This window comes from Oncorhynchus mykiss, chromosome 17 (genome assembly GCF_013265735.2).
Source record: "Oncorhynchus mykiss isolate Arlee chromosome 17, USDA_OmykA_1.1, whole genome shotgun sequence".
In the NCBI taxonomy this organism is placed as follows: Eukaryota; Metazoa; Chordata; class Actinopteri; order Salmoniformes; family Salmonidae; genus Oncorhynchus; species Oncorhynchus mykiss.
Window position 1 is genome coordinate 61644615 of NC_048581.1, and position 133240 is coordinate 61777854.

Below are 133240 nucleotides of genomic sequence, written 5' to 3' on the forward strand. Positions count from 1 at the left end.
ACGAAGGAAAGAAATTCCACAAATGTACTTTTAATAAGGCACACCTGTTAATTGAAATGCATTCCAGTTGACTACCTCATGAAGCTGGTTGAGAGAATGCAAAGAGTGTGCAAATCAAAGGGTGGCTACTTTGAAGAATCTCAAATATATATTTTGATTTGTTTAACACTTTTTTTGGTTACTACATGATTCCATGTGTTATTTCATAGTTTTGATGTCTTTACTATTATTCTACAATATAAAAAATAGTACAAATAAAGAAAAACCCTGGAATGAGTAGGTGTGTCCAATCTTTTGACTGGTACTGTAAATCTGACAGTCTATGGAAGAGTGCTGGTGTGTGTGTGGCAATGTGTGCTACAGGCCAGGGCTTCTTCAATAAAACAACATTCAGCAACTTTTGCCCCTAGAACCTGAGCAAGACGAGTAAACATCACTCAAACAACTTCAGTTTTACATGGAAACTGAACAGTGAATTATTCACAGAGGCCAGGGGTCTGACAGCCTGAGCCTGAGCCTCACCGCCTTAGCCTCAGCTATGTGTATATAACATACAGGAAGTAATAAAGGAACCAAGTATGAATAGTCATTGATTCGATTGGTATGTCATATATCGGTAATTGCTTTGGTACAATAGTGCGGTATTGTATTGGTATTATTGTCTAATGTCACTGACACTAAGTTAGCTGCTGAGTGTAGTGTATATGTACTGTACACAATGGCCTTATGCATGTGGGTGGTAGTTTAGCATACTTTCTGTAGCGAGTATGTCAGTATGTTCTGCCTATAGGTGAGTAAGCATTCACCTCAGCAGGTGAGTATCAGATATGAGATTTTCAACCACATCCCACAAAGGGTCTGTATGTGTTTATGGGTGTTTGAGAAATGTGTATGTGTGCATACGTGTGTGTGTGTGTGTGTTAAGTGAACCACTTTGTAAATATGCATGATTGTAAGTGGGCACAAAGATAAGCTATAGTGTGTGTGTGTGTGTGTGTGTGTGTGTGTGTGTGTGTGTGTGTGTGTGTGTGTGTGTGTGTGTGTGTGTGTGATAGAGAGAGAGGGGGGCATTGGGATTTCCCTGTGGACTGCTCATACATCTACCTGTGGGGAACACTACTGACACCTGCGTGTGTTAATCCATGCAATGTACTGCAGTGCTTCACTGGTCCTGCACATGAAGAGGGGTGCATGTGTTTCTGCAGAGCTCAATGAGCGATAAAAGCACCCTGCACTCTTAGAAAAAGGCTTGCAAAAGGGTTCTTTGGTTGTCCCCATAGGAGAACCATTTTTGGTTCCAGGTAATGTAGAAACCTTTTTGGTTCCAGATATAACTATTTTGGGTTCCATGTAGAACCCTCTGTGGAAAGGGTTCTATATGGAAGTCTAAAGGGTTCTACCTGGAACCAAAAAGGGTTCTCCCAAGGGTTCTCCTATGGGGACAGCCGAAGAACCCTTTTAGGTAACAGATTTTTTTGCCTGGAGCCACAAATTCTATACTCCTACCACCTTCTCTTTCTAAACCAGCTGAGGCCTCCCTGGTAGCTCTGGTTCTGACACTCGGACCCGACATCATCTCCAAAACAAACAAAAAAACACTCCCAGATACTCCCCTTTGGTGAGGTGTCATTCTGTAACGAGTGCGCTGAGAGTCGGGAAGAATGTTCAGGGACTGAGTGTTTTTAATAAATTAACACAACATAATACAAAATAAGAAACACAAATAACGCACAGACATGACACTTCATCAGAAACAATGACGCCTGGGGAAGGAACTTAAGGGAGTGACATACAGTTGAAGTCGGAAGTTCACATACACCTTAGCCAAATACATTTAAACTCAGGTTTTCACAATTCCTGACATTAAATCCTAGTAAAAATTCCCTGTCTTAGGTCAGTTAGAATCACCACTTTATTTTAAGAATGTGAAATGTCAGAACAATAGTAGAGAGATTGATTAATATCAGCTTTTATATCTTTCATCACATTCCCAGTGGGTCAGAGGTTTACATACACTCAATTAGTATTTGGTAGCAGTGCCTTTAAATTGTTTAACTTGGGTCAAATGTTTCAGGTAGCCAGCCACAAGCTTCCCACAATAAGTTGGGTGAATTTTGGCCCATTCCTCCTGACAGAACTAGTGTAACTGAGTCAGGTTTGTAGACCTTCTTGTTCACACACACTTTTCAAATTCTGCCCACACATTTTCTATAGGATTGAGGTCAGGGCTTTGTGATGGCCACTCCAATACCTTGACTTTGTTGTCCTTAAGCCATTTTGCCACAACTTTTGGAAGTATGCTTGGGGTCATTGTCCATTTGGAAGACCTTGAGATATTGCTTCAATATATCCACATAATTTTCCTACCTCATGATGCCATCTATTTTGTGAAGTGCACCAGTTCCTCCTGCAGCAAAGCACCCCCACAACATGATGCTGCCACCCACAACATGATGCTGCCACCCCCGTGCTTCACGGTTGGGATGGTGTTCTTCGGCTTGCAAGTCACCCCGTTTTTCTCCAAACATAACGATGGTCATTATGGACAAACAGTTCTACTTTTGTGTCATCAGACCAGAGGACATTTCTCCAAAAAGTATGATCTTTGTCCCCATGTGCAGTAGTCTGGCTTTTTTATGGCGGGTTTGGAACAGTGGCTTCTTCCTTGCTGAGCGGCCTTTCAGGATATGTTGATATAGGACTCGTTTTACTGTGGATATAGATACTTTTGTACCTGTTTTTTCCAGAATCTTCACAAGGTCCTTTACTGATGTTCTGGGATTGATTTGTACTTTTCGCACCAAAGTACATTCATCTCTAGGAGACAGAACGCGTCTCCTTCCTGAGCGGCATGACGGCTGCGTGGTCCCATGGTGTTTATACTTGCGTACTATTGTTTGTACAGAGGAACGTGGTACCTTCAAGTGTTTGGAAATTGCTCCCAAGGATGAACCAGACTTGTGGAGGTCTACAATTTCTTTTCTGAGGCCTTGGCTAATTTCTTTGGATTTTTCCATGATGTCAAGCAAAGAAGCACTGAGTTTGAAGGTAGGCCTTAAAATACATCCACAGGTACACCCCCAATTGACTCAAATAATGTCAATTAGCCTATCAGAAGCTTCTAACGCCATGACATCATTTTCTGGAATTTTCCAAGCTGTTTAAAGGCACAGTCAACTTAGGGTATGTAAACTTCTGACGCACTGGAGTTGTTATACAGTGAATTATAAGTGAATTTAATCTGACTTGTGTCATGCACAAAGTAGATGTCCTCACCGACTTGCCAAATCTATAGTTTGTTTACAAGAAATTTGTGGAGTGGTTGAAAAACAAGTTTTAATGCCTCCAACCTAAGTGTATGTAAACTTCCGACTTCAACTGTATATAGGGCAGGTAATCAAGGAGGTGATGGAGTCCAGGTGAGTCTGATGACACGCAGGTGTGTGTAACGATGGTGAAAGGCGTGCGCCATAACGAGCAGCCTGGTGATCTAGAGGCAGGAGAGTGAGCACATGTGACAATCCCTCCCTGGCACACATTCACTCTCTCTATCCATCTGCTTCATCTCCCTCCTTGGATCCATCTGTTCAGATGGAAGTCATTCTCTCCTCACCATCCCTATTGTCACTTTATGGTATCCCGCAGTACATTCAGCTTCTCATCTTCTCTTTTACTATTAGTTTCCTCCTCCATGATCTCTTTATCTCTTTAGTTTATTTTCAGTTTCTCTAAACACTCACACACACACACACACACACACACACACACACACACACACACACACACACACACACACACACACACACACACACACACACACACACACACACACACACACACACACACACACACTGCCCTGTGTCACTAAGGGTCAATATGTACCTCTCAATGTGGTGATAAAGTCAAGCCTCATCACTTACCTCTTCACACATACAATCTCTCATCCGCTCCCTCCCCTGCTCTCCTCCTTCTCTCCGACACTCTCTCTATCATCACAGACACCCTCCTACTCCTCTCTGAGTCTCTCTGCTGCAGTCTGGAAATTTCCAAGTAGAGTGCTGCAGTGTCTAGGCAGGGAACGAGGGAGGGAGAGGAAAAGAGCGAGAGAGAGATAAAGTGGGTGAAGGATGAAACTGCTACCTGACATAGAGCATGGCTAACCTGAGCTGCTTTTGTGAAGGACGCAGTCACGAAGCTTGTGTCTCATCAGTTTCCCTAGCACACAGTGGAAAACTACCCACACAGAGAGAAAGAGAGAGAAATAGAAAAGGGTAGAGAGTCACCTTGTACTACACACAAACACACTCACAATGTCAGACATGCCCACAGAACTCGATATCCACCATTTCTATAAACTGACCAAAACTTATACAGCATGTGTACACAGTGAAATTACACAATCTGAACTGAGAACCAGAACTGAAATGGTAGCCTGAACTGAGCCACTAGAATAGGGAGTTCTCCTCCATGTAAAAAATAAGGTAATGTATTCTAGGCCATCGTTCCCATTCATGTCCCTTACATTCTCTGATCTCACATGAAAATGTTTTGATAATCCTGTATAATAAGAGCCTTTCGACATCGACACACATATGAGGAGCTCATCTCTAGAAATGCCTGGGAGCCAGAATAGAATGGAGAAGGATTTCTGCCCACATAACAGGGCTCTCTTTCCAACCTCAACCCACAGTCCCAGCCTCAGCCCTAGTCTCAGCCCACAGCCTCAGCCTTAGCCCACCGCCCCAACCCCAGGTTCAGCCACAGTCCCAGCCTCAGCCCTAGTCTCAGCCCACAGCCTCAGCCTTAGCCCACCGCCCCAACCCCAGGTTCAGCCACATGCTCAGCCTCAGCCCTAGTCTCAGCCCACAGCCTCAGCCTTAACCCACCGCCCCAACCCCAGGTTCAGCCACATGCTCAGCCTCAGCCCTAGTCTCAGCCCACAGCCTCAGCCTTAGCCCACCGCCCCAACCCCAGGTTCAGCCACATGCTCAGCCTCAGCCCTAGTCTCAGCCCACAGCCTCAGCCTTAGCCCAACCGCCCCAACCCCAGGTTCAGCCACATGCTCAGCCTCAGCCCTAGTCGGAGCCTACAGCCCCCACCTCAGCCTTAGCCCATAGCCCCAACCCAGGTTCAGCTCCATGCTCAGCCTCAGCACATTCTCAGCCCTAGCCTCAGTCTTTAGCCAGGGAAACTGAACTGCAGTAAAACCATAGACAGGCTCACATTTCAGAGCAATAACAATACAACATACTGGCATAAAAACAGCTAATGATGGCTACAGAGCTGTAGTATGCTGTCCAGCATCTAAATCTAGCACTAAATCTAGAGGTTGTGAGTATGCTAGCGAGTGCTGGTATGTGTCATGAGTGTATGGTTTCTGTCTATGCCTTCAGAGGCTGGTCCTGTAAAAAGCAGTGGATGATGTGCATTCAACAAGCCCCAGTCATTCCATCCTAAATCCCTTCATCATTCCTCACCTTCTTTCCATGGATACAGGACCTTGTTCAAGTCATATGTCCCAGTATCACGCACCCACCACTGTCCTAGAACACCACAAGGACAAAAACAGGGTGACCCCGGGCAGAGAGGGAGACAGTAGTAAAAAAACAATAGGTGCAGTTGGGTCACAAGTTAGTTTAGGCACAGAGGAAAGGTCTGCAGTGCACACACCATTTTGTGTGTGTGTGTATGTGTGTGTGTGTGACTGTCAGTCTGTCTCTCTCTACCTGCCAATGTCAATTGTAAGGGTGAACATTCAGTCCCCACCAGTTCATTTAGGCTATAGTTTCAGCCTGTCTGACTCTATATGTCTGTTGGATTATGGGTTGATTGCATAACTGTGACCTCTTAGGCTTTGTCCACAACCACCACCAACACGACTTAATCCCTCAGATTAAGAGAGGGAGCAAACAAAAGGAGGACACAGAGAAAAAGAGAGCGATGTGTAGGAAGAGCAGGCATTTGGACCAGTCACTCAGAGAACACAGACCGGCTGAGAACAAAAGAGGACAGCAGACTGGGGGCATGCCAACCACAGAAGAGGGAGCTTCTTAACACACAAACAGTACACACACACACACACACACACACACACACACACACACACACACACACACACACACACACACACACACACACACACACACACAATCACGCACAAGCGCACACCTTTCTCAATGAGTGTTTGTGCACTATAGAGTTTGACTCAGTGCAATTGTTCAATGCCATAACAATGAATCAAGTATTTAACTAACAAGTAACTTTTGGACAAAGTGAGATGAAATGGTGTGCCATCCTCCACACTATGCTTCTCCACATTCCCCCATACAATGCCTTCAGAAAGTATTCAGACCTCTTGACTTATTCCACATTTTGTTAGGTTACAGCCTTTTTCTAAAATGTATTAAATAGTTTTTTTCCTCTCATCAATATACTCACGATACCCCATAATGACATAGCAAAAACAGGTATTTAGAAATGTTAGCTAATTTATAAAAAATGTAAAACTGAAATATTACATTAACATAAGTATTCAGACCTTTAGCTCGGTACTTTGTTGAAGCACCTTTGGCAGCGATTACAGCCTTGAGTCTTCTTGGGTATGATGCTAAAATCTTGGCACACCTGTATTTGGGGAGTTTCTCCCATTTATTCTTTGCAGATCCTTTCAAGCTCTGCCAGTTTGAATGGGGAGCATTGCTGCACAGCTATTTTCAGGTCTCTCCAGAGATGTTTTATCGGGTTCAAGTCCGGGCTCTGGCTGGGCCACTCAAGGACATTCAGAGACTTGTCCTGAAGCCACTCCTGCGTTGTCTTGACTGTGTGCTTAGGGTCGGTGTCCTGTTGGAATGTGAACCTTAGTCCCAGTCTGAGGTCCTGAGTGCTCTGGAGCAGGTTTTCATCAAGGATCTCTCAGTACTTTGCTCCGATCATCTTTGCCTCGATCCTGACTAGTCTCCCAGTCCCTGCCACTGAAAAACATTCCCACAGCATGATGCTGCCACTACCTTGCTTCACCTTACAGATGGTGCCAGGTTTCTTCCAGACGTGACGCTTGGCATTCAGACCAAAGAGTTCAATATTGGTTTCATCAGACCAGAAAATCTTGTTTCTCACGGTCTGAGAGTTTTATGGTGCCGTTTGGCAAACTCCAAGAGGACTGTCATGTGTTTTTTTACTGAGGAGTGGTTTCCGTCGGGTAACTCCACCATAAAGGCCTGATTTGTGGAGTACCGCAGAGACTCTTGTACTTCTGGAAGGTTGTCCCATCTCCACAGAGAAACTCTAGAGCTCTGTCAGAGTGACTATCAGGTTTTTTGTCACCTACCTGACCAAGACCCTTCTACACTGATTGCTCAGGTTTGCTGGGCAGCCAGCTCTAGGAAGAGTCTTGGTGATCTCATATTCTTCCATTTAAGAATGATGGAGGCCACTGTGTTATTGGGGACCTTCAATGCTGCAGAAATGTTTTGGTACCCTTCCCCATATCTGTGCCTTGACACAATTCTGTCTTGTAGCTCTATGGACAATTCCTTCAAACCTCATGAAAAGCATACACCTTATGTAGACATGTGTGTGCCTTTCCAAATGATGTCCAATCAATTGAATTTACCACAGGTGGACTCCAATCAAGTTGTAGAAACATCTCAAGGATGATCAGTGGATCAGTGGCTCTCCCATCAGGAATTTTTAATTTAAATAATAATTGTGTCAATCGTGTCCTTTCGTCAAAGAATCCTCCATTTGCAGCAATTACAGCCTTGTAGACCTTTGGCATTCTAGTTGTCAATTTGTTGAGTTAATCTGAAGAGATTTCACCCCATGCTTCCTGAAGCACATACATAAATTGGATTGGCTTGATGGGCACTTCTTACGTACCATACGGTCAAGCTGCTCCCACAACAGCTGAATAGGGTTGAGATCAGGTGACTGTGCTGGCCACTCCATTATAGACAGAATACTAGCTGACTGCTTCTTCCCTAAATAGTTATTGCATAGTTTGGAGCTGTGCTTTGGGTCATTGTCCTGGTGTATGAGGAAATTGGCTCCAATTAAGTGCTGTCCACAGGGTATGGCATGGCGTTGCAAAATGGAGTGATAGCCTTCCTTCTTCCCCCAAAGCACCCTCAGACCATCACATTGCCTCCACCATGCTTGACAGATGGCGTCAAGCACTCCTCCAGCATCTTTTCATTTTTTCTGCGTCTCACAAATGTTCTTCTTTGTGATCCGAACACCTCAAACTTCATCTGTCCATAACACTTTTTTCCAATCTTCCTCTGTCCAGTGTCTGTGTTATTTTGCCCATCTCAATCTTTTCTTTTTATTGGCCAGTCTGAGATATGTATTTTTCTTTGCAACTCTGCCTAGAAGGCTAGCATCCCGGAGTCGCCTCTTCACTGTTGTCATTGAGTGAGGTGACGACTTGCTTCTCAAACTAGACACTCTAATGTACTTGTCCTCTTGCTCAGTTGTGCACCGGGGCCTCCCACTCTTTCTATTCTGGTTAGAGGCAGTTTGCGCTGTTCTGTGAAGGGAGTAGTACACAGCGTTGTATGAGATCGTCAGTTTCTTGGCAATTTCTCACATGGAATAGCCTTCATTTCTCAGAACAAGAATAGACTGACGAGTTTCAAAAGAAACGTATTTGTTTCTGGCCATTCTGAGCCTGTAATCAAACCCACAAATGCTGATGCTGCAGATACTCAACTAGTCTAAAGAAGGTCCGTTTTATTGCTTCTTTAATCAGAACAGCTGTGCTAACATAATTGCAAAAGGTTTTCTAATGAACCTTTTAAAATTATAAACTTGGATTAGCTAACACAACGTGCCATTGGAGCACAGGAGTGATGGTTGCTGATAATGGGCCTCTGTACACCTATGTAGATATTCCATAAAAAGTCTGCCATTTCAAGCTACAGTAGTCATTTACAACATGAACAATATCTACACTGTATTTCTGATCAATTTGATGTTATTTTAACTGGACAAAAATGTGCTTGTCTTTCAAAAACAAGGACATTTCTAAGTGACCCCAAACTTTTTAACAGTAGTTTATATTTGCAAAATTGCTGAGGCTTTTACGTAACAAAATGTGGGAAAAGTCAAGGGGTCTGAATATCAAATCAAATCAAATGTATTTATATAGCCCTTCGTACATCAGCTGATATCTCAAAGTGCTGTACAGAAACCCAGCCTAAAACCCCAAACAACAAGCAATGCAGGTGTAGAAGCACGGTGGCTAGGAAAAACTCCCTAGAAAGGCCAAAACCTAGGAAGAAACCTAGAGAGGAACCAGGCTATGTGGGGTGGCCAGTCCTCTTCTGGCTGTGCCGGGTGGAGATTATAACAGAACATGGTCAAGATGTTCAAATGTTCATAAATGACCAGCATGGTCGAATAATAATAAGGCAGGACAGTTGAAACTGGAGCAGCAGCACAGTCAGGTGGACTGGGGACAGCAAGGAGTCATCATGTCAGGTATTCCTGGGGCATGGTCCTAGGGCTCAGGTCCTCCGAGAGAGAAAGAGAAAGAAAGAGAGAATTAGAGAACGCACACTTAGATTCACACAGGACACCGAATAGGACAGGAGAAGTACTCCAGATATAACAAACTGACCCTAGCCCCCCGACACATAAACTACTGCAGCATAAATACTGGAGGCTGAGACAGGAGGGGTCAGGAGACACTGTGGCCCCATCCGAGGACACCCCCGGACAGGACCAAACAGGAAGGATATAACCCCACCCACTTTGCCAAAGCACAGCCCCCACACCACTAGAGGGATATCTTCAACCACCAACTTACCATCCTGAGACAAGGCTGAGTATAGCCCACAAAGACCTCCGCCACGGCACAACCCAGGGGGGGGGGGGGCAACCCAGACAGGATGACCACATCAGTGAATCAACCCACTCAGGTGACGCACCCCCTCCAGGGACGGCATGAGAGAGCCCCAGTAAGCCAGTGACTCAGCCCCTGTAATAGGGTTAGAGGCAGAGAATCCCAGTGGAAAGAGGGGAACCGGCCAGGCAGAGACAGCAAGGGCAGTTCGTTGCTCCAGAGCCTTTCCGTTCACCCTCCCACTCCTGGGCCAGACTACACTCAATCATATGACCCACTGAAGAGATGAGTCTTCAGTAGAGACTTAAAGGTTGAGACCGAGTTTGGGTCTCTGACATGGGTAGGCAGACCGTTCCATAAAAATGGAGCTCTATAGAAGAAAGCCCTGCCTCCAGCTATTTGCTTAGAAATTCTAGGGACAATTAGGAGGCCTGCGTCTTGTGACCGTAGCGTACGTGTAGGTATGTACGGCAGGACCAAATCAGAGAGATAGGTAGGAGCAAGCCCATGTAATGCTTTGTAGGTTAGCAGTAAAACCTTGAAATCAGCCCTTGCTTTGACAGGAAGCCAGTGTAGAGAGGCTAGCACTGGAGTAATATGATCAAATTTTTTGGTTCTAGTCAGGATTCTAGCAGCCGTATTTAGCACTAACTGAAGTTTATTTAGTGCTTTATCCGGGTAGCCGGAAAGTAGAGCATTGCAGTAGTCTAACCTAGAAGTGACAAAAGCATGGATTAATTTTTCTGCATAATCTTTGGACAGAAAGTTTCTGATTTTTGGAATGTTACGTAGATGGAAAAAAGCTGTCCTTGAAATGGTATTGATATGTTCTTCAAAAGAGAGATCAGGGTCCAGAGTAACGCCGAGGTCCTTCACAGTTTTATTTGAGACGACTGTACAACCATTAAGATTAATTGTCAGATTCAACAGAAGATCTCTTTGTTTCTTGGGACCTAGAACAAGCATCTCTGTTTTGTCCGAGTTTAAAAGTAGAAAGTTTGCAGCCATCCAATTCCTTATGTCTGAAACACATTCTTCTAGCAAAGGCAATTTTGGGGCTTCACCATGTTTCATTGAAATGTACAGCTGTGTGTCATCCGCACAGCAGTGAAAGTTAACATTATGTTTTCGAATAACATCCCCAAGAGGTAAAATATATAGTGAAAACAATAGTGGTCCCAAAACGGAACCTTGAGGAACACCGAAATTTACAGTTGATTTGTCAGAGGACAAACCATTCACAGAGACAAACTGATATCTTTCCGACAGATAAGATCTAAACCAGGCCAGAACTTGTCCGTGTAGACCAATTTGGGTTTCCAATCTCTCCAAAAGAATGTGGTGATCGATGGTATCAAAAGCAGCACTAAGGTCTAGGAGCACAAGGACAGATGCAGAGCCTCGGTCCGATGCCATTAAAATGTCATTTACCACCTTCACAAGTGCCGTCTCAGTGCTATGATGGGGTCTAAAACCAGACTGAAGCATTTCGTATACATTGTTTGTCTTCAGGAAGGCAGTGAGTTGTTGCGCAACAGCCTTTTCTAAAATTTTTGAGAGGAATGGAAGATTCGATAAAGGCCGATAGTTTTTTATATTTTCTGGGTCAAGGTTTGGCTTTTTCAAGAGAGGCTTTATTACTGCCACTTTTAGTGAGTTTGGTACACATCCGGTGGATAGAGAGCCGTTTATTATGTTCAACATAGGAGGGCCAAGCACAGGAAGCAGCTCTTTCAGTAGTTTAGTTGGAATAGGGTCCAGTATGCAGCTTGAAGGTTTAGAGGCCATGATTATTTTCATCATTGTGTCAAGAGATATAGTACTAAAACACTTGAGCGTCTCTCTTGATCCTAGGTCCGGGCAGAGTTGTGCAGACTCAGGACAACTGAGCTTTGAAGGAATACGCAGATTTAAGGAGGAGTCCGAAATTTGCTTTCTAATAATCATAATCTTTTCCTCAAAGAAGTTCATGAATTTATCCCTGCTAAAGTGAAAGTCGTCCTCTCTTGGGGAATGCTGCTTTTTAGTTAGCTTTGCGACAGTATCAAAAAGGAATTTCGGATTGTTCTTATTTTCCTCAATTAAGTTAGAAAAATAGGATGATCGAGCAGCAGTAAGGGCTCTTCGGTACTGCACAGTACTGTCTTTCCAAGCTAGTCGGAAGACTTCCAGTTTGGTGTGGCGCCATTTCCGTTCCAATTTTCTGGAAGCTTGCTTCAGAGCTCGGGTATTTTCTGTGTACCAGGGAGCTAGTTTCTTATGATAAATGTTTTTCGTTTTTAGGGGTTCGACTGCATCTAGGGTATTGCGCAAGGTTAAATTGAGTTCCTCAGTTAGGTGGTTAACTGATTTTTGTCCTCTGGTGTCCTTGGGTAGACAGAGGGAATCTGGAAGGACATCAAGGAATCTTTGTGTTGTCTGTGAATTTATAGCACGACTTTTGATGATCCTTGGTTGGGGTCTGAGCAGATTATTTGTTGCAATTGCAAACGTAATAAAATGGTGGTCCGATAGTCCAGGATTATGAGGAAAAACATTAAGATCCACAACATTTATTCCATGGGACAAAACTAGGTCCAGCGTATGACTGTGACAGTGAGTGGGTCCAGAGACATGTTGGACAAAACCCACTGAGTCGATGATGGCTCCGAAAGCCTTTTGGAGTGGGTCTGTGGACTTTTCCATGTGAATATTAAAGTCACCAAAGATTAGAATATTATCCGCTATGACTACAAGGTCTGATAGGAATTCAGGGAACTCAGTGAGGAACGCTGTATATGGCCCAGGAGGCCTGTAAACAGTAGCTATAAAAAGTGATTGAGTAGGCTGCATAGATTTCATGACTAGAAGCTCAAAAGACGAAAACGTCTGTTTTTTTTTGTAAATTGAAATCTGCTATCATAAATGTTAGCAATACCTCCGCCTTTGCGGGATGCACGGGGGATATGGTCACTAGTGTAGCCAGGAGGTGAGGCCTCATTTAACACAGTAAATTCATCAGGCTTAAGCCATGTTTCAGTCAGGCCAATCACATCAAGATTGTGATCAGTGATTCGTTCATTGACTATAATTGCCTTTGAAGTAAGGGATCTAACATTAAGTAGCCCTATTTTGAGATGTGAGGTATCATGATCTCTTTCAATAATGACAGGAATGGAGGTGGTCTTTATCCTAGTGAGATTGCTAAGGCGAACACCGCCATGTTTAGTTTTGCCCAACCTAGGTCGAGGCACAGACACGGTCTGAATACTTTCGGAAGGCACAGTACGTACACTCCGGTACACTCCGGAGGGACATACAGATGGAGTAGAAAAGCACAAGAACTGGAACAGCCATCTCCAGACATGGGGGGGAAAGGAACAGATGAACTATTAATGAGAAGAGAAAGGGAGGGTGGACTAGAACCTTCAGTTGGAGTGCTAAAAACAGTTGGAGCGTTTAATAGGAGAAAAAGAGAAGCAGAGGTAGTGCCAGAGAATGAGAGTATGCTGACTGGGAGAGGGCAGCTTAAATATAGCCATGCCACTACCTCCACAGAGAGAGGGGGAGGGAGCAGGAAAGGGAGCGAGCAAAGTAGAATAAGCCACAGCCTTACTGCTGAAAGAGTAGAAATAGTTTCTGCATGTCATCGTCTGATCATGATCAGTGACAACAGCCCCTTCTTTCCAGTCACCACGATCCAACAACGACAACAGTTGCCTCCATCTCTCCCTGTATAAAAGCCCCCCTTCTTCTCTGTACTAATAATAGTCTAGACAGCCTCAATGAGTCATGGTAGTGAGATGTATCTAATCCTCTCTTCTTTTCCCTTTGCTTCTCATCAAGTTCCTGCTCAGTTCCCGCTCCCTCTATCGCCTTACAGGCAGTGCCCAGCAGTGGTGGCGCCACTAGGAATGTGTCATGAGTGTGTATGTCTCTGTGTGTATGGTTAGAGCTGTATGAGTACTGTAATCAGAATGTGAAATTAACATTGGCTGGTGGAGGTCCAAATTTGACCAGCCAATCAAATTTTTTACAAGCCACATTTCTTTCAGAAAAAAATCATTATGAAAATGTATCACACACACACACATCATTTTTTCGGAGTGTATCACACACACACACACACACACACACACACACACACACACACACACACACACACACACACATTAGTTTTTCTTGGGCCTTTGTTCTCTGGACTAAAGATCCCGAAGTTTCTGCACATGTGCAGATCACGTTCTGTGCATGTGTTTATGCTCTACATTACGCACAGTCTCTGGTTCGCCTTGTAGAGGTAAGGCTACTGTCACGTTCGTTGTAACGAGGAGACCAAGGAAGGAAGAATTAAGGAGGAAGAACACTTAACAAACTAACAAAACAAAAGTGAAGCTATAAACACTAGTGCTGACACAGGCAACTATACATAGACAATAACCCACGAAATACCCAAGGAATATGGCTACCTAAATATGGTCCCCAATCGAGAGACAACGATAAACAGCTGCTTGCTTCTAAATGAGAACCAATCTAGGCAACCATAGACATAAAAACACCTAGACTAAAGACAACACCATAAACATACAAAAACCCTAGACAGGTCAAAAACACAGATATCACCCTCGTCACACCCTGACCTAACTAAAATAATAAAGAAAACAAAGAATACTAAGGTCAGGGCATGACAGCTACTCTGGCTATTGGTGCTTGTTTAATAACATTAGATCAAAGTCTGCATGATCACATAATAATAATATTCTACACAACATAACCGAATGTAAAAACATAGTATTGCGTTACTGTAAAACACAAACACCACCGCATTTTTCTCTTGTGGCCAAAACTCAACGGCGCACAACACTAGGCAAAATACACAGGTAGGCTATGCTACAGTTATTTTACACCATCTGCTCTAAGATTTTCTCACTGTACATTATTCAGAACACTGTAGGCTATTTCAAACAACACTGTATAAAGATCTAAATGCATATATCCCCATGAAACTGATTAAAATCACATTATTGGTATGCAGATGCTCCATGGCCATTTCACCAGTAAAACCTATTATCATTGTCATTCACGGTTGACAGTGAGAAATGAGAAAGGAAGGAGACCACAACAATGTGTGAAAAGTAGAGGTAAAGAAAACACGTGCAGAATGTGATCTTCACATGCACAGAGGCTTCGGGATATTTAGTCGTGAGAAAAAAATTATCTGCAAAATGGGATAAAAAAACAACAACTGACAGTCTACCAGCCAATGGCAAAATCTAACAGCATTTGGTTGGTGGCTGGTGTTGATTTCCCACCCTGCCTGTAATTACATAAGGGTCACAGATTAATAATAGCTGTCTTATATATAGGCCGGCTTGCGGCTGGGTTTCCCTTTGTAATCCATGATGGTTTGCAAGCCTTGCCACATCCGACATCAGAGCAGGTGTAATGGGATTCGATTTTGGTCCTGTACTGACGCTTTGACTGTTTGATCATCAAATCAAATGTTATTTATAAAGCCCTGTTATATCAGCAGATGTCACAAAGTGCTTTTTACAGAAATCCAGCCTAAAACCCCAAACAACAAGCAATGCAGATGTGGAAGCACGGTGGCTAGGAAAAACTCCCTAGAAAGCCAAGAACCTAGGAAGAAACCTAGAGAGGAACCAGGCTCTGAGGGGTGGCCAGTCCTCTTCTGGCTGTGCCGGGGGGAGACTATAAGAGTACATGGCCATCAAGGCCAGATTGTTCTTCAAGATGTTCAAACGTTCAGAGATGACCAGCAGATCTAAACCAGGCCAGAACTTGTCCGTGTAGATCAATTTGGGTTTCCAATCTCTCCAAAATAATATGGTGATCGATGGTATCAAAAGCAGCACTAAGTGCTAGGAGCACAAGGACAGATGCATGGCCTTTAAAGGGTCATTTACCACCTTCACAAGTGCAGTCACAGTGCTATGATGGGGTCTAAAACCAGACTGAAGCATTTCGTATACATTGTTTGTCTTCAGGAAGGCAGTGAGTTGCTGTGCAACATCTTTTGGGAGATTCGATATAGGCTGATAGTTTTTTATATTTTCTGGGTCAAGGTTTGGCTTTTTCAAGAGCGGCTTTATTACTGCCACTTTTAGTGAGTTTGATACACTATCCGATGGATAGAGAGACGTTTATTATGTTCAACATAGGAGGGCCAAGCACAGGAAGGAATAGGAATAGGAATAGGGTCCAGTATGCAGCTTGAAGGTTTAGAGGCCATGATTATTTTCATAATTTTGTCAAGAGATATAGTAGTAAAACACTTAAGTGTCTCCCTTGATCGTAGGTCCTGGCAGAGTTGTGCAGACTCAGGACAACTGAGCTTTGGAGGAATACACATATTTAAAGAGGAGTCCGTAATTTGTTTTCTAATGATCAAGATCTTTTCCTCAAAGAAGTTCATGAATTTATTACTGCTGAAGTGAAAGCCATCCTCTCTTGGGGAATGCTGCTTTTTAGTTAGCTTTGCGACAGTATCAAAAAGAAATGCTGGATTGTTCTTATTTTCCTCAAGTTGGAAAAATAGGATGATCGAGCAGCAGTGAGGGCTCTTCGATACTGCACGGTACTGCCTTTCCAAGATAGTTGTAGCGCCATTTCCGTTCCAATTTTCTGGGAGCTTGCTTCAGAGCTCGGGTATTTTCTGTATACCAGGGAGCTAGTTTCTTATGACAAATGTTTTTAGTTTTTAGGGGTGCGACTGCATCTAGGGTATTGCGCAAGGTTAAATTGAGTTCCTCAGTTAGGTGGTTAACTGATTTTGTCCTCTGACGTCCTTGGGTAGGCAGAGGTAGTCTGGAAGGACATCAAGGAATCTATGGGTTGTCTGAGAATTTAAAGCACAACTTTTGATGCTCCTTGGTTGGAGTCTGAGCAGATTATTTGTTGCGATTGCAAACGTAATAAAATGGTCCGATAGTCAAGGATTATTAGGAAAATTCAGATTCACAACATTTATTTCATGGGACAAAACTAGGTCCAGAGTATGACTGTGGCAGTGAGTAGGTCCGGAGTAGGTCCGGAGACACTGGGGGATATAGTCACTAGTGTAACCAGGAGGTTATGCCTCATTTAACACAGTAAATTCATCGGGACTAAAGCCATGTTTCAGTCAGGCCAAACACATCAAGATTATGATCAGTTATTAGTTCATTGACTAAAACTGCCTAGGAAGTGAGGGATCTAACATTAAGTAGCCCTATTTTTAGATGTGAGGTATCACAATCTCTTTCAATAATGGCAGGAATGGTGGAGGTCTTTATTCCAGTGAGATTGCTAAGGCGAACACCGCCATGTTAAGTTTTGCCCAACCTAGGTTGAGGCACAGACACACTCTCAATGGGGATAGCTGAGCTGACTACACTGGCTATGCTAGTGGCAGACTCCACTAAGCTGGCAGGCTGGCTAACAGCCTGCTGCCTGGCCTGCACCCTATTTCATTGTGGAGCTAGGGGAGTTAGAGCCCTGTCTATGTTCGTAGATAAGATGAGAGCACACCTCCAGCTAGGATGGAGTCCGTCACTCTTCAACAGGCCAGGCTTGGTCCTGTTTGTGGGTGAGTCCCAGAAAGAGGGCCAATTATCTACAAATGATATATTTTGGGAGGGGCAGAAAACAGTGTTCAACCAGTGATTGAGTTGTGAGACTCTGCTGTAGAGCTCATAACTCCCCCTAACTGGGAGGGGGCCAAAGACAATTACTCGATGCCAACACATCTTTCTAGCTGATTTACAAGCTGAAGCTATGTTGCGCTTGGTGACCTCTGACTGTTTCATCCTAACATCATTGGTGCCGACGTAGATAACAATATCCCTATACTCTCTACACTCGCCAGTTTTAGCTTTAGCCAGCACCATCTTCAGATTAGCCTTAACGTCGGTAGTGTCATGTACTGTCATGTTGTCTTGTCTCTGTCCTTTCCCTTCACCCTGTCTCCCTCTGCTGGTCGTGTTAGGTTACCTTTTCTCCCCCGCTTTCCCCCAGCTGTCCCTTGTCTCCTCTAACTACCCATTCACCCCGTTCCCCACCTGTTCCCTTTTTCCCTCTGATTAGGTCCCAATATCTCTCTCTGTTTCTGCTCCTGTCCTTGTCGGATTCTTGTTTGTTTGTGTCATTCATGCCTGAACCAGACTGTCGTCATGTTTGCTGTAACCTTGTCCTGTCCTGTCGGAATCTGCCGGTCCATCTGAGCCTACCTATGTTTGGTAATTAAAGAAGCTCTGTTTAAGTTGATTCGCTTTTGGGTCCTCATTCACGCACCGTAACAGAAGAATCCGACCAAGAATGGACCCAGCGACTTCGGATCCTCTCCACTCAGCCGTCGAGATCCAGGGAGCGATGCTAGGCAGACACAAGCAGGAATTGTCTGCTGCTCGACATGCCGTTGAGACCCTGGCCACCCAAGTCTCCAACCTCACAGAACAGGTTCACCATCTCCGCCTCGATCCACCGGCCACTTCCAGGGCTTTCGAATCTCCGGAGCCCAGAATCAATAACCCGCCGTGTTACTCTGGGGAGCCCACTGAATGCCGCTCGTTCCTCACCCAGTGTGATATTGTGTTTTCTCTCCAGCCCAACACTTACTCCAGGAGCACTGCTCATGTCGCCTACGTCATATCTCTCCTTATTGGACGGGCTCGTGAGTGGGGCACGGCAATCTGGGAGGCAAGGGCTGAGTGTACTAACCAGTATCAAGACTTTAAGGAGGAGATGATACGGGTTTTTGATCGATCTGTTTTTGGGGAGGAGGCTTCCAGGGCCCTGTCTTCCCTATGTCAAGGCAATCGATCCATAACAGACTACTCTATTGAGTTTCGCACTCTTGCTGTCTCCAGTGGCTGGAACGAGCCGGCCTTGCTCGCTCGTCTTCTGGAGGGTTTCCGCGCAGAGGTAAAGGATGAGATTCTCTCCCGGGAGGTTCCTTCCAGCGTGGATTCCTTGATTGAACTCGCTATTCGCATTGAGCGACGGGTTGATCTTCGTCACCGAGCTCGTGGAAAGGAGCTCGCGCTCTCCGTCGCCTCCCTCTCCGCATCACTACCATCTTCCTCTGCCGGCTCGGGTGCTGAGTCCATGCAGCTGGGAGGTATCCGCATCTCGACTGAGGAGAGGGAACGGAGAATCACCAACCGCCTCTGTCTCTATTGCGGTTCCGCTGGTCATTTTGTCACTTCATGTCCAGTAAAAGGCCAGAGCTCGTCAGTAAGCGGAGGGCTACTGGTGAGCGCTACTACTCCTGTCTCTCCTTCAAGATCCTGCACTACCTTGTCGGTCCATCTACGCTGGACCGGTTCGTCAGCTTCCTGCAGTGCCTTAATAGACTCTGGGGCGGAGGGCTGTTTTATGGACGAGACCTGGGCTCGGGAACATGACATTCCTCTCAGACAGTTAAAGGAGCCCACGGCCTTGTTCGCCCTGGATGGTAGTCCTCTCCCCAGGATTCAGCGTGAGACGCTACCTTTAACCCTCACTGTTTCTGGTAATCATAGTGAAACCATTTCTTTTTTAATTTTTCGTTCACCTTTTACACCTGTTGTTTTGGGCCATCCCTGGCTAGTTTGTCATAATCCTTCCATTAATTGGTCTAGTAATTCTATCCTCTCCTGGAACGTCTCTTGTCATGTGAAATGTTTAATGTCTGCTATCCCTCCTGTTTCCTCTGTCTCTTCTTCACAGGAGGAGCCTGGTGATTTGACAGGGGTGCCGGAGGAATATCACGATCTGCGCACGGTGTTCAGTCGGTCCAGGGCCACCTCTCTTCCTCCACACCGGTCGTATGATTGTAGTATTGATCTCCTTCCGGGAACCACCCCCCCCCCCGGGGTAGACTATACTCTCTGTCGGCTCCCGAACGTAAGGCTCTCGAAGATTATTTGTCTGTAGCTCTTGACGCCGGTACCATAGTCCCCTCCTCCTCTCCCGCCGGAGCGGGGTTTTTTTTTGTCAAGAAGAAGGACGGGTCTCTGCGCCCCTGCATAGATTATCGAGGGCTGAATGACATAACAGTGAAGAATCGTTATCCGCTTCCTCTTATGTCTTCAGCCTTCGAGATCCTGCAGGGAGCCAGGTTTTTCACTAAGTTGGACCTTCGTAACGCTTACCATCTCGTGCGCATCAGGGAGGGGGACGAGTGGAAGACGGCGTTTAACACTCCGTTAGGGCACTTTGAATACCGGGTTCTTCCTTTCGGCCTCGCTAACGCTCCAGCTGTCTTTCAGGCATTAGTCAATGATGTCCTGAGAGACATGCTGAACATCTTTGTTTTCGTTTACCTTGACGATATCCTGATTTTTTCACCGTCACTCCAGATTCATGTTCAGCACGTTCGACGTGTCCTCCAGCGCCTTTTAGAGAATTGTCTTTTTGTGAAGGCTGAGAAGTGCACTTTTCATGCCTCCTCCGTCACATTTCTCGGTTCTGTTATTTCCGCTGAAGGCATTAAGATGGATCCCGCTAAGGTCCAAGCTGTCATTGATTGGCCCGTCCCTAAGTCACGCGTCGAGCTGCAGCGCTTTCTCGGCTTCGCGAACTTCTATCGTCGTTTCATCCGTAATTTCGGTCAGGTGGCAGCTCCTCTCACAGCCCTTACTTCTGTCAAGACGTGCTTTAAGTGGTCCGTTTCCGCCCAGGGAGCTTTTGATCTCCTCAAGAATCGTTTTACATCCGCTCCTATCCTTGTTACACCTGACGTCTCTAGACAGTTCGTTGTCGAGGTTGACGCGTCAGAGGTGGGAGTGGGAGCCATCCTTTCTCAGCGCTCCCTCTCTGACGACAAGGTCCACCCATGCGCGTATTTTTCTCATCGCCTGTCGCCGTCGGAACGTAACTATGATGTGGGTAACCGCGAACTGCTCGCCATCCGGTTAGCCCTAGGCGAATGGCGACAGTGGTTGGAGGGGGCGACCGTTCCTTTTGTCGTTTGGACTGACCATAGGAACCTTGAGTACATCCGTTCTGCCAAACGACTTAATGCGCGTCAGGCGCGTTGGGCGCTGTTTTTCGCTCGTTTCGAGTTCGTGATTTCTTATCGTCCGGGCTCTAAGAACACCAAGCCTGATGCTTTGTCTCGTCTCTTCAGTTCTTCAGTAGCCTCCACTGACCCCGAGGGGATTCTCCCTGAGGGGCGTGTTGTCGGGTTGACTGTCTGGGGAATTGAGAGGCAGGTAAAGCAAGCACTCACTCAAACTCCGTCGCCGCGCGCTTGTCCTAGGAACCTTCTTTTCGTTCCCGTTCCTACTCGTCTGGCCGTTCTTCAGTGGGCTCACTCTGCCAAGTTAGCCGGCCACCCTGGCGTTCGGGGTACGCTTGCTTCCATTCGCCAGCGTTTCTGGTGGCCCACCCGGGAGCATGACACGCGTCGTTTCGTGGCTGCTTGTTCGGTCTGCGCGCAGACTAAGTCCGGTAACTCTCCTCCTGCCGGCCGTCTCAGGCCGCTTCCTATTCCCTCTCGACCGTGGTCTCACATCGCCTTAGATTTTGTCACCGGACTGCCTTCGTCAGCGGGGAAGACTGTTATTCTTACGGTTGTCGATAGGTTCTCTAAGGCGGCTCATTTCATTCCCCTTGCTAAGCTTCCTTCTGCTAAAGAGACGGCACAAATCATCATCGAGAATGTTTTCAGAATTCATGGCCTTCCGTCAGACGTCGTTTCGGACAGAGGTCCGCAATTCACGTCTCAATTTTGGAGGGAGTTTTGCCGTTTGATTGGGGCTTCCGTCAGTCTCTCTTCCGGCTTTCACCCCCAGTCTAACGGTCAAGCAGAACGGGCCAATCAGACTATTGGTCGCATCTTACGCAGTCTTTCTTTTCGCAACCCTGCGTCTTGGTCAGAACAGCTCCCCTGGGCAGAATACGCCCACAACTCGCTTCCTTCGTCTGCGACCGGGCTATCTCCTTTTCAGAGTAGCCTCGGGTACCAGCCTCCGTTGTTCTCATCTCAGTTCGCCGAGTCCAGCGTCCCCTCCGCTCAGGCTTTTGTCCAACGTTGCGAGCGCACCTGGAAGAGGGTCAGGTCTGCACTTTGCCGTTATAGGGCGCAGACTGTGAGAGCTGCTAATAAGCGTAGAACTAAGAGCCCTAGATATTGTCGCGGTCAGAGAGTTTGGCTCTCCACTCAGAACCTTCCCCTTAAGACGGCTTCTCGCAAGTTGACCCCGCGGTTCATTGGTCCATTCCGTATCTCTCAGGTCATTAATCCTGTCGCAGTGCGACTTCTTCTTCCGCGATATCTTCGTCGCGTCCACCCGGTCTTCCATGTCTCCTGTGTTAAGCCCGTTCTTCGCGCCCCCGCTCGTCTTCCCCCCCGCCCCCCATCCTTGTCAAGGGCGCACCTATCTACAGGGTCCGTAAAATCTTGGACATGCGTCCTCGGGGCCGTGGTCATCAGTACCTAGTTGACTGGGAGGGGTACGGTCCTGAGGAGAGGAGTTGGGTTCCCTCTCGGGACGTGCTGGACCGTGCGCTCATTGATGATTTCCTCCGTTGCCGCCAGGTTTCCTCCTCGAGTGCGCCAGGAGGCGCTCGGTGAGTGGGGGGGTACTGTCATGTACTGTCATGTTGTCTTGTCTCTGTCCTTTCCCTTCACCCTGTCTCCCTCTGCTGGTCGTGTTAGGTTACCTTTTCTCCCCCGCTTTCCCCCAGCTGTCCCTTGTCTCCTCTAACTACCCATTCACCCCGTTCCCCACCTGTTCCCTTTTTTCCCTCTGATTAGGTCCCTATATCTCTCTCTGTTTCTGCTCCTGTCCTTGTCGGATTCTTGTTTGTTTGTGTCATTCATGCCTGAACCAGACTGTCGTCATGTTTGCTGTAACCTTGTCCTGTCCTGTCGGAATCTGCCGGTCCATCTGAGCCTACCTATGTTTGGTAATTAAAGAAGCTCTGTTTAAGTTGATTCGCTTTTGGGTCCTCATTCACGCACCGTAACAGTCTCATAGTCCATATCCGGCCATAGGAAATGTCCATGTGTGATATTCGGAGTAATCCCAATATCATATATGTGTAAAATACATCTGGATTCTGAATTTCTCCGGATATGGTGCATATCCACAAAACTCAAAATATGCATTGGAAATGGTCTGTATTCTCTAGAATATCATAAACGTGTCATGTAAAGATATCCCCTTGTAGCGGGTTTCTTATGTACCACAGGAGAACCAAGAAATGAAGAGCGACACCACGGCTGTCTTTTAGGCTTTTATGTTGATCTGCAATAGTATTGTGAAAAGACAGGACAGGAACACTTCAATCTCCAATGCACCATCTGACAAGTTGTTCTTACTCTCTCAGTGTTTTCTCAGACTCACACAATCACACTCATACATAAAGCCATAATGTATACCATAAAATAATAACCAGTCCTTAATACAAAGAATGTATCATCTTAATTCTTAGACAATAGAACCATACCTGCAATAGTATTGTGAAAACACAGGACAGGAACACATCAGTCTCCAATGCACCATCTGACAAGTTGTTCTACACAGGAGCATGAAGAAAGGTAAAACACATATCCTGTCTCACATCCCCAATACATTGCTAGGTGCTTTCAGTGTTGACAGTACCAAAATACAACAACTCATGTACAAAAACACTGCAACATAAACAAGCTACAATGTGAAATCGCCTCTATTCCATTCAGACCGTAGAGGATCAAACTACATCTCCCATAATGCAACGCCAGCAACGGTCGGCAGCTCAGCTAACCGTCTACGTCACAGAAAGGCATGCTAGCTAGTAACAGCAGCACTTTTAGCACTCTGTAAACTATATTAATAACAACAATAAAACTCTGAATGTTACATGTTTCAATAGTCTCACACTCCCTTATAACCATATCTACAGCATTAACCTTGGGATGTTTAATTTATTTCACGTTATGGACTTCTACAAAGGAGTAATCTGCGGCACTTACCTTTCTCTCTCAGTGTTTTCTCGGACTGAGGAGAACTGGAGCTACGGGTAGTACCAGGGTGTTTGTAGGTGGCACAAGCACCCAGATTAAATAAAATATATTTAATGAAACAAAACCCGAAGATGTTAACATCATTCAGCTACCTACCTAACATCAACAGGCAGCACCAGTAGCGCAACAATTAAAAATAGACATCAAAAGTAAAGTTCCTGGCGATCATAGCGATCTGACTCCCCCCTTCTGTCTGAACTTGGAATATTCCAGTTTGCGGGCTTTGGCCACTGACCCTCAACCTGTTGTTCGGTTCTGCGTTGTGTACTATTCTAATAATTTGAAGTTTGATGGAATAACCATTTTAACTCTACTACGCCCTGATATGGACCCCTTTCGCCCAGTGCTGTATCGTTCCATTTATCCAAATGTCAAATTTCAAAGCTGCTGCTCTGTATTATTCCATTTCTCAAAATGTCAAAGTAAGGCTGACTACACCGCTCGCGTCGTGTGCACGAGCACTGCAAAATAAATGTAGAAATCTAGGGCTAAAATAGAAGTCAGTTTTGTTTCTGACGCAGATCACGCTGCAAGTCCTGCCTCTCCCATCTCCTCATTGGTTTATAGAAGCCGGTACCCACGTGGGTGACTGAAAGACGAACAAAGTCAGTGGCGGTAATGCAGCTAATTTATGAAAGTTGCCAATCGCATTATAAAGTCAAGAGAAGTAAAAGCCTGGAAGGAAGAGAGATGACTAGAAACGATTTGGTGGACTGTTTTATGTGTGGATTAATTAGCAGAGTAGAGGACCTTGTGCATTTCAGGTAAAATAACAACTCAATGTTTATATCCCAGGTCAAATTAGCTAGCAACAGTAGCTAGCTAAATAGGACAAATTAGCTAGCAAGTGCAAGCTAACTAGCTAAATTGCCATAAAATGTTTAATGCTTTTCAACCTGTCCCCAAATTAATGTAATTGGTTCAGTTTTGTTTTGATATTTTAACCTGCGTGTCGTGATCGCGCTTGGTGTGGGGGGACAAAATACATCTATGCACGATGGCGCACGCGCACAGCCAGTTTGGGTGTAGGCTCCACAATATTATTTACCCACCAGTGTTGTGATTGACTGTGATATTCGCTTATCGATTTCTCCCGAGGGAGCGGCACCTGTTTTATGACTTTGTGGCTGTGTTATCTAGTGGAAATCGCTTTGTCATTTCCTGGCTGCTAAAATTCAACATTGTTCGCTCAATGTCAGTTTATGTGAGAAAACAAGCACTGACATATGGAAAATACTTAACATTCAGCATTCATTCACCTAATTTCAATGTCCAGAAAATACATATTTTCAATGTCCGGAAAGTATTTTTAACATCCGGAAAATACGTATTTTTGAAATTCGGAAAATGCACGCAATGTCAACGTCTGGAAATACTTCAAAACAATTATTTTCAACCTAATTTTGCTGACTGGGTGGTTTGTTTCTGAATGGCCACCCCTCCGGGCCTACTGGATGTTAGAGTCTGTTAGACCCTGTTAGATCATTGTTCTGTGCCCACCAGATGGAGGAGGAAGTTAGAGCCTGCCTGGCCCAGTAATGTGTTTTGTAAATGGGCTCAAGGCCCTGCCTGCAATGTAGCCTGGCCAGGCCCATTATTATTATTATTAATATTTGTCGCTGGGAAGTAGAACATCAGGACTTAGCGTTTGTGTGATTAGTCACTGCCTGCTCCTCCATGCTAACCTTGACCTCCCATCCCGCCCTGCCCTGTACTGGACTGCCTCATCCCAGCTAGCCTCAGAGCTGATTGGGCCAACAATAAAATCCGTAACCCATTTAGACTATAAATGTTCATTTACGTAACCCTCTCCTTTTCTCTTCCCAGAATATTGCCCTAATTACATCCGTACATTACACAGGTGTGTGTGTGTGTGTGTATTTATGGAGGTCTATAAAGCTGCTTTTGACAATGATTGTTTACCTGTGGAAAATGTTGTTGTTCTTATTAGAAGGATATGTGAAGTTGCCTAATGTGATTGTTGTTGCAGATCAGTTGTCCGCTTGCTTGCTCGCTCTCTCGCTCTCTCTCTCTCTCTCTCTCACACACACACACACACACACACACACACACACACACACACACACACACACACACACACACACACACACACACAGGTGACAATGCTGACAGGAAGGGCACATAGTTTAAATATCACTGTGGTAATGCCTGTGTCGTGTCTCTGACTATGATTAAATTATATGTATGTGTATGATAGATCATTGATTACTAATCATGTAATGAAAAGCCCCTAGTGGGCTAACCCGATATGACGGCTGGTTACACAAAGGAAGGGGGTTGGGTTTGAATGAAAGAGCGGGAAGACTGAGGGACAAAGGGATTGGGTCTCTATTGGACCTTGAGAAGCTATGCTACCATAAATACAGAATCTTATGCATTCTAATAACAGCCAATTTGGAAAAGGAAAATGTAAGATATATATTTACTCTGAGCTACGCTTCGATAGATGGGTCGAAGATGGAAGACTGGTTTATCCAGCAGAGATCGCCATTGTCCTTTGAAGAATATTTTTGGTTGTAGTGTTGTAGAGCGGATACGTTAAAGTACCCTGTCGTTCTTAGGAGATTGTCTGTCCTTTCCTAGGCCACATACAGGTATGTTTACAATTGCAGCTGATAACGTGACGTTTAGGATGGATCGCTTCTACTTTAGTGAATAATAGTTCAAAGTTCATACCAAGTTGCCATAATCAGCTCGTGCTGTATTCTGGCTGGTCTAGTCGAAATTCATCATTCCAGCATGGTGATCGTCACTTCCATGTGATCTGGTCTCATGTAAATTTCGTTAGATTGAGTAGTGGTTCAACCATTCACAACCACAGCTCACGCCGGGGTTTGCTTAATCCACTGTGAATTGGGTCACCGGGGCTTTTGTACTGGGGAGGGAAGGCCATGTTTCATCCCTGTTCACTTGGGCTTGGCCACTGAATGAGCGTAAGTTTACTTATGAAAACAATTCTCTCATTTAGAAGCTAAAATCACATTTCATCTTCTCACATATAGTTTCATATTTAAACATTTAAATTGCACAACAATTCCATGCGAATCTGATATAAACTAGAATGTGTAGATTTTCCAAGATACAATGTATGTCGTCCTATGATCAGATATAATGTCCCAGACAACAACTGATCTGACATCATATTCTTTAAGTACCAATGGATACTTTCAACTGGTTGAGAAAGGGCAATATTGTTCCATTCCCCAACCTCTTGATGTTACCATACTTTCTCTGTGGTAACACATGGCTTTCCAAGAGTCCATTCTGTAGAGTGGAGAGAAAAGGAGGAAAGGTGGAAAGGTATTTATGGGGTGGGATCATAAACCTCACCCAACAGGGCAACGTCATAACACCTGCTATTTGTGGCTGCTGCACCATTTGTTTGTCAGTGTGTTTGTCTGGGGGTTTTGCTCTTTCTACTGTCTGTCTGCAATGATTTTTGGTGAGAGGGGGAACCATTCTTGTTGTTTTATATTCAGACTAGCGCTCTTCAAGCCCAATTTGAGGAAAGACAACCATGCAGAGCCATTCTCTTCACTATCAGTTTCTGTCTCCTTCCTTCTGCCAGTTTCTCTTTCCCTCTACAACTATCTCTTTCTGCTCTTTATCAGCTGATAAGAATAACAAGGCAAACAGGTTAAATGGATGGCAAACTGCTTAGAAAATCTATTTCAATTTCCCTCTCTGTGTTCCTCCCCACATGAAAAACTACAGTTTACTATAGAATACTACAACTTACTATAGAAGTATGTGGTAAACTGTAGTATACTGTACAATACTATACCACACACTGTACTATCCCTCGATCATGTGTAGTACTTAGTATAGATTTTTTTGTATACTGTAGAATACTACAGAAATGTCAGCAAAAACACTGCAGTCTGCAAAAACAATACAATTTTTAAACTAGAATAAATACTACAGTATTTCATTTGCATATACCCTGGCCATTCCCCTCCCCATGTCCCAATTTGAACCACCACAAGTGAGAAACCTACATGCCAAGTATAGACAATATATTGTGTTCTCTACGGGTTATAAAGAGGAGCAGAAATACTGAATGCTGTCCATTACCAGTGGTGGAAAAGTACCCAATTGTCATACTTGAGTAAAGTAATGATATCTTAATAGAAAATGACTCCAGGAAAAGTCATCCAGTATAATTCTTCTTGAGTAGAAGTTTTAAAGTAGTATCAAAAATAAATGTAATTGCTACTATATACTTAAGTATACAAAATAAAAGTTTAAATCATTTCAAATTCCTCATATTAAGCAAACCTGACTGCACCATTTCATTTTTTTTTTTTACTTGTGGATAGCCAGGGGCATACTACAACACTCAGACATAATTTACAAACAAAGCATTTTGATGGTGCCGGAGCAAAAGGCAGACATTTTACGTGCCCCCAACCGATTTTGTTTTTTAATTTTTTTAATCTGCGTTGTTTGTTAACTTTTTTAGTCTTTTGTACATAATGTTACCGTTGCCGTCTCTTATGACCGAAAATAACTTCTAGACATCAGGACTGCTATTACTCACCACGGACTAGCAGAATCCTTTTTCTTCTTTCACGACTCTGACGAGCCCAAGGCGGAGGATATACGGCTCCCTCAGGAACAGGCCCCAACCCCAGTGATCTACGTGAACAGGAGGCGGAGAAAAAGAGGCCAGAGAGCGGGCTGCCTTCTGAGAAGTCGGAGGCGGTCGAATAAACCCCCACTTCCCTCAATTCTGCCAGCAAACATGCAATCTTTGGACAATCAAATGAACGAGTTACTGGGAAGATTAAACTACCAACGGGACATTAAAAACTGTAACACCTTATGCTTCACGGAGTTGTGGCTGAGCGATGACAATATCAACATATGGTGCTCTTTCATGCCGTCCCTAGGAGGGGTGCGTCACTTGAGTGGGTTGAGTCACTGATGTGATCTTCCTGTCTGGGTTGGTTATAATCTCCACCCAGCACAGCCAGAAGAGGACGGACTGGCCACCCATCATAGCCTGGTACCTCTCTAGATTTCTTCTTAGGTTTTGGCCTTTCTAGGGAGTTTTTCCTAGCAACTGTGCTTCTACACCTGCATTGCTTGCTGTTTGGGGTTTTAGGCTAGGTTTCTGTACAGCACTTTGACTCTCGACCACCTATACTCCACACACAGAGATGCATATAAAGCTCTCTCTTGCCCTCCATTTGGCAAATCTGACCATAATTCCATCCTGATTCCTGCTTACAAGCAAAAATGAAAGCAGGAAGCACCAGTGACTAGATCAATAAAAAGTGGTCAGATTAAGCAGATGCTAAGCTACAGGACTGTTTTGCTAGAACAGACTGGAATATGTTCCGGGATTCCTCCAATGGCATTGAGAAGTACACCACATCTGTTATTGGCTTCATCAATAAGTGCATTGATGGCGTCGTCCCCACAGTGATTGTACGTACATACCCCATCCAGAAGCCATGGATTACAGGCAGCATCTGCACTGAGCTAAAGGGTAGAGCTGCCACTTTCAAGTAGCGGAAGCTTATAAGAAATCCTACTATGCCCTCTGACGAACCATCAAACAGGCAAAGCGTCAGCACAGGACTAAGATCGAGTGGTACTACACCGGCTCTAACGCTCATCGGATGTGGCAGGGCCTGCAAACCATTACAGACTACAAAGGAAAGCACAGCCGAGAGCTGCCCAGTGACACAAGCTTACCGGACGAGCTAAACAACTTCTATGCTCGCTTTGAGGCAAATAACACTGAAACATGCATGAGAGCATCAGCTCTACTGGAAGACTGTGTGATCACGCTCTCCGCAGCCAATGTGAGTAAGACCTTTAGACAGGTCAACATTCACCAGGCCGCAGGCCCAGACGGATTACCAGGACATGTACTGCGAGCATGCGCTGACCAACTAGCAAGTGTCTTCAACCTCTCCCTGTCCCGAGTCTGTAATACCAACATGTTTTAAGCAGACCACCATAGTGCCTGTGCCCAAGAACAAGGTAACCTGCCTAAATGACTTCCGACCCGTAGCACTCACGTCTGTAGCCATGAAGTGCATTGAAAGGCTGGTAATGGCTCACATCAACACCATCCTCCCAGAAACCCTAGACCCACTCCAATTTGAATACCGCCCCAACAGATCAACAGATGATGCAGTCTCTATTGCACTCCACACTGCCCTTTCCCACCTGAACAAATTAACACCTATGTGAGAATGCTGTTCATTGACTACAGCTCAGCGTTCAACACCATAGTGCCCTCAAAGCTCATCAATAAGCTAAGGACCCTGGGACATAAAACCTCCCGGTGCAACTGGATCCTGGACTTCCTGACAGGCCGCCCCCAGGTGGTAAGGGTAGGTAACAACACATCCACCACGCTGATCCTCAACCCCTCAGGGATGCATGCTCAGCCCCCTCCTGTACTCCCTGTTCACTCATGACTGCACGGCCAGGCACGAGTCCAATACTATCATTGCATTTGCATGACCCCATTCTCATTGACGGGGCTGCAGTGGAGCAGGTTGAGAGCTTCAAGTTCCTTGGTGTCCACATCACCAACAAACTAACATGGTCCAAGCACACCATGACATTCGTGAAGCGGGCACGACAAAACCTATTCCCCCCAGGAGAGATTTGGCATGGGCCCTCAGATACTCAAAAGGTTCTTCAGCTGCACCATCGAGAGCATCCTGACTGGTTGCACCACTGCCTGCCTGTTATGGCAACTGCTCGGCCTCTTACCGCAAGGCACTGAGGCAGGTAGCCTAGTGGTTAGAGCATTGGGCCAGTAAACGAAAGGTAGCTAGATCGAATCCCTAAGCTGACAAGGTAAAAAAAATCTGTCTTTCTGAACAAGGCAGTTAACCCACTGTTCCTAGGCCGTCATTGTAAATAAGATATTTGTTCTTAACTGGCTTGCCTAGTTGAATAAAGGTTTAAAAAAATGCACTACAGAGGGTAGTGTGAATGGCCCAGTACATAAGCTTCCTGCCACCCAGGACCTCTACACCAGGTGGTGTCAGAGAAAGGCCCTAAAAATTGTCAAAGACTCCAGCCACCCTAGTCATAGACTGTTCTCTCTGCTACCACATGGCAAGAGGTACCGGAGTGCCAAGTCTAGGTCCAAGAGGCTTCTAAATAGCTTCTATTTAGAAGCCATAAGACTCCTGAACATCTAGTCAAATGGCTACTGAGACGATTTGCATTGCCCCACACCACTGCCACTCTCTATTGTCATCTATGCATAGTCACTTTAATTAAGTCTACCTACATGTACATACTACCTCAACTAACCGGTGCCCCCCCCCCCCCCCCCCCCCCACACACACACACATTGACTTTGTACTGGCACCCCCCTGTATATATATATATATATATATATATATATATATATATATATATATATATATATATATATATATATATATATATATATTTTTTTTTTTTTACTGCTGCTCTTTAGTTACTTGTTACTTTTATCTCTTATTCTTATCTGTATTTTTTGAAACTGCACTGTTGGTTAGGGGCTCGTAAGTAAGCATATCACTGTGAGGTCTACACCTGTTGTATTGGGCACATGTGACTAATCAAACTTGATTTGATTTGTGTTTAGTGAGTCCATCAAATCAGAAGCAGTAGAGATGCCAGAGATGTTCTCTTGGTGAGTGTGTGTATTGGACAATCTTCCTGTCCTGCTAAGCATTCAAAATGTAACTAGAACTTTTGGGTGTCGGGGAAAATGTATGGAGTAAAAAGTACATTATTTTCTTGAGGAATGTAGTCAAGTAAAAGTTGTAAAATATATCATTAGTAAAGTACAGATACCCCCAAAAACTACTTCAGTAGCACTTCAAAGTATTTTTACTTAAGTACTTTACACCACCATTCAGAACCAAGTCCTTGCTATCTACAGAAAATATTTTGGTATTTCTCCAGTAGAGTTTCCTCAAGGAGAAACTCCCCCTTCAGTAAATACTACAGTCAACAAAAACACCACAGTAAATACTACATTAAAGTCTGCAAAAAGCACTATAGTATTTTTTTCACGTGGGTCTCTCTCTCCCAGATTCAAATTCTCTTCTGCAGTGGCATCGGAATGCTAAGTAGAATGTTTCAGAAGCAGTAACCAATTCCACAGATATTAACGTACTGGCCTATGTATTTCATTTCTCTCTCTCTCTCTCTCTCTCTCTCTCTCTCTCTCTCTCTCTCTCTCTCTCTCTCTCTCTCTCTCTCTCTCTCTCTCTCTCTCTCTCTCTCTCTCTCTCTCTCTCTCTCTCTCTCTCTCTCTCTCTCTCTCTCTCTCTCTCTCTCTCTCTCTCTCTCTCTCTCTCTCTCTCTCTCTCTCTCTCTCTCTCTCTCTCTCTCTCTCTCTCTCTCTCTCTCTCTCTCTCTCTCTGCAGTGCTCTCCTTCCTTTGTTTGCTTGTTCCTGATCTCAGTGCTTAGTTCCCACCCAACAACAGCTGCTGAGCTCTGATAGGCTGAAGCGGGTATGAGGCGGGGCCGACCTGTTTTTATATTTTTCTTGATCTGAGCTCAGTACAGACCCCAGTTCAGTATCGGCGACAGACAGAGTCAGGAACAATCTACACTCGCTCTCACACACAACCTACATCCCCAGACCTGTCGAAAATAATGATTTACTAGCACTACGTACACAGGGAGATTACCTTAACCCAAACCTGGACTATACTACTCTGCTTTCGGACCAGGATAGCACGGGGAACTAAACGTTTTTTCTCTTCTCCTTCCTGCTGCACCCTTTCTTTTTCCTGCTGTGGTCTCTGCTGTCCGAGCAGGTGTCCTCTAACGCCCCCCAGCGAAAAAGAGCGGTACAGCCAGAAGATAGGCAGCCCGAGCAGCCTCATCGTGGGCCCCTCCAGTTTAGCTGTCCGATGCGGAGTGAGGATGAGTCCTGCTCTAGAAGCCCTTATGCAGGCAGACGGGACGCTTCCCTATCCCGGGAAAGGGGTGATGCTTGAGCCCTTTGTGCACCAGGTGGGGGGCCACTCTTGCGTACTGCGTTTCGGCGACCAGACCATCTGCAAGCCCCTCATCCCCCGAGAACACCAGTTCTACAAGAGCCTGCCCCCCGAAATGAGGAAGTTCACCCCCCAGTACAGAGGTAAGCTTATTCCCTGGTCCAACCTAAACCTACAATATAACGCTACTATCATCTGAATAACATCCATTATGCTGTGTGCGCCACTGCTACTGCCCCACATTTCTCTCCCCATCTCCCATCTTCTCTCTCTATCTTTCTACATCCACCTCGTAATCTCTCCCTGGTTTCTCCACTGATATGGTCAGCTGCAGTGTTTTGTAACATTAGCTGCATTTAGGATTACAGAAGGTCACTGGAGATGGCAGTACCACAGCAGCACAAAGGGATTTGTTTCATGGTGGTGCTTAAGTGGGGGAGTGGGGACAGACAGTATGTGACTGCATGATACATCAGGGCTCTGCAGTGTCAGGTTATGTAATGGTGGTGGGGGTGTGTATGACAGGATCTTTATCCCCTGATGGATAGGTGTGAGCCAGGCATTCTGCATTAGACAGAGACAACCCTCCCACACAAAGGTGTCCTTGGTTGGGTGTCAGTCACACAAACAGGATTTCATGTGTTTTATATTATATTTTGTTCCATTGGATTCGATCACCTTTGAAATATCACAGAGGACCAACAGTATCACTATCTTGTCTGCTCAGACCATAGTCGGCCCCAGGCCCTCTCCTGACAGTAGGGATAAAAGCCCAGTAGCCCTGCACCTGCCTGCATCTCCGAAGAGGGCTAAAGTTCCTGGAGGAAGGATCCAGTTCCCAGCATACTCAATAATAATGGGGCTGATCATCAGAGACGGAATGCTGAGTGGGAGAGATAGCGGTGTCTGACTGGATATCAGCCTGTCATGGATAGTTAAATAAAGGTTCAATAAAAAAAATGTGTGGTTAACGAATACACACACAAACACTCTCACACACCTTGGGTGGAAAATCTCACTCTGTGTTGTTTTTCATTGACCGTGATGCTACATACGGTGTCTCCTGACACTTGCACTCACAGATCGGCCTACTCACGCACATCTCACACACACTTTCTATCAAGTCACTCCTACCCTGGCCATGTGACAGAGTTGAGGCACTAGCGTGGTATCTGACTCCGCAGCAATGCGTCGTGGAACTATAAAAAACCCCCGTGTGATTTGGATGGGAGATGAAGCTGTAGAAAGAATAGCACAGATGTCTGGTGACACTGAGAATATTACATAACAAACACATTCACTTCTGCTCAAAACACTTTTACACACACTCTCACACTCTTACAAACGTATGTTGGCCCATATACAGTCACGTTCACACACTCGCATACTCACAAAACACATGAGTCGCAGGCACTTAAACACTCATCCTCACATGCCCCGCTGACAGTGCAGCTCTGACAGTTGAAACAGGCCTGGCCAGTAGAGGGTTAACTGCTGCAGGGTAGTGACATCACTGTGCATGACATCACTAAAGGCGGGAGCTGCAGAAGAGAGATAAGCACTGGGTCCCATTGTCCTCCATGTCACTGGCCAACACACCCGTTATCACCTCATACACATAGGCCCTAATGAAGGGTCTGTCTTGATGCTGCATAGAACCTTCCCTCCAGTGTAAACCAGGGATGCTTTTGTTTGTATTTCAGAAAGGCTGGGATTTGCTTTTGTTGTCAGTCTTATTATCATGTTTATATTCAATGTGATGCTGAATATCCATCCTCCTCCCTATCTCTCTCCATCTCCCAATCCCTCCCTCTCTCTCTCTAATTTATCTGTCAGCCCCTGCAGCTGTGATGTTTGCTCATCCTGTCTTGACACCCACTGCCCCCTTCCCCCAGCCTGCAGAGAGGGTTGCAATACGCAGGCCCTTCTACAGGGGTTTATTAGGTAGAGTGGGGTAGGGGTGTGTGCATGTTTGGGGAACGCATCATAAATGATCCTAGGAATAAGTAAGTGTGTACAGTTTTCTATGAAAGTGTTCTGGAGACCCACCACCCTCCTCCCCACCACCCTGTCCTTCCCACCACCCTCCTCCCCACCACCCTGTCCTCCCCACCACCCTGTCCTTCCCACCACCCTGTCCTTCCCACCACCCTCCTCCCCACCACCCTGTCCTTCCCACCACCCTCCTCCCCACCACCCTGTCCTTCCCACCACCCTCCTCCCCACCACCCTGTCCTCCCCACCACCCTGTCCTTCCCACCACCCTGTCCTTCCCACCACCCTGTCCTTCCCACCACCCTGTCCTTCCCACCACCCTCCTCCCCACCACCCTGTCCTTCCCACCACCCTCCTCCCCACCACCCTGTCCTTCCCACCACCCTCCTCCCCACAACCCTGTCCTTCCCACCACCCTGTCCTTCCCACCACCCTCCTCCCCACCACCCTGTCCTTCCCACCACCCTCCTCCCACCACCCTGTCCCTCCCACCACCCTCCTCCCCACCACCCTGTCCCTCCCACCACCCTCCTTCCCACCACCCTCCATCCCACCACCCTCCCCCCCACCACTCCATCCATCCCTTCCCTTTTTAATTTGTTAGTGTGTTTGGATTATTGCCTTGAAATGCTGTATAAAAAAGCAAGTCAAACCTGAATGGACTCTTAAAATATAGAGACGGTGCTCACAAAATGCCCGACTTGATGGAACTGTTGTATCTTTATGAAATATAATTCAGGTGTGTTGTTGTCATGGTTGTTTTTGAGTTTATACAGTGTATCTTTGCTGTCGTTTCCTTTGGGTTGCCTTGAAACATTGTAACACTATGTGTATCAGTTAATGTGTGGTTTTGGGTGTGTTTGGTAGTTTCTCAATAAAGGTTGGACTGAGTGTCATACATTCGAGCCTCCTGTGGTGTTTGTGTATCTCTTTGCTTCTTGGGTTCATTCTCACGTACACATTTGAAGTACTTGGGAACACATACATTGTTGTTGCTGCTGCCTCCTTGCCCCCCTACCCGCTCTCTCTGTCTCTGCTGCCTACTTGCCCCCCTACCCGCTCTCTCTGTCTCTGCTGCCTACTTGCCCCCCTACCCGCTCTCTCTGTCTCTGCTGCCTACTTGCCCCCCTACCCGCTCTCTCTGTCTCTGCTGCCTACTTGCCCCCCTACCCGCTCTCTCTGTCTCTGCTGCCTACTTGCCCCCCTACCCGCTCTCTCTGTCTCTGCTGCCTACTTGCCCCCCTACCCGCTCTCTCTGTCTCTGCTGCCTACTTGCCCCCCTACCCGCTCTCTCTCTGTCTGCTGCCCCCTTGCCCCCCTACCCGCTCTCTCTGTCTCTGCTGCCTACTTGCCCCCCTACCCGCTCTCTCTGTCTCTGCTGCCTACTTGCCCCCCTACCCGCTCTCTCTCTCTCTGCTGCCTACTTGCCCCCCTACCCGCTCTCTCTCTCTCTGCTGCCTACTTGCCCCCCTACCCGCTCTCTCTCTCTCTGCTGCCTACTTGCCCCCCTACCCGCTCTCTCTGCTGCCTACTTGCCCCCCTACCCGCTCTCTCTCTCTCTGCTGCCTACTTGCCCCCCTACCCGCTCTCTCTCTCTCTGCTGCCTACTTGCCCCCCTACCCGCTCTCTCTCTCTGCTGCCTACTTGCCCCCCTACCCGCTCTCTCTCTCTCTGCTGCCTACTTGCCCCCCTACCCGCTCTCTCTCTCTGCTGCCTCCTTGCCCCCCTACCCGCTCTCTCTCTCTCTGCTGCCTACTTGCCCCCCTACCCGCTCTCTCTCTCTCTGCTGCCTACTTGCCCCCCTACCCGCTCTCTCTCTCTCTGCTGCCTACTTGCCCCCCTACCCGCTCTCTCTCTCTCTGCTGCCTACTTGCCCCCCTACCCGCTCTCTCTCTCTGCTGCCTACTTGCCCCCCTACCCGCTCTCTCTCTCTCTGCTGCCTACTTGCCCCCCTACCCGCTCTCTCTCTCTCTGCTGCCTACTTGCCCCCCTACCCGCTCTCTCTCTCTGCTGCCTCCTTGCCCCCCTACCCGCTCTCTCTCTCTCTGCTGCCTACTTGCCCCCCTACCCGCTCTCTCTCTCTCTGCTGCCTACTTGCCCCCCTACCCGCTCTCTCTCTCTGCTGCCTACTTGCCCCCCTACCCGCTCTCTCTCTCTCTGCTGCCTACTTGCCCCCCTACCCGCTCTCTCTCTCTGCTGCCTCCTTGCCCCCCTACCCGCTCTCTCTCTCTCTGCTGCCTACTTGCCCCCCTACCCGCTCTCTCTCTCTGCTGCCTACTTGCCCCCCTACCCGCTCTCTCTCTCTCTGCTGCCTACTTGCCCCCCTACCCGCTCTCTCTCTCTCTGCTGCCTACTTGCCCCCCTACCCGCTCTCTCTCTCTGCTGCCTCCTTGCCCCCTACCCGCGCTCTCTCTCTCTGATGCCTCCTTGCCCACCCTACCCGCTCTCTCTCTCTGCTGCCTCCTTGCCCCCCTACCCGCTCTCTCTCTCTGCTGCCTCCTTGCCCCCCTAACAGTTCTCTCTGCTGCCTCCTTGCCCCTCTACCCGCTCTCTCTCTCTGCTGCCTCCTTGCCCCCCCTACCCGCTCTCTCTCTCTGCTGCCTCCTTGCCCCCCCTACCCACTCTCTCTCTCTGCTGCCTCCTTGCCCCCCTACCCGCTCTCTCTCTCTGCTGCCTTCTTGCCCCCTACCCGCTCTCTCTCTCTGCTGCCTCCTTGCCCCCCCCTACCCACTCTCTCTCTCTGCTGCCTCCTTGCCCCCCTACCCACTCTCTCTCTCTCTGCTGCCTCCTTGCCCCCCTACCCATTCTCTCTGCTGCCCCCTTGCCCCCCTACCCACTCTCTCTCTCTACTGCCTCCTTGCCCCCCTACCCGCTCTCTCTCTCTGCTCCCTCAATAGGAAAGCCTGTGTTTGTTTGTGTTTGTCTTTCTCTTTACAGAGTGTATTTGGCTGGAAGCAGGACCCAGTTGGTAAGAACTGCCTATGACTAACCAGTTACTGGGAGGTTTTGGCTTCATCATAGCATTAAAAAATACAATGCCGGGTACTAACCGCCTTCCTATCGTTCTCTTTCCCGCTTCCCTCCATCTCTCCCTCTCTCAGGTGTGGTGTCAGTCAGCTTTGAGGAAGATGAAGAGGGCAACCTGTGTCTCATCGCTTACCCCCTCCACAATGAACCAGAGAACATGGAAAACAAGGACCCCTCAGCTGAATGCGAGCCTAAGAGTAAGATGATCAAGTGGGGCAACAAGAAATCATCGTCCCTATTGCTAGATAATGACAACTACAGCAAAGACCGGGTCAGACAGAGCACTAAAGAGAACAAGAGCAAAAGGTGAGCACATACACTGTTACATCGGTACACATACTGTATATACAAATATATCCAAACACCAACATAGATTCATAGATTCTATACAGCAAATATGTACTGTATGGTGATTGGCAGATATCTAACCTCTCTTTCCTCCCTGTGTGTGTAGTTATAATGGTGCGGAGGTGCAGCAGCAGGCTGAAGTTCTCCGCTACAGCCTAGATCGGAAGCAGATCAAACACAACCCCTGGAGTCTGAAATGCCACCAGCAGCACCTCCAGAGGATGAAGGAGAACTCCAAACATCGCAACCAATACAAATTCATCCTGTTGGAGAACCTGACATGGCGTCACGCGGTGCCGTGCGTGCTGGACCTGAAGATGGGCACGCGGCAGCATGGTGACGATGCATCAGAGGAGAAGAAGGCCAACCAGATCCGCAAATGTCAACAGAGCACTTCCGCCTCCATCGGTGTCCGGCTTTGTGGCATGCAGGTGTACCAGTCAGACTCAGGCCAGCTGATGTTCATGAACAAGTACCACGGGAGGAAGCTGAGCCTGCCGGGCTTCAAAGAGGCCCTTTTCCAGTTCTTCCACGATGGGCAGCGTCTGCGGCGCGAGCTGCTCTCCCCGGTGCTGCGGAAGCTCCGGGAGATGCAGGAAACCCTGGAGTCCTGCGAGTCTTACCGCTTCTACTCCTCCTCCCTCCTCATCATCTATGATGGGGAGCCCCCCCGCCCTCGCCCCCCCACTCGACGCCACCGCGGAGGAGAGGAGGGTGATGAGGACGAGCTCTCAGATGAGGAAGAGGAAGAGGGGGCGTTTGGGTTCACCCGTGGCTCGGCAGCTGGCAGCAGTGCTGGAGGTAGCAGTAACGGTAGCAGTAACGGTAGCAGTAACGGTAGCGTCGGTCGCTCGTCCCGTGGTGCAGCAGGGGAGGCCAGCAGCCCGGCAGTGGATGTGAGGATGATAGACTTTGCTCATACGACATGTCGCCATTACGGGGAGGACAGTGTTGTGCATGAGGGTCAGGACAGCGGCTACATCTTCGGCCTGCAAAACCTCATCACCATCATCTCCCAGCTGGAGGAGCACAGCGCCGACTAATGACTGAGCCTCCACTCTGGGAAACTCAAACCTAACCTGGGAATAACAGCACTGAGCTGTAGCTGTAGCCCTGCTTTACCCTCCTCCGACAATGGCCTGGTCCTAATGGCCACCACACGGCTGGGGGTCTGACCCCCCACCTACTGTAGGGGACAACCAGGGAGTTTCTGGCCCGGGGGAGAGGCCACGCTGAAGTCGGTTCTGCACTCCCCACCCTCCCCCTGAACCAACATGGGACAGGACCACTTGTGCACTCGTTTGCATCTTGTCTCTGTGACCGTTCTCTTTCTTCCTTTCTTTCTTTTCTATGTGGTGGGAGAGATTGTGACTGAGACTCTATTAACAGGCTCAAGGACTACTGCATCGTTCTGTCCTCCTTTCCTCTTGTTTCCACCTCTCTGCTCCTCTGTTACAGACTGTTTTCTTTACTGTATGGTCTCTCTGAGAGAGAGACGTAAAGCTTAAGTGTAGTTCTGGGAGTCAGACTTGGTGCTTATTAAACTGTAAGGTGACATGAGGTGTTTGTGGATAGAGTTTGGACTGATATTCCCCCAACAGCACAGCACACACGAGTGGGGGTTGCTTCTGTACAGACTGAACGGGGCTGGCAGCTTTGTAACGAGTGATCTCCTCGCTCTCCTATGGCTGACATTTCATATTTCCACCATACACCCCCCCCCCCCCCCCCCCGTACTGTTTTGTCCCTAAATCATCGACATTTAAAGTAGGGGGTAATAAGGGGATTACTTCAATACTTTGTAACTTTCTTTGTTGGTCATTCCTGAAATGGTAACTGAAGAAGAGAATATATTGATTAGGACAATAAATACTATATAGAGAAAGTGTATATAGAATCTTTATTTATTTGAAATATTTCTTAAAAATAAACTAAACAAAAAAAATGAGAAACAAAATGGAGAAAATAATTACTACATTCCATATTACTGTTCTAAATGTTCTGTTCTGATGACATTAGTGAATCTAGTTTTTTTGCAAGATACCTCTCTTGTATACCTGTGTGTCAACAGTATGTTGTATGTTGGAAGTAAAATAAAGACATTTCTTTGTGGAAAAGGACTTTCCTGTCATTGAGCGCATAATACTTCTAGGAAAGGGATGGGAGGGGCACGGGGTGTTGTAAAATAAGGTGGAGGGTGTGGGGGGGGGGGGTTGTAAAATAAGGTGGAGGTTGGGGGGTGTTGTAAAATAAGGTGGAGGGTGGGGGGGGGGGGTTGTAAAATAAGGTGGGGGGGGGGGGGGTTGTACAATAAGGTGGGGGGGGGGGGGTTGTAAAATAAGGTGGGGGGGGGGGGGTTGTGAGAGGAAAGAGTAAATAGAAATGACAGGGCTGTTAAATTGACCACTGAAATACTCTTGTGTCACCATGGCACACCACACTTGCAGGGAGGAAGTCTGTTTAAATAAGCCATCCTGTGGGAAAATGAGTCACTTCTTCTACACAGGTGTGGTTCATGGAGAGAATAAAGAGGACTGAATCTGATGTCACTCCTTCACCCTGTCCACCCAGTTACACCTCTTTCACAGCCAAGGTCAATGGCAGTTCACAACTCAATTAAAACAATTAACTAAATGGAGTTTATATGATTTAGAGAATGTCCCTTTGCCTGTCGATGGACTGGTCTTGGGGTCTATGAGTGCACAAAGGAAAAATTAAGGACACTTTTCATTACATGCGTCACACTATTTGAAAGTTTATCCTGTTATGCAGTTGAGATGATTTTCTTTGTTTTCAGACCGGCTGAGACGTCTGTGACTGCCACACCTGTTGTAGCACGTTTATGACCCTCGTGTTAGGGCTCAGATTATTCTCAGCAATCCAGAAAAACTACAAGAGCGGAAAATATTTGGTATTGTGTAAAGTAGTAGGCTGGTAGAACCAGGTGTTATGTTTGTTCCTTATATAATGACAAAATGGGGTGTAGGTTTACTACTTTTAATGAACATATACTTCAGCTAGAAAACTCCATGTTTAGCCATGCAAGACATTCTTCAACCCCCCGCATAGCCTGCTAGGTAGCGTAGTCTAAATGTTATTAACACATACCAACACATATTTTTTCCTTTAATTAAAAGAAAACTACTTTTTAATGCAACTACACGTCACATCACATTTGTTTACTCAACCTGCATAACATACAATTTTCAATAACACACATTTCTTTCCCCCCAATTTGTATTTTTTCCAACTAAATATAGTCTGTCCAACAATAGTCTATTGTGGCTCTTTTCTTTTCACATTAACAAAACATTCAGTCCAGGTGCCCCTTTTTTTCAGCAATTCTCAATAAGCCTTTCAGGGGCTCTGACAGTCCTTTTTGGTCGTTCTGCTGAAGTGCTTCCTGAAACATTTGGACAGCGTTCATTGTCAGTCAGGGTGTTCTGACTGAATTGTCCATTTCTAAAGGCATTTGACGCTTCAGCAGTATCCTCCTGGTGATCCTCAGTCCCTTAGTGAATGGCTGAAGCCTTAGATCCACTCTGTTTCGTCTCAGTTGTGATCCATGCTCCGTTTGGATCTCATAGGATCGCGTTGCAACTTCTCTCTGCACACACCCTTGCTGCATCCAGGTTCCTGTAGTGATGTCTCGGAGTCGTACATGATCTCCAGGTTTCAGTTCAGGTAAGTGTCTTGCACTTTTGTTGTGTCGCTGTTTTTGTTTGTCTTTCTGTTTTTTCTTTGCGAGTTTGACTTTGTGAGCACCTCTGGGTGTTAGCAAGTCCTCATGGATGGGTAGGTTGGTTCTGATGCGACGTTCCATCAATATTTGTGCAGGTGAAAGTCCGTTCTGCAGCGGTGCGCTGCGGTAGTTCAGATTTTTAGGAAATCCTCCTTTCCATCGTGTGCCTTTTTCATCAGACCTTTGACAATTTTGACTGAACTCTCTGCTAAGCCATTGGACCTTGGGTAGTTGGGGCTGGAGGTGTTGTGTCGGAATCCCCAGTCGTTAGTGAACGATCGAAATTCGGAACTTGAGAACTGTGGGCCATTGTCTGAGTACAGTTCAGACGCAACCCCATGTCTTGCAAAGACTAATTTCAGGTAGATGATTACAGCTTTGCTGGAGGTAGCTGGCAGTGTTGCTACTTCAGGGTAGTTTGAGTAGTAGTTGGTAACAACAATGTGACTTTTGCCATTGCAGTCAAAAAGGTCAACTCCAACTTTGTAGTAGGGTCTGTTGTGTACTGGATCAGGCATTAGCGGCTCTGCTTGCTGCTTTGGCCTGTAGGTCAAACACAGTTCACATGAAGCAGTGGTCTGGCTGATTTCCTGGTTCATTCTTGGCCAGTATATTACTTCTCGTGCTCGTCGTTTGCATTTTTCCTCACCCAAGTGGCCCTCGTCTATTTTCTGTAGCATTTCTTTGCGTAGTGTCAATCTTGTTGCCTTTGAACACTATGTCATCCACATAGGTGAGCTCTGCTCTGCACATCCAGTAATCCTGTATTCTCCTCGGACAGTTGTTTTTCTGTGCGGGTCATCCTATCAGTGTTGTTTCTTTCAACTCTGTCATTGTTTGGTCAGCTGCGGTCTCTCTTTTGATCTGCTCCATTCTCTCAGAAGACACAGGAAGTGATGCTACGATCAGGTCGACGTAGGCTTGAATCTCAGTGTTTTTCTGTGTGTCGAAGCTCTTCTTCTCAACTGCTCGAGAAAGAGTGTCGGCGGCGAACAAGAACTTTCCCGGGGTATAGATCATCTTCACATCATACTTTTGCAGTCTGATCAACATTCTCTGGATTCTCATTGGATAATCATTCAGAGGCTTAGACATGATTGACACCAATGGTTTGTGGTCGGTTTCTACATCGAAGTCTTGTCCGTAGACGTATTGGTGAAACCTTTCGCAAGCGTATGTGCTCGCCAGCAGTTCTTTCTCTATTTGTGCATACCTTATCTCTGTGCCTGTCAAGGCTCTGGACGCATAAGCGACGGGTTGCCATGTGTCGTCATGCTATTGCAGAAAAACTGCTCCCAGGCCAAACTGTGACGCGTCTGCAGAAATCCTTGTGCTTTTCTCTGGATCATAGAACCTGAGCACTGGCTCTTCTGTGATTGTCTTCTTTAGGTTTTTGAAGCAGTTTTCCTGTTCATGGGACCATTCCCATTCATTTTTCTGTTCCAAAAGACATCTGAGTGGAGCGGACAGTGCTGACAGTTGAGGTATGAACTTTGTACAGTAGGTGATCATGCCCATGAAGCGTCTCACATCGTCCTTGTTCTTCGGGCGCTCCATGTTGTTGATGGCTGATGTTTTCCTCGGGTCTGGTTTGACTCCTCTGAAAGTACGTCTCCCACGAAGGTAAGTGTTTTCACACCAAACTCGCATTTGTCCTTGTTTAGTTTTAGGTTGACGTTCCGTGTCAGGTCCAGCACTTGTCTCACTCTCGCATTGTGTTCTTCTTTTGTGGACCCCCAGATGATGATGTCATCCATCAAGGTCTCCACTCCTGGGATGCGCTTGAAGATCATGGGGATTGTCTTGTGGTAGACCTCTAGTGCTGAGAGAATCCCATATGGTAGACAAAGACATCTGTACCTGCCCTCAGGTGTGTTGAATGTGCATAGCCTTGAGCTTGCATCATCTAGCTTCATTTGCCAGAATCCTGATGAGGCATGAAGCTTACTGAACCACTTTGCTCCAGCAAACTGCTACATTATCTCTTCTCTGGTTGGCAACTTGAAATGCTCTCTCTTGATTGCTTTGTTGAGATCTCTCGGGTCTAGACATATCCTGAGATCGCCGTACTTTTTCACCACAATAACCAGTGAGCTTACCCAGTCTGTATGTTCATCCATTTTTGTGATGACGTCCATCTTTTCCATGCGTCATTACAGTCGTTACATGATTTGCCATGTGCAGGGCATTTTTTGTTTTGTAAGGCGTGAGACATATACTGTCCCAAGATGCAAAGAAATACATAAAACAATACATGACAAAACAACAAATGGTGTCTTTTCCATTTTTCACTGTGTTTTTGGAATTCTTCTCACAGACACAGGAATGGTAACGTGTGGTGCTCCTCTCTTTTTATTGCATGCACTGACGCCTCATCCCTACGCAGCTCTTTAGCTTGTGCTCTGGTGGTTTCAGCTGCTCGACACATATTCACTGCTTTATCCACAGTTAAATCTTGCTCACGCAGCAATCTCTCCTTGAGTCCATTATCAAGTATGCCATAGACTATCCTGTCTTTCACTAGTGAGTCTTTCAGATTTTCAAATTCACAAGTTTTGCTCAGTGTGTTCAGCTCAGCCAACTACGGGTCCAAACTGACTCCCTGTTTCTGATCATGAGAGAAAAACTTGTATCTCTCAAACGTGACGTTCTGGCTTGGTACAAAGTACTCCTCAAATTTAGCCATTAGCACAGTCAATGTTAAGGAAGCTTTCAATTTGTCATCATCTCCCCCTGCACCACTGGCTGCTAGGTAGATATTGAATCTCTGCTTGAAACGTTTCCAATTGTCAGCTAAATTGCCTATTAACTGCATAGGAGTAGGAGGACTAAGCCTATCCATGACGGAGAACAGGAACAGTGTCAATTTCTCTTACGTATGTTGCTCATCAACTTGCTCGTCAACAGATTCCAATGCAGCCTCACTCTCGCTGCTGTCACTCTCGCTGCTGCGGCCCGTTGTCGCAAGCTAGCATCTTCGACTACTCACGTCACTTGACTTGTGGTAGAATGTTCAATTTTCGATGCGGAAATTTGCAGAGTTACTCCTTTCTTATCTCTGTCTCGTCATAGCGACTACCAATCTGACACCATGTTATGTTTGTTCCTTATATAATGACTCCTTTTAAATAACATATACTTCAGCTAGAAAACTACGTGTTTAGCCATGCAAGGCATTCTTCAACCCCCCGCATAGCCTACTGGGTAACGTAGTCTAATTGTTATTAACACATAACAACACACCAGGGAGTGGCAATCTCCCTAAGTAACATTTTGGGTTTACATGTACCCTCTGACCCTCGTATTGGAAGCCGTTGTTTCCGAGTGGCAGCAGAGCCTTTGCCTTACCAGGATTGGAAAATGCTGAACTGGGTAGGGTAATACCACAGCTTGACAATGTGGAAAGTATGTGAGGAATGCTGCTTTACACTACAGGCATGGCTCACCTGATGCATGTGTGAGATAGTTGAAGGGGCGAAGTGACAGGATACATAAAGAGGCTTAGAGGCCTTTATCAGTAGTGGAGAAGTGATGGGTTGTTAAAGTGGAGTGTCGGTTTAGAGACACCGGATATTATTTGTACTTGGATTATTATAGATTGATGGGCTCATTTTACATGACATTTTTTTGTTATCCAGATGTCTTTAGAGGGAGAGATTGTGGATGTAGTGAAGTTGAATGATGGAGGCTGAGAGAGACAGTATATTTGATCCATCATCAAGGAGGTCCATGTTGAGGATGTAATTAATGTGACACATGGAGGTTGAGAGAGAGAATGCTGAGGTCTAGATAGGCCGATGACGTCTGTGGAGTCTGACGTGTGGGCTTGATGTTTACTGGGCTGATGGAGGCCTAGGCTGTGGAGGGCGGCTTGATTATGCACCATGAAGGACACACGGCGCCTGGGGGAAAGTCACGCAGACTCCTGCCCACCCCTATGTCCACCATGATCCGATCCCAACCGGTATGAGCTGAGTGGCTCACTCAATCAGGGCATGCAGTCAGGCGACCCACATACACAGACACGATGTGTGTGCCATCCATTCATTCACCCATGATACACTGATACTAAGGCCTCTGCTGTGTACTGTACCAAGCCTTGCACTCATATCTGCTTACAGTAAGACTCAAAGTCAAATCAAATCAAATGTATTTGTCACATACATATGGTTAGCAGATGTTAATGCGAGTGTAGCGAAATGCTTGTGCTTCTAGTTCCGACAATGCCGTAATAACCAACAAGTAATCTAGCTAACAATTCCAAAACGACTACCTTATACACTTTTATTTTATTTTTATTTTATTTCACCTTTATTTAACCAGGTAGGCTAGTTGAGAACAAGTTCTCCTTTACAACTGCGACCTGGCCAAGATAAAGCATAGCAGTGTGAACAGACAACACAGAGTGTAAAGGGATAAAGAATATGTACATAAAGATATATGAATGAGTGATGGTACAGAACGACATAGGCAAGATGCAGTAGATGGTATCGAGTACAGTATATACATATGAGATGAGTAATGTAGGGCATGTAAACAAAGTGGCATAGTTTAAAGTGGCTAGTGATACATGTCTTACATAAAGATGCAGTAGATGATATAGGGTACAGTATATACATATACGTATGAGATGAATAATGTAGGGTATGTAAACATTATATTAAGTAGCGTTGTTTAAAGTGGTTAGTGATGTATTTTACATCAATTCTCATCAATTCCCATTATTAAAGTGGCTGGAGTTGAGTCAGTGTGTTGGCAGCAGCCACTCAGTGTTAGTGGTGGCTGTTTAACAGACTGATGGCCTTGAGATAGAAGCTGTTTTTCAGTCTCTCGGTCCCTGCTTTGAAGGATCGTAACGGGGAAGCTACAAAATTAGTCATAAACACATCCATAATTGTACAGCAGATTTCCAAATGGTTAGCCCTGCCTCTTACGTCACAACTTACAGTAGTAAAGTCGCATTGCGTTCAAGAACAGTTTCAATAACAACCCATCTTGCTGTAGGCCCAATAACTGACGTCAGCTAGAACTGCCGAGCCAACAAGGACATCCTCGAATTACTGGAAACGTCATTAATTAATCTTCATTACCAAGCAGAAAACTGACAACTCACCCCCCTACCAGACCTACCGGACCAACACCAACATCAGCTATGAACTGATTTAGCATCAAAAGAAAGGCAGAGATCAGCTATTTCATCTGTGGTCAATTTCACACTCTTGTGCATATACCCTGCCTCTAGTCTTTTCTAGGAAAATTGTGTAATTCGTTATCATTATCAAGGTCGATACTAAAACTGAACTTGGCCATAGTTAATCTCTTATCAGTCGCCCAGGCTTGCAGTTTGAAGCCCTTCACTGCTCTGCCTCTGTTCCTCATGCAGTCCTTTTGTAAATCCTTGTTCCAAGCTACTCGTTATGGTGCTCTGTAATTATAGCCCCTTTCATAAGCCTCTTCAGAAACTCTCTGTGGCTTTCTTTCTCTTACTGACTGGGATTTGGTGTGTACTTTTGTACTATGTTTGGGGGTGGAGGGGTATGTGTGTATAAGTGTGGGTGACTGTGTGGGTGGGTGCATTTGATAATATAATATAATAATAATAATAATATATGCTATTTAGCAGCCGCTTTTATCCAAAGCTCTGCACCTGTGATCTGAGGACACTGTGTTTCATCAAGGGAACATATGGAGAGGGAGGAAATAGAGATGGACAGGGAGGGATTAAATGGTATGATAAATATTCATATACAACAGCATGAGGAATGATAATCTGTTTTGCACAAATCTAAACATGGTCAATAAATCTGTAATCCCTGTTCGTCACATGATGAGCTCTGGCTTTAATGAATGACTGATGTGATGGAGGGTTAATTTTGTTAACAATTATTTTTTTAATCAAACATTTTTCTATTTTTAAGGCAAAATAGACCCAGAAAAAAACTAGAACTAAAGAAACATTATTATTTATTTCAGTTGACTAAAATGAGAAGAGAAAAAATGTGTTCAGCAGTGGGAAGGACGGGTCACTCCAGGCAAACACAGCCTACATCAGCTGGTAAGCTGCGGTTGAGCAATCGATCAGTGTGGGCAGAGCAGCAGACAGGCTGAGCCTGTGCATGTGACTCTTGCTTCACCTAACTATCTCACCACCAGCTTTCTAGTTAGCTACCATTTGCCTGGTTAAAAAACACATGCTGCTTTACAACATTAGAAACAATAGCAGCACTGAGTTTAATAATAAAACAACAGTCTAGCTATGTTTATCTCTCCCTTGAGTAGGCTATAGAAAAGTAGGCTGTCTTTGAATATGTAATCTCATACAACCCTCACGCTTTTACCACTGCATTTCATATACATGTTCTGTAGCCAACGTAGCCAAGTCTCCCTAACGCTTGGTCGCAAATGGCTCTTCCAATTGGACAATGACCCCAAGCATACTTCCAAAGTTGTGGCAAAATGACTTAAGGACAACAAAGTCAAGGTATTGGAGTGGTCATCAAAAAGCCCTGACCTCAATCCTATAGAAAATTTGTGGGCAGAACTGAAAAAGTGTGTGCGAGCAAGGAGGCCTACAAACCTGACTCAGTTACACCAGCTCTGTCAGGAGGAATGGGCCAAAATTCACCCAATTTATTGTGGGAAGGTTGTGGAAGGCTCCCCAAAACGTTTGACCCAAGTTAAACAATTTAAAGGTAACGCTACCAAATACTAATTAAGTGTATGTAACCTTCTGACCCACTAGGAATGTGATGAAAGAAATAAAAGCTGAAATAATGTTAATGTTAATAATGTTTTCGTCATTTTGACAATGACTAGATTAAATCATTATTCAAATGACAAAAATGTGACTAAGACTTAACGATATTTTCGTCAAAATGACTAAGACTAGACTACATTTTTTTTAAAGTGCCAAAATTAACACAGACGAGATGTGGATTAGAGCATTGTGTGTGTGTGTGTGTGTGTGTGTGTGTGTGTGTGTGTGTGTGTTACGTGCTCCACTTTCCACATTTTGGGGGATTTTCAGGTTGCCATAGTAACTGAATCAGTTCTGTAACAGAGACAAGTCTCCATGGCAACAGCACCAGTAGGCATGGAGGGGTTGGCATGTTCCAGTTAACCAAACAGTTCAGCATTTTTAGGAAAGACCTCGAAAAAGGACAGAACAGAAAAGAGGTGAGATTTCACTTCAGTTGCAGCAGAACTTCAATTCCAGTACACACAAATCTGTTCAAATCTCATGCCATCCTTCTCGTAGGTATTATTTTCTCAAAGCTTTTCTATACAGATGATGGTCTTGCTCTTGCCTTGATCGTACTACAACAGTAACACTTTGCCTCACAGTTGGGCTGACTTCGATAAACTGCCTCTTGGTCTAACTACTATATTATACTGTCCCGATTGGCCAGAAACTTTGACTTGTCACAATCTCACCTGCAGTTCATTAGGTTTTAAGAGCTTTATCAGGCTCTAATGAGGATAGTCATTGTATTAGGCCATTCATAATGTAGGCTACTGATAACACTAATAATGCTGTCTGCTAAGACCTACTGGCGCCAAAGTTCATGGAGAATAAGAGCACCTCCTCCCAGCTGCCCACTGCACTGAGGCTAGGAAACACTGTCACCACAGTCACCACTATAATTGAGAAGTTCAATAAGCATTTTTCTACGGCTGGCCATGCTTTCCACCTGGCTACCCCTACCTCGGTCAACTGCCCTGCACTCGCCCAAGCCTCCCCGATTTCTCCTTCACCAAAATCCAGATAGCTGATGTTCTGAAAGAGCTGCAAAATCTGGACCCCTACAAATCAGTCGGGCTAGACAATCTGAACCCTCTCTTTCTAAGATTATCTGCCGAAATTGTTGCAACCCCTATCACTAGCCTGTTCAACCTCTCTTTCATATCATCTGAGATTCCCAAAGATTGGAAAGCTGCCGCGATCATCCCCCTCTTCAAAGGGGGAGGCACTCTAGACCCAAACTGGGTCTATATATCTATATATATCTATCCTACCCTGCCTTTCTACGGTCTTCGAAAGCCAAGTTAACAAACAAATTTCCGACCCTTTCGAATCCCACCGTACCTTCTCCGCTATGCAATCTGGTTTCAGAGCTGGTCACGGGTGCACCTCAGCCACGCTCAAGGTCCTAAATGATATCATAACCGCCATCGATAAGAGACATTACTGTGCAACCGTATTCATCGACCTGGCCAAGGCTTTCAACTCTGTCAATCACCACATTCTTATCGGCAGACTCAACATCCTTGGTTTCTCAAATGATTGCCTCGCCTGGTTTACCAACTACTTCTCTGACAGAGTTCAGTGTGTCAAATCGGAAGGCCTGTTGTCCGGACCTTTGGCAGTCTCTATGGGGGTGCCACAGAGTTCAATTCTCGGGCCGACTCTCTTCTCTGTATACATCAATGATGTCGCTCTTGCTGCTGGTGATTCTCTGATCCACCTCTATGCAGATGACACCATTCTGTATACTTCTGGCCCTTCATGGACACTGTGTTAACTAACCTCCAGACGAGCTTCAATGCCATACAACACTCCTTCTGTGGCCTCCAACTGCTCTTAAATGCAAGTAAAACTAAATGCATGCTCTTCAACCGATCACTGCCCGCACCTGCCCGCTCATCTGACTTAGAATATGTGGATAACTACAAATACCTAGGTGTCTGGTTAGACTGTAAACTCTACTTCCAAACTCACATTAAACATCTCCAATCCAAAATAAAATCTAAAATCGTCTTCCTATTTCGCAACAAAGCATCCTTCACTCATGCTGCCAAACATACCCACATAAAACTGACCATCCTGGCGCTCCAGCTCCAACAGGTGTATCTCACTGGTCACCCCCAAAGCCAATTCATCATTTTGCCACCTTTCCTTTCAGTTCTCTGTTGCCAATGACTGGAACGAACTGCAAAAATCACTGAAGTTGGAGACTCATATCTCCCTCACTAGCTTTAAGCACCAGCTGTCAGAGCAGCTCACAGATCACTGCACCTGTACATAGCCAATCTGTAAACAACCCATCCGACTACCTCATCCCCATACTGTATTTATTTATTTATCTTGCTCCTCTGCACTACAGTATCTCTACTTGCACATTAATCTTCTGCACATCTACCATTCCAGTGTTTAATTGCTATATTGTAATTACTTTGCCACCATGGCCTATTTATTGCCTTAACTCCCTTATCTTACCTCATTTGCACTCACTGTATATAGATTTTTTTTTCTTTTTTTTCTCTATTGTATTATTGACTGTATGTTTTGTTTATCAATCAAATCAAATCAAATCAAATTTATTTTATATAGCCCTTCGTACATCAGCTGATATCTCAAAGTGCTGTACAGAAACCCAGCCTAAAACCCCAAACAGCAAGCAATGCAGGTGAAGAAGCACGGTGGCTAGGAAAAACTCCCTAGAAAGGCCAAAACCTAGGAAGAAACCTAGAGAGGAACCAGGCTATGTGGGGTGGCCAGTCCTCTTATGGCTGTGCCGGGTGGAGATTATAACAAAACATGGTCAAGATGTTCAAATGTTCATAAATGACCAGCATGGTCGAATAATAATAAGGCAGAATAGTTGAAACTGGAGCAGCAGCACAGTCAGGTGGACTGGGGACAGCAAGGAGTCATCATGTCAGGTATTCCTGGGGCATGGTCCTAGGGCTCAGGTCCTCCGAGAGAGAGAAAGAAAGAGAGAATTAGAGAGAGCATATGTGGGATGGCCAGTCCTCTTCTGGCTGTGCCGGGTGGAGATTATAACAGAACATGGCCAAGATGTTCAAATGTTCATAAATGATCAGCATGGTCGAATAATAATAAGGCAGAACAGTTGAAACTGGAGCAGCAGCACAGCCAGGTGGACTGGGGACAGCAAGGAGTCATCATGTCAGGTAGTCCTGGGGCATGGTCCTAGGGCTCAGGTCCTCCGAGAGAGAGAAAGAGAGAAGGAGAGAATTAGAGAACGCACACTTAGATTCACACAGGACACCGAATAGGACAGGAGAAGTACTCCAGATATAACAAACTGACCCTAGCCCCCCGACACATAAACTACTGCAGCATAAATACTGGAGGCTGAGACAGGAGGGGTCAGGAGACACTGTGGCCCACTCCGAGGACACCCCCGGACAGGGCCAAACAGGAAGGATATAACCCCACCCACTTTGCCAAAGCACAGCCCCCACACCACTAGAGGGATATCTTCAACCACCAACTTACCATCCTGAGACAAGGCTGAGTATAGCCCACAAAGACCTCCGCCACGGCACAACTTAAGGGGGGGGGGGGGGGGGGGGGGGGGGGCGCCAACCCAGACAGGATGACCACATCAGTGACTCAACCCACTCAGGTGACGCACCTCCTCCAGGGACGGCATGTTTATTCCATGTGTATTTTGGTTAAAGCTGCTGGTGCAAGCGATGTACAGTATCATTTTTTAACGTGGTACATGGTTTAACCTCCTGCTGTTTGCTTTAAATGATCAACCACAACTAACCTTGATTGTATTGGTTTGTAAGAGGCTAATGAAATACACAATGGGACATGGACTGTCTGTCTGTGTGTTGAGCGCCAGAGAATTGGGTATATTGTAGGTAACAGGATCGAAGGTCCTGTAGATTCTTGTCTGGGCTGATGTCCATTCACCACAGGCCGCCTTTTATCGTCTATCATCATTACCATTCAGACTTGTACCATCAGCATTGTGTTTTGTTTGTGTGATTGTGTTCAAGTCAGGGGAACCAGGCCCTGCCACCCACTGGGCAGCCAGCCCTGCCAGGCCCACTCAATCACAGCAAAAGCACACAAAAAACATTACTGTTACAAAAATGGAATAGACGTTGAATTGATGTCTGTGCCCAGTGGGTGTGCTGTGCTCGTCGTAAACTATGAATGCGCTTTTGAACGAGCTGTAGAAACAGAACTTTCAGCAAAGTGACCTTTAAGCACTGGCAAGACGTGACACACAGAGTACAAAGGCCATGCACACGTGAAATAGCACATCGCAAAGAAAGCACCACGTACTGCGCAGGTCTGCCTGCATCAGGATTGTTGCTGTCATCAGTGCGAACCATGGAGGTACCTATAGCTGAGAGACAACCAAAGGTGTTGTGTTGGAAATTGTAAAACAGGAAGGAGCACTGTGCTGTATCTGAACAGGTGCTTATATTACCTTAGAATGGGTCCAATGAGCCCTGGATATCAGCTGAGATCTGGCCGGCGATGATCACTGCGTGAATGGGGGTGTTCTTTACAGCTCAAAAACACCTGTTCTTGAGCTGTAAACACTGTCCTCTGCCCCTATTGCCCCTGGTCCACTTCAATATTAGGGCACTTTTGTCTTATGACTGCCTCATCACATACACCTGACCATCAAAACCCCACCATGATACACATAACAACCAAATAGACCGCTGATTGATTCTAAAACAGTGTAGTGTGAAGGTTAGTAAGATGACCCTCCAATTATTGATAGACAATACCAGAGATCAGGGCTGAATTTATATTTTATTTTGAGTATATTGATGCATTTGTCATTGTGTTTTGATAATGAATTACTTATCAAGGACACTGCTAAAGTCATATTTCACCTGAACGAAGTAACCTGTGGTGGTTGTGAAAATATGACCCAATTTATTTCTTCAGATTGCAACATTTACTTGTTTATTTGTTTGTTCATATGAACAAAGGATTTATAGGGAAATATGAGAGAGAGAGAGAGAGAGAGAGAGAGAGAGAGAGAGAGAGAGAGAGAGAGAGAATGAATGCACTTGACCCTTCTGGCAGTCGCTGTCGTTGATGCTTGCATAAGACTGAAGGTCAGACATAAGCGCTGACTGCAGTTTTCCCTGTTCTGCAGCACTCAGAGTGAAGGGTCAAAGGTTGATCTGATAGGGATGTACACGATGAGCTCTGTTCTACTGGTAAGGAACACAGTATCTCATTTAGATAGGTACACAATGATCTCTGTTGTACTGGTACGGAACACAGTATCTCCATTAGAGAACTGAGGTAGCCCAAAAATAACTTTATAACACCTACAGTATAACACTATATATCCATATATCCACTGAAAACACACCATCACACTTTATATTACAATATTTTAATTCTTTATCTTTCTCATACACAATCTAACATTCACATAATTCACTATAAAAAGCCAATATATGTACTGTATTCACTTTGAACCCTTAACAGGTCCCATGCCCAACTCTCTGACGGGCCCTTTGTTCACAAGCTCTTTGATTTCTTCCTACTTCCTGAATGAAAGTGTTCACATTTACCTGGTGCCTTTTGAAAGAAAGTGTTCACACACACACCCTTTCATATGGTGACCTATTGTGGTTACCGCTATGTGGAATCAATTAGCAATCATGTATCATACATGTAGTTTAGATGTTCACACTTTACAAACACGTTTAATTTCTGTATTTCTTTGTACCTTTATTTAACTAGGCAACTCAGTTAAGAACAAATTCTTATTTATAATGAAGGCCTGCCTACCAAACACCTCCACGACAAGAGAGACACCACAACACTTCATAAAGAGAGAACTAAGACAACAACATAGCATGGCAGCAACACATGACAACAACATGGTAGCAACAAAACATGGCAGCACACAATGTTCCCCTCTCTGGGGCTCGAGGGCGCCAGACTGCCCTTCATTACACACACCTGTCACCATCATTACACTCATCAGCGATCATTGGACTCACCTGGACTCCTTAACTTTGTTGATTGCCCATTTATATCTGTCTGCTCCTCAGTTTGTTCCCTGTGTCAACATTGACGTCGTTACGTTTTGCCCTGTCCAGACGCTGTCATTTGTTTCTTGTCTATTATCCATTAAATGTTCACTCCCTGTACTTGCTTCTCATCTCCCAGTGTCAGTCCTTACAGAATGCTGACACCACTATTTGAAGCATCGGGGAGTTCTTGTTTTTTGTTTTTGTTGGTGACGTCAGGTCCTGGTGCCACCGCCGATGGAACCGGGGGTGTCTCAGCTGGCTCATCTGACTTCCATGCCGTAGCTGGCTCGAGAGGTTTCCTTGCCTCAGTTGGCTCGGTAGGCTCCCATCCCACGTCATGCTTCAGCCGGCTCGTCGGGCTCCCACGCCTCAGCCGGCTCCCACGCCTCAGCCGGCTCGACGGGCTCCCACGCCTCAGCCGGCTCGACGGGCTCCCACGCCTCAGCCGGCTCGACGGGCTCCCACGCCTCAGCCGGCTCGACGGGCTCCCACGCCTCAGCCGGCTCGACGGGCTCCCACGCCTCAGCCGGCTCGACGGGCTCCCACGCCTCAGCCGGGTCGTCGGGCTCCCACGCCTCAGCCGGGTCGTCGGGCTTCTACGCCTCAGCCGGCTAGTCCAACGCCATGCCTCAGCCGGCCCGTCAGGCTCGCCCAGGTGGGATGCAGGGTGGTGCCCCTAGAGGGGGGGGGGGGGTACTGTCACGCCTGCTCCCGCTTCCCCTCTCTGCCCTTCATTACGCACACCTGTCACCATCATTACATGCATCAGCGCTCATTGGACTTACCTAGACTCCTTTACTTTGTTGATTGCCCCTCTATATCGGTCTGCTCCTCAGTTTGTTCCCCATGTCAGCATTAATGTAGTTTATTTTTCCCCTGTTCAGACACCGTCCTTGTTTGTTTCTTGTCTATTATCCATTAAATGTTCACTCACTGTACTTGCTTCTCATCTCCCAGTGTCGGTCCTTACACAACATGGTAGCAGCACGAAACATGGTACAATCTTCTGGTACAAGGCTCAAACATCTTGTGACAGGTATACAGAGATGACCAGTTTACAGAGGAGTATCGAGTGCAGTGACGTGTCCTATAAGGAGCAATGGTGGAAAATCTGATGGCCGAATGGTAAAGAACATCCAGCCGCTCGAGAGCACCCTTACCTGCCAATCTATAAATCACATCGCATGGGTAGGATGGTCATCTGAATCAGTGTTAGTTTGGCAGCTGGGGTGAATGTGGAGCGATTACAATAGAGGAAACCATGTCTAGATTTAACCTTAGCTTGCAGCTCTGATATGTGCTGTGAGATATAGTATATCTAGTAGACAAACCAGTTTAAAATCTATAGGTTTACCAAACGGTTAAGTGATTAACCATTAAGCGCAGTTGGATTAAGTGATGGTCAAATATATTTAAACAAATGAGAAGAGAATCATAGGAAAAGTTTTGTGAGCATTGCATTGTGAAAGACAATTACTTTATATGAAAGATATTTCTAGATGAAACACTGATTAGGTTTGGTGAAAAGTTCCTTTGTGATTAGGTGTGTTGTACTAAGTCAATTGAAAAAGTGATTAAAGTTGTGAAAAACAGCCTTTTTGATTATCTGTTTTGAGTTTTGTACCAAGAGTTGTGAAATTTTACCAAATACTTGTGAAAATAGTACCAAAGCGATAAAAGAAACCCTGTTAAATAACCCTTTCTTTGAAAAAAAGGATGAAAAGGGTTCTAGGTAGAACCCTTTGCCTTACAAAGAACCCTCATCTCCCCCAAAAAAAGAATTGGATAAAAAACAGTTATTGATAGAACCTTATCACTCCGTAAAGAACCCTTTTGCAACCCTTTTTTCTAAGTGTGTAGAACTGTACCATAACTAGACTCTGCTAGGTACCAACACACACCATGCATTTGAACTAATCACAACTTTCTCATTAAAGCCCCAATCAGCGTAGCTGCCCTTGACTGCCACTTACCCAATGCTTATGGCTTTGATGGATGTGTGTTTAAAGAGGCGGACAACAGAGAGAGGGAGGCAGATGGCAGGGAACTGTTGTGTCTAATGAAGTCCGGGCCATCGTCATTGACCATGTGGAAAACAGAGGCCTTACCATGGCAGAGGCTGCCAGATTAGTTCACCCCAATCTGAAAAGATCAACTGTCAATTCCATCATGAGAACATTTCGGCAAGAAAACCGATAAGTCTGCATTATGCTTTACCATTACATTTACAGTAAATGACATGTTGTAATGCATGTAAATTCACTAAACATGTTACAGTATTCTTACAGTATTATCTATTGACAGTATACTCAGTTCTACCCTTAGAATTGACAGAAGACCCCTTGGTGGTGGCCATGGCCGTGTGCTGACCGACCAGCAGGAGTGGAAATGGTGAGGGCCAGGAATGACATGCGGCTGTCCGAAATAAAGCACGCCATTGAGGAGAACAATGACACCTTTGTCAATGCGGCATCCATCAGCCTACCAACAATCGCCCGACAGGTATCTCTGAAACACATTTACCTGGTGCCTTTTGAGAGAAAGAACGAACGAGTGAAACAACTGCGGGCCGAGTATGTTCAGATACAGCACTGTATACTGTATTACTGTTACTATTTGATACAAATCCTAATTCACAATATCATATTGAAATTATACTGTAAAAATAACTAACCAAAATATATTTTTAGAGGGTGCTGGTGTTTGATGCTGCTGTGAACCATCACAAGTATATCTTTATTGAAGAAGCGGGATTCAACCTGACCAAAACTCGGCACCGTGGGTGGAACCTTATCGGCCAATGGGTGACCGCCCAAGTGCCTTGACAACTTAGGAAAACATCTCCATGTGCGCAGCCATCTCTGAAGATGGTGTGGTAGAACATAGGCCATTACTTGGATCCTACAATGTTGCACACCTCATTGTGTTTCTCAATTAAATTGAGCAAGGTGTCAAGGTGAAAAGGTCACCTATGTCATTGTGTGGTACTAAGTTAGGTTCCACCAGGCATGGTTTCGGGCCCATCCCCGTTTCGTGACCCTATACTCTCTTTTTTTCAGCACTATTGAGGATTTGTTTTTCAGCTTAGAGGTGGAAGGTGTACGATTGCCATTCGTGCCACCCTCCTTCTGGCTATGGATGAGGCATGTGACGACATTATTGCAGACCCATGTCAAGCTTGGATTCGCAATGCCAAAAGTTATTTCTCACGGTGCATGAACAATGAGGATGTTATGTGATGTAGATGACCATTTTTGGCTAAATCCTCAAGACAGGCTTGATGCAAATTAATGCATGCTAAATGTGGTGTTTTATTTTCATTCATTTAATTTGTTTAATTTCTTACATTTGATTACAGACAGTACACCAATGTTGCAATTATTTATATGAATAATATATTTTGTTGCATGAATGATTGTAGAGGATGTCTTCATTGATCCCACCTTTAATTAAACATTGGATAGATATTATGGAAATGAATTTTCTGTACATTTTGTTGGGTTATGTAAGTGTATTGCCTAATGTGTAAACTGTGTAATCTACTGTAATTGACAGTACTGTAGCATATTACTTTCAGCACTTCTAGGGGCGATTTGAAACACACATAGCACTTTTTTGCTATTAGATTAACTGGTAATTAAAACAAATCAATTGAAAAGATATCGTTATGTTGTGTTTTGGTGATTAAACCAATGTTTTCATTACATTTCACAATAAACTTATATGTTGAATCAATGGTTGTGTGGTGAGAGATGTTTACAGTACAAATGAAAGCACAATGATGGGTTTTGACTGAAAGATTGGCTCCGTTACAAGTGTGACCGGTTTAGAGTTTTGCACTAAGAGTTGTGAAAATGTACTACATACACTACATGACCAAAAGTATGGGCATTAATATGGAGTTGGTCCACCCCCACCCTCCCTTTGCTGTAATAACAGCCTCCACTCTTCTGGGAAGGCTTTCCACTAGATGTTGGAACATTGCTGCGGTAACTTGCTTCCATTCAGCCAAAAGAGCATTAGTGATGTCAGGCACTGAACCATGAAAACATCCCCAGACCATTATTCCTCCTCCACCAAATTGTATTGTTGGTGTGATGCATGCAGGCAGGTAGTGTTCTCCTGGAATCCGCCAAACCCAGATTAGTCCGCCAGACTGCCAGATGGTAAAGTGTGATTGATCACTCCAGAGAACATGTTTCCACTGCTAAAAAGATGAATAGGACAGGGCTCAAAAGAAGGATGGGACATGGCTCAAAAAAAGGATAGGACATGGCTCAAAAGAAGGATCGGATATGGCTCCAAAAAAGGATACGACAGGGCTCAAAAGAAGGATAGGACATGGCTCAAAAGAAGGATATGACATGGCTCAAAAGAAGGATAGGACAGGGCTCAAAATAAGGATAGGACAGGGCTAAAAAGAAGGATAGGACAGTGCTCAAAAGAAGGATAGGACAGTGCTCAAAAGAAGGATAGGACAGAGCTCAAAATAAGGATAGGATATGGCTCAAAAAAGGATAGGACATGGCTCAAAAGAAGGATAGGATATGGCTCAAAAAAAGGATAGGACATGGCTCAAAAGAAGGATAGGATATGGCTCAAAAAAAGGATAGGACAGGGATCAAAATAAGGATAGGATATGGCTCAAAAAAAGGATAGGACAGGGCTCAAAAGAAGGATAGGACATGGCTCAAAAGAAGGATAGGACATGGCTCAAAAGAGGGATAGGACAGGGCTCAAAAGAAGGATAGGACAGTGCTCAAAATAAGGATAGGACAGGGCTCAAAATAAGGATAGGACAGGGCTCAAAATAAGGATAGGCCAGGGCTCAAAAGAAGGATAGGACAGGGCTCAAAAGAAGGATAGGACAGGGCTCAAAATAAGGATAGGACAGGGCTCAAAATAAGGATAGGACAGGGCTCAAAAGAAGGATAGGACAGGGCTCAAAATAAAGGATAGGACAGGGCTCAAAATAAGGATAGGACAGGGCTCAAAATAAGGATAGGACAGGGCTCAAAATCCTCAGATGAAAATAATACAACAAATGTTTTGTTTGAATCAGTAATGTTACACATGCACTACTCTTTATTGCAGCAGCCAACTGTATGACTATCTGTGCCTTTATATAAATAACACAGACAGAACTGTAGGGGTTGGGGGAGCTGTCTTTCTCCAGTTGTGTGTGCATAATCTGGAATAATCTGGATTAAGACTGTGGACTGGACAGCAGTACTGAAGCACTGTGTTTAATGCAGCTGGGTTATGTTGTTGCTGCATCTACAGTATAACACCACAGACAGTAAATGGTATAGAGATACTGCTGACGTTCCCAGGTTAAGTGGGTGTGATACTCATAAATTTAACCTGAGCCACAATAGTACAGGTCAGAACACAGGCCCTGAGCCTTTCTGAGGAATGAAGAAGACATGTCTCTACAGTAATTGTGTTACGATGTGGTGTTATGGGCTACTGTTCTGGACAATTGAGCTAAAGGGTAATTCAAAAAGTTTATAGAGTTTTGCATAGCTATAGATGCTGTGTATAGATTTGGTACAATGTGTTCAGAGAATAATGAACTGTTTCATGTTTGTGAGTGAGTGGATGAGTGGAGGCAAAGAGAGGATATTGGAGGTAGTAGAGTGAGCTCTCCATTGCTGTACAGTAACCGCATGGTAGAGAGTGTGACTTTCTGCTCTGTGAGTGAGTCATATTGTGGTTCTCTACTCTGCCCGACTGGACAATATGTCTTTAAATGGCACACCCACAGTATCTCCAGTCAGTGCTTAAGTGAACCTCTTGTCTGCGTCATGGCCCACTACAGGTCAGAGAACAGCTTCCTTTCCCACACCTTAGCAACTCAGCTACGTGTGTGTAAGTAAGAGAGGTGGGTGGTGTAGGTATTTAAGTGTAGTTTCCTGCAAATTACACAACGCCTGAGGTTGTGAGTGGCAACGAACACTATGGTGATGTCATTATTGGTTTGTGAGAGTAATTGTCAATGAGACACACAATGACAAAAAAATCCCACTGAGTGATGTCATTTACACCCAGTAAAATGTGCAGCTATTTTCTGTTATGTTTTGTCAAATTGTATTCTGGTTTTCTGTTTTCTATCAGGTGTGCTGTGTTGTAAGACACCTTTTAAATTTTTTGTTGTGTTAGAGCACGTCTTTTGTTGCGATAACTACTATTAGCAGATAGCCATGTTTACTACACTGTTAGCCATTTTTGTAATTTTATCAGTAACTTACTGTATTTATCAACAGTATGATACTGTTTACAGTAGATACAGACAACAGGGTCCAGATGCTACAGGCTGGCCACTGGCAGGGCCAACCAAGCATAGAGCAGCAAACCTTGTGAAGATGTCAGTACACACAATACACTACAGCGGCCTATCATTCCTCCAGTACTGTACAGTACACAGTCAATCAGAGAAGTCTGTGTCTGTCAGTCTGCAAGCAAAAGTAATAACCCAAGGCAAGTAAAGAACAGACACCATTTTTGTAAAAATAAATATTTAACTAGGCAAGTCAGTTAAGAACAAAAATTCCTATTTACAATGACGGCCTACCAGAAGGTCAAAGGCCTCCTGCGGGGACGGGGGCTGGGATGTTTTTATTTTTTTATATATATATATATTTATATATATATATATATATATATATATACAGTTGAAGTTGTAAATTTACATACACTTAGGTTGGAGTCATTAAAACTCATTTTTCAACCGCTCCACAAATTTCTTGTTATCAACTATAGTTTTGGCAAGTCGGTTAGGACATCTACTGTGTGCATGACACAAGTCATTTTTCAAACAATTGTTTATAGACAGATTATTTCACTTACAGTTTACTGTATCACAGATCCAGTGGGTCAGACGTTTACATACACTAAGTTGACTGTGCCTTTAAACAGCTTGGAAAATTATGTAATGGCTTTAGAAGCTTCTAATAGGCTAACTGAAATCATTTGAGTCAGGAGGTGTACCTGTGGATGTATTTCAAGGCCTACCTTCAAACTCAGTGCCTCTTTGCTTGACATCATGGGAAAATCAAAAGAAATCAGCCAAGACCTCAGAAAAAAATTGTAGACCTCCACAAGTCTGGTTCATCCTTGGGGCAATTTCAAAACGCCTGAAGGTACCACGTTCATCTGTACAAACAATAGTACACAAGTATAAACACCATGGGACCACGCAGCCGTCATACCGCTCAGGAAGGGGATGTGTTCTGTCTCCTAGAGATGAACGTACTTTGGTGCGAAAAGTGCACATCAATCCCAGAACAACAGCAAAGGACCTTGTGAAGATGCTGGAGGAAACAGGTACAAAAGTATCTATATCCACAGTAACAACGAGTCCCATATCGACATAATCTGAAAGGCCGTTCAGCAAGCAAGAGGCCACTGCTCTAAAACCGCCATAAAAAAAGCCAGACTACGGTTTGCAACTGCACATGGGGACAAGATTGTATTTTTTGGAGAAATGTCCTCTGGTCTGATGAAACAAAAATAGAACAGTTTGGCCATAATGACCATCATTATGTTTGGAGGAAAAAAGGGGAGGCTTGCAAGCCAAAGAACACCATCCCAACCGTGAAGCACAGGGGTGACAGCATCATGTTGTGGGGGTGCTTTGCTGCAGGAGGGACTGGTGCACTTCACAAAATAGATGGCATCATGAAGAGGGAAAATGATGTGGCTATATTGAAGCAACATCTCAAGACATCAGTCAGGAAGTTAAAGCTTGGTTGCAAATGGGTGTTCCAAATGGACAATGACCCTAAGCATAGTTCCAAAGTTGTGGCAAAATGGCTAAAGGACAACAAAGTCAAGGTATTGGAGTCACCATCACAAAGCCCTGACCCCAATCCTATAGAAAATTTGTGGGCAGAACTGAAAAAGCATGTGCGAGCAAGGAGGCCTACAAACCTGACTAGGTTACACCAGCTCTGTCAGGAGGAATGGGCCAAAATTCACCCAATTTATTGTGGGAAGCTTGTGGAAGGCTACCTGAAATGTTTGACCCAAGTTAAACAATTTAAAGGCAATGCTACCAAAAACGAATTGAGTGTATGTAAACTTCTGACCCGCTAGGAATGTGATGAAAGCAATAAAAGCTGAAATAAATCACTCTCTACTATTATTCTGACATTTCACATTGTTAAAATAAAGTGGTGATCCTAACTGACCTAAGACAGGTAATTTTTACTAGGATTAAATGTCAGGAATTGTGAAAAACTGAGTATAAATGTATTTGGCTAAGGTGTATGTAAACTTCCGACTTCAACTGTATATAGGACAAACACATCACAACAAGAGAGACACCACAACACTACATAAAGAGAGAACTAAGACAGCATTATAGCATGGCTGCAACACATGAAAACACAGCATGGTAGCAAAACAACATGGCAGCAGCAGAACATCGTAGCAGCACAAGACATGTTACAAACATTATTGGGCACAGACAACAGCACAGGGCAAGAAGGTAGCGACAACAATACATCACGCAAAGCAACCATAACTGTCAGTAAGAGTGTCCATGATTTCATCGGATATGAGTAGACAGATATTGGAATACATGAGAGAAAGATGTTTGACCCAGCATCAGAGGATACATTCCAGGGAAAGAAAGAGAGAGAGAAAATTTGAAAAGAGAGAAAGATGGAGAATAGAGTCAGAGACACCATCAAAGAGAGAGAGAGGGGGAGGGAAAGAGAGAAAAGGAAAATATAGAAAGACGGGTAGAAGAAAGAGAGAGTTATCTGAGTAGTCATGTCCTGGGCTGTTTGATTGTTCTTGGTGTGTTCCAGCGAGCCAGCAAACAGACAGGAAACAAGAGGAAGAGGATAAGACAGCAGAGTAGAGAAGAGAGGAGTGACTCACTCTGCTCAGTCCTGTGGTTGTGGTGGTCTTGTGATTACTGCTCCCATTGCTTTCTTGCTCTCTCTCTCTATCTCTCTCTCTCTCTCTCTCTCTCTCTCTCTCTCTCACTCACACACATTGTTACTGTCTGTATCTACAGATTCTTTCTTCTGGTGAAGACACAGCATGGTGTGGTGTGGTGTGCATGCGCGCGTGCCTGCCTGCCTGCCTGCGTGCGTGCCTGCCTGCCTGCGTGCGTACCTACGTGTGAGCGAGCATGCGTGTGTCACACCCTGGTCTGTTTCAACTGTCTTTGTGCTTGTCTCCACCCCCCTCCAGGTGTCGCCCATTTCCCCCATTATCCCCAATGTTTTTATACCTGTGCCCTCTGTTTGTCTGTTGCCAGTTTGTTTTGTTTGTCAAACCTACCAGCGGGTTTCCCCTTGCTCCTGTCTTTTTCTAGTTCCTGTTTTCTAGCTTTCCCGGTTTTGACCATTCTACCTGCCCTGAGCCTGCCTGCCGCTCTGTACCTTGTCACACCACCCTGGATTATTGACCTCTGCATGCCCTGACCCCGAGACTGCCTGCCATTCTGTACCTTACGGACTCTGATCTGGATAACTGACATCTACCTGCCCTTGACCTGTCGTTTTGCCTGCCCCCTGTTCTAGTAATACACTTTTGTTACTTCGACACAGTCTGCATCTGGGACTTCTCCTGAAACGTGATAGCATGTGTGTTTTCATACGAGCATGTCTGCGTGACTGTGTTTGTATCTGTGTATGAGGTACCCCATGCTCACACTATCTAACCTTCACTGCACCTGTCCCTACAACAACCCCTCAAGGCCTTGCCTTCACTTCCTCTCTCAGTTTCTCTGACAACTGTCTCATATTAACTCCCACTTTCACTTCCTGGTTTAAGCAGTGGCTGTCTTACAACAAACAAGAACAGGGCAAAGAAACCAGTCCTGCCAGGAAGACATAAAGGGAGATAAGAAAACAACAACATCAGTACAGGTAAAATGTATATGTAAAAAAATATATATATTTATTGTAGTCCAATGTTTTATTGTGGTATTGAAAATATTTCATCACCACTATCAGTAAGAGTGATATTATTATTTTTGAACCTTTATATAACTAGGCAAGTCAGTTATTAAGAACACATTCTTATTTACAATGACGGTCTACATCGGCCAAACCCGGACGATGCTGGGCCAATTGTGCGCCACCCTATGGGACTCCCAATCACGGCCGGTTGTGATACAGCCTGGATTCAAACCAGCGTGTCTGTAGTGACGCCTCTTAACACTGAGATGGAGTGCTTTAGACCGCTTCGCCACTCGGGAGAACAATGCCATTTGTTCAGATAACAGATGATTTATTGATCTATTAAATAATTCCTTCAGGCATCAGTCTCACTTCAGAATCCAAACCGGATGTAATATATTTCTTGCCACTAGTTGGCTTTGTGACGCTAGTCTGATTTCCAATAGCGAACACTGTAAACAGAAAGAGTTGCGTACTTCTTCACCCAGCACGGTCACTGAGCTGGCAAGCTAAAGTTAGCTAGTGAGTCACAGAAATGTACGTTCAGTCTGTTAATTATTTCAGTCCGATTGGACTTATCCTACTCAAATCAACATGGCTCAACATAGTTTTTCGTTTTTGACCTCGACATTCTTGCTGGATAGATACTGTGATAGCTAACATGTGGGCTAATCTCCTGTGGATGCCTCCCTCTAGTTCCCTAGAGCAGCAGACCGGTTAGTCAACTTTGCTTTCGAACATTGTAATCATCTGTAAAGTTGTTTTACATTAAATCACACTAGCTAGCTAGCTATATTTTGTTAAAAAGCCTGTTGATGTAATTGGTTGTTTATTTGGAGCTAGCTTACTAAGCTATCACTAGCTAGCTAGGTGGTTAATGTGGCGTAGGCAACAGTACCTTTACAGTGTTACTGAATGACAACAATATAGCCTTGTAGTTGGCAAGTTGGTTGATATGGGGTGCAGTAGGCTATAGTACAACAGTACTAAATGATAACAACGTGCCTTGTCACTAGCTAGTAGTTGGTTGATGGGGTGGGGTAAATTAGGCTACAATACAGCAACAATAGCCTTCCTACTGTTCTGTTATTCGTTGGGTCTGGAAATGGTTAAATTAGATAATATTATAGAAATATCACACATTCCTGCAGCTGGGGTGGTGTCACATTGTCTTTATCCATACCATAGCTGCAGCTATGCCTTTTACTTGAGAGCTCTGTCTTTGCCAGGTCTCCCTTGACAAAATAATGTTTTTTTTGACCTGGTAAAATAAGCTTGTGTCCACTCTCACTAGATATAATTGTGTGGTTCGGTGGCAGATTTTCAAAAGAAAATAGACATATACAGTATATCATCAGCAATTTTCAACCAGATAAGATACACAGCTAACCCACATTTAATTGAATTCATAAATGTGGACACTAATTATTGTTAATATTCCAATCCTCTAGGCCCTCCATTCCCAAACCTGAAGCCCCCTGTCCCCAGCAGGAAATACCAAGAAAAACTTCCTATTGAGGAAATGTAAGATAACTAACTCAATGTCATATTTAGATTTAGGGTTACTGACATGAACAGAAGCATATACAAGCAATTTATCAAATGTATTTTATAAAGCCCCTTCTTACATCAGCAGTTGTCACCAAGTCCTTATACAGATACCCAGCCTAAAACCCCAAAGTGCAAGCAATGCTGATGCATAAGCACAGTGGCTAGGAAAAACTAGAGAGGAAAACCTAGAGAGGAACCGGGTTCTGGGGGGTGGCCAGTCCTCTTCTGGCTGTGCTAGTGGAGGTTATAAAACAGTACAGCGTTTTAGGCCAGATCGTTCTTCAAGATCGTTCTGCCTCAGGTCCTGCAGCCTTTATTTAATTGTTGTAGACTAAGCCCTAGAGGTTTTGTAACGTCACAGGATTTAGCATACTTGTCAATCCAGATCTGAATATTTGATATCCTTTTTACTGTACACTGTTTTTTTTTCTCCTAAGCTAATCACTGAATGTCCTACTACAAGGATGTGGTCAGGTTGACACACTTATGAGCCACAATAACACAGATCACACACACCACAGATTGCGAGGGCAAGTACAATGATCAGTTGGGAAATTGAAGTCTGCTGCATGGTTGCCCCACATACAAACACACTTAATTTAGGTTAGTGTGTAGTCTAGGCTTTATCGTTAAAATAATATAGTGTCTATCTTTCAGATCTGTCAACTAGGCTCGGTGGGTGTTTCCACAAAGATGTTCCAGACCTGGAGTGGCACGCTGGAACTTCCAGAGGCTTGTAGACCTGAAGCAGTGTGAGGTAGGTAATTATCACACACACGTATACACACTCACTCTGTTTTGGTGTATAATTATTTTCACTTATGAAAATTGTTCCTCTCTTTTAGATCTGACACCCCTACTAGCTCAACCACAGTTCTCACAGCTGCAGTCGTCTGCTCCTGCACCTGCTACACCGGCCACGACAGGTGATTCAGGTAATTATCACATGCTTGTATAGACACACGCATACTCTTCCTCACTTTGGGCTCTATTCAATCACATCCACTTTAGCCGACATCTGCATAGCAGTTGTTTTGGCGGTGTCTGAGATGAAACTGTGTTAGAGCTGTCAAATTCACCAGCGGCTCCTGGCATTATACCTAAAGCGGACATTGCCGTTGGCTGCACAGAGTCGTATTAACAGAAATCTCATGCAGCCCTGTTTACAAGTTAGAACACGGGAATTTGAGATGTAATCTCCACCTCATTTAGGCTGATATAAATCCTCATTATTTAGTTGAATGATTTAGAATTTGAGCATTATTTCTCTATAACCTGCACTTTCTCATTCTGAACTTGTAACGCGAGTAGGACGGGTGTAGTTTCGTGTCAGTGATCAACAGCAGCTTCTTCCTGATTTGACAGATCCTACTCAGTTATACCTCAGACACCGGCAAAACATCAGCTATGCGTGTGTCGGCTATCGCCGGTTAACTCTTAATCTGATTGAATCTAGGCCTTACACTCATTCAGTCTGTTTAGTTGTATGATTATTGTCAGTTAAGAAAATTATGCCTCTCTTTTAGATCTGCCACCCCCAGCAGTCCAGCAGTCCTCTGCTGTGGTATTTAATTTACCGGCTACACCGGTTCCTACTACACTGGCCGTGAAGGGAGAATCTTTTGAGGATTCCCAGATGGATACAGGTCATTTAGAATGATATTACATACACATACGCTCACTCACACCAACAGATGTGCACACAAACATGTTGTTGAACTGTATACTTACTGTCACGTTGTGCATCTCTCTTTCAGATCTGCCATGCACTCCACCACTACCCCAGACAGCCTCACCCAGAAGTGCATGCACCGGGCCTATCACAAAGCAGAGATGGGTGGCTGACAAGGAAAAATAAAATACAACATGCACACACACTCTCTCTGTTACACACACATTATCCCCAATGTAAATAAATTGTAATTATTTTATTTTAGGATTGGAGATATCTTACGCCTACATATTCATTATCAATAGCTACACAATTACTCTATCCAATCAAAGTGTGATTGATAATATTGTAAGATTATTGCTTAATTTGTAGTTTGAGGAAATTCTGTGTGCTTTTTTTCTGAGTTGAAAAACATGCCTCCCTCTCTCTCTCACTCACACACACCCAATGTAAATACATTGTTTATTTTATGTATGCTCTATTTTATTTGAGGATTGTGTGCAATAAAGTACATTCACAGTTAAAGCAACAGTTTGGTTTATTGGATATTTCTCTGATTAAAATAAATAAATGACCAAAAGGAAGTTGGCAGACCTACAACCAACCCCCTGGGAGTGTGTGTAGGTTTTGTCATCTGGAGCTGACACGGCCCCAACAGCCCTCACATATGTACAGGGTTCCCATGAGTGGCAGGCAAATATGTTTGTTTTGCAAAATACGTTTTTATGTACCAAGGCCATTCCCTGGCTACCCACCCAAATCGCTCAGGCTAAACTGACTTTTGTTCTCCACAATGAATGTATGTAAAACTCAGGATGAGATATCAGGCAACCAAGGCCAAGGAATGGCGAAAGAGATGACCTGGAGGGAGTTCCAGACCTCAGCTTTTTATGAAGCAGAAAACCACAGATGGTTGGCTAACAACAAAAAATGACACACACACACGTAAACACATTGTAATTACTTGTTTATTTTATATGTATGCTCCATTTTATTTTAGGTTTGGAGATATTTAGGGCTACAGATTGTTATCCATTTCCCACAACAGACATATGCAGTTGTGCTTACTCAGTTGGTGGAGAGGTCATGGTTAGGAGAAATGGTGGCTGACAAGGAAAAATAATAGAGTGACCAATAGTTACTGTATTGTGATAGTTTAGTGTTTTAATTACTCAACAAGTAGCGCCCCAAGATGGGATCCAACTGTGTCTCAAAAGCAGTATAAAAGGTCAAATAAGGTCACCAGAATTTCTGTTACAAGTCTGGCTCCCACGAATCAGGTGCAGGTGCTTACGCCAATCCACCTTCCCTATCCACAATGCCCTAGCAAAACCAAAACATACTAGAATGTAACAGCTCTCTCTGTTGCCCCTAGTGGCCATTTTACACGTCATTTCCCGACATCCTCAAACATGGATGCACGTCTAACCTGGCTGATTATGTCACCACTCTGAACAAACAATGCTTTTTAAAAAAGTAGACAGTGCAGGTGTGCCATGTATTTGTGCATATTTTTGCATTTACGTTCAAATGTCTGCAGAAGTTAAAGTGTTGCCCCTTTCTTCTCTTGTGAGGCATGTCCCAACATATACATGGTAATACAACGGTCAACAAACATGCCTGTCAATACAATGTTCAGTTCAATTAGCTGTAGCATGATATCAATATATTGCACAATACTACATACTCACCCAGATACATCTTGATATTAGGAAACTACAAGCCGTTAAAACAAATGGGTCATTCTCTGACTAAAATATCCTGTCACATTTGAACATAACAAGTCATTCCAAGAAATCATCACACAACTGTTTGTGTTATTTGGTGTTTGTACCTACTCCACATTTCACAACTACATACGCATTTCCACATTTCACATATTCCTATTTCGCAACTGTTTGAGCCACAATATTACATTACAGACCCATTCTGCCTCCTGCTGGATATATTTAGTACTATTTGACAGCATGATCCCTTTGCATTGTAGAGTGATGGGGACACCTGCTGGTGGCAGAAAACATGTGGACTGCTGATGTCCTTGATTGATTTGATTCATATAAAGGCGTCCTTTTGCTTCCCATCTGAAAAAGTTATTGCATATACTATTTTCTACATTGCAGAATAATAGTGAAGACATCAAAACTATGAGATAACACATATGGAATCATGTAGTAACCAAAAAAGTGTTAAACAAATCAAAATATATTTGAGATTCTTTAAAGTAGCCACCCTTTGCGTTGATGACAGCTTTGCACACTCTTGGCATTCTCTCACCCAGCTTCATGAGGTAGTCACCTGGAATGCATTTCAATTAACAGGTGTGCCTTCTTAAAAGTTAATTTGTGGAATTTCATTCCTTTTAAATCAAATCAAATTTATATATATAAGAAAGAACAGCTCAAATAAGCAAAGAGAAACAACATTCCATCATTACTTTAAGACATGAAGGTCAGTCAATATGGAACATTTCAAGAACTTTGAAAGTTGCTTCAAGTGCAGTCACAAAAACCATCAAGCGCTACGATGAAACTGGCTCTCATGAGGACCGCCACAGGAAAGGAAGACCCAGAGTTACATCTGCTGCAGAGGATAAGTTCATTGGAGTTTCATCCAACCTTAGATTGCAGCCCAGATAAATGCTTCACAGAGTTCAAGTAACAGACACATCTCAACATCAACTGTTCAGAGGAGACTGTGTGAATCAGGCCTTCATGCTTGAATTGCTGCAAAGAAACCACTACTAAAGGACACCAATAACAAGAGACTTGCTTGGGCCAAGAAACACGGACAATGACCCAAAACAGCTCAAATAAGCAAAGAGAACCCCTTCAATGAGTAGGTGTTCTAAAACTTTTGACCGGTAGTGTATTATGACGACATTTTGTGACGTTGTTGCTCGTTTTGGTCTTCGGCAAAGGTTTCTTTGGATGTGCTCCCTCAGAACAACAGATCAATCAATACATGCTTTATTTCAAATGGGTATTGTGTCCATTCCTTATGTCACAGCTTACTGGAATACATTTGTCAATAATATCTGCTGGAAAAAAGTCTGGTTATTACAACACAAATACCTGCTCGTTAACAAGGTCAAAGATGTCTCTTTCAGAATGATCCAGAAGTATTACCCTGTGAATCAATACCTGAAGAAACTCAAAAAAGACATTAACATTAACTGTACTTTTTGGGTTGAGCATCCAGAAACAGTTTTGCATTTATTTTTGTCATTGTCTACATGTAAAGAAATGACGGAAAGATATTCATAGTTTTATAATTGCTAATATTCTTGATGACTTTTGTTTTTTATGGGAGAATGTGCTGCTCAGTTTCCTTAACTATAATAAGGATAAAGAAAAACAATTTTACCTCATCAATCTAATTGTGCTAATGGCAAAATGTAATATTCATAAATGTTAATTCACGAATGAACACTCTTCCGTGTTTTCTATAAGGAATTTGAACAGTACATTAAGACCATTCTACATTCTTCCATTAAGAAAGCTGTTAAAACAATCAATATGTGTGTATCTTTTAATGTCTTTGTATAATCTGTAGTTTGTTGTACTTCCTAGCATATGTTATCATTGTCTGTTTGCATACTTCTTGTATGTATACTGGTTTTTCTGTATATTTTATTTAAAAAATAATACGATTTATTCGGATGTTCCTGCACACATTTTTTCCTGAGGCAAGCCGAAGTTCGGTAGCTGAAGTCTACACCCCTTCGTTGGTGATTGGTCAACAGTTGGGATTCTTCGATTAAGTGTTTGTTGCACTGAGCTCACTAGCTTGTGGTCACAGATAGAACAAGAACATTGAGCTAACTAACAATGGATTAGTCATAGATAGAACAATGAGACAGATATTTCACCGGATGTATAAATGTGAAGCATCCTCTTAGCGTTTACACTCACTACCAAGTATGGTAGAGAGAGGAAGCCCACTGGCTTGCAGTGGGAGAAGATGGAACAAGGTGGATTTTGGCCGACATTCTGCACATTTTCTCAATAGTTTTTTGTTCCAAACAAGAATCTGTTATGAACAGAGTGGACTAAGTTTTGTAACATTACCCTTTGCAAAAATTCACATTGTTTAAAAGGAGTGTCAAGGCAAAATGAGTTACTGCACACATGCATTTTAAAGAGGAGGCGTTCTCTAACAGAAATATGCAGATGTATGCTAGAACGCGCCAGAGGGATCTCGCTAGCTCATGCTTGGCCCTGCCCACCTTCTTGCTGGTGCTGCCCACTATGACTCATTTGTTCCCATTGGTCTTGTTATTCTTTAAATTACGGATCGCAACCAACTGAAAAGTGCACACAGCGCCACCTACTGTACTGGAAAGTGAGGCTCGTTATTCATCTATAAATCTTATCTAGCCCTGTGTTCCACCAACTGTTCTGGAGTGTGAATTCATTACACTTTGAGACACAAAAAAGGGAGGGGAAAAGGGAAGAAAAATTGCCCTACCAACTAACCCTACACCCATTAAAACCTCACCAGTATTCCACTACATGGCCCTGATCTTACACCAGACCGGCAGCCTGGGAGGACGGGACTCTATCATTCAACACATCTTGTAACTCCTCTGCAGTAAAATCACACGTACACTAAAGTACCACTCTGCAGCTGCCACCACAACATCTATTTTCTGAGATGTATGTTTCATTTCTGCGTTACACTTAATAACCATGGAGATGAACACTAAGAAGCCAACCTTACCAAAGCACATGTTATTCCTACCACTCTATTGGCCTCGGTCTACTGACAAGTAACCTCTTAAGATCCCTTGCCCTGGACCCATCTTCCTCTACTACTCTCTTCACTGCCTCAGCATAAGACACCTCTGATCCTGGAAACCTCAACCTGTCTTTCTCTCAACGGACACTTCTGCTCTCCAACACCATAGTTCCCCCGTATAGTTAACAAACACAACCTTTCCCACAGATACTACACATTCCTTTTTGCTCATGCCCTCCTTCACACTTCTCACATCCAGGAACGTGCCCTCCTACACACTGCTGCAACATGACCATAAGCTTAGCACCTAAAACACCATAATGGGTTCTGGACAATAGCTCTCACGGGATAACTGACAGATCCTAACTTGACTTTGTTGGGTAAAGATTGCATCAAAACTCAGCAGGACAGACAGTGTCTTCTCCACCTAGTCTGCGTCGCACCAAATGGCAGGCATCACAGACATCGGGAAGTAATTAATCTTCCCTCTCGTCAACTTTGCATATTCAGCTAGCCATTGGCTCGACCAACTCCGCCCCCACCCCCCCCCCCCCCCCCCCCCCCTAGTTTTTCAAGTGAAGGTCTTTTAATGGAGCATGCGAGGCAAAGACATTTACTTCACCTAGCCGAGTTATGCTAGGAGGAAAACTGAACCTAGTATGCAGACGCCTTCAGGAAGAAAGTTGTATGGAAAAAAATGTCACTTTTGGAGTAACAACGACAATCTGCTTCTTTAAAGGGAAACTTCACCATTGTTCAACTTCATATTCATCATCTTCAACAACATTCCAACATTAACATATATGAATATGGTGGGTTTCTACCACAGGAGGTTGGTGGCACCTTAATTGGGGAGGATGGGCTCGTGGTAATGGCTGGAGAGGAATCAGTGGAATGGTATCAAATACATCAAACACATAATGTCCATGTGTTTGATGCCATTCCATTTGCTCCGTTCTGGCAATTATTGTGAGCCGTCCTCCCCTCAATAGCCTCCACTGGTTTCTGTGTTTTGTAGTAAAAACGGTAGAGGAAGATAAGTGTTTCCAATGACATCATCGGTGTGTATCGTGTGATCTTGACCAATTTACTAATTGGTTTATAATGTCATTGGAAACATTTATCTTGCTCTATATGTTTTACTACAAAACATAGAAACTGTACAATTGTCACAAATGTTGATGTTAAGGTGGTGCTGGAGAGGATGAATATAAAGTAAAAAATAATGTTACATTTCCCTTTAACTGCTAATGTCCCATTATTACATGATTGTTTGTAAGCATTATTGGGCTTATTTGTTCATGTTTAAACAACATCAGTATTGTATGTATAACCCATAATAATATACACATCAAGCATTTTAACAGTAGCTAGCGGTGTGTGGGTAAAATCACCGGGGAAGCCAATCCAGGGAAAAAAAAGCCATATTACAACCTATGTGTAACCTGTTAGTTCATATGCCTCGACACTGTGATATATACTGTAGGCCTCAGGCCAAGACAATAAGAAGACACAGTGGCAGAATAAATTCAACCAGACATTTGTTTCATTACAAAACCGGAGTTTTGACTATTGATTTAGAACCACACAGAGTTAAAGCAAGTCGCAAAGAAAACAGGAACTGCATCCACTATTCCAGCATCATTTCAACTTCAACATTTTATCATAATCTTATCACCTATGCTTAGTCTAATACATCCACAACTAAAAAATATAAAAAACGATTTAGTCCAATCAAAGTAAGCTAAATATGATGTGGCTGTTGATGGTACTGATTTCTGTGTGTGTGTGTGCACGGTGTGTGTGTGTGTGCGCGGTGTGTGTGTGTGTGTGTGCGTGGTGTGTGTGTGTGCGCGGTGTGTGTGTGTGTGTGTGTGCGTGTGTGTGTGTGTGTGTGCGCGGTGTGTGTGTGCGCGTGCGTGCAAGAAGAAAAAACATGTTGACTCACAATACTTGTAGAGAAATGCCAATGCCATCCTCCTCTTTCATGTTGCCTAAACGGTCTATGACTCTGTCATACAGTACATGCTTTTGGTTTTTATTTTCCTAGGCTACCTGGTTAAAAAACTTGCTTGCTAGCCTAACTTCCTTTCATGTGCATCGATGCGCCAGGCCGGCTAGTTAACATTCGCATACTACGTCTAGCTACATGTTGAACTTCAACCCTCTCAGTCCAGGGGTACGATATAATTTATTTATGGTTGGATCAGAATCCCTGTTATAATCATTGGACAGTATGGTGAATTAAGTAAAACCACAAGTCCAAATCCTTATAGCCATCCATGGTTAATTTAGGAGATGGACGATTTTAGCTCGCTAGCTAGCCACCGGAGGACAATAACATATAGAGATGAGATTTGTCCTGTCAATAATGATGTTTGGCTTGTGATGTGATTGGTCTGAAGCTAAATCCAAACTGGCTTCCCTTAAAACGTTTTTTTTTTGTGCACCAGGACCATTCACAGATGAGCTCACTCAGTGTAGCTCAATGCTGATTAGCTATGATTTTATTATTATTTATCAAGGGAAGCCAAATGCTTGTCGTCTTCCCTTGCATTCAATGCTATGGGCGGCAGCAATGTCATACTCTTCCTGACCAAACAGCATCAGATAATGTAGATATGCTACACATACTGAGACAGAGGGGCGGTGTTTCGTTCATTCGGATGCTTTCTCCGATGGAATACATTCAGCCTCTTGCGAATTGAAGAAAATGAAACACAGAGACTATAGAAAAATAATTTTGTATGTGTTTTCTTGGTAATTTTGGGGGGGAAGCAGGCCACTGTATTTACACACTGTCACTGACCCTGAATCTGCCAGGTCTATCCACTGAAAGATGGCTTGGTTAGAATCTGTTAGATTATTCTTTGGACACTGTGCTAACACTGTGCCAAACGAGCTTCAATGCCATACAACACTCCTTCCGAGGCCTCCAACTGCTTTTCAACCGATTGCTGCCCGCCCCCTCCCGCCCGACTAGCATCACTACTCTGAACGGTTCTGACTTAGAATATGTGGACAACTACAAATACCTAGGTGTCTGGCTAGACTGTAAACTCTCCTTCCAGACTCACATTAAGCATCTCCAATCTAAAATTAAATCTAGAATCTGATTCCTATTTCGCAACAAAGTCTCCTTCCTTCACAAACATACCCTCGTAGAACTGACTATCCTACCAATCCTTGACTTCGGCGATGTCATTTACAAAATAGCCTCTAACACTCTACTCAGCAAATTGGATGTAGTCTATCACAGTGCCATCCGTTTTGTCACCAATGCCCAAAATACTACCCACCACTGTGACTGTCGCCAAACCCACTGGCTCCAGGTCATCTATAAGTCTATGCTAGGTAAAGCTCCGCCTCATCTCAGCTCACTGGTCACCATAGCAACAGCCACCCGTAGCATGCGCTCCAGCAGGTATATTTCACTGATCACCCCCAAAGCCAACACTTCCTTTGGCCGCCTTTCATTCCAGTTCTCTGCTGCCAATGACTGGAACGAATTGCAAAAATCACTGAAGTTGAAGTCTTATGTCTCCCTCACTAACTTTAAGCATCAGCTGTCAGAGCAGCTTACCGATCACTGTACCTGTACAGAGTCTATCTGTAAATAGCACACCCAACTACCTCATCCCCATATTGTTACTTGCTCTTTTGTACTGCAGTATCTCTACTTGCACATCATCATCTGCACATCTATCACTCCAGTGTTAATGCTAAATTGTAATTATTTTGCCGCCATGGCCTATTTATTGCCTTACCTCCCTACTCTTCTACATTTTCACAGATTTCATATCGTGTTATTGACTGTAAGTTTGTTTATCCCATGTGTAACTCTGTGTTGTTGTTTTTGTAGCACTGCTTTGCTTTCTCTTGGCCAGGTCTCAGTTGTAAATGAGAACTTGTTCTCAACTGGCCTACCTGGTTAAATAAAGGTGAAAAAAATACTTTAAAAAAAAGATGTACTGCTGTAATAATGAGGATGGAAGTGTGGTGCTGTTGCCTGTTGGTGACTTTGATGACTACTCTGAGGCTCTCAGAAAAGCAACCCCCCAGCTGATTGTTGCCAGACAAACCAAATTTGCTGAAGTACACTAGAATGAACAGAACCATTGAATTCCCCATAACTGAGTGCTTCATTGAAATACAGTGGGCTTGTTCGGCATTGTAGCCGATAGTGCAGGCAACTGCCGACTGACTGATCTTGCAGCATAAATAACTATTCCTTATTATTTGTAGATCAGTCAGTCAGTCACAATTTACCCATGATACATTATGTTTTTGATCCTCTCGAACATGGCTAGTGATTGGGCTTCTTCAACGTTGCAGAGGACAGTGCAGGAGACTGCCGATTGACTGACTGATCTACAAAGAACTTTGCATCATAAATAACTACTCATTATGATTTGTAGATCAGTCAGTCAGTCAGTCACAATTTACCCATGATACATTAAGGTTTTGATACTCTTGCACACAGGCCATTGGGCTCGTTTGACTGGTAAGGCGAAAGCAACTGACTGTAGATGAAAGTTGAGGAGTGAAGCCGGGGGAGATGCAGCTGCGACAGCCAAAAGTCAGACACTGATGTGGTTTTCCAACAGTCGATGCAACATCAAATCAACTTTGACTTGTCACATACGCTGAATACAACAGGTGTAGACCTTACTGTGAAATACTTACCTACAAGCCCTTAACCAACATTGCAGTTTCAAGAAAAATAAGAGTTAAGAAAATATTTACGCAATAAACTAAAGTAAAAAAATGAACACAATAAAATAACAATAACGAGGCTATATGCAGGGTCAATGTACATGACAGCAGTGGTAATTGAGGTTATAGGTACATGTGGGTACGGGTAAAGTGACTATGAATAGATAATAAACAGCGAGTAGTCTGGGTAGCCATTTGATGAACTGTTCAGCAGTCTTATGGCTTGGGATTAAAAGCTGTTAAGGGAGCCTTATGGATCTAGACTTGGCGCTCCGGTACCACTTGCAATGCGGTATTGAAGAGAACAGTCTATGACTAGGGTGGCTGAAGTCTGACGATTTTTAGGGCCATCCTCTGACACTGCCTGGTATAGAGGTCCTGGATGGCAGGAAGCTTGGCCCCAGTGATGTACTGGGCTGTACGCACTACCCACTGTAGCGCCTTGAGGTCGGTTGTCGAGCAGTTGCCATACCAGCCGGTGATGCAACCAGTCAGGATGCTGTCGATGGTGCAGCTGTATAACTTTTTGGGGATCTGAGGCATTGTTCCCATTGTTTATAAAAGTTTTTCTTTATTATGTCAAAATAAAACATGTCGCCAACACCCATATCACACAATCATAAACTGAAAATATACATGTGTACATTGTACAATCAATTGGTGGGAAAGACTGTATATGTAACAGATGTGAAACGGCTAGCTTAGTTAGCGTGGGCGCTAAATAGCGTTTCAATCAGTGACGTCACTTGCTCTGAGACCTTGAAGTAGTAGTTCCCCTTGCTCTGCAAGGGCCGCGGCTTTTGTGGCGCGATGGGTAACGATGCTTCGAGGGTGACTGTTGATGTGTGCAGAAGGTCCCTAGTTCGCGCCCGGGTATGGGCGAGGGGACGGTCTAAATTTGTACTGTTACATTGATGCTGTTGACCCGGATTACTGGTTGCTGCGGAAAAAGGAGGAAGGTCAAAAGGGGGGTGAGTGTAACAGATGTGAAACGGCTAGCTTAGTTAGCGTGGGCGCTAAATAGCGTTTCAATCAGTGACGTCACTTGCTCTGAGACCTTGAAGTAGTAGTTCCCCTTGCTCTGCAAGGGCCGCGGCTTTTGTGGAGCGATGGGTAACGATGCTTCGAGGGTGACTGTTGATGTGTGCAGAAGGTCCCTAGTTCGCGCCCGGGTATGGGCGAGGGGACGGTTTAAATTTGTACTGTTACATATACATACATGAAAAGCAAAGTTGGTACCATGGTTCACACTCTAATGATCGGTTGACAATAGAACCTCCCACAATGCAGGTAGTGGCTGCAGGATGAAGTTGGTGAAGAGCAACTGCAGAAACTGGCAGTCAAAACTTGATGACCTTTGATCACATTATTTTTGTAAAGTTCCTGCAGTGGACATGCAAGTCGAAAAAAAATGTATCCCCATAATGCAGCACGGTTTGAATGGGTTATGTGCCCATTCGCTTACATTTGTTTGCAGGAAGTAATATCTTTATTGTTTCATGCCAACGGCGTGTCAATGTTTGTATTCTATGTATCTTCGTCATAATAAGAATCTATCAAAGTCATCACATTTCTCATGGAGACAGTGGGGTTATGAAAAAGCTGGCCGACACACATCTAGCCATATGCGTTGAGGGCCAGTACTGTGCTACAACGACCTGGGCAGACAGAAGGAAAATATTGACCCTACCGCATAGTTTTCAGTTTACTTTTAACTCTAGAAACTAAAGAAACACCCACTTTCTGTTGAACTGACGTGTTGAAGCGCCTGTGTAGTGGTGACGTGTCTCTAAAGTGCTTTCTTTCCAAGCGCAGAGCTTTTTGCCCGTAGTCAGAACGAAAACTGGAGAGACCCACTGTCTGACACAGGGACCATACACTAAGAACGTAACGCTTGGGACATCATCATGGGCAGTGAGTATCCCCTAGAATGAAGTAGCTAGCTAAAGGACGATTTCACATAAACAGGAAACATTTGAATCAGATGCAAGCAATGAGAATTTTCTATGGTTGGATCTATTTATGGAGGCCATTTTCATTGTAACGTTAGCTAGCTAGCAAGCATTTAGCTAGCTAACATTTAGTTTGACGACGAGTACTCCGTGTTTAAACATATTTTGAACTCCTGTCTTCAACAACAATGACTGCAATGAAATGGTTAACTTTGTTATTTGTGAAGAAACTAACGGTTAGACTAACGTTAGCTAGCTAATTAAGGTTAACTAATTTAGCTCGCTAACGTTAGCTGTCAGTGTCAGTTGATAGCTAGTTAACTAGCTACTTGCTAACATTACATTAGCTAGCTAGCTAACAGCTGTACATATTTGTTAGTTACTTCGTATTATTAAATGCCCAGTCAGCTACATTGATAACTTTTTAATATCTACCATTGTTACATGATCATTGATATCTCAGAGCTCGGTAACTTTGCAGGTTTATCTTGCAGGGGTTATGCTAACATAGCTAGCTAAACTTGAAGCAGACAACCAGACTAGTGATGACGACGCACAGCTAACAGTCAGTGTTTGCCCCATAAGTAGCTCCATGTCATAAGCAGCAAATTCTAACTGAAACCCTTTAGCTGGTATGCAAAATGTTTAATTTAACTATTTTGATAGTGCGATCTGTTTTCATAGTGAATTCGCTCATATCCAATGATGCAAACCTCCAGTTATGCATGTATCGCTATGCCACGTCCCCCTATAAATAGGTTCACTGCCCTTGATTGATGTTTATTATGGGGAACCAATAACATCCCTCCCTTTGTCTGTTTTTTAGTCAAATTCCTGGAGGTAATAAAGCCCTTCTGCGCTGTATTACCTGAAATCCAGAAACCCGAAAGAAAGGTACAGTATTTACTTCATGACAAGAATCGTTTTACTTTAAACTTTATTACCTCTGTATGTGTTATGTTGTTAATGATGTCATTTTGCTTCCATGTCTTGCTGTAATTGTTGTTCAACAGATCCAGTTCAGAGAGAAGGTACTATGGACAGCCATCACTCTCTTCATTTTCCTTGTGTGCTGCCAGGTAAACATCTGCCTTTTTGTTCACACAATATTTTCTAGCATGTTAAACGAGTAGAATTAAATAAATTAAAACCTCAAACCTGAATGTCTGTCACGTCTATCATCCAGATTCCCCTGTTTGGCATCATGTCATCAGACTCAGCAGATCCCTTCTACTGGATGAGAGTGATTCTGGCCTCCAACAGAGGTGGGTTGTCACTATTGCAGTGTAGAGACATCAAATTAGAGTAACAGGTGAATAAATGAATTGATAAGTCAATCAAGGGACATATCAACTAATTAGTAACTGAGTGTGGGAATTGATAGTGTTTAATGAATGTTGAGTTGATCAATTGGAGGGATTTATCTCCGCCTTGAATGGGTGAATGGTGTTATTTATGAATGAATGGCTGAACATCTCTATGGCTCTGCTCTCCTGTTAACGTCCCCTGGGTCTCTCCCTCAAGGTACCCTGATGGAGCTGGGTATCTCTCCGATCGTCACCTCAGGCCTCATCATGCAGCTCCTGGCTGGGGCTAAGATCATCGAGGTGGGAGACACACCCAAAGACAGGGCCCTCTTCAATGGAGCACAGAAATGTAAGATCACAAGCCCCACTTCCTGTTCCTAGTTTGAGTATCTTTGACTTGATTCTATCAAGCACAAGCATTACTGTGAATGAAGCCATAGATTCTTTAACCCCTTGCCATCTCCTACAGTGTTTGGTATGATCATCACCATTGGTCAGGCCATCGTGTATGTGATGACTGGCATGTATGGAGACCCCTCCGATATGGGCGCTGGGATCTGTCTTCTCATCATCATCCAGGTGGGCCCTCCTCCCCACCCCTCTGAGTCATATTCTTATCCCTACTCTTTATCTCCCCTATCAGATCCAGGCTTGGTCCTAATATAGAGCAAGGTTCACATCATATTCTTGAATCAATCCAACCCTCTCAGATTACTTCATGGAATGTAGGAAGAATAGGTATATTTAAAAGAAGTCAAATAGGGCTCCAGTACGAGTGGTTTGTCTCTGTCTTTCTAACCCATCTGTCTCCCCCTCTAGCTGTTTGTGGCCGGTCTGATCGTGCTGCTGCTGGATGAGCTGCTGCAGAAGGGTTATGGTCTGGGTTCTGGTATCTCTTTGTTCATCGCCACCAACATCTGTGAGACCATCGTCTGGAAGGCCTTTAGCCCCACCACTGTCAACACTGGCAGAGGTATGGGGCATTGAAACTGATGTGCCATGTCTGGGTGTACATTTAGGACAGACTTACTAATTTCCAAGTAGTAATTTCATATAAGACCAACTAGGGCTCCTATAGATCCAGACTTGGCCTTGAAACGCCCCAGGAGTATGGCCAGGTGGTCTCTAGATGTGAGGCTGATGTTTGAGTATCTTGTCTTGTGTTCAGGCACAGAGTTTGAGGGGGCTATCATTGCTCTCTTCCACCTGCTGGCCACACGGACAGACAAGGTGCGTGCCCTGAGAGAGGCCTTCTACCGCCAGAACCTGCCCAACCTCATGAACCTCCTCGCCACTGTCTTCGTCTTTGGTGTAGTCATATACTTCCAGGTCAGTAACGCAGTTCATTGTCTGTCCTAAAAACCAGTTAAAGGAGTTGAACACATTTGTTGTCAGATAATTAGTTACTCAAAAAACAACACAATGTGGTAGTTTTTTTCTTCACCTTTTTAGTAATGTCCATTTAGACTTAATAAATGTATACTGTATCTCACCATGTCCGTCTCTTCCTCCCATCTCTCCACAGGGCTTCAGAGTGGATCTGCCCATCAAGTCTGCCCGTTACCGTGGCCAGTACAACACTTATCCCATTAAGCTCTTCTACACCTCCAACATTCCCATCATCCTCCAGTCTGCCCTCGTGTCCAACCTGTACGTGATCTCTCAGATGCTCTCCACACGATTCAGTGGTAACTTCCTGGTTAACCTGCTGGGCACCTGGTCAGTAAGTACACACCCTTTAAAAAAAAAAAAACTTTTTATCCCTGCTCTACCATATCTGAACTACCATGTCTAAACTAAATTTAACTACATTTGACATGTTTGTCACATGAACATTTCCAGCGGCACAGACTGTATGAGATGACCAAACGTGTGTGTTTGTAGGATACGTCGTCTGGTGGTCCAGCCCGTGCCTACCCAGTGGGTGGGCTCTGTTACTACTTCTCTCCCCCGGAGTCATTTGGCTCGGTCCTAGATGACCCCATCCATGCTGCCATCTACATCTGCTTCATGCTGGGCTCCTGTGCCTTCTTCTCCAAGACCTGGATCGAGGTGTCCGGCTCATCTGCCAAAGATGTAAGTCCTGCTACCACATGTGCTGTACATTTGTTAGACTATGTATTCATCAACTAATTATATTTAATTCAAATTACTCAAGCTGTTTTGATGTAGAAATCTTTTTAACTAAACATTTCCAGGGCTTTTGTGGGCAGCGTGTGTCAGTGGACCTGTAGAGATTATGTAAACATAGTGTGTTTTGTCTCCCAGGTGGCTAAGCAGCTAAAGGAGCAACAGATGGTTATGAGGGGACACAGAGAGACCTCCATGGTCCATGAACTCAACAGGTGAACAATCTCAGCCATCTCTCTAACCTTTAGCCATAACAATCCACATCATCATAGCTTTACCAGGGTTTAATATTACACTATTCCAAACTTTCTTCAGGTAATGATTGGTGCATTACTACTCTGTGTATTCAAGGTACATCCCCACAGCAGCTGCCTTTGGTGGTCTCTGTATCGGTGGCCTTTCTGTCATGGCAGACTTCCTGGGTGCTATTGGCTCGGGAACGGGTATCCTGCTGGCCGTCACCATCATCTACCAGTACTTTGAAATCTTTGTCAAGGAGCAGAGTGAAATGGGCAGCATGGGAGCCCTGCTCTTCTAGACAGACACCTGGCTGCCAACACCTGTGACGAAACAACCCTCTTAATGCACATGGACAGATCAGACCAAGTCCCACCAAATCTCCATCTATAATTATTATTCCCATAATTTATGTCCATTTAGATTTTTAAAATCTGCATAATTAATCTGTCTCATTTCCCGGGTGCTTTCTGGCATCCCCCCCTGACATGGCCTATAGAAGGTTCAGCTCGAACAGAATGGTTTGTGTAGCAAAGTGGTGGCACTGACTACATCCTGACATTCACAACCCTTGGCCTGCTCCCCCTTTGAGTCATAACACATAGATCAATCTCTCAACTCAGTTTGCTTGATGCCTGGGACTGGTTAGCCTTCTCAGAGTCATCTGGAGTGTTTCATATCTGTATAAAATGGTCTGATCCACAGGGGGGGAGTGTTCCTTTTCAGACTGAGAGAAGAGCTCTGTGGCTCATGTATGCAATCATGTGTGCTACACTGGGATGAGGGCAGTCCCTCTCTTACTGGACTTCTTTCATACAACCCAACACAGTATACAGTATACACAGTATATACATTAATTTCCATCATCTCTATTACCCGGAGGATATAGATGGGTACGAGTGTACAGTATACCTTCACAGCTGGGCTCTTTGGTACAATCTTTATCTGGGGTGTTGACCTGATGGCCACTCATTTCACTGAGTAGCAAAGGAAGTTTTGGACCAGGCTCAGAACTATTTAGAACATAACCATGTTTGTCTGCCAGACGTGACTGTTTTAAAGCGGTGATCCAATATAGGATCAGGTAGAGTGTAGGGCTCTGTGTGGTCCAGCTTTGTCAAAAAGTGTGCAGCAGTGGAAGAGTTTATCAAGTGAACCACTCAGCAGAAGGGCCTTAATGTTGAAACTGGACGTGCGTTTAGGGAGAGGTAATCGTATATATGCCACGTTCATACCTGTTGCCCACGTTGTTGGGTAAGATTGGGTGAGGAAAGATTTATTTTGTGTGTTTTTGTCTGCTTTGAGCATGACTGTATTAAAAACACTTTCACATGTTGTGGATTTTGGTTTTCTGTATATATGCCATGCATTGAATCCATCAACAGTGTAAAATACTTTTTTTTAATATGTAAAAAAAAAAAAAAAAATAGTATGCTGTTCCGAACAAATGTTTTCCAGGGGGAAAAAAAGATCTTTCTCAATAAAAACTCATTTTAGGGAAAAGTTGTTTTTTCTTTGTGAAGATTACACTAACAACTTGAATTATTGTCTGTATAAATCCATCACAACACACTTAGAGCGAAGTAGCTTTGTGTCACATGATGAAAATAACTTTCCAACATCTAGAAGTGTAAACTCATGGGCTATGGTGTAAACCAACGTTTTGTATCTAGCTACTTCAGTCAAGTTTATTGTCCCCCACGATGAAATCGGGGAGGGGACTGTGGATCTCTGCCCCTTAAAGCCGATTTATGCTTGGTGTTGAGGCTCCGAGGTGTAACCGATGTGAAATTGGCTAGCTTGTTAGCGGGGTGCGCGCTAATAGCGTTACAATCGGTCGACGTCACTCGCTCTGAGACCTTCCTTGCTCTGCAAGAGCCGCAGCTTTTGTGGACAGATGGGTAACGATGCTTCGAGGGTGGCTGTTGTCTGTGTGCAGAGGGTCCCTGTTTCGAGCCCAGGTAGGGGCGAGGAAAGGGATGGAAGCAAAACTGTTACAGAGGGTGTGACACAATTGCTGAGCTTGCGGAGGCCAAATCGAGCTCCGTACACCTCCCAAATATTTTATTAACGAGGGCTTTGAATAGCTCCGCATTGGCATGATTGGTTGACGTTAGGTGGGGGCGGAAGGTTCTGTATAAACACAAACCCACTTCCTTAACAGCTCTGCTCCACGAAACGCATTAAGTATGCCCTAACTTCTGCAGAGGCCGTATGACAGCATGCTAAGTCATACCTGTACATTAAAGCCGATCTATGCTTGATATGGCCATGTGGCCCGAAGATTCTGTATGGAGGGTTGTGACCGCATCGCCGTGCGTCTCCCAAATGTTTTAACAATGCGGAGGGCTCCATATAGCTCTGCATTGACATGATCGGTTGACAATTTATGGCCATTAAAAGCCAATGTATGGTAATTCAAGCATCGAATTTGCCATACAGTATTTACTGCAATGTGGCCTCTACATAAGGCAGGGCATTCATACTTCTTGCACTTCGAGAAGCAGAGCTGTTGCGAAGGACGTTTTCAAGGAAGTGTGTTTGTGTTTATACAGGACGCACTGCCCCCACCTACCGTCAACCAATCATGTCAGTGCGGAGCTATATGGAGCCCTACACATTGTTACAACATGTGTGAGGCGCACGGTGATGTGGTAGAGCTTGATTTGGCCTGTTAGCTGGACCATATTGCATCAAGCTTAAATCGGCCTTAGTTACACGCGTATGTTAACGCCGTATTAACGTTAGCGGACTTTTCTTAGCGGATTTACAATCATCGCGAATCGAATTAGGGGCGTTTCAGGCCCGACGTGAACATAATTGTACACTCGCAAACTCCATTAGAAACGAGGGCTAAGGGGCTTAAGTTGCAAACTTCCCTTGCTTGGCTAATCATTTGGACTGACGACAAATATGGCTGCGGCGATTCCCCCAAGGGCATATGACGAGGGTGTGTCTTTCAAGTGTTTGTACTGCAACCTATTCCCTAAGAATTTATGTCAGGAACTAAGAGGGGCAGCTAAAATGGGTCCTTCGTTCTTACGTCCTCAGATGCACTGACACAAAAAACGTGGGTTATGTGAACGATAAAGTAGTTGTGAAACAGCTAGCTAGCTATACAATACCAAATTATTCTCCTTTTGTAATTGATAAAGTAGTATAACATCAGTCGGGAAACTCGGCACCGCAGGGACACCTTGAAGGGCACAACACGTCAGTAGACACCACACCGAAGAAATGTCCTCAGTCAAGGAGGAAGGTAACGTTACGTGCTGTGTGAATGAATGACCGCTTCTCTTCAAACTGGTTAGATGCAGTAGTTAGCTAGCTTACGTTGCTCGATCATTGTATTTTATAATTATACTTAGAACGAGGCATTGTTTTCTCTCCAATGCTTGTAGAACCAGGTTCAGCCAGAGAGAGATTTTCTAAATTTATGTCGCTGATTTCAGACATGGTGTGTGTGTTTCAGTACAAGTAGACGGACTGCTCTCGGTGTGATAACTTATGAATGGGTGATTCTACAACTACGGGCACTTCTATGTCCTCGGGTCAATTTGGGGGATTTTATAAAAATAAAACAAATATTTGTATGTTAAGTTCACACTGTAATCACCGCATACTTTTTTAAACACCTCTCTATCAAGTATTTGAGCTACTTTTCAGATGCATTTTATACCTCAATTTGTCAGACCCTTGTCCCTGACCCAGACTTTTAAACTTCTACTATGTTTTTCTATGAGAACATTATTAATTACACATTTATATAATGTCATAGAGTCAATTAAATAAAATCTATATCAATATTTGTGAGAATGCCCTTTATATTGTTTTTTTTTTTTTTACACCTTTTGGAGTGGTGTCATTTCCACCACTAAGGACAAAATACCTAATTTAAAAAAGTTTTTTTCAATAGAATGTTACTTTGGTTACCAAGGAAACAGTGACACTGAAGCACATGGCTGCAGTGGACAGTTGTTCCATATGTGATGTCCAGAAGTTGAAGAAAAATCGAGAAAAATGTATATTTTATGTATTTAGTATAAACTATATGCTAGCTGTAATACTAACCAAAACATGCTAAGCAGTCTGTCAATTTTCTTCAGAAACTGTAGAAGTGTCATTTCCATCACAAACTTAAGTGTGGTGGCAATGACAGAGCATGGTAGAAATGACACATCCATTATCTTGTTTTTACTTGTTTTTTTTCTTTAGGCTTATTTAATAATGTTTTAAATTAATTTAATCTAGAAAATGCTCCAAGGTGTGCGAAAACGAAGTAGTGTTTGTCTTTATTCTTAGAAGATACCACATAAAACAGCACAGAGGTCACAGACCATATAGAAACAAAATAGAAAATGATTATATGAGATACCAGGAACATCTGCAAAAAGTCAGGGAGAGATACTGGAAGAAAAGGGAGAAGTGAAGTCTCACTGAGCTTACAAAGCAAGAACAAATAAACAAGAGAAGGCAATGAAAATGCAACCAACGGAATAGAAGACAGACTTTAAAGAGAACAGTTGCAATGGAGACCTACTTATCAGGCAACACACCTCAGTCACCAGATGACTTGCAGCCAGAACATGAGGCTAACATACCTGCCCCTAACTTGCCTGCCGCTGATGCAGACCCTGATACCCCTTCCTCATCGTCTGCAACAGGAATGAGAAGTCGATTACCTGCTGGAAGGAAAAAGGTTGGAAGAGGTCGCTCAAAAGCATACAGAGATCTTAGTATGACAAACGTCAAACTTGATAATGCTTTACGGAAAGCTGAGAAATACAAAAAAAAAGGCATGATCGACTGATGAACAAAATGGAGAGACAAGATTCCCCAAAGACAAAACAGCAAATGAAGGGACCTCCGAAGAACTTGAATTATTTAATTGTTTCAAAATGCCATCATTGCAGAGTTAAAACAAAAGTATAAAAGAAATGTCCAGTGCCAAGGACAAACAAGTTGCTTCAAAGTATGGCTTGGCCGAAGCCACAAACAGAGAATTTGGATTTTTAGCAAAAGCAATGAGGGCAATTTGAAAACAGGCCATCCAAGTCTTCAATACGCCAGGAAAAATCAGTGGAACAGAATTAGCACTGCCACAGAAGAGAAAATCACTAGATTCTATGAACGTGATGACAACAGCAGAGCAACAGGGAAAAGGACCCACTAACGAGGAACAAGAACAAAAAGCAGAAAGCGCTTCTTGAATGGCACAATTCAGAACCTTTATCAGAAGTTTAAGATAGAATATTCAGAAATTCAAATTTCCCACTGTGAATTCTGCGAAATATGTCCTTTTTGGGTTGTCAAGCCAGCAGTTCAAGATAGGGACACATGCCTCTGTAAAACCCATGCCAACCTCCAGTTCATGGCTGACAAACTACAGTATCACAAAGGGATCAGCTGCAGCAACATTGAGAAAGTTATTGAGTATTTGTGCTGAGAGAACCTGAAGAAAGAGTGCATGTATAGAGAGTGCTCCCGTTGTCAAGCAAAAGAGCTTGAAACATCTGACTTTGATGCTGGTGAGCAGACATGGTGGTTTGAGTGGGAACCAAGCTGAAGGGAAATACAGAGGGGCACATGGCGAAGGTCACGGTACATTTGACAGTAAAATAAAAGGTATGTGGCACACTCTAGATCCTATTGGAGGACTTCTTCAAAATGGATGTTTAATGACGTGATGGAAATTACATTTTGTCTGTGAGAAAATTACAAAAATATATACATTCCTGAATAGTATAATCACAACCATTATCAGATATAGTTTCTAGACGAATCAAAGACAAGTACAATACTGGTAAAATGGTGTTTGAATAAGTTTTAATTTCTGAAAGTTTACACAGCTAAAGTCCCCTAAATTGCAGAATCACCTGAAATATAAATTGGCTGGCCATTCATTTACATCACATTTGACTGTGTATAAGTGTATTTGATTGGACATATTAGGGTTGACTAACTCCAGTCCACAATCCACTTCATGCCACTTGAGTCAGCGGAGACTTTTCTCACTGATATCTGCCTGTCCTCTCCACACCAGGTAAGGACCGTGTCATCTTTGTGACTAAGGAGGAACATGAAGCACCGAGCAACGCTGAGCTGGTGGAGGAGGATCCTGATGACCCCTATGAAGAACGAGGTGAGTAGAGAGAAGTAGTGCTTCTCAATTAGATTACATTAGGCCCAGATTAGCTCAATTGCTAACTAGATTGACATGAGGACATGCCCCATGCCTTACATGTTTTCATGGGTTTGTTGTGACATTGGCCAGACTTGCTGCCCTCTGTGATAACCAGTAACCTAATAGAGTTGCACTCCTTTCTGGTATAATTAGTATCTGTTTCCCTTTTTCTCTGTCTCCTCCCAAGGTCTGATCCTGCCCAATGGGGAGATCAACTGGAACTGCCCCTGTCTGGGAGGGATGGCCAGCGGTCCCTGTGGAGCATCGTTTAAGGAGGCCTTCTCCTGTTTCCACTACAGCAAGGAGGAGGTGAAGGGCTCAGAGTGCCTGGAGCAATTCAGGGGCATGCAGGAGTGTATGCAGAGATACCCAGAACTCTACCCCCAGGAGGATGACAAGGAGACCCAGGGAGGGCCATCTGAAACGGATCCTTCCAAACAAGACTCTGCCCCTGAACCAACCCCTACACCTGCGGCCCCTGTCCAAGACTCTAGTCCTTCCACCGCCCCTGCTGACACCCCACCACCTTCAAACAGCTCAGCCTCAGGATAAGCATGATTCACGACAAGCCCTTTCTATGGATGTGTTAAGGTGATCCTTTTTGTATCAATTATTTAAACTGATAAATGAAAGTGTTGACTATTCCCCCCCACTCTAACCCAGATTGGGTTTTCCCTCATAGAATATAAGATACTTGTAGAGGGAGGAGGGTAAGGAAAAAGATGGGGTAACTTCACTCTAGGTGTGTGTATATTTCTTTCTTTGTGCTCCTTCAGGAAAAAAACAAGACCATGTGCTGTGCTATCCTTTGCCATTACTAGTGTTCTGTTTTTGTATTGATTGTTCTCTTTACTATAAAGTCCAATTAGTAATTGCTTTTTGTATTTTAAAAATGTAATTTCTACTTTATTTTTCCATTTGTCTTTTATTTAATTCACACCTGTTTTTTTTATTTTCTAATTTTCTCAGATTCTGTGGGTGCCTTGCAAAAGTATTCAGACCCCTTGGACTTCTTCACATTTTGTTGTGTTGCGAAGAGATTAAAATTGATTTAATTATTTTTTTGTCAACAAATCTACAAAAAAGACTTGAAAGTTGAATAGAAATTAAAAAAACAAAAATATAGTTGCTGCATAAGTATTCAGCTCCATGAGTCAATACATGTTAGAAACACCTTTAGCAGTGATACCAGCTGTGAGTCTTCTTGGGTAAGTCTATAAGAGCTTTACACACCTGGATTGTGCAATATTTGCCCAATTATTATTTTAAAAATTCTTCAAGCTCTGTCAAGATGTTGGGGACCATGGCTAGACTCTCAAGCAGAAAACAAAGTATTGCCATAGATTTTCAAGCCGATTTAAGCCAAAACTAACTTGGCCACTCAGGAACATTCACTGTCCTCTTGGTAGATTTGGCCTTGTGTTGTAGGTTATTTTCCGGCTGAAATGTGAAGTCCTCTGCTAGTCTCTGGTGTAAAGCAGACTGAAGCAGGTTTTCCTCTAGTTTGTTGCCTGTGCTTAGCTCCACCCCCTTCATTTTTATCCAGAAAAACTATATTTGCCGATGTCAAGCATACCCATTCCCATACCCAAATAAGGAGGCAGTTACTCATTATTGTGTTATGTTGGGGTCAAATCCAACACAAGGCTTTGCATTTTGGCCATAAAGTGTATTCCTTTGCTGTTTTTTTGTTTGTTGCAATATTAATTTTGTGCCTTGTTGCACACAGGATGCAAGTTTTGTATATTTGTATTCTTTTCACAGACGTTTAAGTCATTATTGTGGAGTGACTACAATGGTGATCCAACCTCAGTTTTCAACCATCAGACATTGCACTCTAGCTGTTTTAAAATCACCAATGGCCTCATCAAATCAAGTGTATTTATATAGCCCTTCTTACATCAGCTGAAATATCAAAGTGCTGTACAGAAACCCAGCCTAAAACCCCAAACAGCAAGCAATGCAGGTGTAGCAGCACAGTGGCTAGGAAAAGCTCCCTAGAAAAGCCGAAACCTAGCGAGAAACCAGGCTATGAGGGGTGGCCTGTCCTCTTCTGGCTGGGCTGGGTGGAGATTATAACAGAGCATGGCCAATATGTTCAAATGTTCATAAATGACCAGCATGGTCAAATAATAATAATAATCACACTAGTTGTCGAGGGTGCAACAAGTCAGCACCTCAGGAGTAAATGTCAGTTGGCTTTTCATAGCCGATCATTAAGAGTATCTTTACCGCTCCTCCTGTCTCTAGAGAGTTGAAAACAGCAGGTCTGGGACAGGTAGCACGTCCGGTGAACAGGTCAGGGTTCCATAGCCGCACGCAGAACAGTTAAAACTGGAGCAGCAGCACGGCCAGGTGGACTGGGGACAGCAAGGGGTCATAATGCCAGGTAGTCCTGAGGCATGGTCCTAGGGCTCAGGTCCTCCGAGAGAGAGAAGGAAAGAGAGCATACTTAAATTCACACAGGACACGGGATAAGACAGGAGAAATACTCCAGATATAACAGACTGACCCTAGCCCCCCGACACAAACTACTGCAGCATAAATACAGGAGGGGTCAGGAGACACTGGCCCCATCCGATGATACCCCGGACAGGGCCAAACAGGCAGGATATAACCCCACCCAAAGCACAGCCCCCACACCACTAGAGGGATAACTTCAACCACCAACTTACCATCCTGAGACAAGGCCGAGTATAGCCCACAAAGATTTCCTCCACGGCACAACCCAAGGGAGGATGCCAACCCAGACAGGAAGACCACATCAGCGACTCAACCCACTCAAGTGACACACCCCTCCTAGGGACGGCATGGAAGAGCACCAGTAAGCCAGTGACTCAGCCCCTGTAATAGGGTTAGAGGCAGAGAATCCCAGTGGAGAGAGAGCAAGGGCGGTTCGTTGCTCCAGAGCCTTTCCCTTCACCTTCACACTCCTAGGCCGGACTACACTCAATCATATGACCTACTGAAGAGATGAGTCTTCAGTAAAGACTTAAAGGTTGAGACCGAGTCGGCATCTCTCACATGGGTAGGCAGACCATTCCATAAAAAATGGAGCTCTATAGGAGAAAGCCCTGCGTCCAGCTGTTTGCTTAGAAATTCTAGGGACAATTAGGAGGCCTGCGACAGAGGAGTGTGGGGCATTGGTGAGGAGTAGGAACAGGGCATTTAGGACACATAACTTCCAACATCTGATTCAGTATAAGCAGGCCCGGGCTCTGGTCCGTCAGGCAAAGAGGTCATGTTGGCGTTGGTTCTGTGACACCATTGGGAGAAGTGTGGGGGATGATTAAGAGGATGAGTGGGGTCAGAAGGGAGTGAGATTATCCAGTGTTGACGAGTGGGGAGGATGTGGCAGTAACAGATGAGAAGAAGGCAGAGATAATGGCCAAAGCGTTTGTCCAAGTGCATAGATCGGCAAATTTGTCAGAGGAGAGAGAGAGAATGAAAATGGAGCATCCTGGAGTGCTAGATAGGAGGGAGGATGTAAATGATGCATAATTTATCATGGCAGAGGTGAAACGGGCAATAGGTAAGGCTGGGTTAACTTCACCTGGGAAAGATGAGGTGATGAGGCACTGGATAAGGTATTGGGGTTGTACAACAGAGTGTGGGAGGAGGGCAAACTACCAGGCAGTTGGAAGGAGACAGTAGTGGTACCAATTCAGAAGCCAGGGAAGGACCCAACGAGGCCAACAAGCTATCGGCCAATAGCCTTAACATCAAATGTATGTAAGATTATGGAGCGTATGATAACGGAGAGGCTAACTTACTTCCTGGAGAGCAGGGGGTTAGTATCGCCAGATCAGAGTGGATTCAGGAAGGGTAGGGGAACAATGTGCCCAGTGATCAGCTTAGAAGCAGGGGTCAGGTAGTCTCAGGTGAACAAGGAGACTGTTGTAGCTGTATTTTTTGATGTGGAGAAGGCATACGATATGATGTGGAAGGAGGGGTTGTTAATCAAGCTTGATATTATGAGGGTAGGAGGAAGAACATACAACTGGATAAAGGATTTCTTGTTTGGAAGGTCTATCCAGGTGAGGGTGGGGAAGTCTCTCAAGAAGCTACATGGTGGATAATGGTAAACCACAGGGGAGTGTGATTAGTCTTCTGTTGTTCTCAATCATGATCAATGATGTTTACTCTCAGGTACAGCTGGATTTTGGGAGGTCGTTATTTGCAGATGATGGGGCCTTATGGAAGAGAGGAAGAAATGTTCCATACATAGTAAGAAAGGTACAGGAAGCAATTGATGAGGTAGAGTGGTGGGCATTAATGTGGGGATTCAGGTTCTCTGCAGAGAAAACTCAGACAGTGTTCTTTACCAGGAGGAAGGTGGGAGATGAGGTATGCTTGAGGTTATATGGGAGAAACTTGGAGAGGGTGGGGGGCCTTCAGGTTCCTTGGGGTATACTTTGATACTAGAATGACCTGGGCAGAACACATTGAGAGAGTGGTGGGAAATGTAAGAAGATACCAAATGTGATGCGCTGTCTGACAGGGAAGGAGTGGGGGGCTGGGCGTGCCTCATTGAAGACCATATATGTTGCATTGATCCAATCTGTAATAGACCATGGAAGAATAGCGTATGGTTCGGCAGCCCGGACATCATTGGAAAGGCTAGATGTCATACAGGGACAAGGACTCAGAATATGTAGTGGGGCGTTTCGGACGTCTGCAGTGGCTGCACTACAGGTGATGGGGGACATGCCATTGCAGATTAGGAGACAGCAGCTGGCAATTAATTATCAGGTCAACCTACAGGGACATGGGGTATCTCATCCTGCAAAAGGGATTTTAGAGGCATGCTGGGAACATGAGCAAAGACAGAACACGAGCTTTGTGTGGGTAATAACCAGACGAAGGAGATGGGACTGTATGGAAGGGAGTTTAGTTCAACGGTAGCTATTCCTGTGAATCCACCATGGCTCCTCCCGTCTCCAGTAGTAGTTCTAGAAGTGTTGGAGAGACTACAGGAAGATAGGGAGGGTGTTGATCCATCTGATTTGTTTAAGAAAAGTCTTGATACTGTGTATCAGGATTTTGCCATTTACACAGATGGTTCAAAAGATCCAAGGACAGGATGTACTAGGTCAGCATTTGTAGTGCAGGAATGTGGGGTGGCAGTCAGGAAACGTATTACAGATCACATGGTGGAGATGATGGCCATACTGTTGGCCTTGCAGTGGGTGGAGGATGTTAAGCCAGAAAGAGTAGTTATTTGCTCTGATTCATGTGCAGTGTTAAGGAGTCTCCAGTCCTTTATATCACGTAGCAGACAAGACCTGCTTTATGAGGTGCTACAAACACATTGGAAGGAGTAAACAAATGGGTATACAGATAATATTTACATGGGTCCCAGCTCATGTGGGAGTGGAGGGGAACGAGGCAGTTGATGTACTGGCTAAACAAGCACTAAGTAGTGGGGATATTGATGCGGTAGTTTCAATGAGTAAGGCAGAGGCAAAAAGCATGATATGGACAGTGATGGTGGAGAAATGGCAGGAGCAGTGAAATAGAGATACTAAGGGTAGGCATTTTTTTAAAGTACAGAGGAAAGTTGGGGAGGTGAGATCGGCAGGAAGGGACAGAAGAGAGGAGGCTGTATTTCCAAGATTAAGGGTGGGACACAGCCAGTTGAATAAGACCTTACATGTGATAGGAAAGAATCCAACAGGAAAATGTGAGAATTGCCAGGAAACAAACACTGGACAGTATTGTTTGTTCACTTTCACTTACTCAGCTAGAATACAGCTAACTAGTTCAGCCTACTCAAACACCTGTCTCAAACAGCTGGCTATGGCTATCCAACACTGGAACTCTTCCAAGTCAAGGTAAACTTTTGGTTTTATTCATTTATTGCCACCGGGGCCTACCGGTGTAACTTCTAAACTGCTTGCTTCTGACTGTACACTGTAGTGAATGATTGTTTACTAAAGCGTTAGTTGTAGTAGCTACAGTATGTTGACTATGACGTTAATATGGTGACAACGATGTAGGCTGTGTGTAGCGTTTAGCAGTAATGATATGAAGGTTTGGCTTGGAAAGGTTTTCAAATCAAATCCAATTTTATTTGTCACATACACATGGTTAGCAGATGTTAATGCGCGTGTAGCAAAATTCTTGTGCATTTCTCTTGACTTTTTTAGCCTGGTCACAGACAGCTGGTGTGTTGTGTAGAAGCAAAGAGAAAAGGTGAGAGGAGGAGAGCGAGTAGACATGAGAAGGATTTATACAACGATCACTGCTATCATGCTGTTTGTATGTGGCTGCTATAAAAGTGAACTGTGTTTGCGTGTGATCAGAGGTGTATTCATTCTGCCGATTCTGTTGAAAAACGTTTCGTAAACAGAAGCAAACTGAACTAAACGGGGATAAACATACCTGAATTTGTCTAATATAAATTCTTGTTTGTAACTGTTGGACTAATGATTACAACCTAGATCAGCTAGTTGCAGGCAAGAGTGTGCAAGGCGGTATTGAATGTGTCAATGTCTGTCACCTTGATTGCTCAAATTTCTCTCAACCTGTGCACCTACATTGTAAACTTTAATTCATAGGCTAGATTGTAGAAAACTCATGATGGGTATCGGGAAAATTTGAGTATCATGTAGTAGCCTAAACCTATCGATGTTATATTGAGCTGGGTGAACGTAATATGAATGACAGTCATCCACTATGCTGTAATAGAAATAAGGCCATGCTCGTAAAGAAAATGATTGTCCTCCCTCATCTTAAACGGCACCGACCGCCACTGATTGACATAGTTGAGCTGTGAGTTGTTGTGGATTCTGACTGAGGTGTGTTTCCAGTGCTTTTGAAATAAATGTGACTGAATCAGCTTGATCTGAAGTGAATAATGATATTATAATAAATTGTTTAAATTGTTGTGAGACATTTTAAATGTATAACGGTTTTCTTGAGTCGAAGGAGAGGCGGACCAAAACGCAGCATGGTTATTATTCATGGTTCTTTAATAAAGAAACTATACATGACTAACAAAACAAGAAATGTGAAAATCCAAAACAGCCCTATCTGGTGCAAACACAGAGACAGGAACAATCACCCACAAAACCCAACACCAAACAGGCTACCTAAATATGGTTCCCAATCAGAGACAATGACTAACACCTGCCTCTGATTGAAAACCATATCAGGCCAAACACAGAAACAGACCAACTAGACACACAACATAGAATGCCCACTCAGATCACAACCTGACAAAACGACACATAGAAACATACAAAGCAAACTATGGTCAGGGTGTGACAAAATGAACCCTTGTATCTATTGTGAACAGCAGTATGTGGTTGCTGTTAGAGTTAAGGTGAGTTGGCGCTCTTAGACAGTTACAAGATACTTTGTTGAAGTTTGATTTTCCCAATCCTACTCTAAAATAATATGGAAACCATACAGCAAAGAGATGTCACAGTTCGAAAATGTAATGTAACAAAACCTGCATCTGAGTGCCTAGTTCTGAGATCCATAGTTGTTACTTAAACCAATCTCACAATAACTTCATTGTGTAGGGAACACTACTTCAGAACCAGGTCACAGCATTACATGACAACAAACCTAGAATAGCAAAAATGTACATAGGCACGAGTCACAGTCATCTAAACACAATCTATATTTGAACCATGAGTTCTGTATCAGCAGTGTGTGACTGTGAACTGTCTACTTTTATAGAAAGAAACCTGTCAGTTCTGAACATATGTACATGAAAACATTTGACCATTACATTTTTTTTTGGGGGGGGGGGTGGTTGAATGACTCATTTATTTTTTTTAATTTTTTTATTTGCATCCCAGACATAATTGCCTCCCACCCTTATGAATTCTCAATCAACCTATTTCTGGTTAATACATAGTCATTATTAGAGATGCTTCCATTGTATTTTGCTGATTAAGGGGGGTGGCAGGTAGCATAGTGGTTAGAATGTTGTGCCAGTAAACGAAAGGTTGCTGGATCGAATCCCAGAACTGACAAGGTAAAAATCTGTCGTTCTACCCCTGAACAAGGCAGTTAACCCACTGTTCCCCAGTAGGCAGGCATTGTAAATAAGAACTTGTTCTTAACTGACTTGCCTAGTTATGGTCCAAAAAAATTCTGTAAGGTTCATGTAAAAAAATATATATATATATATATATATATATATTTAACAAGGTAGGCAAGTTGAGATAAAGCAAAGCAGTTTGACACATACAACAACACAGAGTTACACATGGAGTAAAACAAACATACAGTCAATAATACAGTAGAAAAATAAGTCTATATACGATGTGAGCAAATTAGATGAGATAAGGGAGGTAAAGGCAAAAAAAAGGCCATGGTGGCGAAGTAAATACATTATAACAAGTAAAACACTGGAATGGTAGATTTGCGGTGAAAGAATGTGCGAAGTAGAAATAGAAATAATGGGGTGCAAAGGAGCTAAATAAATAAATACAGTAGGGGAAGAGGTAGTTGTTTGGGCTAAGTTATAGATGAGCTATGTACAGGTGTAGTTATCTGTGAGCTGCTCTGACAGATGGTGCTTAAAGCTAGTGAGGGAGATAAGTGTTTCCAGTTTCAGAGTTTTTTGTAGTTTGTTCCAGTCATTGGCAGCAGAGAACTGGAAGGAGAGGCGGCCAAAGGAAGAATTGGTTTTGGGGGTGACCAGAGAGATATACCTGCTGGAGCGCGTGCTACAGGTGGGTGCTGCTATGGTGACCAGCGAGCTGAGATAAGGGGGGACTTTACCTAGCAGGGTCTTGTAGATGACCTGGAGCCAGTGGGTTTGGCGACGAGTATGAAGCGAGGGCCAGTCAACTAGAGCGTACAGGTCGCAGTGGTGGGTAGTATATGGGACTTTGGTGACAAAACGGATGGCACTGTGATAGACTGCATCCAATTTATTGAGTAGGTTATTGGGGGCTATTTTGTAAATGACATCACCGAAGTCGAGGATCGGTAGGATGGTCAGTTTTTTTAGGGTATGTTTGGCAGCATGAGTGAAGGATGCTTTGTTGCGAAATAGGAAGCCGATTCTAGATTTAACTTTGGATTGGAGATGTTTGATGTGAGTCTGGAAGGAGAGTTTACAGTCTAACCAGACACCTAGGTATTTGTAGTTGTCCACATATTCTAAGTCAGAACTGTCCAGAGTAGTGATGCTGGACGGGCGGGCGGGCAGGTGCAGGCAGTGATCGGTTGATGCGCATGCATTTGGTTTTACTTGTATTTAAGAGCAGTTGGAGGCCATGGAAGGAGAGTTGTATGGCATTGAAACTTGTCTGGAGGGTTGTTAACACAGTGTCCAAAGAAGGGCCAGAAGTATACAGAATGGTGTCGTTTGCGTAGAGGTGGATCAGAGACTCACCAGCAGCAAGAGCGACATCATTGATGTATACAGAGAAGAGAGTTGGCCCAAGAATTGAACCCTGTGGCACCCTCATAGAGACTACCAGAGGCCCGGACAACAGGCCCTCTGATTTGATACACTGAACTCTATCAGCGAAGTAGTTGGTGAACCAGGCGAGGCAATCATTTGGGAAACCAAGGCTATCGAGTGTGCCAATGAGGATGTGGTGATTGACGAAAGCCGAAAGCCTTGGCCATGCCAATGAATACGGCTGCACAGTATTGTTTCTTATCGATGGCGGTTAAGATATTGTTTAGGACCTTGAGCGTGGCTGAGGTGCACCCATGACCAGCTCTGAAACCAGATTGCATAGCGGAGAATGTGCGGTGGGATTCGAAATGGTCGGTAATCTGTTTGTTAACTAGGTTTTCAAAGACCTTAGAAAGGCAGGGTAGGATAGATATAGGTCTGTAGCAGTTTGGGTCAAGAGTGTCCCCCCCTTTGAAGAGGGGGATGACCGCAGCTGGGCCTGGGCCTGTTCATGGGCTTGTTCTGAGATGCGTACAGTATGTGTGTTTTTCTGAGTTACATGTTTTAGCGGAGAGGTCAGAGGTCAGTGCCAGTTTGCGTCCCAAATGGAACCTGGTTCCCTAAGTAGTGCAGACCCAGTAATTGTCGACTGAAGGTGTGTGCCACATCATATTCACTAGAAGATCAATTATTACCCTTCTCTGGTTCTGCCCTGCTATTGGTGCGGTGAGGAGGGGGAAAAGGCCAGATAGCCATGAGAGTGCCTAGAGAAGGGTGACCCTCAACGCTGGTAGCTGTCCGACAATCTATGTCACATTTACTCTGATAAAGAGTGGACAGCAGTGAGCTACAGAGCTGCATGCCCATTTTCACTGTGATCCTGACATTGTGTGTCTCTATGGGTTTGTCCCATAGAGACACACAAGTCCCCCACAGTAGACAGGATGTTGAACCTGGAGGAGCTGTGTAGGAGCCTGCCCCTGGACCCAATGACACCCAACCAGGGCTGGGACCCCAATGAGCCACACGCACCTGTCAGGAATCACAACCTCACTCCAGAGGAGGAGAGGGTAAGTACACAGACATACTGTCACGTCTATGGAATGCAGACCCATGTCAACGAGCATAGACATCACACTCAGGGTGATCTACTCAGGGTGATCTACTCACCTGTAGATTTTTCAATACTTATCGGTTTATCTTTGAGTGGAACCATAATGCTTTTAATGTGGTATTTTAGGAGTAACTAAACTAGAGGCATATCCCATTTATAGCCAAGGAATTATCTTATTGAGGCCAGTGTCATAAACTTCATAATCTTTTTTTTATCTCATCCAGAGAATTGTCAGTTTAGGTGTCAAATCATGCCCATCTTTGTATTCCTCAGTGAGAGTGAATCTTTAAATTGAAAAAGGATGAGTGAAGATTACAGGATGAGTGAAGATTATTAGCTTGTGGGTTGATTCCAATTATTGTTGGAGAAAATTGGGGACACTGAACATAATAACACACAGTGCATGTGATTCATTTGATCTAATCTATTGAGAGTCAATGATGTGTTGACGCACGGTTCACATTATGTAATGCTCAGCACAATGGCATTTTTTGGGCTTTAGGGTAGGAGACAGTGTTGGTTCACCCCATCAGAACTTTCAATCAGCTTCACTACCGTTTGCCAGAACTGGGAGAAAATGACACTGTCAAAGATTAAGAGAGATACGAGTGAGTGCTTTCATGGCTAGAGAGGGGGAGCAAAACACAAAGGACCAGAAAGTTAGCAAAAGAGAGGATGCAAAAGAAAAAGAGGGTCAATGTCCTTGAGTTATTTCAAAACAATTACGCCACATTCTGACCTCCTGTCTCACCCCCTCCTTTCGTCCTCCTCTCTAGCTGGCCCTGAGGAGTGACCTGCGCTTCTGAGTTTGCCCGGGAGCTCAGGCTGTATGGACACATCAACATGTACCGCTTCTGCCTCCTAATACACATTAGGTACTTATTAATATCTAAAACACCACTCCCCATCTGTAGTAATCTCTCTCTCGATTCCATGATAAGGTCCTACCCCTTGATCTGTGTGTGTGTGTGTGTGTGTGTGTGTGTGTGTGTGTGTGTGTGTGTGTGTGTCCTCAGGGCCTACCCTATAGATCAGTATCCCTGTCGTACACGCCAAGCTGCCTCCATCATGCTCATCATCATGGATAACCTGGACCCTGTAGTTGCCCAGGTAACCACCACTCTCACATACTGTACATGGCATACAACAGTTCACTTCTCATTTCTGATTTAACTAAAACAATGTATTAATCCACCTAAATCACTCTGTCTATTGTTTCTTTATCATCTTCCTCTGCTCTGCTCTCCAGTTTCTCCAGGAGCTGGTTACCTATGTGGGGAATGGACAGGTTTTCTGGAACTGGGCCCAGGTAAGGACAGAGCACGTGAGTATGATGGTATTACAGTATGTAGATATCTGTGTGCAATAATGTGTGTGTCATTTGACTTGTACTGTGTGGAAACACACTCATTGCTATATACAGTATCTTTGTGTATGTGTGTATGTGTAGTTCCGTCTGGTGATGCACTACCTGAGTGAGATGACATTGTCACCAATGGCATGGTAACCACACATCCCTCCCTCCGTCTATCCTCCCTACTCTACAGCATTTCAATTAGATGCTGTTTTTCCGTTACCATCTAGGTTTTCCCATTTTGATTTGGAATAGTCCATGGCACCATGATTAGTCTTAATAGTCAACAGTAGAGGGCACTAGCCCCTTTGTAAACTCACATTGAAATTGTCTTAAAGGGAGACTGGGATTTTGGCAATGGAGCCATCTATCTACTTCCTCAGAGGTCGATGAACTCGTGGATATAATATTTTTGTCTCTGCGTGTAGTTTGAAGGAAGTTGCTAACTGGCGTTAGCGCAATTGATAAATAGCGTTAGCGGAATGACTGTAAGTCTATGGTAACTGCTAGCATGCTAGTAGACACCATGGACTTCCAGCCATTGTGCTAATGCTAATCAGAATTGGCTAACAAAACTACATCTAACTTCCTTGCAGAGACATAAAAATGGTATCCATGAGTTGATCTGACTCTGGAGAAGTAGTTTAATGGGCTTCATTGCCAAAATCCTGAATTAAACAATTTACCTGTTTCTCTTTCTTCTCCCTTCCCCTCTCTCTCTCTCTCTCCCTACCTCTGTAGCTGACAGTGCTGAATGCAGGTCTGATGAACTGAGGGGCCGGGTTTTGGTGACGTCAGAGCTGGGGGGGGTGGGCATGAGCGGGGCACAGGCCAAGACTGCTGTCATCGCTGGCTGTGTGGGGGTCATTGTTGGGAAGGGGCCGTAAGTAATCATGTCACTGTTAATCTACACAATTATTTTTCAAACTATGTACACTCCTAATGGAAATACAATTACACCAGAGTTTACATTTACATAAAACACTGGCGACACACTGGTGTGGGGCTAAGTCTACATGGATATGAAGAACAAAAAAGACCATGAATGAGTTGGAGACCCCTGGTCTGGTTACGGTTAAGGTTGAGGGGGTTTCTCTCTAAACGTTGGTCTCCCCCTCCTCTCCACCAGCCTCTGTAGACAGGTAGCTGCCATCAATAAGCTGTCTGAGGCAGGGATGTTCTTCTGGGACTATGGCGACACCTTCCTCCTGGAGACCCAGAGAGAAGGTGAGTCCTACAGTTCAACCATCACCACCAAACTGAGTAGATATAAGTCATTGACACAGGGTCAGACATTATTTCACCCTCCTAATGGTTAAGGTTTGGATTGAGGGTAGGGTAATCCAAGATCTGTGGTTAATGCCAAGGAGCAATTTCTAGATCCACATACACATGCTGAAGAGTAGGCTGATCACAGCATGTCTAGTGATATCAGCAGAGTCCTCTCCAGTTTGATAACCTCTAGGTTTGTGTTCGTCTCCTTTTCTTCAGGAGCGGAGGTAGAGAAGGAGGGAGGTGGAGTGACTGAGTTCCACCACCCGTCCTACGTCCAAAACATCATGGGGTAAGTGATAGGGTGAGGGGATAGCTCAAGACAGATATAACAAAACGGATGGCACTGTGATAGACATCCAGTTTGCTGAGTAGAGTATTGAAAGCTATTTTGTAGATGATGTCGCCAAAGTCGAGGATCAGTAGGATAAGTCAGTTTTACTAGGGTAAGTTTGGCGGCGTGAGTGAAGGAGGCTTTGTTGCGAAATAGAAAGCCGATTGCTCTTAAATGACACATTTGAAGAATATCCACTTTGTTAGATCAGATTTGTTCAATGTGTGCCAAAGATGGCGCTGAAGAACATGGCTGACGTTTTACATTCTCCCAACCAATTGTGCTATTTTGTTAGGTTTTTTTTGCATTTTTTTCCCCACATACCTGATGATAACTAACAACTGCAAGCAGACTGGTCCTTGCAGTATCGGTTAGCTGCTCAGATAGCTGATGTTTAAAGTTAGTGCCTTGTTAATTCACCAAAATATATTATAGTATATTAAAGTATATATTAGGATATCAATGTGTATGGCTAAACTATTCTTCATTGTGCCAGTTAATTGAAATTAAACATCGCCAAATGCATCTGTTTAATTAGCCCTACATGTGCAATAAAAAGTATTGTGCCTATAGCTTATTTATTGAAACGCGGGGCACTATGCTGATAAACCTATTCTTTACCATGGTATAGCCCTATTCGGACGGGTATTGCTAGAGATGTTGGGTTTGTCATTATTATCCAAGCATGTGCGTTATTCCAGAGGACAATTCACACACGATATTTTTTTTCCAAACTGCCCTTTGTAATTCCTAAACGTTTTAAAATATAATTTACTTTTACGACAGAAGCCTGGAGGGTTTTATTGTAGGCATGAAGATATTTCAACGTCATAGGCTATACTGATAACTCGTGCTTGACTGCCAAATGTATAGATGTTCTCATAATATTTAAATTGATCAAGTGTGATCATAATCATTATTTTAGCGATCCATGGTTGACGACCTTCCTAATAACAATGCACCCCTTCCGGCTTGATTTGAGCTGCTGAACCCTATTTGCACCTGAGATGCATTTATGGATGAGAAAGTTAACTTTGCATTTTCACGGGGTTTAGCGGGGATGCCCTGCTTTGCGATCTATTGCCTAGGACAGAGCACTCCAACCCTGTTATTGGAGAACTACCACCCTGTGGGTTCACATCAACCTTAATCTAGCGCACTTGATTCAATAATTAGCTGGTTAGTTACAACTCGGGTTGGAGTGAAAATGTACAGGAAGGTAACTCTCCAGGAACAAGGTTGGAGAGCCCTGACCTAGGACATCAACAGCCAGCCACCCCGCATCATCCCATGTGATCGTCAAGGCTGCATACAGCAGAAATATCACTGAAATATTCTAGTTCCAACAAATCACCTTCTAGTTGATGACCAAATAGGCTGCATAATGCTCATGCCAGTCCTCTTGAACCCACATGTAGTCTAGTAGGACTCTGCAATAATGAGGTGGTGTGTACACGTGTGCGCATCAATTTCAGCTTGTTTTCGGAGTCTTCGACTCCAACCACAGGAGTCGACTCCTTTTGACTCCAACAACAGGAGTCGACTCCTTTTGACTCCAACAACAGGAGTCGGGGTCGACTCCAAAAATCCCGGAGTCCATTACTTTGACCCCCACCCGTTTCCATGGCAATTCCATTGTTGGTCGAGTTCAACTGACATCTTTACCGCATCTACAGTATGGAGTGGCCCCTGCGAAAGCAACAAACGGTTCCATGGTTACCATGCGTAAACACGCACGAGTGGATCAAGAACCAGCGCTACTCCCCAAGAGTAGACCGCCATGACAAGTCGAATGCTGAAAACAGAACTGGTGTCGCTACTTCTCAATTTACAATAGGAATACATTATATACAATATAAATCCAAAACTGTTTCATTTGACTAGGTCTATAATCGTAGCACCCAAAAATGGATGATTTGGAGATAGAGGAACAACTGGCGCGGATTAAAAAGAGAGATTTATTGCAGACATATTTCTACAAAATGGCAAGCAGAGTGTTCGGTCCCGCTAAAACACGGGACAGGGTTTTCATCGCGCCACCGATGCCCAAACGGCCCGTTTGCACGTCTAAGCCTGAAAGCCAAGTGCTGACAAAATGCCGATATGGGTCAGTGGCGGCCATTGTGCCAGGAACAGGGGACAGAGTCAGTGGTGCTCCAATTACAGTGATGCCTTTGGAAGTTAATGACACGAAGCACCAAGACTGGGTTAACCAAAGGAGGTCTTTTCGTCGACAGTTTGATAGTCTCGGAGACTTGTCGAAGTGGGTTAACAGCAAGCCGACGGTGACCGAGCTGGAGATGTTGGTTGTGGAAAGAGAGAAAAAGAAGCAGAGAACTCCCTCACCTGTCCTGGGTTTTACTTTGACACCCCCTGAGGCTCTTAAGGTAACACCAGTGAGCAAAATTATGTTGAAAAAATGTATTCACTTATATATAGAAAGCATTATCACATGATGTTTTATTCTAATTGGAGCCAACTGAAGATTGCATTATGGAATATTTATTATTCCTCCCATTGTGTTTTTCAAAAAGCATTAGAAGTGTCAAGTTTTCAGACCAACAAAAAAACAACAATAGAACACAAACTACAATAACACTCTTTTACAGTCTTGCTAAGACTGTGATATGTGGTTGTTTATCTGCCTTAATTGAATGCACTGGCGGTAAGTACTCTGACTAAGAGCATCTGCTAAAAGACCAAAATGTAAATGTAAAAAATAAAGACTTGCAAAGCATGCAGGGTATTATTATAATGACATCCGCCCCCAAACAAGACCACATTTAGTTTTTTCTGACCGGACCAAATCATAGACGTGTTAATGAAGTTAAGTTTAATGATGTATAATGGCGCCGGAGGGGATGGCTTCAGTTTTAACTGCTCCTAACCAACTGTGCTATTTGTTAGTTTTTTCACAATATTTGTCAATTATTTTATATATAATGTTGCTGCTACCTTCTCTTATGACCGGAAATAGCTTCTGGATATCAGAACAACGATTACTCACCTCGAACTAGACAGAGTGTTTCTTTAATGAGTCCGATGCAGAAGATGTTTTGGTTCCCCGAGACCAGGCCCAAATCCCTGTCATTCGCGTGAAGAAAAGAAGGAAATACAGGGGGCGGAGATTGGGGTGCCTTGTGAGAATTCATCGCTGAGTGGGTAACCCGCCTCTACCATCTGTTCTATTGGCCAACGTCCAATCACTGGAAAATAAACTTGATGATGTCCTTTCAAGATTATCCTACCAACAGGACATTAAAAACAGTAGTATTTTATGTTTCGCCGAGTCGTGGCTGAACGACTATATGGATAATATAGAGCTGGCTGGGTTTTCCGTGCATCATCAGGACAGAAGCCTTTGTGTTCAACCTCTCCCTGACCGAGTCTGTAATACCTACGTGTTTCAAGCAGACCCCCATAGTCCCTGTGCCCAAGAAAGTGAAGGTAAACTGGCTAAATAACTACTGCCCCGTAGCACTCGCGTCGGTAGCCATGAAGTGCTTTGAAAGGCTGGTCATGACTCATATCAACACCATCATCCCGGAAACCCTAGACCCACTCCAATTCACATACCGGCCCAACAGATCCACAGATGACGCAATCTCAATCGCACTCCACATTGACTTTTCCCCACATGGACAAAAGCAACACCTATGTGAGAATGCTGATCATTGACTACAGCTCAGCGTTCATCATCATAGTGCCCACAAAGCTCATCCTTAAGCTAAGGATCCTGGGACCCAACACCTCCCTCTGCAACTGGATCCTGTACTTCCTGATGGGCCACCCCAGGTGGTAAGGGTAGGCAACAACACATTTGCCATGCTGATCCTCAACACTGGGGCCCCTCAGCGGTGCGTGCTTACTCCCCTCCTGTACTCCCTGTTCACCCACGACTACATGGCCAAGCACGACTCCAACACCATCATTAAGTTGCTGACTACACAACAGCGGTAGGCCGGATCACCGACAGCGATGAGACAGTATATATGGAGGAGGTCAGAGACCTGGCAGTGTGGTGCCAGAACAACAACCTCTCCTTCAACATGAGCAAGACAAAGGAGCTGATCTGGACTACAGGAAAAGGAGGGCCGAACAGGCCACCATTAACATCGACGGGGCTGTAGTGGAGCGGGTTGAGAATTTCTAGTCCCTTGGTGTCCACATCACTAACAAACTATCATGGTCCAAACACACCAAGACAGTGAAGAGGGCACGACAACACCTTTTTCCCCCCAGGAGAAAAGATTTTGCATGGGTCCCCAGATCCTCAAAAAGTTGAACAGCTGCAGCATCAACAGCATCCTGACCAGTTCAATCACCGCCTGGTATGGAAAGTGCTTGGCATCCGACCGTAAGGCGCACCACTGGGGCCAAGCTTCCTTCCATCCAGGACCTACTGTATATATTAGGCGATGTCAGAGGAAGGCCCAAAAAATTGTCATAGACTCCAGTCACCCAAGTCATAGACTGTTCTCTCTGCTACCGCATGGCAAGCGGTACCGGATTGCCAAGTCTAGGTCCAAAAGGCTCCTTAACCACTTCTACTGCCAAGCCATAAGACTGCTAAAGTGGCCACCCGGACAATCTACATTGACAACCACTCCCCTCCTTTGTTTTTACGCCGCTACTCGCTCGCTGTTTATTATCTATGCATAGTCACTTTACCCCTACCTACGGTACATGTACAAATTACCATGACTAACCTGTACCCCCGCACATTGACTCGGTAATGGTACCCCTTGTATATATTGTTATTTTGTGTTAGTTTTTATTTTATTTTTGACTTTAGTAAATACTTTATTCACTATTTCTTGAGCTGCATTGTTGGTTAAGGGCTTGTAAGTAAACATTTCACGTTAAGGTCTACACCTGTTGTATTTGGAGCATGTGACAAATAAAATGTGATTTTATTTTATTTACGTTAAGTAAGTTAAGTTTTTACAGCACAGTACAGTAGAGCATATCAGAGTTTAGTTCACTATGGTAGAGTAGAATAGAGTTCAGTACAATATAGTTCTTTACACTGTACTCTGCTGTCCTCTACTGTAATCTACTATGCTGTATTCTACTGTACTGAACTATATGTTCACTGGGAAATCATCAATGAGTGATGCCTACATGGCTCATAGACCCCATTATGTTACTTGTCTTAATCACCTTTCTCTGTCCCTTCTCCAGGCCAGAACACGTGCCAGCCCGACCCGTCCTTCTCGGCGGGCTAATGTGCCTCGCACACACGCAGCCCGGTCCCAACTGCGCGAGGTAAAGGAGGTAAGGAGGTACCTCCGCACTCACAAGCTCCGACCCTCTGAACTGGCTAAGAGGCTTGACAAACATGGCACGGGACGCATCAGTCGGAATGACCTCCGAGCTGTGTTTGAGAAGGTAGTGATCCTATAAATAATATAATGACATGGCAATCCGTGTGAGTGTAGGCCTATGTGTGTGTTTATTGATATTGATGCATCTCCATCAGGAGGGCCTCCCTGTGGTGCCAGAGCATCTGGATGATCTGGTGTCCACTCTTAGCGGCATGGAAGGGGACACAGTGACAGTGAAGGACTTGGCGGAGGGCATCAAGGCCTGGAGCCTAGAGAGGGAGAAGGAGGAGAGTACCAGCTGGGGCCGCAGGGGCCTGACAGAGAGAGGAGAGCTAGAGCTGGAGAAAGGATGCAACAGGGAAATAGAGAGAGTGAGGTGCAGGGAGCAGCGGTCTCCGAGCATCCTAGGTTAGTAAAGATGGAGACATGATCCTCTCAGCTCATCACCCAAGCAGCATTGTGTAGCATTGTTAAGTTGTATGATGTGACTAAATGGATACAAATGCAGTGCTAGAAAGACCTCCCATTGCCTTGTCTCCTCTCCCCTCCCCTCCCTCCTATCCCCTCTTCTCCTCTCAGCACGGAGGCCAGTGTGGAGCCGTGGTCTTAAGCGTGGGTCGGGGAGGCATGGTGCCCAGCTCCTGCCCCTCCCCAGTCCTGAGCTGTGCCTGCAGACTCCCCTGTCTCTAGAGGAGCAGCAGGAGCAGGCCCTTATCCAGCAGCACCGCCGCAACAGGAACAAGGTGAGGGCAGGACCAACACAATCAAATCCTACAGGCAGGACACCTCCTGTCCAGAGACAACTGTCATTACAGTTGGGCCGGGGCGGCGGCGTAACCTAGTGGTTAGAGCGTTGGACTAGTAACCGAAAGGTTGCAAGTTCAAATCCCCGAGCTGACAAGGTCTGTTGTTCTGCCTCTGAACAAGGCAGTTAACCCACTGTTCCTAGGTTGTCATTGAAAAAAATAATTTGTTCTTAACCAACTTGCCTAGTTAAATTAAATAAATAAAGGTAAACAGAGCATCTCTCTGTTTCTCATTCTCTGACTCTAACCTGGTCTGTAGGAGGGAATGCAGGATGAGGAGGTGCTGGCCATCATGAGGACAGTGTGTACAGGGAACACCACCCAGGACGCCCACTCCCACCCCTCCTCTCTGGGAGGAGACACGGCCCGAGTGTTGGACAAGTTCAGGAGACAGTGTCTGGGGGAGTACCTGGACTCACTGGACCAGTGTCACACACAGGGGGTCGCAGTCAACCAGGCCACACTGGAGAGAGGTGAGACCCATAGAAAAACACATACAGCAAATATGACAAACACAGTACACCCACGCACATAGCCACAGGAGGTGTGCAGGATGGGGGTAATCACATTTGCATGGTGGCATACAGTTGAGCAGACACGTTTTTAGGATTTACACACTTGGGTTAACATTTTTTAGCAGGGTTTGGAAAACAAATGGACCATGCAATTCTACGTCATTTACATGATAGACATTAGCACAAATTGGCCAAAATAATACTTTGTTTCATTATTATTATTATTTTATTGAAGTCGGAAGTTTACATACACCTTAGCCAAATACATTTAAACTCAGTTTTTCACAATTCCTGACATTTAATTATATAAAAAAATTCCCTGTTAGGATCACCACTTTATTTTAAGAATGTGAAATGTCAGAATAAAAGTAGAGAATTGTTTATTTCGGCTTTTATTTCTTTCATCACATTCCCAGTGGGTCAGAAGTTTACATACACCCAATTAGTATTTGGTAGCATTGCCTTTAAATTGTTTAACTTGGGTCAAACGTTTCGGGAAGCCTTCCACAAGTTTCCCACAATATATTGGGTGAATTTTGGCCCATTCCCTCTGACAGAGCTGGTGTAAATGAGTCAGGTTTGTAGGCCTCCTTGCTCGCACACGCCTTTTCAGTTATGCCCACAAATGTTCTATATGATTGAGGTCAGGGCTTTGTGATGGCCACTCCAATATCTTGACTTTGTTGTCCTTTGCGTCATTGTCTATTTGGAAGACCTATTTGCGACCAAGCTTTAACTTCCTGACTGATGTCTTGAGATGTTGCTTCAATATATCCACATCATTTTCCTACCTCATGGCGCCATCTATTTTGTGAAGTGCACCAGTCCCTCCCCCACAACATGATGCTGCCACCCCCGTGCTGCACGGTTGGGATGGTGTTCTTCGGCTTGCAAGCGTCCCCCTTTTTCCTCCAAACATAACGATGGTCATTATGGCTAAACAGTTCTATTTTTGTTTCATCAGACCGGAGGACATTTCTCCAAAAAGTATGATCTTTGTCCCCATGTGCAGTTGCAAACCGTAGTCTGGCTTTTTTTATGCCGGTTTTGGAGAAGTGGCTTCTTCCTTGCTGAGCGGCCTTTCAGGTTATGTCGATATAGGACTCGTTTTACTGTGGATATAGATACCTTTGTACCGGTTTCCTCCAGCATCTTCACAAGGTCCTTTGCTGTTGTTCTGGGATTGATTTGCACTTTTCGCACCAAAGTATGTTCATCTCTAGGAGACAGAACGCATCTCCTTCCTGAGCGGTAGTTTGGTCCCATGGTGTTTATACTTGCATACTATTGTTTGTACAGATTAAGGGGGTACCTTCAGGCATTTGGAAATTGCTCCCAAGGATGAACCAAACTTGTGGAGGTTTCTTTTGATTTTGCCATGATGTCAAGCAAAGAGGCACGGAGTTTGAAGGTAGGCCTTGAAATACATCCACAGGTACACCTCCAATTGACTCAACTGATGTCAATTAGCCTATCAGAAGCTTCTTAAGCCATGACATAATTTTCTGGAATTTTCCAAGCTGTTTAAAGGTACAGTCAACTTAGTGTATGTAAACTTCTGACCCACTGGAATTGTGATACAGTGAATTCTAAGTGAAATAATCTGTCTGTAAACAATTGTTGGAAAAATGACTTGTGTCATGCACAAAGTAGATGTCCTAAACGACTTGCCAAAACTATAGTTTGTTAACAAGATATTTGTGGAGTGGTTGAAAAACGAGTATTAATGACTCCAACTTAAGTGTATGTAAACGTCTGACTTCAACTGAATCTAAACCCGTTCTTTAAATATGCAAAACGTGTTTTGTTTCATTCTGTAGAGAAATTTAGGTTGGCTAAATTAAGTTGGCTAAATTAAATTAAGTGATCTGTCTTTTTAATTATGTGCTCAGTATTTATTTTAAGATAGGTACTGTATAAGTAGACCTTTTGTTAAATACATATAATTAGTCTATTGCTGTCATTTGTTGGGTAAGTTAGGCACTAGCCTTTCTTGGTAATTGCTGCAATATAGCCTGTTCAAAACTTTTGTGAAGGTTTAAGCCCAGTTCCAAGTGTTTTGCTTCATTCTGTTGACCCATTTTCTTTGGGCAAATTAAGTTCCAACTGTAATGTTGTGTTTGCTGCGATTTCATATCCTTCTCGTATTTTAATATAAACAATGGCTTGACTGACTTTTGATATTACCCTAATAAATTTGAGGAACTTTTGTGAAGGTTTGGTGTGGTGGGGCTATTAGCGTATACTGCAGCCTATGATATGAAGGTAGAGCACACCCGCTTTCCAACTGACTCCGACAATTGAACTTGAGGTGACAAATAATGTTTAGGCCTACCAGAGTTACTCCTACAATCGAACAATATAATGCTTGTCTTTATAAAAAAAGATTCTGATTGAAAATGTATGAATTCATCTCCTTCTGTATGCCTATATCTGTATAGCAGACGCAGTAGCCCATCTGACAAGGATAAAGAAATGCATGTTGGTGTCGTAGCATGCAGCTGGCATATCTCTCTCTGGGGCTAGGCCTAAGCTGGGTTCTCTTCCTTTATATTCATTTTGTAAATATGAATATCATACAGTAGACACCTAAGCATAGCAGTCCATTTAAATGTTGAGCTCGATGTGATTTAGTCCTCCAACCGCTAGAGTGTCCGAAGTTAGGGGGTGTCCGATGTTGGGGGGAAATTAGCTATACAGGCCTATGCATGCAATGCCCTGATGCATTTATTGCTCAAATCTCTGACAGCTGAACCGTGAGGTGGACAATTATTTGTTTTCGGAAAGTAAAAACAATATAACAATAGGCTATAAAGTTTTGCATATGCTACACAAGGAATAGTGTTTTTGTAATTTGTTATAGGCTGTTTTTAAGGAATGTAAACGTGGCTCATTTGGCCAATATCCCTGGTTTATTGATGGTGCTGGCTGCGTGGGTGGACTCACTAATGGGTTACGCACCCAATGCATATGGATGACCAGTACATTTCTCAAATGTCAGATGATAAATAAAAATTCCCAGTCACTTGTCCAGAGCCAAATTTTCCTAACAAAAACCCTGATATATATAGCATACACTGAGTGTACAAAACATTACGAACACCTGCTCTCCATGACAGACTGATCGGGTGAAAGCTAGAATCCCTTATTGATGTCACTTGTTAAATCCACTTCAATTAGTGTAGATAAAGGGGAGACAGGTTAAAGAGGGATTTTTAAGCCTTGAGACAATTGAGACATGGATTGTGTATATGTGCCATTCAGAAGGTGAATTGGCAAGACAAAAGATTTAAGTGCCTTTGAACCGGGTATGGTAGTTGGTGCCAGGCGCACCGGTTTGTGTCAAGAACTGCAACATTGAGGCCTCCCGGGTGGCGCAGTGGTTAAGGGCGCTGTACTGCAGCGCCAGCTGTGCCATCAGAGTCCCTGGGTTCGCGCCCAGGCTCTGTCGTAACCGACCGGGAGGTCCGTGGGGCGACGCACAATTGGCCTAGCGTCGTCCGGGTTAGGGAGGGATTGGTCGGTAGGGATCTCCTTGTCTCATCGCACACCAGCGACTCCTGTGGCGGGCCGGGCGCAGTGCGCGCTAGCCAAGGTTGCCAGGTGCACGGTGTAGCCAGCCGACACATTGGTGCGGCTGGCTTCCGGGTTGGATGCGCGCTGTGTTAAGAAGCAGTACGGCTGGTTGGGTTGTGTATTGGAGGACGCATGACATTCAGCCTTCGTCTCTCCCGAGCCCGTACGGGAATTGTAGCAATGAGACAAGATAGTAGCTACTACAACAATTGGATACCACGAAATTGGGGAGAAAAAGGGGTAAAAAATATATATATATATTTTTTTTATAGTACTTTTTTTTTTTTTTAGAACTGCAACATTGCTTAGTTTTTTACGTTCAACAGTTTCCGTGTGTATCAAGCAGAGGCTGGTGGGAAGGAGATATAGGAGGACAGGCTCATTGTAATGGCTGAATGGAATGAATGGACAAGAGTCAAACGTGGTTTCCATATGTTTGATTTGTTTGATAAAGTTCCATTGATTCCATTCCAGCCATTACATTGAGCCCATCCTCCTATAGCTCTTCACACCAGCCTCCTCTGGTGTCAAGAATGGTCCATCACCCGAAAGGACATTCAGCAAACTTGACACAACTGTGGGAAGCATTGGTGTCAACACGGGCCAGCATCCCTGTGGAACGCTTTTGACACCTAGAGTCAATACCCTCACAAATTGAGGCTGTTCTGAGGGCAACTCAATATTAGGAAGGTGTTCCTAATGTTTGGTATACTCAGTGTATAGTATAGGCTACAAAATACATTTTCCAGTGACACTGACTCACCCAATGATGAAGATGAAGCATAGAGTACTCACCGGTGATGTGCTCATGCGGCAGGGTAGCCTAGTGGTTAGTGTTGGACTAGTAACCGGAAGGTTGCAAGTTCAAATCCCCGAGCTGATAAGGTACAAATCTGTCATTCTGCCCCTGAACAGGCAGTTAACCCACTGTTCCTAGGCCGTCATTGAAAATAAGAATTTGTTCTTAACTGACTTGCCTAGTTAAATAAAGGTAAATATATATATATATATATATATATATATATATATTTGAAGATAAGCTACTTTGAAAATCAGTGCAGTTCACTCAGAATTGCTCCAAAGTTGTCGAGAATTATTTTTTGCTTCTACAGACAGATTAGTCTTCTCTTTTTAAACTGACAGCCGCAACCATAGAAATATAACCAATAGATGGCAGTTCCCATTCAAGTCAGGACTGGCAGCCAATGCTAGTGTAGCCATGAGTTTAACAGTCAAAGTGCCAGGATTAGAGGTTCCAAAATCCTTCTATGGATTATCCTGTATCTATGGCCACAATGCAACAAGCTGTTCTATATTTGTCGCGCATGCTGCCCTAATTGCGGCTTTCCCGACTAAGTGTTTGTGATAAAACTTAATCCACAGCAACTTGTTTTAGAAGCTATTGATCCTCTGTAGATAAATGATGCTCTCTGGTGTAGTATTTTGAATTGCTTAATTTATGTCTGTTCGGGCAGGAGTAATATAATTTTTTGGGGAAATTGTTTTTTTATTGCCTAATTTTGGCAAAATGATTTATATTTATCAGGGGGTGCTGCAGCACCCACAGCACCCCAAATACCTTGAGGCAGGCATTAGGTAAATATATCCCTTTGACTTTACATACAAAAACAATTCCAGATGATGTTGACACCTTTTCTATTCTAATCACATGACCTTATGTGACAAGTACCCTTCATTACTGATGAATAGCACTTTAAAGCACCTTGATTGTAGGTGTGTGTCCTGCTCCTCCTCAGTTCTGCTGCATCCAGGGGACCATGTCCTAAAGGGTCCAGAGAGTCTCTTGCTGAGGCAGGCAGGAACCAATCCCATGCCGGGGTGTGGGGGCCGTCTGAGGACCTGGATCGGTTACAGCAGCAGTACCCCGCGGGGGGGCGAGGAGAAGGAGGAAGAGGAGCATGGCCTGGAGGAAGAGGCCGCTCTACACAAAGTCTGCAAGGATACGTGAGTATCTATGTCATCAACCGCAGATAGATGATCAAATTGACCACACAGTGACAGTTAAATCAAGCAGAGAATAGTGATTTAAGTTTGTTTTATATCACATGCAGTTCTGACAGTGAGGGAGAAGTCTACAGCTCTGACATTCCCTGTGGCCTTTGTACCCCTCCCATAGGTCTGTACGTCGGGGACCCAAGATGATGACCCTGTCCACAGGTCGAGCTGAGGTAGGACACAAGACAGAGTGCAGGCTGACCAGGGAGGAGTATACCCACATGACCAGGTGAGGAGGAAGTGACATACAGTGCCTTGCGAAAGTATTCGGCCCCCTTGAACTTTGCGACCTTTTGCCACATTTCAGGCTTCAAACATAAAGATATAAAACTGTATTTTTTTGTGAAGAATCAACAACAAGTGGGACACAATCATGAAGTGGAACGACATTTATTGGATATTTCAAACTTTTTTAACAAATCAAAAACTGAAAAATTGGGCGTGCAAAATTATTCAGCCCCTTTACTTTCAGTGCAGCAAACTCTCTCCAGAAGTTCAGTGAGAATCTCTGAATGATCCAATGTTGACCTAAATGACTAATGATGATAAATACAATCCACCTGTGTGTAATCAAGTCTCCGTATAAATGCACCTGCACTGTGATAGTCTCAGAGGTCCGTTAAAAGCGCAGAGAGCATCATGAAGAACAAGGAACACACCAGGCAGGTCCGAGATACTGTTGTGAAGAAGTTTAAAGCCGGATTTGGATACAAAAAGATTTCCCAAGCTTTAAACATCCCAAGGAGCACTGTGCAAGCGATAATATTGAAATGGAAGGAGTATCAGACCACTGCAAATCTACCAAGACCTGGCCGTCCCTCTAAACTTTCCGCTCATACAAGGAGAAGACTGATCAGAGATGCAGCCAAGAGGCCCATGATCACTCTGGATGAACTGCAGAGATCTACAGCTGAGGTGGGAGACTCTGTCCATAGGACAACAATCAGTCGTATATTGCACAAATCTGGCCTTTATGGAAGAGTGGCAAGAAGAAAGACATTTCTTAAAGATATCCATAAAAAGTGTCGTTTAAAGTTTGCCACAAGCCACCTGGGAGACACACCAAACATGTGGAAGAAGGTGCTCTGGTCAGATGAAACCAAAATTGAACTTTTTGGCAACAATGCAAAACGTTATGTTTGGCGTAAAAGCAACACAGCTGAACACACCACCCCCACTGTCAAACATGGTGGTGGCAGCATCATGGTTTGGGCCTGCTTTTCTTCAGCAGGGACAGGGAAGATGGTTAAAATTGATGGAAAGATGGATGGAGCCAAATACAGGACCATTCTGGAAGAAAACCTGATGGAGTCTCCAAAAGACCTGAGACTGGGACGGAGATTTGTCTTCCAACAAGACAATGATCCAAAACATAAAGCAAAATCTACAATGGAATGGTTCAAAAATAAACATATCCAGGTGTTAGAATGGCCAAGTCAAAGTCCAGACCTGAATCCAATCGAGAATCTGTGGAAAGAACTGAAAACTGCTGTTCACAAATGCTCTCCATCCAACCTCACTGAGCTCGAGCTGTTTTGCAAGGAGGAATGGGAAAAAATTTCAGTCTCTCGATGTGCAAAACTGATAGAGACATACCCCAAGCGACTTACAGCTGTAATCGCAGCAAAAGGTGGCGCTACAAAGTATTAACTTAAGGGGGCTGAATCATTTTGCACGCCCAATTTTTCAGTTTTTGATTTGTTAAAAAAGTTTGAAATATCCAATAAATGTCGTTCTACTTCATGATTGTGTCCCACTTGTTGTTGATTCTTCACAAAAAAATAACAGTTTTATATCTTTATGTTTGAAGCCTGAAATGTGGCAAACGGTCGCAAAGTTCAAGGGGGCCGAATACTTTCGCAAGGCACTGTAAGTGTTATTATAGTAAGCAGCCACACTCTTAGAAAAAAAGGTGCTAAGTGGAACCATACAGCATTCTTCGGTTTGTCCCCACAGGGTAACCCTTTTTTGTGCTGGGTAGAACCCTTTGCAGAGGGGTACTGCTGCTGTAACCGATCCAGGTCCTCAGACAGTCCCCACACCCCTCTATGTATATGGTTCTACCAAAAAACATTTTATCATCTAAAGGTTCTTCCTAGAATCGTCTAAGAAGGGTTTTACTGAGAACCCTTTTATCTTTGGAGGGTTCTTCCTAGAACTCTCTATGAACGGTTCCACCAGCCTTATTAGCCTTTTAAAATAACATTATTTTTGACAATATATTCCATATATCATAAGGCATTTTTTTGAGTTCTTAGTTATACCCTAACACAGTGGTGTTAGGAATCTCCTGGTTTACAGGCCACATCAGGCCTGCAAGTCACATTGTCACATTATGTCACATTAGTCACATTATCAAGTCACATTATGCATTATATAGTGTGTATGTTCTGTTTGTTTGGAGCAGCAACATGAGGGAGCCGTCCAGCCGTAGAGCCGACCCTAACGCGTTCTGGACTGGTCAGGACAACCATGTGAGACTCTACCTGCCCAGAGTGGGCCTGTCTCCTGAGGGGGTCCTCTTTGAACACATCATCCGCTCTCCCGCCCCAAGCCCCGGCAGCTGGCCTGTCAACGACAGGGGCTACTTCACCTCTGGAGACATAGATGGACACAAGGCCTACACCCTGTAGAGCACTTTACGCCATGCTCCAGATACAATATTGTACTTTCATGTGGGAGTTCAAAGACTTTTTGCTGTTAGATTATGGTTACAGTCTTATCCAAGGGTCTCCTCTTCATTTCACAAGGCTATTTTTAATTGAGATTATTTTGTCTTTGAAGCTAATAAAGACTATAATATAAAGTGAATGTCCAGTCAGAGGAGTATCCTTTTAGGTGAGTAGTTTTAATGACGATCTCTCAAGACTGTCCCGAAGAAAACCCACATACTGCTTTATGGCATACAGTCACATTGTCGTGCACACTATGACATCTCCCCTTTTAAAGGGATACTTCAAGGTAGTTTTGTGAGCCACTGATAACTAGCGTTAGTTTTTTTGGGGTTGTGTCCCTCTCTCTACCTTCTTTCTCTCTCTTCTATTTTATTTTCAACGGACTAGGGTACAGTGCTAGTAACAGTGGCTTGACCGCAATTGGTGCTGTTGCCCTAGTTCACGGACCCCTCTGACACCCGAAGGACTAGGGAAGAAGGAAAGGTAAAAGTGGCTTGACCGCAGCCCAACCTGACTCCCCAGTCCACAGACCACCCTGACACCTGAAAGATTGGGGGCGAAGGAAAAGTAACAGGGGCTTGACCGCGGCCTGACCTGACTACCCAGTTGACGGACTACCCCAGACCCCCCATGCATCCAGAACTAGCATCAGACCAGCTGTCTGAGGAGGAGACGACGGACTGCAGGCCTCGAGGCGAGTAAAAGCGCTGCCATGGCTAGCCTTTACTCCCTCTACCCCCTGGCCTGCAGCCCTCCTCCCCTGCTTATTTTTTTCCATCTGCCCTCCTCAGGCCACCACCATCCAGACTAGGACCAGCCGACCGCCAACCATCTGGAGCAGTTTTACTAGGAGACCCCAGACCAGATGCAGAAAACACCACGACAACCAGGGCGTGGAGGAAGGAACCCCTTTAAAGATACCAACCTACGCCTGGAGCGAGTAGACTACAGGGGAGTGCCTCCATTGACCTTCGGGTCACAGACTTCCAGGTGTGTCTACTCGCTTTAAGATTGTCCTTCCTCACCTTGCAGGACCAGAGTAGACCAATGACCAGAACAGACATCATCAAGACCAGAACCAAGTTCCGTTAAGACCAGACCCAACAGCAGTGGACGGAGTCCAACACCTCTCCAGTACCATCACGCTGGGGAATAACAGGGGCTCCGTCAACTACTATGGCATGCCCAAACTGCAGGAAATGTGGCCAACTGGGCCATCTAGCTGTAGCCTGCACAGCCATCATCTGCAGAATCTTTAAAGGGATACCATCCCACCTCCACACGACCCTGCAACCTGTGCGGGAAAGGGGGCTATTTCTTCAGCACCTGCCACAGTTCCTATGCTGGGAAGGCAAGGGCCAACGGCACCAACCCCAAACCCACTAAGCCACTGCCCCTGACCCCCTTACTGCCCCTGTCTCCTCCAGCCTGCTCCTTAGTGACCGAGCATCCAGACTTGCTGCCGCATCGCTCCTCCTCCAGCACCAGCCCAGGCCGATGGACATACTACCCCCACAATAACCATTGCACAAGGTAGCTACTCTACCTGCTTCATTCATGACGATATAACCATCTGGAAAAAGCTAGATTGCTAGTCAAGTTGCTAGTTAGCTAAGTTAACTTATATTAACCAGTACTACAAAATACAGCTAAGCTTTTAAAATGTTAGCTGTTACCTTCAGGCTTGATAGTTGGTTAAAAAGAAAAACCCTTGAAGGGAAGGCGATTTTCGTTATTTGTTAGCTAGATAGCTAGGCTAACTTACCAGTTAGCTTTTATCCCCCTATCAAATCTAGCTAGCTAGCTAGCCCCACTGGCTGCTGGCCAAATAAGCTAACGTTCTTGATTCTAGTTACCAAGATAAATAAAACATCTACAATTAGCTACCAACAGAGTTTATCTATATTATTCGTACCCGTCTTTTTACCATGACAAACAGATGCTGACATTAAGACCGCACTCAACAAGCTGTATAAAGCCATAAGCAAACAAGAAAATGCTTATCCAGAAGTGGCGCTCCTAGTGGCTGGGGACTTTAATACATGCAAACTTAAATCTGTTTTCACCTCATTTCTACCAGCATGTCACATATGCAACCAGAGGAAAAAGAACTCTAGACCACCTTTACTCCACACATAGATGCATACAACGCTCTCCCTTGCCCTCCATTTGGCAAGTCTGACCATAATTCCATCCTACTGATTCCTGCTTACATCAAAAACTAAAGCAGGAAGTATCAGTGACTCGCTCAATACAGAAGTGGTCAGATGACGCGGATGCTACGCTACATGACTGTTTTGCTAGCACAGACTGGAATATATTCCGGGATTCATCCAATGGCTTTGAGGAGTACACCACCTCAGTCACCGGCTTCATCAATAAGTGCATCGACGACGTCGTCCCCACGATGACCGTGCGTGCATATCGTAACCAGAAGCCATGGATTACAGGCAACATCTGCACCGAGCTAAAGGCTAGAGCTGCCTCTTTCAAGGAGCGGGACACTAATCCGGATGCTTATAAGAAATCCCGCTATGCCCTCAGGCGTACCTTCAAACAGGCAAAGAGTCAATACAGGGATAAGATTGAATCCTACTACATTGGCTCTGACTCTCGTTGGATGTGGGAGGGCTTGCAAACTATTACGTGCATGCATGAGAGCACAAGCTGTTCCAGACGACTGTGTGATCACGCTTTCCGTAACCGATGTGAGCAAGACATTCAAACAGGTCAACATTCACAAGACCGCGTGGCCAGACGGATTACCAGGACGTGTACTCAGAGCATGCGCGGACTAACTGCCAAGTGTCTTCACTGACATTTTCAACCTCTCCCTGACCGAGTCTGTAATGTAATACCTGCATGTTTCAAGCAGACCACCATAGTCCTTGTGCCCAAGAAAGCAAAGATAACGTGCCTAAATAACTACCGCCCTGTAGCACTCACGTCTGTAGCCATGATGTGCTTTGAAAGGCTTGTCATGGCACAACATCATCATCCTGGAAACCCTAGACCCTCTCCAATTCACATACCGGCCCAACAGATCCACAGAGGGCACAATCTCAAGCGCACTCCACACTGCCCTTTCCACTGGACAAAAGGAACACCTATGTGAGAATATTGCTCATTGACTACAGCTCAGCGTTTAACACCATTATGCCCACAAAGCTCATCACTAAGCTAAGGACCCTGGGACTAAACACCTCCCTCTACAACTGGATCCTGGACTTCCTGAGGGGCCGCCCCCAGGTGGTAAGGGTAGGCAACAACACATCTGCCACGCTGATCCTCAACACTGGGGCCCCTCAGCGGTTTGTGCTTAGTCCCTACCTGTACTCCCTGTTCACCCATGACTACGTAGCCAAGCACGACTCCAACACCATCATTAAGTTTGCTGACGACACAACATTGGTAGGCCTGATCACCGACAACGATGAGACAGCATATAGGGAGGAGGTCAGAGACCTGGCAGTTTGGTGCTAGGATAACAACCTCTCCCTCAACGTGAGCAAGACAAAGGAGCTGATCGTGGGTTACAGGAAAAGGAGGGCCGAACAGGCCCCCATTAACATCGATGGAGCTGTTCTGGAGCTGGTCGAGAGTTTCAAGTTCCTTGGTATCCACATCACCAACAAACAATCATGGTCCAAACACACCAAGACGGTACTGAAGAGGGAATAGGTCAGGAGAATTAAAAATATTTGCCATGTGTCCCCAGATCCTCAAAGTTATACAGCTGCACAATCAAGAGCATCCTGACCGGTTACATCATCGCCTGGTATGGCAACTATAGAGGGTAGTGCGTACGGCCCAATACATCACTGGGGCCAAGCTTTCTGCCATCCAGGACCTACAGTGCCTTGCAAAGTATTCATCCCTTTTTCATTTTTCCTATTTTGCAAACCTGTAATTTAACTGGATTTTTATTTGGATTTCATGTAATGGACATACACAAAATAGTCCAAATTGGTGAAGTGAAATGAAAAAAATAACTTGTTTCAAAAACATATAAAACTGAAAAGTGCTGGGTGCATATGTATTCACCCCCTTTGCTATGAAGCCCCTAAATAAGATCTGGTGCAACCAATTACCTTCAGAAATCACATAATTGGTTAAGTAAAGTCCACCTGTGTGCAATCTAAGTGTCACATGATCTCAGTATATATACAGCTGTTCTGAAAGGCCCCAGAGTCTGCAATGTCAAAAAGCAAGGGGCACCACCAAGCAAGCAACACCATGAAGACCAAGGAGATCTCCAAACAGGTCAGGGACAAATTTGTGGAGAAGTACAGATCAGGGTTGGGTTATAAAAAATATCAGAAACTTTCAACATCCCACGTTGCACAATTAAACCCATTATTCAAAAATGGAACCACAATGGCACCACAAAAAACCAGCCAAGAGATTAGGCCCACCAAAACTCACGGACCAGGCAAGAAGGGCATCAATCAGCATTAGTCAGCAACAAAGAGCAAAGATAACCCTGAAGGAGCTGCAAAGCTCCACAGCAGAGATTGGAGTATCTGTCCATTGGACCACTCTAAGCCATACACTCCACAGAGCTGGGTTTTATGGAAGAGGTGCCAGAAAAAAAGCCATTACTCGAAGAGAAAAATAAGCAAACACATTTGGTGTTCGCCAAAAGGCATGTGGGAGACTCCCCAAACATATGGAAGAAGATATTCTGGTCAGATGAGACAAAAATGTAGCTTTTTGTCCATGAAGGAAAACGCAAACCTGGCGCAAACCCAACACCTCTCATCACCCCGAGAAAACCATGTTTTTCCTCGGCAGGGACTGGGAAACTGGTCAGAATTGAAGGAATGATGGATGGTGCTAAATACAGGGAAATTCTTGAGGGAAACCTGTTTCAGTCTTCCAGAGATTTGAGACTGGGACGGAGGTTCATCTTCCAGCAGGACAATGACCCTAAGCATACTGCTAAAACACCATGGTGGTTTAAGGGGAAACATTTAAATGTATTGGAATGGCCTAATCAAAGCCCAGACCTCAATCCAATTGAGAATCTGTGGTATGAGTTAAAGATTGCTGTACACCAGCAGAACCCATCCAACTTGAAGGAGCTGGAGTAGTTTTGCCTTGAAGAAAGGGCAAAAATCCCAGTAGCTAGATGTGCAAAGCTTATAGAGACATACACCAAGAGACTTGTACCTGTAATTGTTGCAAAAGGTGGCTCTACAAAGGATCGAATTTGGGGGGGGTGAATAGTTATGCACACTCAGGTTTTCAGTTTTTTTGTCTGATTTCTTGTTTGTTTCCCAATAAAAAATTTTGTGCAGAGGAATACCAAAATTATCATTTATAATTTTTATATTAAATTACTATTTATTATTAAATTATAGCTAGAGTCTGAAAGAATAATATGGATGTATTGTTTGTCAAGTTATTGAGCATCATAAGCATCAGAAATTGTCCTTATTTAACGTATTAAGATCTTGATATGGACCTCAGTCAAGAGCATATGCATTGTATGTGCAGAGAAAATATACTATGTAAGCCTACTGACAGTATTTATCATCATATAGAGAAAATATTTTCAAATAGATAGATATGGACTTGCATATTTTATTATTTTCTCTATTTGAGTTGACGACATGCTCAATAATTTGATAAACAATAAATCCATATTCTTTCAGACTAGCTATAATTTAATATAAAAATTATAATGATAATGTTAAAACCCCACACAAAAGTAGCCTAGCAACAAGAATGACATTTTCTGCGGTGTAAGTCAATATCCGGCCATATCATGTATGATATCTGGAGGGAATCCAAAAATGATTGGGGCATGAAAGAAAAATATGGATTTCATGTTTGTCTGAAAACTCAGAAATGCATCATATCATCCTGATTTTCAGCATATCAAGATCTTTATACCTCAGCCAAGAGAAGCATATCTGGAATCAATATGGCTTACTATATATGAATGTGCTGAGAAAATACAGATATGCGATTTATACAATCAGTATTTGTCAACTTGAAGAGAAAGAATAGCATGTCACCTAGAATAGCATGTCATTCAGAAAGTATTCAGACCCCTTGACCCCTTGATTCAGACCCCTTGCCAAAGAGTTCAATCTTGGTTTCGTCAGACCATAGAATCTTGCTTCTCATGGTCTGAGAGTCTTTTTAGGTGCCTTTTGGCAAACTCCAAGCAGGCAGTCATGTGCCTTTTCCTGAGGAATGCCTTTCGTCTGGCCACTCTACCATAAAGGCCTGATTGGTGGAGTGCTGCAGAGATGGGAGAACCTTCCAGAAGGACAACCATCTCCACAGAGGAACTGTCAAGAGTGACCATCAGGTTCTCGGTTACATCCCTGACCAAGGCCCTTCTTCCCCGATTGCTCAGTTTGGCCGAATGGCCAGCTCTAGGAAGAGTCTTGGTGGTTCCAAACTTCGGAGCTCCAAGAGCAATTCCTTCGACCTCATGGCTTGGTTTTTGCTCTGAGATGCACTGTCAACTGTGGGACCTTATATAGGGAGGTGTGTGCCTTTCCAAAACATGTCCAATCAATTGAATTCACAACAGATGGACTCCAATCAAGTTGTAGAAACATCTCAAGGATGAGCAATGGAAACAGGATGAACCTGAGCTCAATGTTGAGTCTCATAGCAAAGGGTCTGAATACTTATGTAAATAAGGTATTTGATTTGATTTTTATAAATTTGCCAACATTTCTAAAAACATGTTTTTGCTTTGTCATTATGGGGTATTGTGTGTAGATTGGATGTTTTATTTGTTTAATCCATTTTAGAATAACATAACATGTGGAATGGACAATATCTCAGGATATTGAATGATTCCACATCCGGCCATAGGAACATTATGTATAAAAGACATCTGGATTCAGAATTTGTCTGATGCAGGGGTGGGCAACTCCTTGAAGGCCTGATTTCCTCCATCCCTAGCAAACACATCTGATTAATCCAATTGCATTCTAAACTGAATATCATGATTAGGTGATTATTGGAGTCGGGTGTGTTGGCTGGGGCAAAACTGTGACACCAATCAGGCCCTCGAGGACTGGAATTGCCCACCCCTGCTCTAACGGCTTGACCGCATTTGTAGTAAGTACCCTGTACCTCGATCATTCTGTACATAGTAGGACCCCAAGCATCCTGAATCTTGTTCCTACCCTTAGGTTTGTGGCGTAAGTAAACCAGTTGGCCTACATCAATGGGTGGATGGTACACTTTGTCTTTGTGTAGTTCAACTTTCTGCTGTTCAAACGCTCCTGGTGAACAACCAGCCAGTCGTGTTTTTTGTCGAGCACCTGCTCTTGACCTAAAAAAAGAATCAACAGGAAGGTGTGGTTGGACCCCAAAAAGCTGGTAGTACGGCGAGTACCCAGTGGTGGAATGGGGCGTCACATTGTAAGCATCCACCAACTCTGGTAACTGCTCAGGCCAACATAGCTTTCTATTAAGCGTTCTATTAAACCCCTCGCACTGAGCGGTCCTCATAGGGTGATGGGGGGTCATGCAGGTTTTCTTGACTCCATAAAGCTTATACAACTCGGCGATGACTTCACTCTCAAAGATTTTCCCTGGTCAGAGTGCAATCTCTCAGGGACACCATACTTCATGAACCACTCCTTGAAAAGGACCTTGACTGTAGTATCTGCTTTCTGGTCATGAGTAGGGAACGCCTGTGTGAACTTAGTGAAAACATTCATTACCACCAAAACATTCTCACAGCCATCAGATGCAAATTCAAGGATGGTGAAGTCCACAACTTGAAGCTAGGAAGGGTTTCATTGGTGCATTTTTTGGGGCTGTGGCTTTTTTGACAGAATACATCTCTGGCATTTCTTCACCCACTGCTTAAACATCTTCATACATCCCAACTCCCATCTCTGTCTCAGGAGGTTCTGTGTGTGTTCTATCCCTTGGTGTCCCATGCAATCATGTACACTTTCAAGTACTGGTTCTTTCAAGCAAGCTGGCAACAGTAGCTGGTGACATTCACCTACATGGGCGTCCTCAATCACACGGTACAACAACCTGTTTTACTCGATGCCACTACTTCAGCATGCTTAGTTAATAACTGGCTTAGTTAATCCTGACCTCTCCTTGTGAGTAGGGTTTATCTGTCTGTCCCAAAACTTTCTGGAAAAAAAAGGCTCTGTGTCCTGAAACTTGCGTAACTCATACTTTAGAGTAACCATGAAGTGTTGGTGTGTTACCCTGAGACTCACTATCAACTTCTGAGGCACAAATCTGTCTGATCTTACTACACTTGGCTCTTGCTGTCAGTAAGTCTGGTTCCATAGCTGTCCCCTGTCGAATGACATTGCAAATGGCCACACAATCATCATACTCAGCATCATCATTACCATGCAAACGGCTGCCTAGAGAGGGCATCTGCAGCTGCATTGCAGCATCCCGGGTGGTACTTGACCTCAGTCAAACACTGCTAACTGAGCCATCCATCTTTGCTCAATGGCACCTAACTTGGCTGTAGAAAGGCTGTCTGTTATCACAGTGAACTTAGAGCCCAAAAGAGCCCCTAGAAATGTCTCTGAAACAACTGTAGTTCCAGTCATTCTTTTCAGCATTGCTGAGCCTCCTGCTGGAGTATGCTATTACTCTCTTCCTATCTCCTTGCTGCTGGTAGAGAACAGCACCTAATCCTAGGCCACTTGAATATTTCTCTACAATGAAAGTATGAGTAAAATCAGCATAACCTAACACAGGAGCAGTGGTAAGTTTCTCTTTCAACAGCTCGAAAGCAGCTGTTTCGCTTTTTCAGGGCTATCTTTTATGAGGAAAGCATTGACTAGGTCATGGAGAGGGCCAGCTAGTTTGGAAAAACCCTCAATGAACCTCCTGTAGGAGCTACAGAAGCCAAGAAACAACCTCAGATCTTTGAGTGTACTGGGGACTTGCCACGGTTTTACAGAGGTGATCTTCTCTGGCTCTGTCCCAATTCCCTCTGCTGAAATCTGATGCCCAAGGAAACCTACTTCTTGCTGGAGGAAATGCCACTTCTCAAGCTTCACTTTCAACCCTGTATCTTTCAGTCGCTCCAGAACTGTCTCAAGTCTCTCCAAGTGGTCCTTGAATATCTGAGAGAACACGAGTATGTCATCCAAGTATACTAACATTATCTGAAAGACTAGGTCACTCATAGTAACTTGCATGAGTGGTTGAAACATCGCAGGACCATTAAAACCCACCTAAGATACTCCCATAAGCCAACATAAGTTGTAAATGCAGTCATGTGTCTGTCACTTGCACTGCAACCAGATGATAACCACTTGCAAGATCAGAGGTCGAAAAAAACTTTGCACCATGAAGGGCATCAACTTTTATCGATGCGAGGCAAAATAAATGCGTCACGTCTGTTTTTTGCGTTCAGTCGCCTATAGTCAACACATTGATGAAGACTCCCATCACTCTTATGGACAAAGACCAAAGGGGAAGCGTATGAGCTAGAGCTCGCCTGGGTGACACCCTTCTTCAGAAGCTTGATTATGTGCTCCTTAACCTCTTTACACTGCGTAGGACAAATGCGGCGGTAGGGCTGTGTTACTGGTCTGTCATTGACCAAATAAATATATGCTTAACTTCATCAGTGTAACCCAGGTCCTCATCCTAGAAAGCAAACACATCTGAGTAACTGTCCAAAAAAGCAGCTAACCGGCTTGTTCTTCCTTTGTTCCACCAATGTGTAGGCTGTCCAGTATCAAATTAATGTCACCGTCAGATGTCTGACCATCTTTTCTGTCAACAGTCACCTCACATTGATCACTGTGAACACACTCAAGCTGAGTCAGAATGCCAAGTCGGGTCCTGGGGCTCAACCACACATCCTCCTGAGATACATTTTGTTGAACTGGAAACACATGACTCTGACTCCACAAGTGTGGGAATGACCACGAGACCACTTGGCAATGGTATTTTATTTGGCTCCAAACAGCATCCAGGTGCTGTCTCCCGAAAGAGTTTTAAGTCCACTTGCATAGACTGTGTCCACGGGAAAACACAGGTACATTTACAGTATCCCTACCAGCCACACGCACAGCTGAATCAAATCACATTTACAGTATGTACTTGCTGAAAGGCTTCTCTCCAATCAGAATCCAACTCTCCACCTAGAGTTGTGTCAAACTTAGCATGAGAGTTGTCTGCGTCTGCTGATGATGTTCATTCCAAGGAGACCCGGTACTGTAGTCTGTGACTACCGAGGCTCTTTGACTATCAGGAAGTCACACCCAATTAAGGTGGCCCCATGGTCTCTACGTCTAACTCAAGGTAACCTAGGTAAGGGATGTCCAACCCGTTAGCTGCAGTTATCTTAAGCAATCCTGTTGTAGAAAGCATGTCTTCATCTTGCCCTAATAAGTGTTATCTGAAGAATGATTCAGTGATAGTGATGACGCGGCTTCCAGTATCCAGCAAACAGTTTGCAGCAACCTCCCACCACGACAACAAGTACTTTTGGGTAGGCCTACAGATTTTCCCCAAATTACCCAGTTCTTGACAACCAAGGATGGTAGGTTTCCTGCACACCAGCAGCTTGTGTGGTAGTGGACTATTTTACTGACATGCTCTTCTTATTGCACTGCTTAACAATGTGTCCCACACCTTTACACTTGAAGCAAATGGGCTGACCGTCATCAGTAAACTTCGGTTTGGAGTTTCACACCTGTGTCATTACCAGTCTTCTCCTTGTTTAGTGCAAGACCCCGGACTGCATTTGTTAGTTCCCCAATGGCTTTACTCTGCTCGGCCACCACTTTAAGAACATCTTCCAAAGAGACAGCTGGTTTCTCCTGTATATCAATGGCAGAACACTGAGAATCCCTCCCTGTCTTGTCACACCACTTTCCTACTCTTGACAACCTTAGTGTTACAGGGCTGGTCCTCCAGTGACCAGGTGATGGCTTCCTCACGTACATCAAACAGAGTAGACTGATGCTTCTTCCTGACTAACTTCCGTAGCTCTCTCTTGAGAGCAGGATCTATGACGCCCTTCATGCACTGGTTTCTGACAGTTTGACCAACTTTATCCTTGGGAATAGTTTTGTACTGAAACAAGAACAAGACGCTAAGTATCTGCGAGAGTGGCGGCCATAGAATGTGTGTAACAGATGAGCTGCACTGGGCTTCTCTGTATAAGCCCCCCTTAGATACGAGAACAGGTCACTGGGCTGCATTGACTCCCTACCCATGCATAACCACACTTCCTCTAAGGCTGACCCCCTCAACAGAGACAGTATGAAATCTAGCGGCAATAGTTGCCATTGCTTCGTCATGTTTCCTATTTAGCTCTGCAATCTGTGACTGTAAGTCAACTACAGGGTTACCCTCACCACCAGGGGCGGCATCACCATTACCTACTGTTTCTGACATTGTGAAAAGTTTCTACTCGAACAGTTCAAGGATATACTATAGAGTAGAAACAGTCTCTGAAAGTTGCTGAATGGATGCAGATGATGGTCATCTGCGATGATCTACACTGGTTCACATAGTCCTCTGGATCCCGGCAGTCTGGTTACTGGAGTTACACAGAAACCCAAAGTAGGCCTCACTGCCCATTCTCAGATCCCCTGGCACCGTCCCTCGTCAGATCGCTCTCTCCCTGTATCACTCTTCACCACTACCGTAATTATGCACTTCAGAATCCCACTCCTGGTACCAAAATGTGTAGCCTGACGGAAGTAAACAGCACAGGACATAAACTAATTTGTGGTTGTTTATTCTGTCAAAACGTACATTTTAAAATAGGATAATGTAGGATGGAAAAAGTAACCATAAAGTAAAGTTCGGTCTAAATCACAATCAAGTGAAATAAATATGTTAGTAAAGTGCATAAAAAAACTATCTGAGTACAGTGAGTAAAAAGTGAAACGCAGTAGTGGCTCTGCTTTCTATATAAAACAAAATAAAATACAAAGACCACACAGTTCAGTTAGACATTTGAAATGTTAGGAATTATATTCTGACTACAAGATGTCCATAAACAAAATAACATGCATGAAAAACAAATATAAAAGAAGTCATAAAAAATATGAATACTTACAAACACACTGTCCACGTGATGCCCTAACCTTACATGGAACAGTAGGTCCTCATCTCACTCATATAGCACTGGGGGAAATGGCATATGCAGTGGTGTAAAGTGCTTAAGTAAAAATACTTGAAAGTACTACTTAAGTAGTTTTTTGGGGTATCTGTGCTTTATGTTTGACAACATTTACTTTTACTTTACTACATTCCTACAGAAAATTATGTACTTTTTACTCCATACATTTTCCCTCACACCCAAAAGTACTCGTTACATTTTGAATTCTTGGCAGGACAAGAAAATGGTCTAATTGTAACGGCGTTCTTCGTTTGTTGAAAGAGAGGACCGAAATGCAGCATGGTGGTTACTCATGTTCTTTAATGAATGAATGACGATACATGAAATAACTAAATGAATACGAAAACAACAAACGGAACGTGAAACCTAATACAGCCTATCTGGTGAACACTACACAAAGACAGGAACAATCACCCACAAACACACAGTGAAACCCAGGCTACCTAAGTATGATTCTCAATCAGAGACAACTAATGACACCTGCCTCTGATTGAGAACCATACTAGGCCGAAAACATAGAAATGCCCCACAACATAGAAAAACAAACATAGACTGCCCACCCAACTCACGCCCTGACCATACTAAATAAATACAACACAAAGGAAATAGAGGTCAGAACGTGACACTAATTCACACACATCAAGAGAACATCCCTGGTCATCCCTACTGCCTCTGATCTGGCAGACTCACTAAACACATGCTTTGTTTGCAAATTATGTCAGAGTGTTGGAGCATGCCCCTGGCTATCTGTACATTTAAAAAACAAGAAAATGGTGCAGTCTGGTTTGCTTAATATAAGGAATTTTAAATGATGTATATGTTTACTTGAACTTTTGATACTTAAGTGTATATTTTAGCAATTACATTTATTTTGATACTTAGGTATATTTAAAACCAAATACATTTAGACTTTTACTCAAGTATGACATTACTGGGTGACTTTTACTTCAAGTATGACCACATGCACTCATTATTTATGCATCTCTTAAAGGGACAGTGCCATCTAGTGGATATAAATTAATACAGCTACGTGCTTTTACCACCTGGCTACATAGAACAAAAACACAAGAAATAAAATGTGAAATAAGAAGAGCACAAGATGTAAGTAAGTTAACTACATACAGGGTCAGTTCCAAAACCATATTTACAATGTGCAAGGATACTGGAGTGATAGAGGCAGATATGTAAAGTGCCTTCAGAAAGTATTCACACCGCTTGACTTTTTTCAAATTTGTGTTGTGTTAGCTTGAATTTAAAATTGATTACGTTGAAAAGTTTTGTCACTGGCCTGCACACAATACCCCATAATTTCAAAGTAGAATTATGTTGTTGTTGTTTTTAAACAAATTCAGAAAAAATTAAAAGCTGAAATGTCTTAAGTCAATAAGTATTCAACCCCTTTGTTATGTAAAACCTATATAAGTATATAAATTTGCTTAACAAGTCACATAAGTTGCATGGACTTACTCTGTGTGCAATATTATTTTTTAACATGGTTTTTGAATCACTACCTCATCTCTGTACCCCACACACAATTACCTGTAAGGTCCCTCAGTCAAGCAGTGAATTTCAAACACAGATTCAACCACAAAGACCAGAGAGGTTTTCCAATGGCTCAAAAAGAAGAGCACCTATTGGTAGTTGGGTAAAAATGAAAATAACAGACATTGAATATCCCTTTGAGCATGATGAAGTTATTAATTACACTTTGGATGGTGTAACAATACACCCAGTCACTACAAAGATACAGACTTCCTTCCTAACTCAGTTGCCGGAGAGGAAGGAGACTGCTCAATAATTTCACTATGATGTCAATGGTGACTTTAAAACAGTTACAGAGTTGAATGATTGTGATAGGAGAATACTGAGGATGGATCAACAACATTGTAGTTACTCCACAATACTAACCTAATTGATAGAGTGGAAAGAATGAAGCCTGTACAGGATGAAAAATATTCCAAAACATGCATCCTGTTTGCAACAAGGCATTAAAGTAATAATGCAAAAAATGTGGCAAAGCAATTCACTTTTTGTCCTGAATACAAAGTGTTATGTTTGGGGCAAATCCAATACAACACATTACTGAGTACTACTCTTCATATTTTCAATCATAGTGGTGGCTGCATCATGTTATGTGTATACTTGTAATTGTTATGAACTGGGCACTTTTTCAGGATAGAAAATGTACAGAATGTAGCTAAGCACAGGAAAAATACTTGAGGAAAACCTGGTTCCAACTGCTTTTTCCACCAGACACTGGGAGATTAATTCACCTTACTGCAGGACAATTACCTAAAACACAAGGCCAAATCTGGAGTTGCTTACCAAGACGAGTGAATGTTCCTGAGTGGCCGAGTTAGAGTTTTGACTAAAATCTACTTGAAAATCTATGGCACGACTTGAAAATGGGTGTCTAGCAATGTTCAACAACTAATTTGACAGATCTTGAAGAATTATTTTATCAATAATGGCCAAATGTTGCACAATCCAGGTATGGAAAGCTCTTAGACTTACCCAGAAAGACACAGCTGTAAACGCTGCCAAAGGTGCTTCTACAAAGTTATTGACTCACGGGTGTGAATACATATCAAAATAAGATATTTCTGTATTTAATTTTCGATAGATTAGCTAAAATGTCTAAAAACACATTGTCACTTTGTCCTAATGTGGTATTGTATGCATATGGGTGAGAAAAAATACAAAATATTTTTTTGAATTCAGGCTGTAACACAACAAAATGTGGAGTAAGTCAAGGGGTGTGAATACAGTCTCAAGGCACTGTATAGGGAGGGATAAGGTGACTAAGCATCAAGATATACAGTGCCTTCGGAAAGAATTCAGACCCCTTGACTTTTTCCACAGTTTGTTATGTTACAGCCTTATTCTAACATGGATTTGTTTTACATCCTCAGCAATATGAACACAATACCCCATAATGACAAAGCGAAAACTATATTTAATACAAATAAAACACAGATATCTTATTTCCAATGGTATTCAGACCCTTTGCTATAAGAATCTAAATTGAGCTCAGGTGTATCATGTTTCCATTGATCACCCTTTAAATGTTTCTACAACTTCATTGGATCCACCAGTGGTAAAATTAAACTGATTGGGCATGATTTGGAAAGGCACACACACCTGTAGATATAAGGTCCCACAGTTGACAGTGCATGTCAGAGGTCGAAGGAATTGTCCATTGAGCTCCGAGACAGGATTGTGTCGAGGCACCGATCTGGGGAAGGCTACCAAAAAATGGCTGCAGCATTGAAGGTCCCCAAGAACACAGTGGCCTCCATCATTCTTAAATGGAAGAAGTTTGGAACCACCAAGACTCTTCCTTGAGTTGGCCGCCCAGTCAAACTGAGAAATCGGGGAGAAGGGCCTTGCTCAGGGAGGTGACCAAGTACCCGATAGACACTCTGACAAAGCTCCAGAGTTCCTCTGTGGAGATGGGAATATTTTCCAGAAGGACAACCATTTATGCAGCACTCCACCAATCAGGCCTTTATGGAAGAGTGGCCAGATGAAAGCCACTCCTCAGTAAAAAGGCACATGACAGCCCGCCTGGAGTTTGCCAAAAGATACCTAAAAGACTCACAGACCATGAGAAACAAGATTGCTGATGAAGCCTGAATGCCAGCGTAATGTCTGGAGG

General features: G+C 44.1%; 4 protein-coding genes and 2 long non-coding RNA genes across 18 annotated transcripts; all 6 read left to right on the top strand.

Moving 5' to 3' along the window:
* The first annotated feature begins 32350 nt into the window (after positions 1-32350).
* Positions 32351-40303, top strand: LOC110494284 (inositol hexakisphosphate kinase 2). Its single transcript, XM_021569229.2, has 3 exons — positions 32351-32956; positions 37910-38141; positions 38290-40303. The coding sequence occupies exons 1-3, from the start codon at positions 32740-32742 to the stop codon at positions 39224-39226; spliced, it is 1386 nt and encodes a 461-aa protein (XP_021424904.2). The 5' UTR covers positions 32351-32739; the 3' UTR covers positions 39227-40303.
* Positions 40304-64071: 23768 nt separating this feature from the next.
* Positions 64072-68366, top strand: LOC110494287. 10 transcript variants are annotated; one of them, XR_005037032.1, is made up of 7 exons: positions 64072-64240; positions 64495-64589; positions 66074-66146; positions 66831-66930; positions 67019-67108; positions 67700-67819; positions 67931-68366. It is a non-coding gene; the product is annotated as an uncharacterized LOC110494287 (long non-coding RNA). The 10 variants fall into 10 exon arrangements; XR_005037035.1 differs by having other exon boundaries at positions 64498-64589; XR_005037034.1 differs by lacking the exon at positions 64072-64240 and adding an exon at positions 64287-64304 and having other exon boundaries at positions 64498-64589.
* A 10821-nt stretch (positions 68367-79187) lies between these two features.
* LOC100135961 (Sec61 alpha form B) lies at positions 79188-83303 on the top strand. Its single transcript, NM_001124302.1, is given in 12 exon segments — positions 79188-79212; positions 80077-80144; positions 80264-80329; positions 80437-80515; positions 80775-80906; positions 81027-81136; positions 81377-81530; positions 81726-81886; positions 82083-82280; positions 82442-82633; positions 82826-82902; positions 83039-83303. Coding segments are annotated over 12 exon segments (1431 nt in total). The 5' UTR covers positions 79188-79205; the 3' UTR covers positions 83226-83303.
* A 2219-nt stretch (positions 83304-85522) lies between these two features.
* On the top strand, positions 85523-90258 carry LOC110494288 (mitochondrial intermembrane space import and assembly protein 40-A). 2 transcript variants are annotated; one of them, XM_021569234.2, is made up of 4 exons: positions 85523-86183; positions 88968-89066; positions 89296-89699; positions 90078-90258. In XM_021569234.2, the coding sequence occupies exons 1-3, from the start codon at positions 86162-86164 to the stop codon at positions 89658-89660; spliced, it is 486 nt and encodes a 161-aa protein (XP_021424909.1). In that variant the 5' UTR covers positions 85523-86161; the 3' UTR covers positions 89661-89699; positions 90078-90258. The 2 variants fall into 2 exon arrangements, with proteins under 2 accessions (XP_021424909.1, XP_021424907.1); XM_021569232.2 differs by lacking the exon at positions 90078-90258 and having other exon boundaries at positions 89296-90017.
* Positions 90259-100337: 10079 nt separating this feature from the next.
* LOC110495184 lies at positions 100338-101424 on the top strand. The gene is made up of 3 exons (XR_002469396.2): positions 100338-100470; positions 100612-100705; positions 100845-101424. It is a non-coding gene; the product is annotated as an uncharacterized LOC110495184 (long non-coding RNA).
* A 2672-nt stretch (positions 101425-104096) lies between these two features.
* Positions 104097-119483, top strand: si:dkey-197j19.5 (EF-hand calcium-binding domain-containing protein 12). Of its 3 annotated transcripts, none has more exons than XM_036950375.1 (8): positions 104097-104942; positions 107740-107832; positions 108038-108290; positions 108462-108625; positions 108948-109161; positions 114537-114744; positions 114917-115024; positions 117176-119483. In XM_036950375.1, exons 1-8 carry the CDS (start codon positions 104463-104465, stop codon positions 117426-117428), a joined length of 1773 nt encoding a protein of 590 aa, XP_036806270.1. In that variant the 5' UTR covers positions 104097-104462; the 3' UTR covers positions 117429-119483. The 3 variants fall into 3 exon arrangements, with proteins under 3 accessions (XP_036806270.1, XP_036806269.1, XP_021424910.2); XM_036950374.1 differs by having other exon boundaries at positions 104102-104942; positions 107740-107946; positions 117176-119481; XM_021569235.2 differs by having other exon boundaries at positions 104112-104942; positions 107740-107946; positions 117203-119478.
* Positions 119484-133240: the final 13757 nt, after the last annotated feature.

What these genes read in the sequence shown, in the direction of transcription:
- LOC110494284 (XM_021569229.2), top strand. Translation starts at nt 32,740, where the DNA reads ATGAGTCCTGCTCTAGAAGCCCTTATGCAGGCAGACGGGACGCTTCCC. An exon ending in GTTCACCCCCCAGTACAGAG is followed by an intron (nt 32,957 to 37,909) that starts GTAAGCTTATTC and finishes TCCCTCTCTCAG; the next exon opens with GTGTGGTGTCAGTCAGCTTT. An exon ending in AAAGAGAACAAGAGCAAAAG is followed by an intron (nt 38,142 to 38,289) that starts GTGAGCACATAC and finishes CTGTGTGTGTAG; the next exon opens with TTATAATGGTGCGGAGGTGC.
- LOC110494288 (XM_021569234.2), top strand. Translation starts at nt 86,162, where the DNA reads ATGTCCTCAGTCAAGGAGGAAG. An exon ending in GTCCTCAGTCAAGGAGGAAG is followed by an intron (nt 86,184 to 88,967) that starts GTAACGTTACGT and finishes TCTCCACACCAG; the next exon opens with GTAAGGACCGTGTCATCTTT. An exon ending in TGACCCCTATGAAGAACGAG is followed by an intron (nt 89,067 to 89,295) that starts GTGAGTAGAGAG and finishes TCTCCTCCCAAG; the next exon opens with GTCTGATCCTGCCCAATGGG.
- si:dkey-197j19.5 (XM_036950374.1), top strand. Translation starts at nt 104,463, where the DNA reads ATGGATGATTTGGAGATAGAGGAACAACTGGCGCGGATTAAAAAGAGA. An exon ending in TCCGAGCTGTGTTTGAGAAG is followed by an intron (nt 107,947 to 108,037) that starts GTAGTGATCCTA and finishes CATCTCCATCAG; the next exon opens with GAGGGCCTCCCTGTGGTGCC. An exon ending in CACAAAGTCTGCAAGGATAC is followed by an intron (nt 114,745 to 114,916) that starts GTGAGTATCTAT and finishes CCCCTCCCATAG; the next exon opens with GTCTGTACGTCGGGGACCCA.